The sequence below is a fragment of the Gorilla gorilla genome, chromosome 9 (assembly GCF_029281585.2).
Source record: "Gorilla gorilla gorilla isolate KB3781 chromosome 9, NHGRI_mGorGor1-v2.1_pri, whole genome shotgun sequence".
NCBI classification, from domain to species: Eukaryota; Metazoa; Chordata; class Mammalia; order Primates; family Hominidae; genus Gorilla; species Gorilla gorilla.
This window is the reverse complement of record NC_073233.2, coordinates 50,879,506-51,022,887: the sequence shown is the minus strand read 5'-3', so window position 1 is coordinate 51,022,887 and position 143,382 is coordinate 50,879,506. Positions and strand designations below refer to the sequence as shown.

The window sequence follows — 143,382 nt, the reverse complement described above, 5'->3', positions numbered from 1 at the left end:
TGTTTTTGATCCTCTTTGGGCCTTATTCTACATAACCCCCACTTTTTTCAAAGTAGATATGTGCCACTTTCCATTGTTTTTATAAGCATGTTCCTTACTTACGCTATCAAAGATAGAGGGAGTTGAGATATGGGTCTCTTCCTCTCCTAAAAGCATCTGCTGGCATCACTGTGACAATATGCAAATGGCAGGGAATATGTTCTGCTTTCCTCAATTATCAGAAAGTCACTCCCACCTGGGTGACAAAGGGAGACTCTGTCTCTTAAAAAATTTTTTAAAAAGGAAGTCATTTTTCTGTTCCTTCAGGCACATCCATAGCAATGCTTGTACTGTGAATTTAAAACTCCCAACCCGATACATATTTTATTTTATTTTTTATTTCTTTTTTTTTGAGATGCAGTCTCACTCTGTCACCCAGGCTGGAGTGCAGTGGCACAATCTCGGCTCACTGCAACCTCTGCCTCCCGGGTTCAAGCAATTCTCCTGCCTCAGCCTTTTGAGTAGCTGGGACTACAGGTGCCCGCCACCATACCAGGCTAATTTTTGTATTTTTAGTAGTCAAATTTTCACCACGTTGGCCAGGCTGGTCTCGAACTCCTGACCTCAAGAGATCGGCCCGCCTTGGCCGCCCAAAGTGCTGGGATTACAGGCGTGAGCCACCATGCCTGGCCCTGAGAGCATGTTTTAAAGAGAAGGAATGACATAAGGACAAATAACATGTTATATAACAAATAGCTTTAGCTACTTCTCTTATGCTTCAAACTTTTTGTGCTTAATTTTTTTTTTTTGAGATGGAGCCTCTTTGTTGCCCAGGCTGGAGTGCAGTGTTGTAATCATAGCTCACTGCAGCCTCAGACTCCTGGGCTCAAGCGATCCTCCCACCTCGGCCTCTCAAAGTGCTGGGATTACAAGCATGAGCCACCACACCTGGCCTAAAATTTATTTTTAATACAAAAGGATTGATTTATTATAGTTCAAATATATAAAATTAGCATTCAAACACCTTAAAATCAAACTTTAGAAACAAAAGTTTAACATCAAACAGGAGTACAATTTTCAGGGAGCATCCAGAAAGTAATTTGTTGTCTAGTCCAAAACATTGACAAAGATCACTTCATGATCAATAAAATGCATTTTACCAGTACCCTTTTTTTTTCTTTTTTCATTTTTCTCATGTCTTCATAAAATCACCAGCAGTTCTATTCCGGCCCACATCTTATTGACTGTGGCTCCATACCTCTTCAGTGGCACTTTCGTTTCTTTTGAATTCTTCCCTTGCCCAGTCCTTCAGGTATTTGTTATCAGAATCATTTGAAACTGGCCGAATTGCTTGCAAAATCTTTTTGTAGCAGAGGAGAACTTGTTGTCACCTCATTAAGTGCTTTAGCAATTTTTTTTTTTTTTTTGAGATAGAGTTTTGCTCGTTGCCCAGGCTGGAGTGCAGAGGCACGATCTCAGCTCACTGCTACCTCCACCTCCCTGGTTCAAGCGATTCTCCTGCCTTAGCCTCCTGAGTATCTGGAATTATAGGTGCCCACCACCACACCCGGCTAATACTTGTATTTTTAGTAGAGACAGGGTTTCACCATGTTGTCCAGGCTGGTCTTGAACTCCTGACCTTAGATGATCCACCTGCCTCGGCCTCCCAAAGTGCTGGGATTACAGGCATGAGCCACCATGCCTGGCTGAACTTCTTTAGCATTTGCATCACCAGTGGGGAAACAGGAATCAGCTATGTCCCCCAGACAGCGTTCCCCTCAGCCCCCTTTCTGGTTTCACCATAAATCTCCCCTTTGGCAAATTCTCTGCCCCAAGCAGAGCCCACTCTCCAAGTCTCCCTGTGTTTGCTTCTACCGTTTCCTCTAGCTTGGAATACCCCAGTCTGCTTTTCCAACAGAACAAATCCTGCCCACCTTCCATACTCATCCCCGAGGACCCCTCCCTCAGGAGGCCTTCCCAGATTGCCCCACCTCCCCCAACTTTAGCAAGAGTTGATGGTTTCCTTTGTTCCCACAAAACTTCATTTACTCCCCCTGTACACACATACCATTCTCTGCCTTATCTGCAGGAGAGTTGAGTGAGGGGGTGTTGTGACTGTCTTCTCCCTTTGAGCTCCTTAAGCGGGATGGGGCCTGCTGTCTAAATCACATTGTTCCCCGTCTGCCCCCAACACACACACATAGCCTAACACCAGAACAAGCAGTAGGCAAGGGATAAATGTAATTGAACCAGATTTATAACCAGGGGTGACATTAAGAATATTTACTGGTGGGCCAGGCACAGTGGCTCATGCCTGTAATCCCAGCACTTTGGGAGGCCGAGGCGGGTGGATCACGAGGTCAGGAGATCGAGACCATCCTGGCTAACACGGTGAAACTCTGTCTCTACTAAAAATACAAAAAATTAGCTAGGTGTGGTGGCGGGCGCCTGTAGTCCCAGCTACTCAGGAGGCTGAGGCAGGAGAATGGTGTGAACCTGGGAGGAGGAGCTTGCAGTGAGCCAAGATCGTGCTGCTGCACTCCAACCTGGGCGACAGAGCGAGACTCCATATCTAGAAAAAAAAAAAAAAAAAAGAATATTTACTGGCTGGGTGCATTGCCTCATGCCTAGGAGGACGAGGTGGGCGGATCACCTGAGGTCAGGAGTTCGAGACCAGCCTGGTCAACATGGTGAAACCCCATCTCTACTAAATATACAAAAATTAGCCAGGTGTGGTGGTGCGCGCCTGTAGTTCCAGCTACTCAGGAGGCTGAGGCAGGAGAATCACTTGAACCTGGGAGGTGGAGGTGGCAGCGAGCTGAGATCATGCCACTGCACTCCAGCCTGGGCAACAGAGTGAGACTCCATCTCAAAAAAAAAAAAAAAATATTTACTAGCCAGCAGAGTATGGACAGCAGCTGGTCAGAAAGGGAAGAATCAACAAAGCATGACTGCTGTCTGTAATTTCCAAAGATCTTCGGCCTTTGCCAGCCCCTCCTGACCTGACCTCCATGTGAGCATGAGCAAGAGGTTGAGAGGCATTCAGCACTGGGGGAGGTCGGGAGCAGGGGGTAGCCCTGGGCTGTGAACCTTGCCAGGACTTTCTAGCTAGCAAGGACAAGGCTAGGGCTGGAATTCAAGCAGTAGGACTCTCAGGACCTGCAATGTGGGACAGCCCACACCCCTAGCTTGGCTTTGGAGTAGGCCAAGATGTAGCCTGGGTGCAGGTGGTGGGTGGGACTTGTTAGAATAGGGGAAAGGCTGGCATTGTGGAGCCAGGCCTATGCTTGTTACTCCTGGTTGTGTCATGTGTGGGAGCTGAGCCTGCAAGGGCCATTTGGAAAAGAGGCCCCCTCAGTGCCTGCGGGGCTCCCTGCGCCGGCTCTGCAGAGGGCCCAGCTTTGCCAGCCACATGGCGAGGCCGTCTGCAAGACCGGGGAGGCATCACTGAACTCCCGGAGCCTTGGCTTTAATCTGTAAAATGGATGCAATGGTATTTATGTTATAGGCATGTTAAGAGCATGGCTTGTGATAAAGCTCTTGCCTGGGTCATAGAAGGCTCAAAGTAACATTGGTTCCCTTCCCTTCTGCTCCCCTGCCCTATACTTGGGCAACCAGGTGGGGAATGGAGGAAGGGGGAGGATGGATGGGGCTTCAGCCACTGCCCAGGCCCCTTCTTCAGCCCAGTTCATTCAACAAGGCAGGTGTCTTGACTACTGACATTGCGAGCTTCCTTGTTGGCCCAAAGAGCGGGCCGAGAAAGCAGCAGTCCTGCCTCGCCTCTCCTGGACCGTGCCACAGACAGCCCAGGGGCTTGCTCACTAGGGAGGCATTCTTATTGCCATTTGGCAGATGGGACTACTGAGGCTCAGAGAGGCCCACTGTCCCAAGTGGCCCACCTAGGGAGTGGCCATGCTGGGGCGGGGCTCCAGGAGTGTGTCCCCCCAACCAAGTCTGTCTCTTTGATAAGGATGAGTGAGCGATTATGCCCAGCGCCACACCAGGCACAGGGAGGTAGTCACAGGGCAAGGTCTGGGCACCAGGGCACTGGCCAGGAGGGCAGTCCTGCATCAGCAAGGAAGGAGAAGCAGAGGGCTTCCTGGGGCAAGAGGAGGATGACCAACTCCCAGGCCTTAAAGGTCCCCAAGAGAGGCCCTGGCTCCATCAGGAGTCCCCTGTCCTGAGACCTCCTTACCAAATGCCCTAAGCAGGAGTCATTGTCTCTCTCAGACCCTGGGTCCCAAGTTCCTTGATGGCAGTGACAGTCTTCTATGGCTACCTTCCTGGAAAAGCAGGAACAAGTCAGGAAGCTCTGGCTTGATTACCTTCACCTGCCCAAGGCCTGCCATAAATGGGTCCCAGACAGTGTGCGCAACCTATGGCTTCTGGCTTTCGTAAGTGGAAAAGCCGGAGAGGAGAGAACCAGCCAGAATGCTAGGGTGAGAGGGGGAGGGGAGCAGCAACAGGGAAAAGAGCGAAGAGCTCCCCACTTTCCAGGTTCTTCTTGTGGGCCCAGAAACCTGACCTGACCCTGGAGGCTCAGCCCCGTGTTCCTGGCCTCTCCTATTCCATAGCCTCCAGGCTGATTCTGCCCCTCAGAGCTTGCAGGTGAAAAAAGACAGAGGGGAGAACAAGGCGGGCTGCAAACAGGCATGTTTCTTTCCTTTCGTGCCTCCCACACTTTGATCCAGGCAGGAGCAGAAAAGGCAAAGTCAGCAAAATCTACCCCATTCGCTGCCCCCAACCCTGCAGCTGCCTCCTCCCACCCCCTGGCGCCCCAGGGCTGCCCACAGTTATGAGCTGGAAAGTGCTGGAAAAGCAGTGGCAAGGAGGCCACCCGCTGGGTGACAGGAAAGCCCAGCTCTTCATGGGGATTCCTGGTGTTGCTCCTCACCCACCACTGTGCTCCGCGGTGGGGTGAGGTGGGGTGAAGGGAGCTAGCACTGGGCAAAGCCACTGTGTGGCAAGCCTTTTATGTCTCCGTCTGTCTTCACAATAACCTGCGGTAGGCGTCACTGTCCCCCTTTTACAGATGAAAAGACTGAGGCTCCATGAGTTACACAGCTGGGGAGTGGTGCGGTTGGGACCTGAGCTTAGATGTGTATTTCTTCAGGGACTGCCCACCACGTTGGGGAGATGGGGTGCAGGTTGCTCTCTATCGTTTACTTTCCAAGTGACACCGCTATTTGTCCTTGGTTGTCTAAGAGGAGAGCTCTTTGCCCAAGAGGGTCTGAGCACATTTGCGGACCATCTTCAAGAATGTCCATTTCACACCATCAGAGTGTTCTCACTGACAGTGTCTTTGGCCACTGCCCACAATTCTCCAGGGGCACGGTTTTGTGTGGACAATGCAAGTGGCCTCAACAGAACTTCACAGCTTCAGCTCCCCCAGGCCTTGTAATATGGGAGTGAACTCAGGGCCCATGGTCCCCGGCAGGTGGCTGCAGTGTCCCCATCCCCAGGATGCCCTGTGCTCATTAAACACCTGTGAAGGATGAGCAAGAAGATGCTGGTACTGTGAGAAGAAATGCACCAGAAGGTTGGTGTTAGAGTCAGCAGACATGGCTCATAAGATGTTTCTGCAGCTGTCCAAGAGAATTCATGCTGCTGTTTCCTGGAGAGGTGATTGGACTTTGGGACTGGGGAGCCTTCACTTGGGGATCCCCACAATCTCCAGGCTCTATCACCACCCTCCAAACCTGTCTCCAGCAGAGACAGGGAGATGGGAGGCTCGGCTTCCCAAACATCCTCCAGCCTGGTACCCCCTGTATCCTGTGCTGAGAAAGTATCTTTGGTACCCCCCAAGTTAACTTCAGCTTCTGACAGATTTACTATTTGGCGTGTTTTGTTTGGCTGGGTCTTCAGCCCATCCTCTGTGGAACTCCAAGGCACAGTTCAGCTTGTATGCATGTGAGCCCCCTACCCACAAACCCACCCAGGAGAAAACGCAAAACACGTTCCTTCCACAGTCTGCCTGTTTGGGGACAGAAAATGCCCTCCAGTCCTAGGGCTCCATTAACGGACACTTCAACAGACAGGACCCCAGGTAGAATGGGGTGTCAAAGCCTGGAAGCAGGGGAGGGGGAGAGGGGAAAGGGGGATGGCAGCCCCTGATCCACCCCAGCTGTTCAAACATCCAGGCCCCCTTCCTTCTTCCTTGCAAAATCCCCGGTCAGCACTCAGACTTGGCTCGTGGCCACCCTGGCTCCCTGGGTCCCTGCAGTAAACACCTTGCAGAGATTTCCTCCCGCAGACAGGAGGCTTCTCTCTAAACCTCAGAGGGCAGAAGGCCACCAGCTCTAGGGGAGCCACCAGGGCTGGGCAGAGCAGGGAGTGGAATGGACGACTCTGCCGAGCTCAGAGGCAGGCACAGTAGGGAGCGTGGGAGGAGGTCAGAGGCCGCGGTGTTGCCATACCCAGGTCTCCTTGCCTGGGACCTTCACCAGTGTGGCATTTGTGTGATGCCTGAAGTCCCGCCATTAGTGACTTCCCCTTTCACCGCACACGGTTCCGCTCCATACACGCTTGACTGCAGCCAACACCAATTCTCCTGCCCTAAACCCTCTCCATGCTTCCACTTCTAGCCATTGTCTACACTGTCCATAGAGTAGCCTTTATGTTTTTTCTGAATGCCTACATTCTGCCCACTCTCAGGCCCCCAGTAAAGTGCTTCCAGATGGGAAGCATCTCCCACCATTGTCTGCTCCTTCTGCCACCCCCCGTGTCTTTTCTCTTGTGGCACTCTTCATTTTCTGCCTTATATGGGAGATATTTGGGTGAGGATCATACCTGTCTTCCTGGAGCTCCAGAGGCCAAGGTGAGCTGAGTCCTGCCAAGTGATCTCCAGAAGGTGCCTAACCCAGTGCCCAGGGACTAAAGAGAGAAACTGACATTTGGTAACTTAGTAACTTTGCACTTGCTAGTTCTTGACTTACTTGTCTCACTTAACCCTCATGTAAATATGCTGAAGTAGACACTGCTCCTCACATGCCACAGATGAGGCAAATATGGTCAACACTATCATTTTCTATTATTTACATTTTCTAATTGTTTGTACTAAGACCTAGAAATATCATGGATTTTTCCATGTTGATTTTGAGTCTAGCAACCTTGCTGAATTCTCCTTAATCCTAATAGTACATCTGTTAATTCCTTCCCATTGTCTATATAAACAGTTGCATCATTTGCAAGTAGGTTTTTTCCCTTTCTTTTCAATCTTTATATCATTTAATTTTTTAAAAATTTACTTTATCTTATTTTTTCTTTTACTGTGCTGGACCGCTAATACAACCAGTAGTGGCATGAGCAGGCATCTTTGTCTTCTGCCTGATTCTATTTTTATTATTTCTAATGTTTATTTTTAAGAGATAGAGTCTCACTCTGTTACCCAGGCTGGAGTGCAGTGGTGTGACCACGGCTCACTGTAATCTTGAATTCCTGGGCTCAAGTGATCCTCCCCTGTTAGTCTCCTGAGTAACTGGGACTGCAGGTGTGCACCACCATACCCAGCTAAGTTTTTTTAAATTGTTTTTTGTAGAGACAGGGGTCTCAATATGCTGCCCAGGCTAGTCTCAAAATTCTGGCCTCAAGCAATCCTCCCTCCTCAGCCTCCCAAAGCACTGAGATTAGAGGTGTGAGCCACTGTGCCTGGCCCTGCTTGATTTTAAAGGGAATGTTTTCAATTCTACTTCATGCTAACTGCTTGCTCTAAGCTTTCTGTTGGTACCACTTATTAGGTTAAAGAAAATTTTCTTCTCTCCCCATTTTTCTAAGAGTTTTGTCATGAATGAATGTTGAAATTTGTTGCCCTCTTTTTCTGCACCTGTTGAGATTATGTAGCATCTGTCCTTTGACTTGTCTGATGTGAATTACATTAATCTGTTTCCCAAAGTCAAACCAACTTTGAATTCTTGAGATAAATTGAACATGGACCTGATGTGTTATAGTTTTCATTCATTAAAAGGTTCTGTTTGCTAATACTTTGTTCAAAGTTTTGTATCCATGTTCAAGGGTAAGGAAGTGTCTTTTTCCATTGAGTTGCATCTGGTTTGGGTATCAAGGTTATACTAACCTCATAAAAATAAGCTACAAGAGCTGGGCATGGTGGCTCACGCCTGCAATCCCAACACCTTGGGAGGCTGAGGTAGGCAGGTCACTTGAGCCCAGGAGTTGGAGATCAGCCTGGGCAACATGGTGAAACCCCATCTCTACCAAAAATACAAAAATTAGCCAGGCTTAAGGGCACATGCCTGTCACCCCAGCCACTCAGAAGGCTGAGGTTAAAAAAAAATGAGCTGAGGGGTATCCTCTCTTTTTCTGACCTCTGGAATATTTTGTGTAGGATTAGAATTATCTGAAACTTGAACGTTTTGTAGAACTTGCCTGTAAAGCTGTCTGAGCTTGGTGTTCTCATTGAAGAAAATTTGAAACTTCAGATTCAGTTTGAGAACTATTAAGATCAGTGGTCCCACACTGAGCCATTTTAGAGGACACTGTTTTACATCACATTTCTTTTGGCATCAATTTTCAAGTTTTATTTTTCTAATTCATTCATGTTACACACTTAAAGAATGTATTTGGATTAAAGTTCATAATGTCTTCTGATTATTTTAATAACTTAATTGAGAAATAATTGACATAAATTGACTTCACATATATAAAGCATAAAATTTGATGAGTTTTAACACATATAATGGGATTCAGGACACACTACCCCAAAATACGGCACCTTGCCATTTGAGAAAACATTAGAAACAAGAAGGTCTCTCTGACCTCCCACCCTTCTCCACTGAAGCAGATCATAAGACAATTCTCAAGCCATCCACTAAAGTAAGTCATGAGACCCTCGTTCTAGAGAAGCACACCCTATATCCAGAGAAAGGTAATTTCCTTCTCCTTGAAGACACAGAGATGCCAAGAATCTGAACAAAAAGGGATCGCTAAGTTCCCCCCAGTTTGTTACCACTAGATCATACCCGCTTTTGTCCAATCATATTTCTACATGACCATCCATAAAAATACAGTTTTCTCTGCTTCTTTGGTTCTTCATTTCTGAAGTTATTTCTGTGATTTTATTCTTCAAGTCACATAAAACTTATATTAAATAAAACTGCATGCTTTTCTCTTGTTAATCTGTGTTTTGTTACAGGTGCCTTAGCCATGGACCTTGAGATGTGTGAGAAATCTTTTCTCCCCTACTTAAACACTAGTGAAACTGTCAATGCATTCAAGGTACTGAACATGCCCTCATGTGTCTTGATGCTTCCTCCCTGCTACTCGCCCAGCTTCCACCCAGGTCAATACCGATCTTCTTTATGTCCCTATATATTTACTCACGTTTTCTAGAATTTTATAAAATGGAATAATACAACATGCACTCTATTTTGTCTGGCTTCTTTCACTCAGTGTCATTATTTTGAGGTTCATCTAAGTTCCCATGTGTATCAATAGTTCATTCCTTGTTAAGGCTGAGTAATATTTTATTGTATATATATACACACCATCATTTGTTTATTTTTCACCTTTCAATGGACATTTAGGATGTTTTTGGATTTGACTACTGCCATCACTGTTGGTGTAGAAATTATTAAATGAACATGCTTTTATTTCTACCGGGTTAAACAGAGGTTGAATGGCTGGGTCATATGGCAGATATATACTTAACTTTTCAAAAAACTGCCAAACTGTTTTTCAAAGTAGTTTTGCCATTTACATTTCCACAAGCAGTGTATAGTAGTTCTAATAGTTCCGCAAGCAGGGTATGACAGTTCTAATCCTTGCTAACATTGGGTATGGTCAGTCTTTTTAATTTTAGAGATTCTAATTTTAGAGATTCTAATGTGTAATTGTACCTCACTGTGGTTTTAATCGGCATTTGCCTATTTGGCTAGTGATGTTGAGCATCTTTTATATGCTCAACATACTGCACTGTACATCATATTGTAATGTACATATTGACATTTGTACTGTACATCTTCCTTGGTGAAGTATTTGCTCAATATTTTTGTCCATTTCTAATTTTTGTTTGTCGAATTTTAAGAGTTCTTTATGTATTTTGAATACAAGTCTTTTATCAGATATGTGATTCACAGTTTCTCACTGTTTGTGACTTACTTTTGAGTCTCTCAATAATGTCTTTTGATACATGTGGCCAACAAACATAAAAAAAGCTCAACATCACTGATAATTAGAGAAATGCAAATGAGATTTGTTTTTTTAAGAGAAAAAAAACAATGTCTTTTGGAGAGCAGAAGTTTTTAATGCAACATCACTGATCATTAGAGAAATGCAAATGAGATAACACAAAAGAGGTATCTCAAACCACAATCAAATAGCAAAACCACAATGAGATACCATCTCATGCCAGTCAGTATGGCTATTATTAAGAAGTCTAAAAACAACAGATGCTGGCGAGGTTGTGGAGAAAAAGGAATGCTTTTATGCTGTTAGTGGGAATGTAAATTAGTTCAACCATTATGGAAGACAGCACGACCATTCCTCAAAGACCAAGAGGCAGAAATACCATTTGATCCAGGAATCCCATCACTGAGTATATACCCAAAGGAATTTAAATCATCCTAGTATAAAGAAACTTGCACATGAATGTTCATTGCAACACTATTCACAATAGCAAAGACATGGAATCAACCTAAATGCCCATCAATGATACACTGGATAAAGAATATGTGGTAAATATATGCAATGGAATACTATGCAGCCATAAAAAGGAATGAGATCATGTCATTTGCAGGGACATGGATGGAGTTGGAAGCCATTATCCTTGGCAAACTAATGCAGGAACAGAAAACCAAACACCACATGTTCTCACTAATAAGTGGGAGCTAAATAATGAGAACACATGGACACATGGTGGGGAATGCCACACCTTGGGACCTGTTGTAGTCAGGAGTGGGAGAGCATCAGGAAGAATAGCTAATGGATGCTGGGCTTAATACCTGGATAATGGGATGATTTTTGCAGCAAACCATCATGGCACACATTTATCTATGTAGCAAACCTGTACATCTTGCCCATGTACCCCTGGACTTTAAAAAGTTGAAAAAAGGAAACAAAAAGTATTTTGAAGAGCGGAAGTTCTTAATGTTGATGAAGTCCAGTTTTTCAATTTTTTCTTAAATAGCCCAAGGTCACAAATATCTTCCCTTATGTTGTCTTCCAGAAGTTTTATAATTGTAAGTTTTACATTTAAATCTATGGCCCATTTGAGTTAATTTTTATATATGATGTGATATTTAGATTGAAGTTATTTTTTAATATGGATATCCAATTACTGCAGCACCATATGTCCATATGTCCACTGAATTGCCTTTGTACCCTTGTTCAAAATCAATTAACCATCTATAAGCGGGTCTAGCTACAGACCCTTATTTGTGCCATTGTCTGTTTTGATGCTAATATCACACTGTTTTGATTACTGTGGCTTTGTATAAAGACTTGAAGTGAGATAGTGTAAGTCCTCTGACTCTTTTTTTTTTTTTCGTCAAGATCGTTTTAGCTATTTTGGGTCCTTTGCATGTCCAAGTGAATTTTAGAATCAGCTTGTCACTTTCTACAAAAATAATTTGCCCACATTTTGATTGGGATAGAGTCGAATTTGTAGTTCAATCTGGGAAGAACTGACACTAACAATATTTGATCTTCCAATCCATTAATATGGTATATCTCTCCATTTATTTAGGTCTTCTTTAACTCCTCTCAGCAATATTTTCTAGTTTTTAATATACAGGTTTTCATGTCTTTTGTCAGTCTTATCCCTAAGTATTTTATGTTTTTGATATGTTTGTAAATGGTATTTTTTGTTTCAATTTCCTATTGTGACTGGTATATAGAAATACAACTGATTTTTACATATTGATCTTATATGCCACCACCTTGCTTAATCCACTTATTAGTTATAACAGTATGTTTACAGATTCCATAAAATTTGTTGCATAGATCATCATGTCATCTACAAAATAAAGACAATTTTACTTTTTAAAAAAATGATCTGGATGACTTTTATTTCTTTTTCTTACCTGAACGCACTGGCCAAAACTTCCAGTACTGTGCTGAATGGAAGTGGTGACAGCAGACATCCTTGCCTCGTTCCTCATCTTAGGGGAAAAGCATTCAGTCTTTCATCATTAAGTATGTTAGTTGTATGTGTTTTATAGTTACTGTTTATCAGATTGAGGAAGTTCCTCCCCTCCTCCCTTCTCTCCTCTCCTCTCCTCTTATTGCTGAGAGCTTTTATAAGGAATGGATTTTGGATTTGACAAATACTTGTACTGCATTCATTCAGATGACCAGATGACATTCCTTTGTTAGTCTGTTAATATAATGAATTATATTGATTGATTTTTGAATCTTAAGCCAAACTTATGTTTCTCTAGTAAAACTCCACTTGGTCATGATGCATTATGAATTTAATATATTGTGCTGCAGAAAGATGGTGTATTAAAAATTAATATAGTTATGCTTACTTCAATAACACTTTGGCTAATAATTTTTACATTTATGTTCATGAGAGAGATTTATCTATACCAAACACATAGTCTTCTATTTTTATAATGGCTTTATTTGGCTTTGGTAACAAAGTAATGCTGGCCATATGATACAAGTTAGGAATATGTCACTTTTTAAGTTTTTGAAAGAATCTATGTAGAATTGATATTGTTTCTTTCCATAAAAGTTTGGTCGGATTCCCCAGTGAAGCTGGGCCTGGCATTTTCCTTGTTCAAGGTTTTGAACTACATATCCAATTGCTTTGTTAGGAATACAGTTATTTAAGTTATTTTCTTCTTGAGTAAGCTTTGATAATCTGTATCTTTGCGGGAATTTTTTTTAATCTAAGTTGTCAAACTAATTGACATAAAGCTTATAATATCTCTACGTTTTCCTGTTAGTGTCTGTAAAACCTTTAGTAATATTACTTCTCTTATTCCTGATATTGGTAATTGAAGTTGTGTCTGTTTTTATCTCGACCAATCTGGCTGGAGGTTTATCAATTTTATCGATCTTCTCGATGAATCAGCTTTTGGTTTTATTGATTTTTCCTCTATTGCTTTTCTGTTTTATCATCTTTCACTCTGATCTTCACTATTTCCTTTCTCTTTTCTTAGGTTTAATTTTCTTTTCTGTTTCTAGTTTCTTAAGATGGAAGCTGAGATAATTGATTCAGATGCTTTTTCCTAATATATATACTTAATAATATAAATATCCCTCTAAATATTGCTTTACCTGCATCCCCTAATTTTTAATATCTCATTTCCATTTTCATTTAATTCACAATAATTTCCTTTTGGTTTCTTCTTTCACCAGTAGGTTATCTAGAACTTTTCAATTATCAGTTTCCAAATACTTGGAGATTTTTCAGGTGACTTTCTATTAATAATTTCTAATTTAATTTCATTATGGTCAAAAAACATACCTTGTTTGATTTGAATGCTGTAAAATGTATAGCAACTTGTTTTGTGGAGAAGAATGTAGTCTATCTTGGTAAATAATCTATGTGTACTTTAGAAAAAGAATGTGTATTGTGGTATTGTGAGTGGAGTGTTTTACAAATATTAGATTGAGGTGATAGACTTGTTCAAGTCATCAGTATACTTATTAATTTTCTGTTTTGTCTTAGCTGTCCTTGAGAGAAGATTGCTGAAGTCTCCAACTGTAATTATGGATTTCTCTATTTCCCCTTGTAGTTCTGTCCATTTGGGCTTTGAAACTCTTTTGTTAGGAGCATAAACATTTAGGATTGTTGTTTGTTTTTCCTTGATGAATTCACCTCTCTATCATTTTGAAATGACACTCATACTTGGGCATAGTCTTTGCTTTGAAATCTACTTTGTTTAATATTAATATGCTTACTTCAGCTTTCTTTTGATTAGTATTAGCCAGTATAACTTTTTTTCATACTTTTAACCTATTTGTGTCTTTATATTTGTAGGCAGCATATAATTAAGTCTTACTTGTCTATTCAATCCGACAATCTCTTCCTTTTAACTGGGGTGTTTAGGCCATTCATATTAATGTGATTACTAATATGATTGAATTTAAATCTAGCATCTTGTTATTTATTTTCTCTGTGTCTCACATGTTCCTTGAAGACACCAATTTTCTCCTTTCTCTGCCTTCTTTTGAGTTGAGTATTTTTATCTTGTTTTTTATCTTATTGCCTGTAATCCTTTGTTGTGTTATTTTAGTGTTTAGATTTTATAGTATAGTATAACTATAAAACTTACAGTACATAGTTATAGTATAACTATAAAACTTATTGGTCTACTTGCAAGTGATACACCACCACTTCTTGAGTACAAAGTGTGTACAAGAATATACTTCTATTTCTCCTCTTCCTGTTTTTGTGCCATTTTTGTCATACATTTTACTTCTATGTGTATTATAAAATTCCACCACATTGCCATTTTTTTTGCTTCAAATAGTAGATTATATTTTAAAGATATTTAAATAATAATAAATACATTTTATACTCATACAGTTAACATTTTTATGCCTTTTATTCCTTTGTGTAGATCCAGATTTTCATCTGGTATCATTTTTGTTCTTTTGAAGGACATTATTTAACATTTTCTATAGTGCAGATTTGCTATTCATGAAATGTGTCAGCTTTTGTATGTCAGAAAAGATTTAATTTCACTTCTGTTTTTGAAAAATATTCTTGCTGAATAAAGAATTCTAGGTTGGCAAACTTTTTAAATGCTCCTCTGCCTTCTGACTTGTATTATTTTCAACAAAAAGTCTGCTGTCATTTTTATCTTTCTTCTTCTGTTCATAATGTGTCTTTTCTTTCTGGCTGCTTTTAAGATTTTGTCTTTATCAGTGATTTCAAATAACTTAATTATAATGGTGGCTTAGTGTCATTTTTTTTCGTATTTTCTGTGTAAATTTATATAATCACATTTGGAAAAACTGTGGTCATTATTTCTTCAGATATTTTTTAGCCTCCCTTCCTTCCTTTGAAGACTCCAGTTGCACATCTATTAAGCTGCTTGAAGTTGTTCCCACATCTCCCTGATACTATACTCATGGTTTTTAATTTTTTTGGTCCCTTTTCTAGCCATGTTTCTTTTGGCTAATTTCTATTGCAATGACTTCAAGTTCACTTGTAGTGTTTAATCTGCCATTAATCCCAGAATATTTTTCTTATCTCAAGTGTTGTAGTTTTTATCTATCTCCCTGGTAAATTTTAGTTGAATGGTATACATTATGAATTGTATCTTGTTAGATGTTGCATATTTGAGTATTCCTATAACTATTCTTGAGCATTGTTTGGAATTCAGTAAAGATACTTGGAAACAGATGGATTCTTGTAGGTCTTGCTTTTAAACTTTATTAGATGGGACCAGGGAAACATTAAGTCTAGGGCTAATTTTCCCTCAAAACTGAGACAACTCTTTTGAGTATTCCACCCATGATTCATAAATTATGACATTTAAAAAATCCTGGCTGGTGCTAACAAGAACTATCCCCAGACCTGAGTGAGCTCTAATCTTGTCTAGTGGTTTTATACCCCCAGACTTGGGTATGTTCCTCACATGCATGCATTAATCAGTACTCATTTGAATATTCAAGGAGGATCTCCTACCTCCAGAATTCTCTCTCTGTACAGCTCTCTCTTTTCCAGGACTCTTCCCTGTGAACTTGACTTTTTGGCCTCTTATAACTCCCAGTTCCATTACCTTAACTCAGGAAGCTGACAGGCTCCCCCAGGACTCCTCTTCCCTGTGTTATGGCCTGTAAACTCTCTATACAGTAAGTTGGAGACAATTAAAAATGTTCTAAAATTGTTGGTTGCACAAATCTGTGAATATACTAAAAACCATTGAATTGTACACTTTAAATTGGTGAATTGTGTAGTATATGAATTATATCTCAATAAAGCTGATATTTTAAAAAATATATAGGCCAGGCACAGTGGCTTATACTTTTAGTCCCACCACTTTGAGAAGCTGAGGTGGGAGGATCACTTGAGTCCAGGAGTTCAAGACCAGCCTGGGAAACATAGTGGAGCTGCTGTTTGTACAAAAAAAATAAATAAATAAAAACAAAAATATATAAGCATGTAGTCTCAATGATAAAATAACTAGCTTAGAGCTGGAATTTAATTTTTAATTTTGTCTGAAAAATGTATCTTTTAGTCAGAACACTGAGTCCATTTATATTGCTTGTGATTACTGATATATTTGGGTGTATTTCCACCATCTTATTTTGTGGTATGTGTACAGCTTTTTCAGTTTTTTTCTCTTTCTTGCCTCATTTTGAATTAAAAGAATTTGATCCTCACTGAAAAACATACAGTATGAACAACTAAAAGTAATGTTATTCACTACTGCCTAAAACCCAGCATTCAAAATGTCTGTCTGTTTTTAGGTGAGCTTTGCCTTCTTTATGGGACTCTACCCGTAAGTACATCTCCTCTGTGATCTGCTTATCTGGTGAGTCATGATCAGGTCTAGTTTTGTATATGTGTTTAGTTCCATTTCCCCCTCTACTAGTTGAGCAGTTTTATTTTCTCTATACAGTCATGTGCCACTTAACGATGGGGATACATTCTGAGAAATTTGTCATTAGGTGATTTTGTCATTGTACAAGCATCATAGATTATGCTTAAACACAAACTGGATGGTATAGCCTACTACATACTAAAGCTATATGGTATAGCCCATAGCTCCTAGGCTACAAACCTGTACAGCATATTACCGTACTGAACACTGTAGGCAATTGCAACACAGTGATAAGCATTTGTGTATCTAAACATACCTAAACGTAGGAAATATAATGCATTGTGCTACAATGTTATGATGGCTGATGCCTACGATATCACTAGGTGACTGGAATTTTTCAGCCCCATTACAATCTTACGGGATCTCCATTGTTTATGAAGTCTGTCATTAACCAAAACATCATTATGTGAAACATGGCTGTATATCCTTATTACTTAACAAGATAAAGTCAATATAATTTTACTCTCTTTCCAAACAATACAAAGATCTCATAACACTTTAATTCTGTTTACTCTCCTTCCACCTACCAGCTACTATTGTCCAATATTTTAGTTTTATTTTGAGAAATCAGCTCCCCACAATCAGACATTATATCTCTCGTACATGCAGTCATTATGTTTTGAATTTAACCACACATGAATCATTATCTTTGCCCACCATTCTTTCTTGCATCTCAGAATTTCCAACTCTCAGATATTTTTCTTTCTGTCTAGAGTACATTTTTTAAAAAGCTTTTTTGAGATATGGTTTGTACACCACAGAATTCGTCCATTTAAATTGTGGAGTTCAATGATTTTTAATATATCCACAGAGTTTTGCAACCACCACCACAATCAACTTTAGGACATTTCCATCATCCCAACAAGAAACTTTATAATCCTTGGTAGTCACTCCTCATTTTTCCTCAAATCTCCCAGCCCTAGGCAACCACGAATCTACTTTCTGTCTCTGTAGATTTCCCTATTTTTGACATTTCGCATAAATAGAATCATACAATATGTGGTCTTTTGTGGCTGGCTTCTTTCACTTAGCATAATGTTTTCAAAATTCATTGTGTTACAGCATGTACTCCATTTTTTTTGTTCTGAAATAATATTCCAATGTATGAATATACCACATTTTACATATGCATTCATCCCCCAAAGTTACATTTAGGTTTTTTCCACTTTTTGGCTATTATGAATAATGCTCCTATGAGCATTTGTGTGTAAATTTTTATGTAGATGTATGTTTTCAGTTTTCTTGGGTATATATCTAGGAGTGAAATTGCTGGGTCACACAATCACTCCATGTTTAATATTTTGAAGAATTGTTGAACCTCTTTCTAAGGTGGCTGCACCATCTTACCTTCCCACCAGCAATGTGTGAGGGTTTCTGTTCCTCCACAGCCTTGCCAACACTTGGTATTTTCTTCTTTTCCTTTTTCTTTTTTTTTTTTTATTTCCCTCCTTGCGTGTGTGAAGTAGTATTTCATTGTAGTTTTGATTTGCATTTTCCTGCTGATTAAAGATATTAAGCCTGTTTTCATGTGCTTATAGGCTATTTGCATATATTCTTTTTTTTGTTTGTTTCTTGAGATGGAGTTTCGCTCTTGTTGCTCAGGCTAGAGTCCAGTGGGACGATCTTGGCTCACTGCAACCTCCGCCTCCCGGGTTTAAGCAATTCTCTTGCCTCAGCCTCCCGAGTAGCTGGGATTACAGGCGTCCACCACCGCACCCGGATAATTTTCGTATTTTTAGTAGAGACGGGGTTTCACCATCTTGGCCAGGCTGGTCTCGAACTCCTGACCTTGTGATCCACCGGCCTCGGCCTCCCAAAGTGCTGGGATTACATGCGTGAGCCACCATGCCTGGCCTATTTGCATATATTCTTTGGAGAAATGTCTATTCAAGTCCTTTGCCTATTTTTCAAATAGATTATTATTTGTCCTTTTAATATTGAGTTGTAAGAGTTCCTTATATATTCTGGGTACTAGTCCTTTATCAGATATATGATCTCCACATATATTCTCCCATTCTATATTTGTCTTTTCACTTTCTTCATGATATCTTTTAAAGCACAAATGTTTTAACTTTAAACAAAGTCCAATTTTTCTATTTTTTTCTTTTGTTGCCTGTGCTTTTGACATCATGTCTAAAAAGGTTTTGCGTAATCCTAGGTCACTAAGGTTTAAACCTATGTTCCTAAGTTTTGTTATAAGAGTTTTATAGTTTTAGCTCTTTCATTTAGGTTTATGATCCATTGTAAGTTAATTTTAGCGCATGGTGTAAGGAAAGAATCCAACTTCATCCTTTTGCATATGGATATCCAGTTGTTCTAGTGCCATTTGTTGAAAAGAATATGTTTTCCCATTGAATTGTCTTGGCATCCACCGTTTTTCATAATGTATGATTTTATTTCTGGATTCTCAATTCTCTTCCATTGATCCCTATGTCAATCTTTTTGCCAGGACTACAGTCTTAATTACTTCAGCTTTGTAGTAAGTTTTAAAATCAGGAAGTGTGAGTCCTCCAACTTTGTTCTTTTTCAAGTCTGTTTTATCTATTCTTGGTCCTTTATATTTATATAAATTTTAGGATCAGCTCATCAATTTCTGTAAAACAGCCAGCTGGGATTTTGATAGGGGTGGCACTGAATCTGTAAATCAATTTGGGGTGCATTTCCATCTTAATAATATTAAATTTTCCAGTTCATGAACAGAAGCAATCTTTCCATTTATTTAGGTTTCCTTTAATTTATTTCAATCATATTTTACAGTTTTAAGGGTGCAAGTGTTGCTCTTCTTTCGTTAAATGTATTCTTTAGTTTTTAAAATTATTTGTAATGCTATTGTAAGTGGAAATGTTTTTCTTAAATCCATTTTTCTCAGATTATATGTTGCTAATGTATAGAAATACAATTATCTGTATACATTGATTGTGTATCCAGCAACCTTGCTAAACTTGTTTATTAGTCTAATAGTTCTTTAGTTGATTCTTTACCATTTTCTATATAGAGGAACATATCATCTGCAAATAAAGATAGTTTTACTTCTTTAATTTTTTTCTTGCCTAATTTCCTGGCTACAATCTCCAGTACAATGTTAAATAGAATTGGTGATAGCAGACATCCTTATCTGTTCTTGACCTTAGGAAGAATATTCTTTAGACTATCCTTTAGTGAAGTCCATTGTGGTAAACTCAGTGTTTTCTTTTTTTTTCCCTTTTGAGACAGGGTCTCAATCTGTCACCCAGGCTGGAGCACAGTGATGATTTCCCCACCTCAGTGTCTCAAGTAGCAGGGACTACAGGCATGAGCCACCACACCCAGATAATTTTTGTATTTTTTTGTAGAGACGGGGGGTCTCATCATGTTGCTTAGGCTGGTGTCAAACTCCTGAGCTCAAGCAATCCGCCCGCCTCTGCCTCCGGAAGTGCTGGAATTACAGGCATTAGCCACCATGCCCAGCCCCTCCCAGTTATATTACATCTTTGTTCTTGAAATGTGGATTCACCAGATACAGAATTCTAGGTCAACAACTATTTTATTTCAGCAATATAAATTTAAAATACACTAAAAATATTATTCTACTGTCTTCTGAATTGAATTGTTGCTGCTGAGAAGTCAGCCACCTGTCTAAAGGCTGTTTCATGTGTTTTTTTTTGCGGGGGGTCCTGCTGGCTGCTTTTATGATCTCTTTCTTTAAAGTATAATTTCTTTTTAATTGACATATAATAAGTGTACATATTTATGGAGAACAATGTGATGTTGTGATACATGTAAACATTGTGTGATGATCAAATCAGGGTAATTAACAAATCCATCCCCATTTATCATTTCTTTGTGGTAAGAACATTCAAAATCCTCTCTTCTAGCTATTTTGAAATATACAATACATTATTGTTAACTATAGTCACCCTATTGTGCAACAGAACACTAGAACTTACTTCTCCTGACTGTAACTTTGTACACATTGACCAATCTCTTCTCATTCATCCCTCCTCCCTACCCTCCCCAGCCGGTAATAACCACTATTCTACTCTACTTCTATGAGATCAACTTTTTTAGAGTTCACTTATGGATGACAATCTCTCTTTCTTAATTCTGCTGCTTCACTTTAACGTGTATAGTGGTGGATTTCCTTTTATTTTTAGTGTTTAGAAATTACTGAGTTTTCTGGGTCTAAGGTTGGATGTCTTTTGACAATTCTTAAAAACTGTCAGTTACCATCTCTTCAAATATTGCCTCTTCCCCATACTTTCCCTCTTCTCTTTCTAGTGTTCTGACTGAACATGTCAGATCTCTATCCTCCACATCTTTTACTTTTCTTTTCTACTTTCCAACTCTTTTTCACTTTGAACTATATTCAGGATAATTTCTGCAGTTTCGCCTTATATTTTACTAATTCTGTCTCCACAGGTATGTACTCTTATTTTATCATACTTTGAATTCTGCCATTTCAATGACTGTATTTCCCAGTTCTAGAAGTTTCATTTGGCAGGGTGTGATGGCTCATGCCTGTAATCCGAGCACTTTGGGAGGCTGAGGCAGGTGGATCACCTGCGGTCAGGAATTCGAGACTAGCCTGGCCAACATGGTGAAACGCCATCTCTGCTAAAAATACAAAAAATTAGCCAGGCCTGGTGGCAGGCGCCTGTAATCCCAGCTACTCAGGAGGCTGAGGCTGGAGAATCGCTTGAGCCCTGGAGGCGGAGGTTGCAGTGAGCCAAGATAGTGCCATTGCACTCCAGCCTGGACAACAAAAGCGAAACTCCATCTGAAAAAAAAAAAAAAATGAAAGTTTCATTTGATTAATTTCCAAATCCATTTTGTTGTACAGGCTCTGGTTACTTGTTCATATTTTCAAGCTTCTCTTATTTTTGAAACATCCTATATTTTGCATCCAATTTCAATGTCACACGTCTTTTCTGGTCTGATTCTCCTGTCTGTTGTTTATGCTGACTCTCATTCGTGGTATTTCATTTCTTTGTGTGTTTTATAATTTTTCTATTGAGACCTCTTATTTCCTGGAACATTATCTGTAGGAGTCTTTACAATTACATCCCTCCAGAGAGAGTTTCTATTTGATCCTGCACATCATGTTTGAGTATTACCAACCTGGGACTACATTAAACTGAAATCTCTACTGGAAGTTTATTCATGCACATAGGTAGCACCAATTCAGGTGCAAAGGCACATGAGGGCTGGCTTATGCTTCTGCATTCTCATTGTAGACATTTTTCCTCTTCCACATGATGTCATGCTTAAGATGGATACATTTCCTTGCTTCCCCTCTGTGCAGTGGAGTTATTTATGCCTTTTTTTTTTTTTTTTTTTTTTTTTTTTAGGTGGTGTTTCGCTCTTGTCACCCAGGCTGGAGTGCAATGGCTTGATCTCGACTCACTGCAAACTCCACCTCCCGGGCTCAAGCAATTCTCCTGCCTCAGCCTCCCGAATAGCTGGAATTAAAGGCATGTACCACCACCACACCCAGCTAATTTTTTTGTGTGTGTATTTATTAGAGACGGGGTTTCACCATGTTGATCAGGCTGGTCTCGAACTCCTGACCTCAGGTGATCCACCCACCTCAGCCTCCCAAAGTGCTGGGATTACAGGTGTGAGCCACCATACCCAGCTGGAGTTATTTATTCTTTACCCTTACACTAGGAATTGAGTTCTGTAAGATCCCAACTTCATGAGGAATTCTCTTATAGACCCTCCACCTTGAGCAAGCCACATAACTCTTACTACTATTATGTGACTTTTGGTGGTGGTGATGTGTGTAGGTGTGGGTTTTGTGAAGCACCTGGCAAGACTAATGTTCTGAGGGACATCCTTGAAGTGTTGGTTCATTGGCACCTGCTGGGGCAGCCCAGGTGATCTTCCACTGGTCAGACAGAGATCTTGGGCAGGGCAGATTACAGCAGACCCAGCTGCCTTCTGATCTCCCTGGAGGAGTGGGAGGAAGGCTTTCCTCCTCCCAATGCCAAGCCAACCAACCTTCAGCATTCTGAATTCTGGGGCTCCAGACCCCAGGTGCTGGGGGATAGAGATTGATGGCCTGGTTGTATTTCAAGGTTGTTCCTGAATAAAACCTCCATTCAGGTATTTATTTGGGAAGAAGAGAGAAGAGCCAGTGCTGGGAGTTGGGATCGCGGCTTTGGCCACACTGAGGAGGGAAAATCGCTGCAATCAAAGTGAGGAGGAGTGCTTAGAATTTCCACGGGCAGCAAGGTCCAAGGCCCACTCCCACGTGGCCCCCCACACCGCGGGATGGCTGCAGTGATCCCAGGAAATGGGTGTTGACCTCCTAGCTTGACAGCATTGGTGAAAAGTCCTTGTCTTTCAGCTAACCCTGACAGCACAGGACCAGCCATTTAGTTTTGAAATGGACCTTGAGGAATTAGGAGTGAACACCCCACAGGCAACCGAGATGGACTGAAGGTCCCCTTGTAAGTGGAGCAGGGGCTTGCGGTGCATGGTCTCTTTGAAGTCTCACACCCGCTCACTCGCCCCCGGAGGCAGGTCCTATTATCATCCGAGATGAAGCTGAAGGAGATAAAGTCCCTTGTCCAGGGCCACCCTGCTGGTGAGGGGAAGAGCCTCAGTGTGCATTGGGGTACGTCTGGCTGGGTCTCCAGGACTATAACTGCTCGAGCTGAGCAGCCTCCAGCTGGGGAAGCATCAGACCAGATCCCACCCACCGAGGAGCCTGGGTGGGGGAGGATCTTCATGTTGGTCCCAGGGCACAGCCCCTCCCCCACCCAGGATGTGTCATTCTCACAGGGGCAGCCAGGGGTGAAGGGTAAGCCGGCCGGGGGCGAGGTGGGACCAGGGAGGGTGATGTCACCACTGGGCTTAGTAATGCTTTGGCAGAGCCTGAAGCTCCCACCTTAGGAGGGAGGGGAAGGAGGAGGGGCATCGCTGGAGCCAGCATCCAGGAGGCTGCCAAGTCGGCGATCAGGGACGGGCACCCTGCCAGGAGCACCCCAGACCAGGCCTCCTGGGCAGGGGGGGCCTCTGGGAGAGGAAAGACACTCTTGGCGTGCTGGGAGGGGACCCTGCAAAGTGGTGTCTGTATCAGATTGAGTGCAGAGTGATCCTCGGACTGTCTGTCCATCTGACTGGCAAGGCTGGCGGCCAGCCATCCCCTGATCAATGCCCAACTGTCTGACCGCCTGACCGTTGAGTCCCGTCACTGGCAGATGGATTGCCTGACTGATTTACATGACTGATGCTTGGAGGAGCCACGAGGGATGGGCCAAATCTCTGTCCACATCCGTGAGACCCTGGGCTACCCTCTGAACCTGATGCCACCTCTTATAAACACCCAGGGTCAGGTGAAAGAAGAGAGAAAATTAGCATCTACTGAGGTTTATCAAATACCCAGCCTTGGGCCAGATGCTGGAGGGACACAACCAAATCTGACAGGGACCCGCCCTCAGGAGCCCACATTCTAGTAGGGGAGACAGAGTCACAGCCGTAATGACAGAAACCAGTGCATTAGATAAGCAAAATCAGGCGAAAGGGAAAACAACTTTATTCTTGTCACCCAACATTTTTTTTTTTTTTTTTACTTTTTACAATTCCTTCTCTGGTGGAAGTTCATCCCCCCATTCCTGGATGAAAACTCAGGCAGCCCCACAAGTTTTCTGCCCCTGGTTAGGTGCTAAAAATTCTTAGGTCACTTTAAATTGCAAATACAGAGTCAGGTTGGCATTAAAAGTGTCTGGTCCGAGGTAGTAACCGCATCTTTGAACTTGGTTCAAAGCTAACCCTTCTTTCTGCCCTTGCTGCCCTCTGCAGGCAGCAAGCTGGAGAAGGGGCTTGGACCTACTTTGCCCCTGCACATGCCTTTGCTCCATGCCCCTCTTCCCGCATGTTGCTACAGACTGAGCACCCCTAATTCAAAAATTCAAAATCTGAAATGCTCCAAAATTCAAAACTTTTTGAGTACCCATGGCATGACACTACTAGTGTAGAATATTCCACCTAACCTCTGCTTTCTGATGGTTCAATATGCACAAACTTGGTTTCATGCGCAAAGTTATTTCAAATAGTGTAGAAATTACCTCCAGACTATGTGTAGAAGATGCATATGAAACATAAATAAATTTTGTGTTTAAGGCTTGAGTCCCATTCCCAAGATATCCCATCATGTATCTGTAAATATTCCCAAATCCAAAAATATCCCAAATCTTGGCCAGGCACGGCAGCTAATGCCTGTAATCCCAGCACTTCGGGAAGCTGAGGTGGGTGGATCACTTGAGGCTAGGAGTTCAAGATCAGCCTGGCCAACATGGTGAAACCCCATCTTTACTAAAAAATACAAAAATTAGCCGAGCGTGATGGCATATGCCTGTAATCCCAGCTACTTGGGAGGCTGAGGCTGGAGAATCACTTGAACCTGGGAGGTGGAGGTTGCAGTGAGTTGAGAATGTGCCACTGCACTCCAGCCTGGGCAACAATAGTGAAACTCTGTCTAAAATATATATATATATATATATATATCCCAAATCTAAAACACTTCTGGTCCAGACATTTTGGATAAGGGACACTCACTCTGTATTTGCAGTTCCAGGGGCTGCCAGGGCATAGCCCAGAAGGGAGAGGAGTCGGGAAGGAAAGGTTTTGTCTCACCGGTCCTGTTGTGGGATGGCTTCTGCTCACAGGGCCCGGCAGGGGGCAGTGCTGACTCTGTGGATTCTTCTGGACGCCTCCTTCCTGTCCCAGGAGCCTTTGGCTGCACTTCCCACACCGTGGGCCAGGGGCATCCTGTAGGTGGCTGCTGCCCGCTCTAACCCTGGCTTTCCATGTCCACCCCACACTCATGCTCTGCTGTAGCGCTTCCCAGATTTACTTGTCCACATAATTCTGAAGAGGAGGAGGAGGAAGAGCTGTGTTTTGTGAAACTTCTTGGCAGACCAGGCCCATGTTTGGACCCCAGAAAATATACTTGTTCTCTGCACTCTGTTGAACTCTGGGGAATCCCAGCCAATCCCACCTCAGATCCATTTTCTGCTTATTCCTAGCAGATAGCAGCCCCTTGCTGGCCTTTTTAGATTTTCCTGGTGGGAGCCAAGTTTGTCTAGGCTTCTGCATCCCCAACTCACTGGAGACACACGTTACCATCTTCTCATAATCCACTGGGAAGCTCTAACCAAGCCATGAGAGGGGCAGGCATTTCCAAAACAGCCCCTCATAGGGGCTGGAAATCTAAGCATCCCCAGATCTCCCTCCAAAGAAATCCTTTTGACCAAACGTCTCCTTCTCTCTAGTCACTTGAGCTTCTGATACCCTCAACAGTCGGGCCATTAGCCTGTTCTCGGCCCAAGCTTCCACCATGGCTCTTATTCCATGATAGGACCCCTCATCTGCCCCCAGCTGCATTCCTTCCCCGGGGTCCCTAAGCCCAGGAAATACAGGCTTCAGCATACTCAGCGGCTCAAGCTGTATCTTGGAGTCTTTGCTGACTCTTGCAGTCTAACCCCAGTGCGCCCTTTTGCTCTGGATTTGCCCATCTCACACCTCTCAGCCTTGGCACTTGCTGTGTTCCCTGCCTTCTCTCTCCTCCAGGGCCTGGCGAATGTGGCTCACCTTTGGCTGTCCAGGGTGGCTCTCGGTCTCCTGCCTGCAAATCCTTCCTGTCTTTCAAAACAGCCTGAACTCTAAGGCTGTGGAAGTGCTGCCCTCTCCGGAGCTCTGGGGAGGCTCCCTGGGTCCTACAGATCTGAGTTTCATCTGACAACACATATATGGGCACGCTGGAACTCACCCATTCATTTGCTGAGCACCTATTACATGCCAGGCGCTGTGCTAGGCACTCAGGATACAGTAGTAAAGAATCAATAACATCCCTGTACACACTCAGGAGCCCCCACAGCATATATGTGGACACACACGCACACATGCACACGCACACAGACATAAACAAAGACCCCAGTTTACAACTGGTTTCCTGGGGGCTGGACTTCATAAGGCCTAAGTTCATAGTCAATATGTAAAAATAAAATGTCCCTCTTGGCCAGATGAAGTGGCTCATGCCTGTAATCCTAGCACTTTGGGAGGCCAAGGCGGGCAGATCACCTGAGGTCGGGAGTTCAAGACCAGCTTGATCAACATGGAGAAATCTCGTCTCTACTAAAAACACAAAATTAGCTTGGCATGGTGGTGCATGCCTGTAATCCCAGCTGCTCGGGAGGCTGAGGCAGGAGAATCTCTTGAACCTGGGAGGTGGAGGTTGCAGTGAGCCGAGATCGTGCCATTGCACTCCAGCCTGGGCAACAATAGTGAAACTCTGTCTCAAAAAAAAAAAAAAAAAAAAAATGTCCCTCTTGCTGCCTTCTCTCCCCCTGCCTGTGCTGGGCCGAAAACAGGATAATGGCCCACCTGTGCTCAGGAGGTGGGAGGCAGTGAGATGGGCATTTTATGTTCCAAATGTCCTCACTGAGTTCTAGTCCTAATACCTGCCACGTGACTCCAGACTGGCCACCCCTCCTCTGGATCATGATAGAAATGGGAGATGCTGCTGACCATCATCGACCCCTCTTTCTTCTCCTTCCCCCAGCCCTTCTAGGCTGGGGCAGCTCTCCTTCCGGAGCCTAAGGTGCCACCTCCAGGCAAGGCCCACTGGGCTAATCCCAGGCCTGAGGTTTTGTCCTGACTGGGCCTCCTTTAGAAAGTGCTGCCCCCCATTTCCTCCTAAGCAGAGTGGACAGAGGACATCATGCTCAGGGTGTCCTTTCCCCCAGGGGCATCCTGATTAGTAGGACCCTTGTCACACACTGGGGCTGCAGCCACCTTCCTCCAACTTCTAGAGGTGGCCACTGTGAGGCTGGAGGCTGGAGCCCCATCCTTTTGGGCCACTGGTGGCAACACCCCTCCACCTCTCCTCTTCCTTCCCTGGAAGACTGGCACCCATCCTCGACACTGCCTCCATGCCTCCTCCTTCAGGAAGCCTGCCAGGTCTCTCTCTTTCTGCCTTCTATCTCAGACTGGAGAAACCCCCGGCCCAACCCTCTGAGACATGTAAGCAGTATATTCACTTTTCTCCTCTCCAAGCTTTGCTCTAAGCCAGCATTTCTCAAACTGCCCGTGTATCTGAATCAACCGAGGTACTTTTAAAAGCCCAGATTTCCGGCCAGGTGTGGTGGGTTACACCTGTAATCCCAGCACTTTGGGAGGCCGAGGTGGGTGGATCACCTGAGGTCGGGAGTTCAAGACCAGCCTGACCAACATGGAGAAACCCCATCTCTACTAAAAATACAAAATTAGCCTCGCGTGGTGGTGCATGCTTGTAATCCCAGCTACTCAAGAGGCTGAGGCAGGAGAATTGCTCGAACCTGGAGGTTGTGGCGGAGGTTGTGGTGAGCTGAGATGGTGCCATTGCACTCCAGCCTGGGCAAGAACTGGCCAAGAAGAGCGAAACTCTGTCTCAAAATAAAATTAAAAAAAAAGCCCTGATTTCCAGAGCACCCCCGCCCCGACCCAAAGAACCAGAATCTCCAGGGCTGGGGCCCCAGAATCTGGATTTCTAGCAGAAGGCACAGATGATTATTAGGTCAGACAAGTACGGGACTCCTCTCTAAAAGAACTCAATGTTGCCTGAGTTCTCTTCTGCATCCCATTATTTCATTCTGCTACTGACAATGGGGCCCGTTATATTCATTCATTCATCTATCCAACAAATATGCATTAAATGCTCATTATATGCCAGGCACATGCTCCAAGCTGGGGACAGGGCAAGGAATGAACTAGAAGCCCTCCCTGCCCTCAAGGAACTTAGGGTTCAGCGGAGAAGACACAGACTTCAACCAGCAATGATCATTGACTATCAGGAGAGCGCCTTTTGGGGGGAAAATGCCCATCGGGCATGGAGAGCTTGCTCCACATCCACAGAATTTCTTTCTTTTTTGTAATTACTCAGAAAGGCTTCATTTTGTTTTTCTTTAGCTTTCTGAACTAAACACGCTGTGCTTGTGCCTTCAACACTTTCCCAACAATTTCCTGCTCCACCATAAGGAAAGCACATCGACTCCTTTCCCCGACACATTCAGCACGTGCGGGACCACCATGGGCCTTGCTGATGTGTGTTTTCATTTTAGACAACCTCATAAGAACTGCGGGTTCTGCCTGGGCACACACCACATGCAGATTTCAGTGCCTTCCAGACCATCTTGGCATAAAAGTAAACAATTCTATTGCCAGGGACTCAGGACACCGAATTTTGTTAGAGGCTGTATCATAGGAAAGCCTACAACGGTGTGTCACACGCTGGGCCATGCTGAGTGCCTAAACTCCAGACATCTTTTAAAAACCTGACAGCTTTTCTAAGCCTGAACCTGTGCTAAATCACTTAGTCCTGGAAACAACTCTATGTGGTTGGGACCGTTATTATGCTCATTTCCCAGAGGAGGGACTAAAAGAGAGGGCAGAGTCTGGATTTGAACCCTTGGACCAGGCATTTGCACAGGGGAGGCCCTCCCCACAGAGAGGGCGGCAGGAGGGCAAGGCCACCTCTGTCACTGGGGCCATGATCTGGGGAGCTCCCTGAAGGCAGATCTGAGGGAGGAGAAGGAGTTAGGTGGAAGAAAAAAGGGAGATTGTTCCAGGAACCAGAGGAGCACAGCTCATTGATGATGGAGATATGGCAGAGGAGTTTAGGGCACTAGGAGACCCCAGGGGTCAGCAACTTCATCCAGGGCATCAAGCAAGCCAGTGTGGAGCATGACCTGACCTGCAGCCCATGAATAGGGCAGGGCGTCCGTGCATTTGCAAATATGACCCACCCTGAGAAAGGAGGCTGGGAGCCACGAGGCTGAGCCCCTGGACTGGGAGTCAGGGTTGCTGAGTCCAAACCTTTTGTGGTCACTCACTCACCCTGACCCTGGGCAAGTTACTTAACCTCGCTAAGAATTCAGGTCTTAGGGTTGTTGTGGGAATAGCTAAGATCATGTGTGCAAATTGCTGAACACTTAATAAATTCATATTGGTATCTGTGTGGTTATGTGGCTCTGAGAATATTTCTGTTCAGTTTCATGATGAGGAGACGGAGGTCCAGAGAGGCAGGTGATTGATCTAAGGTTCCTCAGCCAGTAAGGGCCTCCAGGGCAGGGATATTTCCAGCACCCAAGTTGCCCCAGGGGAAGGCAACCATGTGTGATTGCAGGACAGCGGGTTCCCTCAGTGCCTAAAAGACCCCCAGGCCTCTCAGCCTTTCACCTCTGTATCCTCCTGCTCCCACACACCGGTGAGGGCTCCATGCAGCTAGACTCTGGTCAGGACATCTGGGTGGGGGCCTGCTTCCAGTCTGAAGGAGGAACCCTGGGTCAGGGGTGGGCTCTGGGACCCTTGAGAGACCTGTGGCTAAGCCCCAACTCCAGAGACGTGATGGCCCTGGGAGGAGAAGACAGCCTGGGCGGACTCTCCCTGAATTTCCCATTTGTAAACAGGGCAGCTGGGGAGGGGTAGGGCCCAGTGCCCAGTGCCTGGTGGTGGAAGATGGCAGCGGTCCAGCAGCTAAGCAGAGGGGCGGGTGGGGATGAGCGATGGCTGTGGCTGTCAGCTGCGGACACAAGGGAAGCAAGCTGGAGCCTGTGGCTATTTCTCCTCCCTCCAGGACATGCGACCTCCTTGGCCAGCTCACAGCATTACCCAGAGCTTGAGCCTGAGCACCATGCCCAGCCCAGGAGCCAGCCAGCTCTGAGAGTCAGAGGACATTTTCCAACAGCCCCACTAGCCTCTCTCCTCTCCACATTCCAGCCCCCTACCTGCCATACACAGAGCCCAGGGGAAGTTTCAAAATCCCTTTTTTAAAAAAGCCACAGCTGTGGTGATAGAGTAAGAAGAGACCCTGTCTGAATTCAGCCAAACCTAGAGTTGAATCTTGTTTTGGTCACTTACTAGTTAAGTGACCTCAAGGTGGCCACTTCACCTCTCTGGAACCTCAGAGTTTTTTCAGCTGTAAAGTGGGGATAATCCCAATGACCCTTGTGTTGGAGCTACATGGGCTGAGTGAGAACACACCATAGGGACCCAGAAAATGTGTCATGAAAGAAAGAACACTCTGAAATTAGCACATAGCAGGCCCTCTGTAAATATTTACTGATTAAATAGCAGGTGGGATCAAAAAGAAATAAATTATCCCGTCATCTGTGTCTTTTTCTCTCCAGAAGCCCAAGGGAATTAGAGGCATTGACTGGGGGTGAGAGAAGAACAGGGTGAGACAGGGCATAATTCTTGGGGACGGAAGGCTGAGAACATTCTTAATGATGTCAGCTCCCGTGTGCAGAATACATTACAGTCTCTCAAGTGATGCTGATTCTCTCTGACATTAAGGCTCCTCTGGAAGGGAGATTCAGACACCGAGCCCATGAAGACAGATTTAAGGTTCTCATCTGATCTCTGTCTCTTACTGTTCAGCAACCTTAGACCAGACTCATGCCTCCTCTGAGCCTCTGTTTTCTTATCTATAAAGTGTGCATCCAAATACCAACTCTCAGGGCTATTGTGAGGATTAAATGAGTCAGGGGACTCATGCAATGTATGTCAAGTGCTTAGTGCTGGGCCTGGTGTCCAATAGGCCTTCAGCAAATGGTAGCTGTCATTATGATTACCTATCCTATCAGTTAGCTGTTGCTGTGTAATAAACTAACCCCAAATTTAGGGCCCGAAACAACCACCATTTGTTTAGCTCATGATTCTGTGTGTCAGCCATTTAGGTTGGGCTCAGCTAGGTGGCTCATCTGGTCTTCTCTTGCGTCTGAAGTTGGCTGCAGGTAGGGTGGTGGTTTGCTTCTGGGGGTAAGTTGGCCGTCATCTGGGATGATGGAGTACTGACCCACTTGCCTCTCATGCTCCAGCAGGCTAATTTGGGCTTCTTCATGAGGCAGTGGCAGGTTTTGAGAGAGTGAGGCAGAGAGAGAGAAGAAGTGGGGAGAAGTGTGCAAAACTCCTTGAGACTTAGGATTATAATTGACACACTGTGTTTTCCCCCACATTCCATTAGCCAAAGAAAGTCACACGACCTGCCATCAGAGAGGTGCTAGCTGTATAGTCATGTTGCAGAGAGCATAGATACAGGGAGGGGACTACATGTGACTATTTTTGCAAACAATGACCACATGCAACTAATTAGGGGACATCTGAGACAGAACCAAGTCCCTCAATTCCCAGTGCCATGACTCCCACCCTAGCTGCTCACTCTGCCCTGTGACACTGGCAGGAAAGCTGGTTGCTCTCCCACGTGGCTTCCCTACTCCATTCTCCATTCCCCAGTCCCAGCCAGGCTGCCACCTTCACATTCCTTTTCTGAAGGAGATGGAAACCAGACTCCATATGGGACCACGCACAGGCATCCCACACATGGAGTCATGGGGGTCTGATGACCTGCATCCCCCATAGACCGATGCAGGATGGAGTCCTTGCCCTGCTCAGTCCTCAGAGGAAGGAAATACATACAGCCCACCTGAACAACCCCTCTGCCCCAGCTGTCTGTTAAATAAACTCATTAAGCAATCCCTGACGAGGCATTTTAGATCATCACAAGCTACAGATAGTTTCCGTTGGCCTCTTGGAAAAGGTTTTCCTGACCACATAGACAGGAGGCCCAGATCAGTTCCCCTTGTGGGTAGGGGGTGCCTGGTTCTCATTTGCATTCACACTGTGATTTGTTCCCGTGCATCCTCTTGAACTCTGGGCCAGTCAGCCCATGGGACTGGATTCATTCCTCCATGTCCTGGTGGAGTGGCAGCCTCCACAGTGCCCCGGGCAATGAGGACATCAAGGGACAACAGCCAGCCTGGGGACCAGCTTGTCTTACTTTGTGCACTTCCTGGCAGGTAGAGACAGGGCTTTGATCACCTTTGCTGTCCTCTCTGTCCCTGACATGGGGCGCTTTTTCTGCTGTTTTTGTGTTTTTTCCCTGTGCCTCCCCCACAACTGGACTGCCAGCTCCACAAACTTGTTTACCTTGGTGACCCCTGATTCCTTCCACAGTGCCTGGCATAGAGTGGGTACCTGATAAATCCTTATTGCATAGATTGATGGGGGAAAAGTTGGGTTTAGTGGACTTGCGCCTCCTTAGAAAAGGCCCACTCCTCTCCTCTTTTTATGAACCAGGGGTCTTCATTCCCATTGGCCTTGAGAACTATTGGAAAGCACACCGAGTCACAGGCCCCAGGGGCCAACCCCAGTTTCTTCAGTCACTGTGACTCTGGACCTGAAGGTGGATTTGTGAATCCAATGTGAATGACTCCTGGATTGTGTAGTGGGTCAGGGCTATGGCAAACAGCTTAGCTTTTCCAAGTTTTGGTTTCCACACTGTAAAGGGATGGGGGGAGCAAGTGTGTCTACACTGTTGGGGTGTCAGGGTTAAAGCTTAATACTAAATCCTTGGTGGCTGCTGTGACGATGATGATGATTGGGAAGGAGACAGGGTCCCATGGCTGCTGGGGTCCACTATGCCCTCCGCAGTGGCTGTCTGCACTTTCCTCTTGCTGCCCTGCTGCCTCTTTGCCTGCTGCAAGTCCTACCTCACCCCAAAGGGTCAGCCCTGCTCATCTTCCTAGCTCCCCCAGCTGCAGTCCTGCTCATAGCATTATTCTCACTCCCACTCTGTTCCTCCCCTCTGTGGGCTCCCTTGGGTTTAGAGCCTGCCCCTCTGGGGAAGGGCCTTGATATGGTTGGGCTCTGTGTCCCCACCCACACCTCATCTTGAATTGTACTCCCATAATTCCCATGTGTTGTGGGAGGGATCCAGTGGGAGATAAGTGAATCATGGGGCGGTTTCTCCCATACTGTTCTTGTGGTAGTGAATAAGTCACAGGAGATCTGATGGTTTTATGAGGGGTAACCCCTTTTGCTTGGCTCTCATTCTGCCTTCTCTTGTCTACCACCATGTGAGACGTGCCTTTTGCCTTCTTCCATTATTATGAGGCCTCCCCAGCTACGTGGAACTGTGAGTCCATTAAAACTCTTTCTTTTGTAAATTGCCCAGTCTTGGGTATGTCTTTATCAGCAGGGTGAAAATGGACTAATACAGGCCTCTCTCCTTCCGTTTTACCAGACCCCCACTGACCCACCAAGTGGGTTCCTCGACAGCTTCCCCATGGAAAGAACTCAGACACCACCCCAAGCGCCTGAGTCCTCTATGAACCAGGACCAAGAGGATTGGGTGCTGGGATCACAGGGCCCCTGTCACCCTGGAAGCCCCAAGCTGGGCTCACCCAGGTGTGTGATGCAAGGGCAGAGGATGGACCCCTCCACTCCTATCAGCTACCACTAACATCCCCTCCCGCCCACACAGTCCTCCAAGAGGCTGCTGGAGACTCTCCAGCTCTCTCCTTCCACTCCCCACCTCCACACAGCCCCTCTGCACTCCCAGCTGTTCTGGCTGGCCGCCCCTCTGCCCCCAGCATCCTGCAGGAAGCCCACTCCTATCCCAGGGGCTACTGCTTAAGGCATCTGAGGTCACTTGGGGAGAGGCACTTGGCTCTGGGCCTGACATTCCCCTTGCTCAGAAGGCAGGTGCTGGGGAAATGATGTCAGATGGGACAGCTGGGGGCCGGGGTGCTCACAGCTCAAATGTCCTCTAATGGCCCTCCTACCTGCTCATCTTCCCACTAGGCAAGAGGCTGAGTACAGGTCTTACCTACCCCAGCGCCAGCCCCTTGGGCCAATCAGCCATCCCTGCCCCAGAGGCACCAAGGCCCAAAGTCCTCCCGTGGGCCTCATTCCTGCTCAGGGAAGGTATCCCCAGAGGATGGGAAACCTCCCCTTGAAGCTGGGGCCAGTCCTGGAATGGGCTGCTTGGGGAATGAGCTCACTGTGTACGTGACCGCATTTGGCTCCCACAACAGCACTGGGAGTGAGGAATGAGAGTCCCCATTTTCCAGATGAGACTAAGAGAGGTGAAGTTGCACAGTCTGTCACGTCCAGTGGCAGCTGCTCTGATTCTATTTGATTTCAGTTGGGAAGGGGATTGCCAGGGCAATGGCTGATTCCTGCCCTGTGGCTGGAGGGGACGGGGCTGAGCGATGAGCACTTCCCCCCACTTTCCTGTTTGTTCGACGAGCTGTTCATTCTACTTCCTTCCACAGGAAGGGGCCTTGGATGGGCCCCAGGGGTCCCACAGCAGCACTTGGCTCAGACTGTGCTGTCAGCAGTCGGCAGTGTGTGCTGGTACGTACCTGTGTACGTGTGGCAGGGTGTGCTGTGTGCATGCGTGTGCTGTGTGTGCACGTGTGTCCTGGTGTATCAGTTGTGTGCAAGAGTCTCTACACTCATCAGAATGCAGGTGCCATGTGGGCAGGGGGTTTGTGTGTGTTCACTGCTGTGTTCCTAAGATCCTAGAACTGTGCTTCACAAATAGTCTGTGCCATTAAGTATTCATGGGATGAATGAATGAATAAATGAATAAACCTTAGCCTACAACCTCTAAAGACCCCAGAGAACAGCCAGACATTTGCCCCGAGGCAGCGTAGCAACTTGGGTCTCTGTCCTTCTGCAGGGGAGAAAGGCGATGGGAGCACTGGCCCAGGAGATGCCTGGTGGCTAGATGCTCCAGTGTCACCAGTGTGCCCCTACACCTGGCTGCTCTCAGCCTGGGGGACCTGCTCACCTGGAAGAAGATCTGGGGCAGAGGCTGGAGGCAGCTCTGCTAGGAGACAGGATGGTGATCAGCGGCAGAGGGGGCTCTGCAGTGTAGGCCCGGGAAGGCCAGGCAGGAAGACACTTGGCTTTCCCTGTTCACTACGGGCCACCCATGGCTTAGTCTCAGGGGAGAAGAGCTAGGGTTCCTCCCAGCTGGGAATGGACTGAGCCCTCAGGGGCCTTCAGGGCCTCGAGTGTGTGCGTGTGTGAGAGAGTGCATGCATGTATGTGCACATGTATCAGGCTGCCATTCACCAGTACTCACCCAGCCAGCCATACCAGTTATTATGAATAAAATGGAGAAATATTTCCACACCAGTTGAAAACTCCCCCCCAGCCCAACCTCTCAGAGCTCCTGCACCTCCCGCCAATCCACACGTAAGGATCCTATTCCAGCTCAGGCCTGACTTCCATACCTATTGGTCAGTGGCCATGCCAATCAGTGCCCCCCAAAGTCCAGCTCCCTGAACACATCCTAGGCACTGTCTCTAACCTCCCACGGGAGCCCAAAGAGCAACCCTTTGCTCCAGCCATTCTTCCTGGCTGCCCCAGGGAGCTGTGGGTGGGCACTGCCAAGGAGCACCCTTGTACTCTCCTCCACATGGTACCCATGTGCCAGTCCTTTGAGCCTGTCAGGGCCCTTGGCAGGAGAGATGGCAGCCCACACAGGGCCCAGGGAGGGCAGCTGGAAGGTGTGGAAGCCCCAGATGGGCATGGGACAGATTAGTGGCTGCAGGGATGATTCTGAGTGTTAGACATGGGTCTATGTTCCCTCCCTCCCAAAACCTCACAGGCTGGGAGTAAGTGGGGTGCTGAAACTGGGTGCTCCCCAGGAGGTTGAAATGAGGAACCCAGCAGGCTCAGAGCTCACAGTGACCAGATTTCACAAAAGTGAGGGTCAGAGCCTCACACTACCACATGTCCTGGGGCTGTTCTGGGAAATCTGGAAGGGCAGGAGCCAGTGGAGCCAGGAGGATGGTCTTTGAAGTCAGATATGTGGGGTTCAAATCCTGGCTCTGGCCCCTTCCAGCTGTGAGCTCTGGGCAGGATGGACGTGTCAGAGGAAGCAGCCCACCCCTTCACTAACTTCTGACGTTTTCTCAGTCCTCTATTTTGCAAACAGCTTTGAGCCCACCTTCAGCCTGCCAGGCCCCGTGTCGCACAGGAAGATGGAGATGGAGCTGGACTCAAACTCAGGTCCCCTTGCTCCCAGTGAGAAAGCATTTATGAAAAGACACCCAACAGCTCTCTGCTACCCTTCCTGAGGGTGGAAGCTGTGGGGGGGCCAGGGAAGTCAGGCCAGGTGGAACCATCGACATTTTCCTCTCCTGCCCCCATCCCAGAGGGAGGCGACCAAGGCCACAGAGGGACCCACAGCTGACCCCACCGCTGACACCTCCTCAGCTGCCACATTCGCTGGGAGGTCAGCACGTGGCTTGGGACAGACATTACTCCAGGTCTGAAAATCTTCCGGAATCAACGCAAAGGGGTGCAAATAGGCAGATTCCTTGTCCCCATCCTAGATCTGCAGCGCCAGAATCCTTGAGCCTTGGAATCTGCATTTTCACAGGTGCTTCCACTGGAGTGGGACGCTGGCAGGCCCCGCGTTGGCGAAACTGGGAGTAACCACGGAACCTTTGGGCTCTGCCGGGCTCCTAGGCTGAGGCTGCAGCGCCGCCTGGTGGTCCCTGCTGAAACACCACTCTAGCCGCTGCCCCGCCTGGCCCCACTGCAGGGAGGCAAGAGTTCCCCTGCCCACTGGCTCCAGAAATGAGAGAAGGTGGGGCAAGTGCCCTCTGGACTTCATGACGCTGGGCAAGGGGTATGCTGGGGCTCAGTCGTCAGAGCCGTGCACAAGTAAGAGCAAGCTTCTTTTTCTTTTTCTCTCTCTCTTTGTTGTTTTCTTTTTCTTCCTTTCTTCTTTTTTGACAGATTCTCGCTCTGTTGCCCAGCCTGAAGTGCAGTGGCACAATCTTGGCTCACTGCAACCTCTATCCCCCGGGTTCAAGCAATTCTCCTTCCTCAGCCTCCTGAGTAGCTGGCATTACAGGGGTGCACCACCACACTCGGCTAATTTCTGTATTTTTGGAGAGATGGGGTTTCACCATGTTGGCCAGGTTGGACTCAAACTCCTGACCTCAGGTGATACACCTGCCTCAGCCTCCCAAAGTCTCACATTTCATCTTAAGAAGTCCCCTGAATTCTGCACATCTTACTCCATCACATTTCTTTAGTATGAAAATGTTTCCTTCCACAAATCTTTGCAGAAACGGATGCTCTAGAAAGCGATGCCAAGTTTATCCTGTGGCTTCCCTGTCCCCCATCACCAGCCCACTTTTGTGCAGCTTCTGGGGGCACCCATACCCTAGTTTCAGAAGCAGGAATTGAGAGGTACAATCTATACCTCTCTTAGCACCAAATCAAACTCCAGGCACCCCGGCATGCAGGCAGGCCCATCAGAGCCTGGCCCATCACGGTCCCAAGGTTCAGGCTGCAGAGGCAGATGCCTGCGGGGAGGGCAGAGCAGTGAGGGGTTCAGCAGTCTCCAGCAGACCCAGCCACTCTGCTCACACCCTCTGCCCTGGGTCCTCCCCTGCCCCAGGAAGCAGCATCCCTACCATTCCAGACTAGACTGTTATAAATCCTCTTTAATAGTCTTAGAATCTTGAGTGTGTTTTACAGAATGGTGCACACGAAGCCCCCTCCCCTCTCCCCCCTACAAGGCACAGCCTCACCCACCCCACTCCTCAGGGGCCAGAGGACAGCTTGCCAAGAAAGGCCAGCCCACCTTCTCCCAGGAGAAGCCATCCTCCTCCTCCCCGCCCCTGGCCAGCTCCGGACCCTGGAGAATACAGGACCAGCTCTGTGCCATGCCCCCAAGGACTCACCTGTCCCTAAGCAGCTCAGGGCCAAGCCAGATCCCCTTACCCAGGCAGACCCCCTCCAGCCCAGCTCCCCTAGGCCCTGTCCCTAGGGCATGGCCCAGGCTAATCTGAGCTGTCTAGATGGACCTGCATCAGGCCTGGGGAAGGGGTGCCACCCCTTAATATCAGGTAAAACCCACCCTCTCCCCTCACCCACTGCCTTCAATATAATTGTGAAAAAACAGAGATATAAATGTCATAGTGGGAAATAAGTTGACCCACCCAGTAGGCGTCTCCTGACAGCCCAGAGTGCCTTATCTAACGCCCTCCACTCCCCAATTTTTTTTTTTTTTTTTTTTTTTTTTGAGATGGAGTCTCGTTCTGTCCCCCAGGCTGGAGTGCAGTAGTGCGATCTCAGCTCACTGCAACCTCCGCTCCCGGGTTCACACCATTCTCCTGCCTCAGCCTCCCAAGTAGCTGGGACTACAGGTGCCCGCCACCGCGCCCGGCTAAATTTTTTTTTGTATTTTTAGTAGAGACGGGGTTTCACTGTGTTAGCAAGGATGGTCTCGATCTCCTGACCTCATGATCCACCCGCCTCGGCCTCCCAAAGTGCTAGGATTACAGGCGTGAGCCACCGCACCCGGCCCCCTCCTCACCAATTTTTCATACAGTTGCCCCTATACAATATACACACCCTTGAGGGCAGGCAGAAGTCCAGCCCACCTGCGCCAGGGACGCTGCGGGGAGCATTTTTCTCTGAGTTGCTAAGAGAACCCTGATGGGCGGTGAGCAGAGGAACCACAGAACAGCCAGGGCTCAAGGCTGGCAGCAGATAGGCCAGGAGAGATCACTAGGCCCCAGAAAGCCCCCTACTTTCAGTCAGGGTGGGCAAGAGGGTCTTCACAGTGAAGTGGGAGGCAGGCCTGGAGGAGGGAGCCAGGGAGACCCCTGGGAGCCCTGAGGTCGGGGGCCAGGCAGGGAGATGGGGATAGCAGTTGCCTCAGTACTTGGGGACCTTGCTGTAGTCTTCGGAATGGACGTGCCGGCACAAGCAAATGGACAGGAGCATCCCCAGGAGCTGTGGGGAGAGGCGGAGAGTAAGAGGGAGGCTGGGTGTCCCGGCCTCAGACGCCCCAGCCTCGCCATCCAGGTTTACATGGGGATTAAGTGGATCCTCAACTAGAGCCTCACAACCACCCTGTGATGCAGGCAGCAGAGGGAGGCCCAGAGCGGGGCAGTGCCTTGTCTGAGGTCACACAGCCAGACAGTGCTCAGACCAGAGGGCCTCTGGAAGCTGATGGGGTGCTGGCCCCCTCGGCCACCACCTCCCCAAGGAGATCAGCAGAACAGAGACAACCCAGGAGGACCCGGGATGGAGAAGGGATAGGGGAGGGGGCTCAGACCTCGATGACAGCCACACCCACGCCCACGCCGAGGATGATGCCCAGGTTCTCCTGCAGCCACGCCTGCACCTTCTCCATGCAGCCCTGCAAGGGGAGAATGTGGTCACATCACCCCGCTCTGCACCATCCCACCCCGCCATGCAGAACCACCGAGAGCCCCCCAGTCCCAGCCTGGAAGCCCCTACAGAGGGCTCTGCCTGTTCCTTGAATTAACAAAGAAGTAGATGAAGGTACAAATGACAGATGAATCAAGGGAAGGAACTAAATGGAGGAAGGAAGAGCTGAACAGTAGCCCAGACAGCCCCCAACGCCCTCAGAGCCCCACCCCTGATCCGCAGCCCCCCGCACACCTCCTGGTACACAGGCCAGTACTCAGGGTGGTTGCCACTCTGGGTCCTGTTGCTGGGGGCCTCACAGAAGCCCTTCCTCACGGAAAGGCTGTTGTCCTCTTCCCCCTTGTCGCAGGAACAGGGGTAGGTGACCTCAGGGCGATTCATGAGCTCAGCGTTGTCCGTCCAGTTGTAGAAGCTGACCCAGCCGCAGCACTTCACCTGGGCAAGGCAGGGGACAGACTGCTTGTGCTCACGGCTCACCCCAGGCAGGCTGCCCTCCTGGCAGAGGCAGGACCTCCCCAGGACAGAGACTCAGATATGCCACTTCCAGGCCCCTGGTCCCAGCCGAACCATCATAAACTACAAGTACAGCAGAAAAATCAAAACCAGGACCAGCAAAATACAAAGCAGAGTAGGAAGGAAGTTCGAGTTGAAGGAGTGCAGGTGTGCAGGGCACAAGAATGGATGGCAGACAGTTCACAGTGCAGGGTTTAAAGTCAGGCTACTGGGTTACAATCCCAGCCCTGCCGCCTACCAGCTGAGCAACATCCATCAAGGAACTAGCCTCAGTTTCCTCATCTGTAAATGGGGATAATTAAAATCCCCAACTCACAGGGCTATCACAAGGACTAAATAGGATGAGGCAGGCAAAGTACCCAGCATAGGTGTGGGGAGCACAATAAGCTTAGGAAAGGCCGTTCAACTTTAGTGCAGGAGTTGAGATTTGCCTCTGAGCTTCCTGGTGAAAAGGAAAAAAAGTGAAAAGTGAAAAAGGAGACGGGGTCAATTCCGCCTTTTTTTTTTTTTTTTTTTTTTTCTGAGACAGAGTCTTGCTCAGTCACCCAGGCTGCTGGAGTGCAGCAGCATGATCTTGGCTCACTGCAACCTCCACCTCCGGGGTTCAAACGATTCTCCTGCTTCAGCCTCCTGAGTAGCTGGGATTACAGGCACTCGCCATCACGCCCGGCTAATGTTTGTATTTTTAGTAGAGACGGGGTTTCACCATGTTGGCCAGGCTGGTCTTGAACTCCTGACCTCAAGTGATCCACCTGCCTCGGCCTCCCAAAGTGCTGGGATTACAGGTGTGAGCCACCTTGGCTAGCTGGTCAATTCTGCCATTTTAAAGAAGAAAATGCTCTAGTTGTAGAGAGAAGAAAGCCTTTCCGGGCTCTGTGTGCTAAAGGAGGTCTCCATGTGTGAATCCCCGCAATGCTGGGGGTTCCTGGGAGGATTCAATGGGATAGCCACGGTCACAGCAGGGGTCAGTTCCTGGACCTCTTCCTGTCTCCGAGGGGTGTCACCCGACCAGTAGCCAGTGGCCAGCAGGGGGCGTGCCAGGCACACTCAGAAATGCTCAGCTCCAGGTAGTTTCTAATCCAGGTTTACAGGCGCTTGTTCCAGCAGCCGAGCTGCCTCCTCTCTCCAAGAAAAGGCTGGCACCTCTGAGGGGTGCACAGGTCTGCAAGGCTGGGGGCACCCACAGGCCGTCCTGCACCAGAGCAAAATGAGGCAGGTCTCCTTGGCCTGTCTATGGCAGAGCCTCCTTCCAAGCATCCCCTTGGCCTGACTCTGGCTGTACCTGGTCCCCAGCAGCACACGCCACCTCCACCTGTGTCTCCATGGATGTGCATGGTGACTAAAACATCACCACCAACATACCACATAATAAATGCTGCCTAAGTGCTTCAGGCTTTAACAATGTATCTCACACGGCATGGGTCAGTAGCCCCATTGTATAGATGAGGAGGCAGGCTCAGCAAAGGTCTAGCGGCTGTGGCAGTGTTAGCACTCCAGGCCTTGGGAGTCTGACTTACCACCAGCCTAAGCAGCATCTGACAGCATCAGAATCATCTAGAACCAGCCAATGACTTTCCAGGGTAGGATGCTCACCACCTCCCAAGGGACCCACTTCTCCTCCCAGGTCCCCTGTCAGGTGGCACTGGTTTATGTCACTGGTGACATCCAGACTTTGCTAAAATTAGCAAAGTCTCAGCAATTGTGGGTCAAACTACATATGCGACCAAAACATTTCCTTGGGTGCACCAAGCCTTCCAGCTGCCACAACCCCCACACCTGATCTCCTCGGTCAGGGCCAGAAAACATCGCTCTCCCCTTCCTCCACTCAGAAAATGGCCATGTCCATGTCACCTAGATGGAGTGTCCTCTCTGCAAACTCTCCTGGTGCCCCAGAGTCAGGCTTTCTCCTGCTGCCCATGCCCTTTATACCCCACATCCCTCCCCTGAGGTGTCAACAGGCCCTAAGTGACCACTGTGTCCTGTGCCCTCACAGGATTGCAGATCAGAGATGTCAGGTCCCAGCCAAGGGCACATACAGCATCCGGAACCACAAGAAAGGAGAGCCAGGTGGTCATTGGATCACTATTGAGACAGGCTGGGAACCTGGTCAGTCTATCTGTTGGTCAGTCGGTCAGTCCATCCGTCCATCCGTCCACCCATCCATCCATCCATCTCTCTCACTTTCATGGAGGTATAATACACATGAACTAATGGGCACACATTCAGCTTGGTGCATTTTTACGTATGTGCACATACTGGCGAAACTAGTATCAAGATTTGGCTAAAATACTCCTTTCGTCCTAGAAGGCTCCCCAACACCTCCCCAGCTAGTGCCCTTCCCCGGAGGCAGCCTTCACTGGGACTTCTCAGCATATCAGCCTTGGCACCCAGTTTCCTAAAACCCAGAGTGGAGCTCCCAACGCTCCCCAGTGTAGCTTGAGATAAGAGGGCTGACAACTGCCCCCATGCTCTCTGGCCACAAATGGGAGCACAGAGCTGTGAAGCTGCCTCTGAGTCTCTGGGCCCCCTGAGCAGGGAGCTGTGGTGCTAACTGGGGTGCCCTGCCCCCATAGAAGCACACTCTCCTACAAACTGTCAGGCACACACAAGCACTGCAGATGCCAGTCCCAGACATGTGGGTGCACAGCGCCCCAAATGCAGGGACACCCAGGCCAGAGAGCCTCCTGCAGCCCCGCCCCACCTCACCTGAGCCTGCACGTAGTCCCAGGCGTCCTGCAGGCTGTCCTCGCGACTGCTGTTGTAGTCTCGAATGAGCTCAGTCACGATGCCGCCCATCTCCTGCTTCAGCTGCAGGGGGGAGGACAAAGGTCAGGGTCAGATTTCCTGAAACCCGTGCCCACCTGTGGTCATCCCTACTTAAACTGCCTCCCCCCGTTCCCCTCAGCAACCCTGGGACACGCTCATGGCTCCAGCCACTTTCCTGGCGCTCCCAGGGTGCCCAATGCAGGCAGTGCCAACCACTCCTGCCCCACTATCTCTTCTGCGCTTGGCAGCAGCCTGGCCCTGTAAACATCAATATTCTCATGTCACTGCTGAAAACCCTGTAGGGGCCTCCCACCTCCAGGGCAGTTCCCACCGTCATTGTCCCCGTAACAGCCTAGGAGGTCCTACACCACTTGTCTGCCTCCCCAGGCCTTCTGTCCTCTGTTCTTCCTCCCTCTGCTTCAACTGACTAGATTTCTGTGCTGTCTTTGTGCCAGGCACACTCCTGCCTTGGGGCCTTTGCACCTGCTGTTCCCACCGCCTGGAATGCTCTTCCCCTAGACATTAACATGGCTCACCCTCTGCTTCCTTCAGGGCTCTGCTCCAATGTCACCTCCTCAGAAAGGCCTTACCAGACCACTCTACAAAATATCAGCCCTTCCCCATCCCCTCTCCCCCAACCAATCAACCACCCCTCCCCGGCCTCCCTTATCCCACAAGGGAAAGCATGCTGTACTTCTCTTTAGAGCACTGACGTTACATGCTTGTTGGTTTTCAGGGCTTATCATCTCTCTCCACTAGCACATCAGCTCCGTGGGGGCAGGGACCACATCTGGCACGCTCACTACAGGGTCCCCCGTGGCTAGCGCCAAGCCTGGCACAGAATAGTTGTGCGGGGTACGTGAATGCTGAATGCACACCTAACCACTACGGTCTGCCAGGCACCAGAGCCAGACCCATGCAACTTCTTGGTGAATCCTTACACCTCCCACAGGGCAGCTTCAGGGAGAAGGAGGGACAGGGAGGAAAGCCCAGCTCAGCTTCCTTCTTCCAAGGACCAGAGTGCAGCCTCTCCAAACAGGGCCCCCAAGACAGCAGGGTAGATGCCTGGAGGGGGCCCCAAGACTGGGGGACCTGGAACTTTGGTATCAACTATATGGTCAAAAGATCCTCCCTCTATGTAGTCATGGTGGTGGGTGCCTGTAATCCCAGCTACTCAGGAGGCTGAGGCAGGAGAATTGCTTGAACCCAGGAGGTGGAGGTTGCAGTGAGTCGAGATCGCACCACTGCACTCCAGCCTGGGCGACAGAGTAAGAGTCCATCTCAAAAAGCAAAAAACAAAAACAACAAAAACAACAACAACAAAAAACAAAACAGAAAAGATCCTCTCTCACCCCTTCCCAAGCCCCAAGCCAGCAGTGCCAGCCAGCCGGAGTGTGAGGTCAGTTGCCTTTCTGGGACCTGGCTACTTGCCCCAGAGCTCCAAAAAAAATCTCACTTTTTTTTTTGTTTTGCTTCGTTTTGTTTTTTTGAGACAGTGTCTCCCTGTCACCCAGGCTAGAGGGCAGTGGCAGGATCTCAGTTCACTGCAACTTCTGCCTCCTGGGGTTAAGCAATCCTCTCACTTCAGCCTCCCAGGTAGCTGGGGCTACAGGCACGAGTCACCATGCCTGGCCAATTTTTGTATTTTTAGTAGGGACAGGGTCTCACCATGTTGCCCTGGCTGGTCTTGAACTCCTGACCTCAAGTGATCCACCCAGCTCAGCCTCCCAATGTGCTGGGATTACAGGCCTGAGACACCTCGCCGGGCCCAAATCTACATCTTGCCTATGCTGGTCCTCAACCTGCTCAGGAATTAAGGATTCCTCCTTGTGGTGGAGAGCAGCACCTGCTCTCAGCTAACCCCACAGAGAAAACACTGATTTACAAAGCAGGCAGAGAAGGGGTTTCTAAATAAGTCAGTTGTGCAAAGGGAGGCAAACCCAGAGCCCGCTGAGGGCAGGGCCTCCCTCAGCGATAAGCAGGCCTGGGTGGGAGGGGAGCCTCCGAGAGCCAGCCCCTGCCTGGCTCCACCTAGCCTCTCACATGGACCTTGCCCAGAGACCTTTCAGGGCAAATGCATGGTTGGACTGGTCATGGCAGTGGGGGCGAGGGACCCTAGAAGGCAGGGATGCCAAGGAGAAGGCCACACACCTTCCCACCTCGGTTCCTGAGAAGGAAGAATTGGGAGAAATTAGACAGGTACTTCCAGGTGGGGTTTCAGAGCCTGACTCCCAGGGAACCCTGTTGGTGGAGCTTCCGGCAGCTCCCCATGGGCAGTCCTTGAATGAACGCTATGCTCAGGGAACCCATATCCTGCAGATGGACCTGCAGCCCTGGCTCCTCACCCAGCTCCCTTGGTTAAATTAATGCTGGAGCTGGCCATGGTGGCTCACGTATGTAATTCCAGCGCTTTGGGAGGCCAAGGTGGGCAGATTACGAGCTCAGGAGATCGAGACCATCCTGGCTAACATGGTGAAACTCCATCTCTACTAAAAAAAAATACCAAAAATTAGCTGGGTGTGATAGCAGGTGCCTGTAGTCCCAGCTACTCAGGAGACTGAGACAGAAGAATCGCTTGAACCCGAGAGGTGAAGGTTGCAGTGAGCCGAGATCACGCCACTGCACTCCAGCCTGGGCGACAGAGCGAGACTCCATCTAAAAAAAAAAAAATTAATGCTGGGAAACCAGCCTCTGATGACGCTCCCTGCCCTTCTCTCAATAAAGCTCTCAGCATGATATTAAAAAAAAAAAAAAAAAAAAGCCCTTATACAGAGTTCTGCAATTTACAAAGCTTTCCTGTCAGTAATTAATCACAACACTAATAGTGGCTAACTTTTATCAAATGTTTGTTATGTACCTGGTGCTGTGGTAAGCACTTTAAATGTATTATCTCAACTGAATCTTCACAGCAGACCTATGGCCTAGGTATTCACCCCATTCCCTCATTATAGAGATGCAGAAAACAAACCCAGAGAGGTTAATTAACTTGCCCAAAGTCACACAGCCAACATGCGGAACAAGTGAGGTTTGCACACAGGCTTGGCTGATTTCAGAACCCAGGTTTTTACCTATTAAGCTTTATTGGCATTTAAACCATACGGCTATACCCAGTTTTAACTAGGGCCCAGAAAAGCTAAGTGGTTTGCCTGAGTCACATAGCTGGGGCTGTCTGCTAGGTGATCTGACGTCTCGGGTCCACCTCTCAACCCCAGTGGGTGGGTGATCCCCACGGTGTGGAAAGGAGGGGCTCTCTAGAAGCATCTGTGCGGAAAGCTGCCTCTCCCACATCCTTCCCCACCCACCCAACTTCCTCACAACATGTTGCACTGAGGCTCTGTTTAAACCTCAGCGTGGTTGTCACAGCAGCCTGGACTTCCCTGTTTCTCTCCCAGGCTCCCTGAAATGAGAAGGTGATGGAAGCTGGGTGGTTTCCACCTAGATGGGTGGTTTCCATGGAAATACCACAACATCTTTCAGTCTAGAACGTGGTTGAGGGACACACCTGGGCCACGGGGACCATGGCCACAGGGGCTGGTTCAGCTTGGAGCTGATGCTCAGGAGGCCTGTGCTGGGAGTGCAGGGAGGTCACCCTGGCAACCAGGTAGCTACTGAGACAAAAAGGACAGGGAGGTAGCAGAAGACATTCACGAGCTCCCTCCATCCCCCCAGGGACCACTCCATTGTTTCTGCCTGCCCTGCAGAAACCCACTCCTTGGATGTAACCACCCTTCTATTTCTCCATGGAGCTGAGGAGGCCCCACTCCCTCGATGCCAGAAGCAGGCAAAAGACCTGGGCTGCCACTCAGTGCCATCCACATCGCAGGCATGGCAAGTGGTTCAGAGATGGGCTTGAGACCCATGCTCACATACCCGGCCCTCTTTCCATCAATGTGGTAGGATGAGGACCTGGGCTACCCTCAGGCTCCACTGGGGACAGCCTGCCCGAGAAGGGAGCCAACAGAGGAGGGCAGGGCTGAAGGGTGAATAGGGACAGCAGCAGCCTTTGGGATCCAGCTGAGCCTTCTGCTGGCTCTGGCTACTTTCAGTTGAGTCACTGTCACATGCCATAAAGAGTCCTGCCCAGGGCCAGCTGCATAATTTACACCTAGTGCAAAGCAAAAATGCAGGGCCCCTTGTTTAAAAATTATTAAGAATTTCAGCTGGGCGTGGTGGCTCACACGTGTAATCCCAACACTTTGGGAGGCCGAAATGGGCAGATCACTTGAGGTCAGGAGTTCGAGTTCAGTCTGGCCAACATGGTAAAACCCCATCTCTACTAAAAACACAAAAATTAGCTGGGCATGGTGGTGTGTGCCTGTAGTCCCAGCTACTTGGGAGGCTGAGGCAGGAGGATCACCTGAGCCCAGAAAGTGGAGGTTGCAGTGGGCCGAGATCATCCCACTGCACTCCAGCCTGGGCAACAGAGCAAGACTCTATCTCAAAAAGAAAAGAAAAAAAAAAAAAGAATTTCGATACAGCAACAGCAGATTATCCTGTGTGACTGCATAGGTTGAATGCCGAGGAAGCCAGCCCTATCTTCCCTGTCTCCCTCCTCCCCATTTCTCAGAAGAGAAAAATGAGGCTTAGAGTTGGAGCAACTTCCTAAGATCACATAGATAGAAAGCAGCAGAGACATGACCAGACCTTGATCCGTGCAGCTCCAGGGACCCGGGATCTTAGCCTCGGCAAGCTGCCCACTGCCTCCCCATAACCCTGCTGTCCTCTGCATGGCTCTACTCACGTCCCACCCAAATGCTGAGCTTTGACTTCTCTTTTAGTGTGAATTTCCACAGAGTCAGAATTAGGAGAGACCTTTGTGTCCAGCAAATCATCCAAATGTAAGAGTCATGCTTTTTTAGGCTCTGCTTAAATGCTCCCTGCGATGGGGAAGTCAGTACCTCACACAATAGCATGTTGCGGAGTTGAGAGGCTCTTGATACAATTTAAGTTCTGCTCAAATGACTTCTACCCACTTGTATTAGTTCACATCCTCCTCCTCTCCCAGCTACCCAAGTCCCAGCTAGGACCACAGGAACAAATCAAATCCCTCTCTCGAAGGACACATGTCATCCAGATACTTGAGACTAGACTACATCTCCAGGGTAACTTTTCGGGCTCCTGTGCCTGCCCCTTGGGGTGCTGTGCAGACCTCCTGCCATGCTCTTTAAGGTGTGAAATCGCCCCTTATAATGAGGTACAAATGCATGAATTGGACCCACATCTTCCTGTCCTCTCCAGGTTTCCCACATGAGATGTTGGCAAATGCTTTGCTAGAATACAGATACACCAGCTCAGAGGCTGCATCCCAGTACCCTGATAGGAAATGAGGGCACTTCCTGCATCTTTCCTGCAAGTCCAGCTGCAATCCACATAATTAGCTACCCCAGAATGCAGAGCCAGTGATTAGCGTGTGCTTCAGAGATTCTAGCCCAAGTGTCTTTCCATAATCCCTTTCCAGAGGGGTAGCCTGGACTCCTCCATTCCCTTCTCAACAGGGGAGAGAAAGATCACCTCTCCCTGTCCCAGGCTCCAGCTGCTCTTCCTCCCTCTGCCCCATCGCAAGAGAACCCCAAGCCAGAGAATCAGGAAGTTCTAATTCAGCAAGCAGACAGTTCACAGAGAACCACACTGTCCCCTAGGAACCCGTCTCGCCACCTGCGTCTCACACATGAGGGTATGTGCGCACCAACAATTTGGGGCTTTCAGGGTGAGAGCAAGGAGGACAAGAAGGAAGTCACAGTTCCCCTGACCAACATCTCTGGGGAGTTGTCTGGCCAGCCACTGCCACTGTCACAGCCCCCACCTCTGGCTCCCAGCCAGGCCAAGTGAGCCCCTTCCCCTCCAATGTCTTCTGCTTGAGCGTGACAGCTCTCAGAGCCTCAGGGGCCTCCCTGGCACAGGTATGGCCTGCCAAGTGCACCCAGCTCAGCACCCGCACACCACAGGAAAGGGCAAACTGCATTCGCTTCCTTCTCACTCCTCCCACCTCCTCTGTCTAGAGAGAACAAGTCAGAATCCCTGACTGCCTGCACTGGGCATGGCCCAAGAGCTCGCCTGTGGATCAGAGAGTCTGGGTAACTTATCCGAAGCCACACAGCAATCAGCGGCAGAGACCACACTAAAACACAGGGCCCCTGAATCCCAGAGCTGGGCTCTGCTCACCAGAGGCTGGATAAACAAGCAGATGAGGATCTTAGCACCACGCCCAAATCCCCATTCCCGCAGCCCTTGCTCTGCTGACAATGAGGGCAGCAGGAACAGCTGCCACCTATTGAGCCCTTCCTTACCAGGCCCTCGTGAAGTGAATAATGGCGGCAATAATAATAAACACTGGCAATGATACCAGCAACATCAGCCTCCGGCTGAGTGCCGCACAACGCCCTTCCAGTATGTTAGTGCTCTTCATCTCTGAAGTGCTGCGAGGCAGCCGCTGGGGGCTCCGGCTCGAGACAGGATCAGATTTTAGAAAGGGCCTGGAGGGACAGATCACATCCACTAGTGGGGGCTGGGGCAGCAGCCTGCAATGAGTCTCATTTCTATTTCCCCAGGGACGCCCGAATGGGGCAGGCAAAAGCCATACATAGCCTTGCTTCTGTTAAGGTTCAATTTTGCCACCAAATTAGCTGCAAATGCTACTTTTGGTTTTTAAAGTGTTTTTTTGGATTTCAGAATTGCAGAGAAGGGACAGTGGGCCTATATTGTTACTAGTTTGACAAATGAGGAAACTGAGGCACAGGGAGGCTGAGTAGCATGCCCAGAATGTCAGAGCAATGGTTCCACAGTCAAGACCCTTGGACACCACTCTGCATTTTCATGGAAGTGTCACAGTCTGTGTTCACTTCAACCTGGGTGGTAGAGCAGAGAGAGGCAGATTTATTCTCAATTTATAGAAGCAGAACCCAAGGCTCCAGAGGTGACAGGCCATGCCAAGGTCCCCAACCTCCCCATCGCTGCCCTGAGAAGAGTGGCTGCGGGTGACAGGGGCAGGAAGGACAGAGGGCAGCCCTGGAGACCACAGCAGGGTCACTCCCACCCACCTGCACGGGAGCCGTATCTCCTTTCAAAAGGCCTTTCTCTTCCTTAGGTTCAAACAAGTCCCACCCCCACGTTGAGCCTTGTCTGCCAGAATAAACACATCAAGAGTATGTTTAGTCTTCCACTGAGATTTATGATGCGTTGTGAAAGAAAAAAATATATTGTTCATTCCAATTCGGGCGATACAGTGGCACCAGAACTTCTTCAGCAAAGCCAGAAAATTTCCCCCTGCCTTCCAGAAAAGATGGTGGTGGACTAAGGTGAGGCAGGCTGGGACTAGGGGGTGTGGACTCTGAAGGGGAAGACAGGGGCAGGGGATGCAATGCACAGAGCTTGGCTGGGGTCGGGAAACCCAAATCTCCAAACAAGTCCTGTTCTGGGGCTGATAGGACACCTCTGAGGCTAAGCTCCTCATTATCAGCCAAGCAGAGTTACCCAGCCGGCGGGAGGGCAGCGTGGTGGATAGGGAGGCATGGGCCTTGGACTCCAAGGCATCAGGATGGAAATCCCCACTCTGATGCATCCAAGCTGTGTGTGTCAGTGGCTGAAAGTCACTTTGCTTTCCTGGGCCTCAGTTTCTTCAAATGGAAAATGTTTGTAAATTTGAACGTGTATTGCAGCTCACTTTTCTAGCTCAGCTCCTGGCATGTGGTTGGTGCCAACCCGGTGGGCCATATTTATTACTGTGAGATGGTGAATCACATAGGGTGGACTGCCCAAGATCCCTGCAGAGGCGACCAGCTTCTGAGTCGTAGAAACCGGCTCACTGGGGCCTGGTTCTAATCCACCCTGATTATATCACTAACTAGGTCCTAAAGAAGCTCAGTGCCATAGGACCGAAATGAAGACCTGACCCCATGACCATTTTTCTGGGAAAGGAATTTCCCTCCCTTAACTGCTGGCTTCCTGTCTCACAGCCAAACAAGCTGCTTTTCATCTACAAAATCCACTATTTTCCACTTTTGCCTTGACTGCCAGGAAGCTCAGTGCCCAAGTTAGCCCTTAGCTACCAAGAGTATCTTGTCTTGTGAAGTTCTATTAAGTCCTAAGTTCTATTAAATGTTATTTGTTGATGTTGATGTTGGTATAGTGTTTTCTCAGTTTCCTTCCAAGAGGGATCTCAGGCAACTTGACCTTCAAGTGGTGAAGGGCAGGAGCCTATCTGGCTGCCGGCTCTGCCACCCTCCCTGGTGGACAAGAACTGGTGGCACTGGAAGCAGGGACCCTAAGGGTCTGCTAGGCCACAGGCCATGTGCAGCAGGGTCTGGGGACGGGTGAACTCAGGACTCGGAGTCAGGGAGCCTAGGCTGTCCTTACTCCATCATCTGCAGGACGGAGATTCTCCCATGACCTTGAGAGGGCCTAGTGAGGATCTGCGAGAGAAGGAGTGTAACGTGGTCAACACTGTACTTGGTATATGCTGTGCATGGACTCAACTGGAGGGATGGTGGGTGTTAGAGTCACTGTTATCTATGTTGTTATTGCTCTTCATCTCAGAGCATCTGCTTCTCCATCTGTCAACATAAAACCCTGCAGAGCCATTGTGAGGACAAGACGCTGTATAGAAAGTTTCTAGAAGATCCCACGTGCACACAGTAGGTGCTTCTTATGTGATAACTGTGACTCACAATTAACTGGCTCACCCAACAGCCATTCTTGGCTCCTTTCTCTCTTGTGCCTCTGTCTTTAGAGTCTGAAAGTTGGATACTCACATTCTCAGCCTCCTTTGCAACCAGGGGTGGCTTTGTAACCCAGTCTGGGGAAGTCTGTTGGAGGACTTTTTTTTTTTTTTTTTTTTTTTTTTGAGACAGGGTCTCACTCTGTTGCCCCAAGCTCTGTTTCATGGCTCACTGTAGCCTCAACCTCCTGGCTTCAAGGATCCTCCTGCCTCAGCCTCCTGAGTAGCTGGGACCACAGGTGCACACCACCATGGCTAGCATTTTTTAAAATTTGTTTGTAGAAATGGGGTCTCACCATGTTGCCCAGGCTGGTCTCAAAGCAATCCTCCCACCTCTGCCTCCCTAAGTATTGGGATTACAGTCATGAGCCACTGCGCCTTTTCTGATAAAAGGGCTTGCTTTTCTGATAAAAGGGATGGCCATGTCTGGCACTGCCCACTTCCCCATCTTCCGGCCACAGTGGCACAGACATCGTGCCTGGTGCTGTGGCAGCCATCTTGGAACCACGAGATAAGTGTCATAATGCAGGAAAGCTGTCCCAGCCAGGATGCTCAACAGCCAGAACCAGGGCCTCTGAGCTTCCAAACCAGACTTCCGGTCAAGTCAACCACAGATGTCCTTCAACTTTAAGCCCCTGTAAGTCTGATTTTCTGTTTCTGAAAGCTGAACATCCCCCCTCGGACACAAGACTGATGTTTTTATTAACAGTCTCCTTCTAAACCTCATTTGTGGGTGAGTGGCATGGATTTAATAGTTGCTAAAGTATCTTAATAATAACAAGAATAACATTTATTGAGTACTTATGGTGCCTTGCGCTATGTGTTTCACTCAGATAATCTCGAATAATCTTTGCAACCACTCTGAGAGTTCAGTTTTCTTATTGTTTCCATTTTACAGCTGGTGGAACAGGCACATAGAGGCAAGCAGCTTGCCCAAGGCCACACAGCTAGAAAGCAGGGGGGTCAGGCTAAGATCCAGGCCCAGTGGGGACTGCCCACACCTGCCGCCTTCTCCTCTAACGCTCCCCCATTTGATCACAAGGAATAGTGTCCAGGAGGCCGTCCCTGACACCTCTGGATCTGTCTGTGACAACTGGGGGGGTTCCTTGTCCATCCCCCACACTCAGTCAATCACCCCCATGGCTGGTCCAGCCCAGCGAAGAGGGAGGGAGAGAGGGGCTTACCTTGCCCACGTTGAAGTAGAAGAGGGCCCCGGCCGTCACCTGGGCAATGAGGATCAGGAGCAGGAAAGCAAAGTACTGGGGACACAGAGCAGGCACAAAGTCAGCTGAGGGTCCCCGACCAGGTGCACCCAGCCCGCGTGCCTCGAGAGATGCTCTCCACCCGATGTTACGGCCAGCGCCGCGGTCAGGCTGCACTCGGCTGGATGAGAGGAAATGGGCAGGCAGCTGCGGAGGGATCGGTACTCACCAGCCCCAGCAGGCAGCGGACCTCGTTGACGGCGCCGATGCAGCCCAGGAAGCCCATGAGCATAGTGACTGCCCCCACGCTGATGAAGACGTAGGCCCCCATCCTAAGCGAGCTGGAGGAAGTTTCTAGGGGGAAGAAGAAGCACACTCACTAAGTACAAAATCAGTGGGCACAGCAGGTATAAACATCTGGCCTAACCGCCCAGGTCTTCTTCCGGATCCCCTCTTTGGAGCCAGGGTGTTGGGGTCAGCTGCATTCCCCTGCTGGCTTCTCACTGCCCAACAGGAAACCAGGTCACCCCCATCCCCACTTGTGTCCCTCCCCCAGTAAAATTGCAATCCACACCCTTATCCAGCCTAAGCCCCTTCCCGGCTTTATTTTTTTCTTGGTAACGCTTCTCAGGATTGAATAGACTACATTTCACTGATTCTTCTTGCTCATTGTCTGCTCTCCCCCTCCACCAAGGACCTGAGGTGCATGAGGGCAGAAGCTTCACTTTATTCCCAGGGAACCCCCAGCTCGAACAGCGCCTCTCGCAGTGAGGTGCTGTGCACAGTGAATATCTGCGGAATTGACAGACAAGGGGCTAGCTGGTTCTCCAGGGGCCACTGACATTAAGATTCCAAGCTGATTTTTAACCCGCCTTCCTTCTTGTCCATATAATAACAAACACCAGCCTTTCTTGCCCACTCACTGTGCCTCATGGGCTTTCCACACGCCGTCTCCAACTCTGACATCACCCTGCCTGGCAGGCGCGAGCATGGCCATTTCACAGATGAAAAAACTGAGGCTCAGAAAGGCGAACAGGCAAGGGCCTGAGCTGGAATTTGAAAATATGCAAATCTCCAGTGCCACACTCTTTCCACTGATGCACGGGGCACATGTATTGCTACAGGTGTGGTGCATGTTCATTCGGCCAACAAATGTTTACTGGGTGCCCACTTCATGCCAGGCACTGTGCCAGTTGCTGGGGATGCAGAAGAGTGACTAACAAGGTCTGACATTTGGGAGTGGGGAGTGGAGACAAAAAGTACACAATACAGGTTTTCTGGTTGTGTTGGGCGCCATGAAGATACCAAAGCTGGCTAACTGCAGAGAACTGCTGGGCTGGGAGAGGGTCAGAATGGGTCGACGAAGGCCAGCCTGAGCCAGTGACATTTGAGCCAACACATGAATGAAGAAGTCAGCCAAGCAAAGATCTGTGAGAAAAGCATTCCAGGCAGGGAACACAGCAGGTGCAAAGGCCTGAGGAAGGAGGAGCTTGGTTATTTGAAGATTGGAAAGAAGGTGAGAGAATGGGCCAGTGAGAGCAAGAAAGAAGCCCGGGAGGAAATGATGCTTAGGAGGTACAGGGATGGGCCTGATGGCTAAGACCCTCTTTAGAGCTACCTGTGGACAGGCCCATTCCGGGAGGTAGAGGTCAGGAGTCCTGCAGGGGCACTTGGCCAACATTTCCTAAGACACCCAACCCATCACACAGGGTAAAGCTCATGTCATCTCTAACTCACCAGCATGGGTACATTGTACCCCCAGGGCATGGGACGCACCTGGAGGGCGAGGGTGCTGGCGTCTCCAGAAGGCTGGAGAGTAGTGTGGATCAGAGGAGCCTCTTAGGGATGCAGATGCTTGAGTCCGTTACAACCCGACCAAGACGCTCCCAGCAGGAGGCCAAGGACCTGCGTTTTTAATCTGCTCCCCTAAGCACTGAGGCACAGCCAGGACCAACTCCTTGACCATCAGCAGGGAGAATACAGGCCTGGGGCTGGCCATGACTCCCTGGGGATCCTGGAGAGGCCGAGGTCCCCACCTTGGTCTCCAAGGGGCGTTAGTGCCCTTACAGAATAACTATCAAACCGGAGGACGGGAGGGAGTCTGTGGGATTCAGCTCCGCTTCCTGATCACAGACAGAATGTTCTGGAGCTCAGGAAGAGCCCTGGCCAACCCTACTCTCAAGGCTTCCTCCACCCAGTTCCTCACAGGAGCCCCCCACCTTCCTCAGGGTGAGTGTGGGGATCTTCTGGCACTGAGCCCCAGCCATCAGTGTGGGCAGGGAGAGGCTGTCAATTCCACTTTTCCTAAACTTCCTGGGTTTGGCTTCCAACAATTCCTCCCAGTGATTACTCCCAGAAAAAAGAAACTGACATTGCCCAGACAGCCGCTGTGTGCCAGCCCTGAACAAGGCCCTTTATCCAAAGCATCCTGCCTAATTTCAGCAACCACCCTCTGCGACTGTACTCACATCCTGATTTGTCTGCAAGGACCCCGAGGCTCAGAAAGGCTAGCAGGCTGCAAGGTGCCTGGCAGGGAAGGACCAGGGCTGAGACCCCAACTCAGATCCTTCCCCTGGGAGACCAGACAAACTGCGAGGTCTCCGTATCTCAGAACATTTCATTGATGCCATTCCCTGTCTCCCCCCAGGATCCCAGGCCTACCCCATATCTGAGCAAGCTGACTTAGGAAGTAGGTGAGGGTATGCTCTGGGGTAGGCCATCCACAGGGCATGGCAAAAAAAAAAAAAAAAAAAAAAAAAAAAAAATTTCACCTTTTAGTCTTCCTGGGCCTAGAAGGGACCAAAGGAAGCGGCCCAAACAGAAAGGGATGAGGGATAAGAAAAGTAGATTCTAATCCCAGCTCTGCTGCCAACACACTCTGACCCTGGGCAAGCCATTTACTATTTCTTTCTCTGTAAAATGGGTCTAAAGCCTGCTACTTGAAGATGGCAAAAGGATTAAATTGTATTATAAAATGTAGCTAACAATCACTTATGTAGGGTTTTTCACTGGGGGCTGTCCCAAACTCTTTTCAGATAAAAATGAGAGGCTCATTTAATTTCTCACAATAACCACAGTAAGTGCACTCTATTACGATCCTCATTTTATAGGTGAGGAGGCACAGAGAGGTGAAGCAATGTGCTGAGAGTCACACAGCTAGTGGACAGCACCGCCGTGAATCGAACCCCAGCAGTCAGGCTCGAGTCTGCTCTTCATTGCAAAGTGCTTCCTGTTACTAAGGTACTAACCAGTGGCATGTGGCTGCAGAGCCATGTGGTCCAGGGGTTCAAGGCACGGGCTCGGAAGCTAGGCTACCTCATCTGCAGCCAGCTCCCCTACCAGCTTGCTGTGTGCCCTTAAACAAGTTACTACACCTCTCTGTGCTTCAATTTCCTCCTCTGTAAAATGAGGATAGGAATATCCAGCCCAATGGACTCAGAGCAGGGATTCAACTCGGTAGGGAAAAAGCTGTCCCCAGTTCTGCCCCTCAGCTGCTCTGTGACTATTAGCAAGTCATTTTTCCCCACCCCCGGCCTCAGTTTACACAAGTGCCTAGTGACCAGGCAAGAGGATCAGTGTTTCTGAACCCTGGCTGCCTGGGGAATCCACCTGGGGAACTTTTTAGAAAACACCAGCACTCAGGCTCCCACCCACACCAACCGAGTCAGGTCCCTTGGGGTGGGTGGGGCTCGGGCCAAAGCATTTGTAAAATGCACCCCCTCCTGCAGATAGTAGACCTTTAAGGTCCGGCCAGCTTGAGATTCTCAGACCCGAACAGGGAGGAGGCCAGAGCCATGCAGGAAGCTCTCCTCACCCAGTGGGCTCACCCCCACTGCGCCAGTTGCAGGGCAGGGCGCAGAGGGCAGAAATGTGGGTGGGCAGGCTGGGCCTCTAGACTTTGCCCTGGGGTGCAGTGCCTGCTGGGTTGGGCCATGACTCAGGAAGTAGAGAGCTGGGCCTAATGGGGCCAAGGAGGGTGTGTCACAGGCCAGGAGCATGTGGGGGACACGGGTTGCCCACCCACCCTAACCCCAGAATGGAGGGTGAAAGGGGATGAGACTGATAGCCCCGGGGTGCATCAGATGTGGCTAGAGTGTAGATCATCCTTGCTTTCCATCTCCTGGAAGGGAGGCCTAGCCCCTGGGGCCAGGGGGACAGATGTGGCCCCTCCATCATCACATCCTAGCTAGGTTCCGCTTTATGTAAATCAAGCAGCTGTCATGGGCCACATTCCAAACCAGCTGCCTTGGGCAGCTGCTGGGAGAAGTGAGCCAAGGCCGAACTCAGCGAGGGGAGTGGCACGGCTGTCCCCTGGGGGCTTCCGCTGTGCCTCCCTCCCACCACAGGGAGCCCCTGAGAAGTCAGCGTGGCAGGCCCTGACGGCTTCCTGGAGGAGGCTGAGCAGGCGCAGAAGGGCTCTTATCCCTGTAAAAATGCCTTAGGCCCCTTTCCTTCTGCCTCTGGTGAGAGAAGGGGTTTCCAGACTGTGGCTCACCCTGCCATGTGCTGCATTTAGGACCAAAGCTCTTGGAGTTCGAGTCCCACACCTACCATTTAGAAGCTGTGTGAACTTCAGCAAGGGACTTAACCTCTCTGAGCCTCTGTTGCTTCATTGGTAAGGTGGGAATAGAACAGTATCTACCTCACAGGGCTGTGGTGGGATTAAGACAGTTTATCGGTGCAAACTGCCTGGCACATTAGGAGCCTGATAATTGGTGACTGTGCCTGGAACCTTCCTCATCTGTGCACACACCTGACCCACCTAGCTGCTGCCAGGCTTATAGCGAAGCACCACTCATAGCAGGTGCCTCATCAGCCCCTGACTATCTTTTCTACATCCCTGTGAAATGGGAGGGGCTGTTGCCTACATTCTGCTGGATGGACAAGTGACGGGACAGAGAATGTAAGAGGCTTTCCTAAGGTCAGGGCCAAGGGAAGGGGCCAGGAAGGGAAAATAAGCCTCCCTCATCCCCAGTGTTCCCCCAGACAACAGCAGCTTTGTTCGGGGAAGAAGAGAAAATTCCTTTTGGAAACCCCTGCAGAGGGAGCCATGGGCAGTGGTGGGCAGCAGGACCTCGCCACATCCCTGAGTTCAGCGGGAAAAGCAACAGGCATTGAAGCCGAAGCACTTATGGGAGCAGCTGTATCTGCGCCCTGGCCCTCCCCTCTTCAGTGGGCCTGGGTCTGGGGAAGCTGAGGGGTCCTTACGCAGGACAGAGATGAAACTGCTCTTGTCGGCCAGGATCCACACCCCGAAGCCCAGGATCACTGCGCCCAGGATCTGGAAGGAGAAGGGAGCAGTTAATGGGGAGCCAAGAGCAGATAGGGTGAGAGCCCTCCCCCTGCCAGCTGTCCCTGGAATCCAAGTCAGAGTGGGCAGGGCAGGGGGCCACAGAGGGCACCACCTCCACCCTTCTCAAGCCCAGAGATGTCCAGATGGCCTCAGGTCCCACACTGCAGCAAGCCAGACACCAGGACCCTGGGCAGGGAATCCCTCCTGCCTCCCATCTTGCCCCCCTCCACCATGTGTGATTCAGCCGAGCCTCCTGGTGCAGCCTCCTGCCAGGGGCACCCTTCCTGCCACATCTCCTGGCTCTTTTCTCAGCTCATCCCCCCGACTCTACCCAGTTCAGGGCCTGGGAGCTTCCCAAACAAGAAAGGCTCTGAGGAGGACCCTCCGTGGACTTGAACATCAAAGCCCAACTCATCCCCAGGTCTGAACAACGGGGTCACCTGCCACAGGAGCCTTCTCTGACCCCCTCAGGCAGACTCGGGTGCCCCCATTCTGCAGCAACCACTGTCCGACCCTTCTTAACAGTCATTCCAACTGGGTCTAACTGCTGTGTTGGTTTCTCTGGCTAAACTGTGAGCTCCCTGAGGGCAGGGCTGGCTGGAGGCAGCTCTGCATCCCCAGCAGCTCTATAGCACTGGGTGCTAAGTGGCTGGGGGAATGAATGAGCTGATGAACCAAACTGCAAATGCAGGACTAGAAAGGGAAATGAAGGTCAGGCCCGGTGGTTCATGCCAGTAATCCCAACACTTTGTGAGGCCCAGACAGGAGGATCACTTGAGCCCAGGAGTTTGAGACCAGCCTGGGCAACACAGTGAGACCTCGACTCTACAAAAAATTTCAAAAATTAGCCAATGTGGTGGTGCATGCCTGTAGTCCCAGCTACTGGGGAAGCTGAGAAGAGAGGATCACTTGGCCCCAGGGAAGTCAAGGCTGCAGTGAACTGTGTTCATGACACGGCCCTCCAGCCTGGGTGACAGGGCAAGACCCCCTCACTCTGCCCCTCACAAAAAGGAAAAAATGAATGAGGTGTTACAAATAAGGATCCCAAGGCCAGGGATTCCCTGCCTCTCTCCCATCTACCAGGGCTGAGCTCATCTCCCCAGGTGGAGTCCCAGCCAAGATCCACCATCCCACAAAGCTGGCAAAGGCTGGGGAAGTGCCTGCCATCTGGGCAAAGATGCAGGTTCCCTTTGGAGGTGGGGGTGGCCCTGTGTCAACCCACAAGGCTGGCCATTAGTGGGGGCCTGGACTGGGCCCACCTGGTGGATGACCCGTCTTGAAACTCCCACCTGTATCACAGCCCTGGGTTCCCACCTCAGCCATCATCCCACAATCTCAGGTCCGAGGCCAGCAGCTGCCATAGAGCCCTGAGCCTGGGGCTGACCTGGGCACAGGGTCTCCATCAGTATCATTCTATCATTATCAAAGACTAGAGCCAGGACCGGCCCAAGGCACGAGGCACCTGCCTCAGGTGTAACACATGAGGAGGCACCAAAAACTCAGGCGGGTAGATCACCTGAGGTCAGGAGTTTGAGACCAGCCTGGCCAACATGGCGAAACCCCGTCTGTACTAAAAATACAATTAGCTGGGCGTGTTGATGGGGTCCTGTAATCCCAGCTACTCAGGAGGCTGAGGCAGGAGAATCACTTGAACTCAGGAAGCGGAGGTTGCAGTGAGCCAAGGTCACGCCACTGCACTCCAGCCTGGACAACAAGAGTGAGACTCCGTCTCAGAAAAAAAAAAAAAAAAAAAAAAAAAAATTAAGGCCAAAAATCCATGATAACTGAACTACTAAACTTTGAAATAAAATGTTGACAGTATCAGTATTATCAATGTTTCCTTTTGCCCCAGGGCCCAGGTGGCTCAGTAGGGGGTTGCCTCTCTCCCCTTACCCTTGTACTTGCTACCTTAAAGACCACTGTGACTGATGACTACAACCACAAAGGCATGGTGACCACCCCACGTCTGCCCCCCAGTGTCTCCCACCAGAATCATCACTGAGGTATTATCTGTCCTCTCCTCTCTCCCAGTGAGATGGGCCTTATAATTGACCTCATTTTATACACAGGGAATTTTATATGAGGCCTTGATTTTATCCATCAGGGACTGGAAGCCAGATGGTGGCAGGTGAGCTATAGGGATATTTTGGATCTATCCTGGGCCTTCACCCAGAAAGCCAGTCTCGGGACAGAAAAGCCCCTGAGACACTGGGGAGGAGAAGAGTCTGCTGGAAGGTGGGTCCACCTTAATTTGCACAGCTGGGGGAAATGGGGGCTTTCCAGGACCTGGGAGTTTGGTTCCCCAAGACCTGCAACCCTACCCAGCCCACAACCACCCCACAGCACAGCGAGGCAGGGGCCAGTGCTCAGGCCCACGACTGCTCCCTCTGCATCTCAGACCCATGTGGGCAGAGCCCCTGCCCCATTCCCTCCCGCATTCACAGGGTGGGACAGGAGGGAGGACAGCCCCTACCAAAAGGGAATGGGAGGCAGGACAGAAAATCCCCTCTTGGCACACATAATCCCAAGTAGATCAAAACCCCACACTACTCAGCTGGCTCCTCAGCTTGCCAAGAGGAACCCAGAGAGCAAAGTCCCGGGGGCTACCCATTCAGTCCCTCTGCAGGTCTGATGACTCCAGCCTGATGGCCAGATGTGGCTGGATTAGCCACGGGGCTGTGGCACAGCCAGAAAGGAGGCTGGGCAGCCTACCAGAATGGGCAAGGCACCATGGCACCCCCTTTTTCTCTGTGAACCAAGACTGGAGCTGTGGGGCAGGCCCCATGTTAATCACTCCCCAGCCCTTCCCCAATCCCCAGATGGGACCCATCAGGAGCCAGGACCCTCAGAACAGTGAGCGTCCTTCCCCAGCATAGCCACAGCACCAGCGCCTCTGCATTCCTTTGGACCTGAGAAAAGTGGCAATGCGCTGGGGAGTCTGGAGTCCGGAGGGAGTACAGGCAAAGACATACAGGTGCACATGCACGCAGGCGTGAGCACACATAGCAGCCACGGGGATTTTTCCAAACCACAAATCCAACCACGAAATCCCTCCCAATGTGCATAAAACAAAGAGGCAGGCTGACCGGGTCTGTGCCTGGGGAGGTGCACTCTGCCTCCACCCGCTGCCCCTGCTGCCCGGATCCCCCTCTCCAAAGCCACACCCAGAACCCCAGGAAGCCTTTGCTGACCTCCATGACCAGGCCAAGAGCCTCATCTGCTTTCCGAAGAGCCTATCTGTTCCTAGTACCCCCAACAACTGCAATTTTTCATGCATTTGAGTAGTTATTTGATGGAAGCCCACTGCTCCCTAGGACACAAGCTCCGGAAGTATAGCAATCAGGGCTCTTCCGCCCTGAACATCTGAAGATGCTGAGGTGTCAGATACACATTTGCTGAGGAGTAAACAAGCCCGTTCTGCCTCCTCCAGCCCTCCTCTTTCACTCTCACCCTCCTGTCATACAAGCTGCCCCTCCCCCCTCCACCATCCTGATGGGTCATCCTAGGCCCCAGTACACAGACAGTTAACACCTGACTCCTGCCAGCCCCTGGAGGAGCCAAAAGGAGGCCAAGCCCTGGCCAGAGAGCAGCTTTTCCAGTCCCTGGTTCCACAGGGCAACTTGCGAGCAGGACAGAAAGGGCCACCCTGGCTGAAACCACCAACCCCACTCCCTTTCTCTATGAGGGTCTCCCCAACCCCCACTGCATGAAGGAAAGTTTCTTTATCCCTGAAACCCAAGCTCCGTGACCTCCTAGACCAGAGCCCAGGCTCCTCTCTCTAGTCCCTAAAGCCCCAGGGATAGAGCTACAGTGCCCACGCACCCCCTCCCCCGAGTCCTGGCCCATTGGCCTTTATGCTGGGTCTCGGCCCGGACACCAAGTGCTTGCCAGGAAAAGCTTGGCTTTGCCTGCACAGGCAGCTGCTTCCCAAAGTCCTAGGGCAGCCAGGAGAGACCTGACCGCCAAGCTGGGGAAGCCCAAGCCCGGCCTGGGGTGGGTTCCAGGCCCGGCTACCATGAGCAGAGGGCCAGAGCCACAGTGGGGCCTCACGGGGTCCTCCAGGAGGGAGCTAGGGCCGGGGCCAGGGCGGAAAAAAAGCAAGGCAGGCAGCGCCAGGGCTTCCTGTGTGTGTGCATGCGTGTGTGCACACTTGTGTGCGGGTGCCAGGAACACATTTGTACATGTCTGTGCATTGGGTTAAAGCTATGAAGGGGGAATTTTTAAAATTCTTTTTTTTTTTTTTTTTTTGTAGAGAAACAGGATCTTGCTATGTTGCCCAAGCTGGTCTAGAACTCCTGGACTCAAACAATCCTCCTGCCTTGGCCTCCCCTCCCAAAGCACTGGGATTACAGGCAAGACCTACCATGTCTGGCCTGAAGGGGAATTTAGAATGATTCTTGTTTATTTCCCAAACTTCCCATAAACTATGTAACTTGTAATGTAAACCCCCTGTTCCCCAAACAAGTAATTAATATCTACTGTAGAAAATTGGGAAAATACAGAGATGCATAAAGAATAAAATCAAAATTCCCAAGAATCCCAACATTAACATTGAGGTATTTTCTTCTCTCAAAAATACTCACTTTTTAATGAATATGTACATTTAAAACTTTGGATCATAAGAAACATCCTACTGTACAACCTGATTTTTTTTTAACACTATAGGGTAAACCATTAACACAGGGAAGCCAGCGCTCCCAACACTACTCTGAGGCTATGGAGTCCTCTCCAGGGCACCGCCCCCCAACAACACACTCTCACTCACACACACCCCACCATCCCAGCAACTCCAAGGCAAGAGGCAGTCCATGCCAGGCCAGAGAGGAAAACCGAGGCCCCAGGAAAACCAGCAGTCAATGTCCACAGAGCTGACATCTGGATGGCCCATCGGCTGGGGTGGGTCTGGGGAAGGAGGTATGTGCCCTTCACTGGCCCCACGCCTGGCGCCCTCTTGCTCTCCCTATGAGAGCTCAGGGAGATACCTTCCCACGACAGGGACGGGGGTGTGACAGGGGCAACTGGAGCCTGGAACTGTCACAGGTCAATTCTTCACATGGGCAGGGTGGGGGCCAGGACAGGACTAGAGAGATGCTAAGAAGCTTCTTCTAGCAGCTCCTGCTGTTGAGTTAGGGGGATGCCCAGGGGCTCTCCTCTCCTTCCCCATACCCACCTCCAGCCCTGGCCAGCCCAGGCTTTGGGTGATCTAGGAGAGGGGAAGGCCGGGTCAGGAATCCAGTGCTTGGTCAAAGGACCAGCTGGGAATGGCAGGGAATCTCCTCACCACCCCCACTAGGTTCCATTGGAGATAGTTCGTCCTCAGTCCCTACCCACCAAATCCCCCCAATCCCCGGCCCGGTCGGCTCTGGAAAGGCTCAGGCTGGGATGCCCCTGGGAGGAGAATCTTTTCAGAGGTGGTCAGGACAGCATGGGACATACTTACAAAGAAGATCAAGTTGAAGAGGAAGAGAAAGTATTTGGTGACTTTGATACAGGCTGAGCCCATCCCGCCAGTCCTGGAGCTTCCTGGAAGAGAGAAGGCAGGCAGGCCAGTGAGGGGATCAGCTCAGTCTGCCCTTGCAGCAACCCCAGGAGGTGGGTACTAACCCTGCCCTTGCCTTACAGGATGCAGAGGCTCAGAGAGGTTAGACAACTAGCCCAAAGCCACACAGCTAGGAAATGAGGTCCCACGAGCAGTCTTGTGTGCCAGGCACTTGATGCTTGGCAGTTAGGATCCGGATCAGCCACTGCACTGGGGCTGGGGCTGGGGCTGGTGGGAGCAAAATGACAGAGGGAGACCCTCACCCCTCACCTCCATGACCCAGGCTCTGGAACTTGCACAGATGGACTCTGTTTGAAGTCAGGGGGCCAGGAAGTTAGTGATCCATTGACAGAGACCCAGAGGTGAGACCTGTGCTTGTTCCACAGACTCCCTCTGGGACTAGGGGCTGGGAGTTGTGGGGTCTGCCAAGGTGAGAAGGGGAATTTTGGCTTGTCAGAAAATAGGCTGAGCGTCCCATCTTCTTATTACAAAGGGAATAAACATGCATTGTAGAACACCCAACGAATACAGAAAAACAGAAATCAAGCAAAATGTATCTCACTCTAGAGATTAAAAACTGTCATCGTTTTAGTAGCTATTATTCGTGTGTGTGTGTGTGTGTGTGTGTGTGTGTGTGTGTGTGTATAACAAATGGTTCTAAACAAAATTGGGCTCATTCTGTATAGTGTTTTCTAGCCTGTTTTTTTCATTCTACAATCTTCACTCTCTATATGTTGATAAAATGCTCTTCATAGTTTCACATGTTGCACAGGATTCCATACTATTAGTACTTATTAACATTTGGGGGCTCACAGAGTCCCCCAAAAAATTCATGTGTAGTTAGCATTTTGTGATGCTAATAATTTCTGGGAGTTCATGGACCTCTGAAACCCATTTAGGAACCCCAGTGGCCCCAGGTTAAAGTCTCAGATGTGGCCATCCCATAAAAGCATTTAACTGATACTCTAAGATTGGACGCACGGGTTGTTTCCAAGTTTTCACAGTCTCCCCGATGACACAAGTTGTGCTTCTGAAATGACACAAACCATGCTTGGGCATGCTGTGCCCCCTCCACTACAAAAGACCCCAGGCGAGGGGAGGGCCCCGGGAGGAAGAGGGAAGCTGGAAGCTGACTGTTCTCACCCTGACTCAGAGGCCAGAAAATCCAGGAGTGCCAGCCGCCAGCCTTCAGACCCTTTGGGGCAAAGGGAGCCAGCACCGCCGGGCAGCTGGGGCCTGGACAGCTGGCCTGGGACAGCTGCATGGGCAGAGCTGGGCTGGGGGGGTGGAGGGGACGGCACCAGGCCCACTTGTGTTTCCCTGCCTTATGGAGGGGGAAGGGCAGGCCACAGAGAAAAGGGAAAGGAAAGCCAGAGGCCCGGGCTTCACTCCTTCTTCCTCCAGCACCGCTTGAAAGTCTTCAATTTCCCCGGCTACACACAGCTTCCCTACTCTTTTCTGGACATGCTAACGATCAACAATCTTCCATCCTCCTTGTCAAGTGGGAGCTCAGCTTCCACTTCACACACCTCCGGTGATGGGGAAGGTGGCTAATGAGGAGGGTTCATGACCTCCCAAGGGGTCCAGTCCAGTTTTCTTTCCTCTAACAGCTTTGTTAGAGGAAGTTTTCTTTAAATGCCTTTTTAAAGGGCAGACTTGGGAGGTATAATATGAAGCAAAGCTGCCCAAGTTAGGAAAAAGCTGCCTGGGTGGTAGTGAGCTTCCCATCACAAGCGGCATGGAAGCAAAGTCTAAAAAAATACTCATGGGGGATTTAAGTGCTATGTAGGGAGATTAGACTAAATGGCTCTTCCCATCTAGGGGGCTCCAAGGCCTGGGTCTGAGAATTACAGAGATGGCAGTGACTCGGGAGCCAGGGCAGTGCAACCTGGGCAACTCCCCAGACCTAGAGAGGAGAAAACATGACTTCCCCGTGCCCAGGAAGCCAGAGATCTTCAATGCCCAAACCCCGTCCTGGCCTAGGAAGGCCTCCTGGGAGTCTGCACTACATCAAGGATAGCTATTGTTTTTCCTCTCTCTCACCTCCCAGCACAGAGCCTGACATACCGCAGGCACTTCACAAACTCCAGGAACTAAACAGCAAGAGAAGAGAGATTCTCTCCCAAAGCCAGGCGGCATCTGTTCTTCTTTCCTACCACGGATCTGCTGTGTTTCAGCCTGACCAGGTCTCCTCCCAGTAAACAATACGGGGCATGCCCCAAGAGACCAACCAGGTTCAGCGCCCAAGCAGCAGTAGCTAGGCCACCCTTTCACCAGAAGAACATCCACTAACTGCAGTCCGCCAACAAACTATGCGTCTTGGCAACGGGGCCATTGGCATCCTTGTGAAATTGGAGAAGTGTGGAAAGAGTTCTTTGGCAACCCTGAGTCAGATCCACGGTGTTGCAGTTTCAGAAAGTCCGGGAAAGGGGTTTCTACACTTTCCAGCTCACACGTCCTCTGCTCAGCCTCGCGGGGGGGCATTCAGCGAAGGGCAGCTTTTAGAAAAGAATAAGTATAGGCCAGGCACGGTATCTCATGCCTGTAATCCCAGCACTTTGGGAGGCCGAGACTGGCAGAAGACCTGAGGTCAGGAGTTCGAGACCAGCCTGGCCAACATGGTGAAATCCATCTCTACTAAAAATACAAAATTAGCCAGGCATGGGGGTGGGTGCCTGTAATCCCAGCTACTCGGGAGGCTGAGGCACAAGAATCGCTTGAACCCAGGAGGCGGAGGTTGCAGTGAGCTGAGATTGCGCCACTGCACTCCAGCCTGGGCAACAGAGACTTTGTCTCAAAAAAATAAAAACAAAAATAAGAGTAAGTATGATGTCTGTAAGGAGAAGGAGTGGCCGCCAGGGAATAGCAACTACTACAAGTGGCCATTTTCAGACATCATCCCCCATCATCCTCACAACCAGCCCAGGAAGTGAGTATTCCTATCCCTGGCAGACCAGAGGCTCAGACAGGTTCAGTAACTTGCCCAAGTCACACAGGTCATAAGTGGCAGTGGTTTTCAGAGCCCAAGATCTTTCTTCTGTGAAGTGGTCCCTCCTGGACAGTAGCCAGGATTATAAAGGCATCTTTGGGGATGGCTGGGTTTCCTTTGTCCAGTTAGGTGTGAGGACAAAATGACTGCTCAGAGGAGCTCTGCTCAGAGGGCAAGGAGGAGGCTGGGAAACCTTGTCACCAAGGCAGACGTGGCTGAACTGGTATTCCCATGATATTCCAGACCCTGGGCAAGCTTGGCTGGTCCCTTGGTCACGCACACAGATTGTATCAGGCACTGGGCTAAGCTCTTCAGCCCTCTACATGCAAACAGAGGCACAGAGGGGAGAAGGAGCCTGCCCAGGGTCACAAGTAGGAGGACTGGCAAGGACAGGGCCCAGGCTGCCTGGCCCCTTACACCACCCATGGGCTCCATCCCACACAGGAGGCAGCTGGGTGGGTCCAGATGCTGAAATGAGAGCCAGACAGCCCAGTCAAGTGGGACAGACCCAGAGGTATCTGGACATCACCCGAGGGAGGAGAAGGTGCTGATAACTGGAACCTGGGATGGGCAGCTCCCAGGCACACTGGCCAAGATCCAGAAGACAAAGTCTTCCTGCCCTGCAAGTGCAGATGCTTCTGCCTCAAAGTGACAGGGAGCAGAGGGTGAAGAACATTCTCCACACTCAGCAGGAGATGGGCAATCCCACACAGGCAAGGAAGTCAGCTCAGCCTGAGGCGGGGACACAGCCAGGTCACCCACGATGGGCTGTGGCATCAACTTCAAGGAATCCACAACCACCACCAAGCTCCAAGGAGCCCCCAAGGTTGAATTCAGAGGGCCAGGGGTTATGCCCGGCTCTGCCCTCCCATACTGAGAGCTGAGCCTCAGTCTGCCATCCATGAGACAGAAATAAGGGTTGGTGTGGAGCCAGGGTTGGTAAACTGCAGCCTGCAGACCAAATCCAGCCCCCTGCCTGTTTTTTATACAGCTTCTGAGCTAAGAACAGATTTCATCTTTTTTTTTTTTTTTTTTTTTGAAACAGAATCTCCCTCTGTTGCCCAGGCTAGAGGGCAGTGGCGCAATCTTGGCTCACTGCAAGCTCCGCCTCCTGGGTTCATGCCATTCTCCTGCCTCAGCCTCCCAAGTAGCTGGGACTACAGGCACCCGCCACCATGCCCGAATAATTTTGTTTTTGTATTTTTAGTAGAGACGGGTTTCACTGTGTTAGCCAGGATGGTCTCGATCTCCTGACCTCGTGATCCACCTGCCTCGGCCTCTCAAAGTGCTGGGATTACAGACGTGAGCCACTGTGCCCGGCCCAGATTTCATATTTTTAAATAGTTAAAAGAAAAATAAAAAGATTCTTTAATGCATGAAAATTACATGGAATCTAAATTTCTGCACACAGCCATGCCTACTGGTCTATCTGGCCCTTTACAGAAAAAGCCTGCTGGCCCCTGGTGTAGAGGATCAAATGGCGCACCCACAAGTGTCTGTAAGAGGCAGCAAGGGTCGCCAGGCGCGGTGGCTCACGCCTGTAATCCCAGCACTTTGGGAGGCTGAGGCAGGCAGATCACGAAGTGAGGAGATCGAGACCATCCTGACTAACACAGTGAAACCCTGTCTCTACTAAAAACACAAAAAATTAGCCAGGCGTGGTGGCGGGCACCTGTAGTCCCAGCTACTTGGGAGGCTGAGGCAGGAGAATGGTGTAAACCCAGGAGGTGGAACTTGCAGTGAGCCGAGATCATGCCACTGCACTCCAGCCTGGGCGACAGAGCGAGATCCCGTCTCAAAAAACACAAAATGAAGAGGCAGCAAGGGTCAGGACTACCCTTAGCACGGGAACTTTGGAGAAAGAAAACAGCCAGCTGGGTGGCAGGAATTGATTGTGACTTAGAGAGAGAAGACACAGGATCCCTGAACAAGGGCTCAAATCCTGGCTTTGCCAATGTGTGGCCACAGAGGAGGGACTTCCTGGGCCTCATTCATCTCCTTGGGGAGTGGAACTCCCAACTGGACTCCCGTCCTAAAGAGGGAGTGAGGTCAGCGCCTGGTACAGTCAGGACTCAATGACCCGGAGCTGGGGCTGGTGTCTGTATCATCATCATCAGTTGGCTCAGTGCTTGCAGAAGAAGCAAGGGATGAGGATTTAATTTACAGATGATCTTAAGCCAAAAGAATGTCCTCCAATGTTATGCTTTCTTGTGTATACTTTTGGTAAACATTGGAGAGTCTGCCCAAGCTTTCCTGTGTTAAAAACACTGACAACTCAAGGGAATGAGATGCAAGCACATCTTATGGGAAACTTCCAGAACAGTCACAGAGAGCTGTGAGCAGCAGGATGGAGGTACTGATCTTTGTTATGGTGGTGGTGGTTGTTTTGAGGCACTCTTGCTCTTGCTCTGTCACCCAGGCTGGAGTGCAGTGGCACAATCTTGGCTCATGGCAACCTCCGTCTCCTAGGGTCAAGTAATTCTCCTGCTTCAGCCTCCAGAGTAGCTGGGATTACAGGCATGTGCCATCATGCCCGGCTAACTTTTGTGTATTAATAGAGACAGGGTTTTGCCGTGTTGGCCAGGCTGGTCTTGAACTCTTAACCTCAGGTGATACACCTGCCTAGGCCTCCCAGAGTGCTGGGATTTAGGCGTGAGCCACCGTTCCTGGTGAGGTGCTGATCTTATGTTATACTTAACACCAGGTAAATTGACCATTTCTGAGCAACTACAATGTTAATTGACGAAATATATCATTTTATGCCAAATCAGTTTGTATAATAAAATTATTATATTAATAGTTTGCCAACTTCTACTTATCATTTAACACTCACCTCCGAAATCACCACCTCCAGGAAACTTCCTACTCCAGCCAGCTTTTTCATCACTACCGCTGCCACCCTCTGACCCCCAAGACACATGTTGGTTAGGGGCACTCCCTCTCTCCTTCCTTCCAGTGGCACTGGAGACTAGAGCAGCTCCCTGAACAGGCTCTGGCATCAGGCTGCCTTGGATTTGAATGCAGTTCTAATGCCTCCTAGCTGTGTGACCTTGGACAAGTGACTTAACCTCTCTGAGCCTCACTTTACTCATTGGTGAAATGACAAAGATAAAACTTATTTTGCAGGCTGGGTACGGTGGCTCAAGCCTGTAACCCCAGCACTTTGGGAGGTCGAGGCGGGCAGATCATGAGGTCAGGAGTTCAAGACCAGCCTGGCCAACATGGTGAAACCCCATCTCTATTAAAAATACAAAAATTAGCTGGGCATGGTGGCGGGTGCCTGCAGTCCCGGCTACTCGGGAGGCTGAGGAAGAGGAATCACTTGAACCCAGGATGTGGAGGTGGCAGTGAGCCAAGATCGCACCACTGCACTCCAGCCTGGGTGACAGAGTGAGACTCCATTTAAAAAAAAAAAAAAAAAAAAACTAAAAAAAAAAAAACCCAAAACCCTACTTTGCAGATTTGTCCAGACATTAAATTAGGGCAAAATGCCTGCCACATGGTCGGCTGTGGATAGACGGCAGTTCCTATAACGCATGCTGTGCAGTCACTTTCTACTTACCTGTCCATTTCCCCTGAGGACTGTGATACCTTGACGGGAAGACTGTTATTTATGAGAACAAGGCAGACTCCCAACAAATGTTGCTGAATGAAAGACTGGGTGGATGCAGGGATGGGCGGGTAGGTAGGTGGATGGATGGATGGACAGACAGATGGAGGGACTGCCACAAAGAACACCAGGGCTTTCAAGTTCTCGGCCACCTGAAGGCAGTCTGAGTTCCACTGCCCCTGAGTCCGCAGGGACGGTTCTCAGGCCTCTTCTGTCCTTGCCCGCAGGGCAGGTTGGGGGTGTGTCAGGTGCTCAACCCTGGGCCAGCTCTGAATGCCAGGACCTGCTGCCGAGCCTCCCCAGGGACCAGCACTCCAGGACTCTAAATGCTGTAGGAGCCAGAGAAGGGGAAGAAGTGGTCCCTCCACCCACCTGGTGGCTCAGACTGAACACCTGAGGGCCATGCCCGGTCTCCATCTTCCTCGCCTAAAAGCCCAAGTGTGTCCCCTCCAACCCACCACTCCTCTCAGCCCAGGACTTACCTTCCACGAAACTAGTGCAGCTGGTCACAGGGCCCACTTCTGCCTGTGCCCACGTGTCGTCCACACAGCAGCAGGGAGGACTCTGAAAAACACGACCCAGATCTCATCACTCCTGTCTGTGACTCTCCAAAGGCAATGTGGCTGAAGACATACTCACTTTAAATCCAGGCTCCCCGTGTGGCCGGCGGGGCCGCGCCAGGGTTGCCATTCCTCTGTCCTCTTCCCCCTACAGGCTCATGTGGCCTCTTTCCTGTTGTCCTGGTATATCAGGCCCCAGGTCCTTATACCTACCTGAGGGCCTTTGCAAAAGGGTTTCTCTGCCAGAATTACTCTTTTCCCATATTTTCCCACAAGACTTGGCTCAGAAGGCTGACATCCCTCCTCCCAAAGGCCCTCCCTAAACACCCAATCTATTCAGAAGGCCTCAACTCCAGCTCCTCATTACAATCAACATAGGCCATGCCCAGGCCCCCTGCCCCAACCAAGTCATCAGGATCTCTAGGGGTAGGGCTGGGCTCCTCAGGAGACTCAAAGAAGCAGCCCGAGTTGACATCTGGGTTGTTACACGGCACCCTCTCTGCAGTTAGCCTATTTGTTCACTAGTGTATCTGCATCCACCACTAGAATATAGGCTCCTCAAGGGGAGGGGCTGCACCTGTGCCACTCACCCTGTGTCCCAGAGCCTAGAACAGTGCCTTGTGTATAAGAAGCTCTCAATGTATGTTTTTAGGAAGCAGGAGAGAAAAGGGAGGTCTAGAGAGATCAGGAAAGATTTCTTAGACCAGAATTGATCCTGCAGCTGGAGGTTTCTGATCCTTAGAATGATATCGCTGGATTGGGGTAGAGATGGGTTGCTTCCTCCTAAGACAGGATTTTTTAAAATATATATATTTGTTGAGACAGGACGTCACTCTGCTCTGTCACCAAGGCTGGAGTGCAATGGTGTAAACACAGCTCACTGCAGCCTCAACCTCCTGGGCTTAAGTGATCCTCCTGCCTCAGCCTCCCATAGAGTTGGGACCACAGGTACACGCCACGATGCCTGGCTGATTATTTTGTAGAAATGGGGTCTCACTTTATTGCCCAGACTTGTCTCAAATGCCTGGGTTCAAGTAAGGATTTTAATCTCCTTTGGGTCAGAAAAGCTGACAGAAGCTGTGAACTCTCCCTAGAAAGATGCACACAGACGGGCAGGCACATACTTCCTTCCAGTTTCAGGAGGTCACAGGCCCTGGAAAGCCTACCTGGGGGCCAAGGTTTTTTCTGCCCCCATCTCCTAAATGCCCTAGAGTGGTGGTCCCCAGCCTTGGCTGCACACAGGAATTACCCTAGGAGTTCTGAAAGTTGTTGATGCCCGGCCCCCACTGCCAGAGACCCTGATGAGTTGTTCTGGGGTGCAGCCTGGGCATCAGGGTTTCTTCAGTTCTCCAGGGGGTTCCAGTGTATTGAGACCCACTGCCATGGCTCCATCCCTCACACAGGCCAGCCCCTCTGCTCCTCAGTGGGGTGCAGGCAGGCATGGGGTTTCTGGTGCAGCAGCGCCTGGCCAGGGAGAATCTGCCTGGCACTCTGGCATCCGAAAAAGTGTCACATGAAGCTCCCTGCACCATCTTTCAACCTGGACTGCCTCAAGGCTCCTTCTACTCCAGTCTGTTACCCCACAGCAATATCACTGTGCATGAGAAGAACTTTGAGATCACTGCATTTTTCAGAGGAGGCAGAGAGAGCAAGAGATGGCAGGTGGCACAGGCAGCTTGGGCTAAGCATGAAGTGGAGAACTTAAGATTCCCAGTCTGGAGCTCCTTTCTCTACTTGTGGCCCTGTCCCTGCACACTGGGGCTCCCACATGGGAGGCATAAGAAGTCCTGGACTCGGAATCACAGAGCCGGCCCTTGGCTCCCACCCCTGGCTCTGCCGGGTATCTGCCACATGACCTTGGGAAACACTGCAGAGCTGCTCCCTTACCCACAGATGGGGATGCCAACCCCGCCCACCCACCACAGGCATGAAGATGAATCGCCATCAGGCTAGTGCATAGTAGGGCACAATCTATGCTGGTGCCTGGCCCTCTCCTCCCACTCTTCCTGCATGAAGATGCCACATCTGCCACACCTTGCCAGCAGTGTAGCCTTGGGTGATCACCTGACCACTGTGCCTCAGCTTTCCCACCTGTAAAATGAACTTAATAATGGGTTGTGGTCAGGCTTAAAGAGTTTGTATCTATAAAGTGCCTGGCACCCAGTAAATGTCAGATAAATGTTACCAACTATGATGATGATGATGATGATCTGGAAAAGTTGTTGCTTTCCTGACCAACAGTCTGAAGCCCTCTGAGGCCTGATCCAGTCTCTAGCCATGTGCCCATCCTGGAGAGGCTCCGTGCCAGAAGATGACCACTGCTGCTCCTGGGTAAGGGGCTGGGGGAGAAGTAGGACCAGGCTGGGCCGCCTAAGGAAGGAGGAGCCTCTGCCTCTAGCCTCCAGGCTGTGCCACTGGGAACTGCTTGAGACTCAGAGGTCCAGCCAGTTTGGTGAGTTGGGCATCCGATCCCGTGGGAGCTCGGTCTGCCCAGTCAGGCAGAAAGTGGAGTGAGAAAGCCTGGCCGGGCTATTGTGCCCCGGATGCCAGCCCATCTGCAGGCACTCCACCTGCAAGCTGGTTCTTGGCCACCAGCTCTCTGGTCCTCTGGACTTTGTCCTGATCACCCACGGGAAGAGGCTGGGCACAGACGGCTGTGTTTGTTTTCATGTTTGACAGGTGATGTGTTTCCTGAAATCCCCGCTGACACCAGGACCAGGGCCTGGCTTTTTGACCTCTCACTATCTTATTTTTCAATCTCTGGTCTTACTCTTATTGTTGATATTAACCCCCACCCACCAGAAAAAAAAAACAGCTGCTACTCTGGGTGACAGGAGAAGAGTGAGCATAAGCAGGACGAGGGCCTCAGGTTTCCTTTAAGACCTAGGGTTTGGCCCAGGCACAGTGGCTCACACCTGTAATCCCAGCACTTTGGGAGGCCGAGGCGGGCAGATCACCTGAGGTCAGGAGTTAGAGACCAGCCTGGCCAACATGGTGAAACTCCATCTCTGCTAAAAATGCAAAAAATCAGCTGGGCATGGTGGCGGGTGCCTGTAATCTCAGCTACCCAGGAGGCTAAGGCAGGAGAACTGCTTGAACCCGGGAAGCAGAGGTTGCAGTGAGCGGAGATCCTGCCACTGCACTCCAGCCTAGGCAACAAGAACAAAACTCTGTCTCAAAAAAACAAAAACAAAAACAAAAACAGAATCCTAGGCCTCAGTCCCAGCTCTGCTTCCTCCTAGCTGTGTGAGCTTGAGCAAGTGAGTTACTAAACCCCTCTGAGCCCCAACATTCCCACCTCTAACAGCAAGATGCTGGTGGGATCCCCATCTCATGGGATTGTTGGAGGAGCAGAAAATGACATGGAAGGAGCTTTGGGGTCACTGTCAGCTCCTCACCACAAAGTGAGTAGATCCCGCCACGACCACCACCACCAAGGTGGGAAGAAACACATCCAAATCAGACCTTCCCAGGAATCACAGGATTTCAGAGCCCAAAGTGCCTCCCTGTTTGTCTTAGAGATTAAGGAAGAGTCCCCTGTCACAGGATCCCATGAACCAGTGAGACAGGCTCCCTCTCTCCTGAGAGAGCTGGGGTTGACAGCTGACACTTGGGGAAAGGAGGCCAGGGGTCCAAGAGCAACACAGGCCAGCAGCCATCCCCGAATATTATGCCATTACCCACTGTATCCCATGCAATCTCCATAACACCCTGGATTATTATTAAACGAGAGATTATTGACAGATTATTATCCCCATTTAACAGATAGAGGGACTGAGACTCAGAGGTTCAGTGACTTGCCTAAGGCCACACAAGTGGCTAAGCTATGATTAAAATTCAGATCTGATTTTAGAGAGCTGAAAGCTCTTTCATCTTCACCTGCTGCCCAAATGAACAAGGTAAATGGTACAGCCCACCATCCCACCCTTCCACACCTCTGCTGCCTGCTGCCTGATCCCCTGACCCTACCCCAGATCCCTGAGGCCTGACTCTCAGCTTCCTTTCAGGAAGGAAAAGAGCAGCTCCACCTAATCCTGACTGGGACATTCCTTCAGTTTGGCTGATGAGACTGACAGATGTGGCCCTTCTCAGGAGGTTTTGCTTTGAAACCCTAGCAATGAGACTGGAGGGCCTTTAGATAAAGAAAGGGGCCGCTCTGACAGGAGGGTGCAGAGTGGGAACCAGCAGATACCTGGAGCCCTCCAGCATTCCTGCCTGGACCCCATGCAGCCAAAGAATCAAGCTGAGGCTGAGCCATAGCCTCTGACCTCTTGCTTTCCACAGCTCCCTTGCTTGACTGTTTTTGGCTTCTTAGCCAGCTGCTTGGGCCCCAGACAGCCCCCACTCCCTCCCAATGCTAGGTGCCAAGACTCACACTCAGATTCACAGTGCCGGAATGGCCTTTGACATCACTAGCTCAGCCCACACTTCTCAGATGAAGACTGATGCCCAGAGAAGAAAATGAACGCCTACCCCCACCCCTTCTGGGGAATGCGCAAGTTCATTGTGTATGTTGGGGGATAGGGAGGGGATTGGGTAGGGCAGTCAGTGTTTCCCAGCCTGTTTGGCATCATGATACACGTTGAGAAGTATACCTATTTGTTCAGCACACTGGGATGGACAGATAGAACTGCATCTGGCTTGAGGTTACTAGCCTAGGGCTCTGTTCTCAAGGGCTCCAGAGATAACCATCTCAACAGCTCATTGATCGGAAAGCTCTAACCTAGAGGGATATTTAGGAGCTAAAGAGAGGTTGCAAGAAGCCCCAGATTCCAGAGGCCCTGACAACAGGATTCCCAGGTGGGGTCTCAGGGGTCAGCCACCTTTTGAGGCTCTCTCCCAGTGCCACAACTGGAGGTAGAATAATGAAGCAGATGATAGTATGGGCCCTGAGAGAGATCTAAATTCCAAATCTCATTTCTCAGTATCCACATGACCTCTGGCAAGCTGCCTACCTGCACTGAGCCTCAGTGTTCTCATCTGTAAAACAGTCTATCTAGGACCCTCCAAGAGGAAACCAGAATCAGCGTGCCAAACCCAAGGCTGTAAGCATGACAGAGGCAGAGGATTCTGGGAATAGGTCCTGTTAGGTCCCAGAGCAAGGAAGTTGCATAAAGATTGTCCCTTGAGGCATGGGATGGACACAGGGTTCCTGCAGACTGCCCCAGGGAGGTCACCACCACCCAAGAACTTGAAATGAGGTTGGGCAGAGGAAAGACCTAGGAGCAAAAGGAACATTCATGAAAGCATCCACGATGGGAGTGTTGCTTCACTGATCTTATCTCATTCAGCCCCCAAACCCCAGGAAGGATCACTGGGATTCAGGAGGGTGGCGGCACTGGCCCTGGTCACACAGGGGACAGTAGTGCAGCTGAGCTCTGCCCTCAAGACTCTCTGACTTTGGAGTTCAATATCCTACTGACTTTGTGACATTACTTCCCACCACCAAGGCAATCTCAAGGCAGAGAGGGTGGTCACTGCAGCCAGGTGTTAAAGGGGCAAAGCCTTGGTCCCAGGACTGTGAAATCAGAGCATCTGGGGGTGGGGCCAGGTACCTGCAGGTTTAGCAAACACACAGCATTTCAGAATTCTCTCCCTCCACCAGCCAGCCATGAAGAAGGTGGACACAGAGGGCCGAGATGGAACAGCAGCACATGGAACCAGGCCTAGCCCTCAGAGGGGACCTCATAGGAAACCGCACCCTCTCCTCTTAGAATACACAGCTCATGATCCAGAGGGCCTGAGGGGCTGCCCTCCCAGGGGCCTCCCAAGTGGCCCTTCTGCGCTCAGTTTCTGTCCTGAGCCACCATCCACTGCAGTTCACTGAATCCCCACTCCAGGTTGGCCCGGAGCTGGAGTGAAACAGGAAACAGATGACTCCAACCCATCCCTGCCCTCAGGGAGCACCCAGTCTGGAGAGGCTCAGACATGAACACGAGCAATTAGACAAAGCAGCCTGCTGACTGCATCTCCCTCTGAAGGACAAAAGGGGCTCTCTAGAACACAGACTCAAGTGTTTAACAATGACAAACGCAAACATGTTTGCATGATTACTAGCTAGACATTGTGCCAAGTCCTTCACGTGGCTCAGTTTATCCCTGCAATGATCCTATGAGATAAGCCACTGCTCATCACCCCATTGTACAACTGCAGAAACTGAGACTCAGGGTGGTCAAGGGCCTTGCCCAAGGTCACCTTGCTGGTTGGGCAGAGAGTTGAACCCCAACATCTGACCCTCCCAGAGCCCCTGAGCTTTACTGTCACACCATGCTGCCTGCAGAAACAAAGTTGTAAATGACAGGTAATGAAAATTACCCCACCAAGGCCCAGCCTAGATTAATTGGGTTTTAGGGCCCAGCTTCCAAACCCAACCAACTGAAGACACTCTGGGGTGACATTAGGCACTAGTGACCAGCTTGCACACTGATCCCAGAGCCTAGCCAGCTGGAGTAGGTGGCTAACAAAAGGGTGTGGGCCCTGAGTAGGGTGATTAGAGAGAGGGAGGGGGACTCTAATCAGGGACCCCACATGGCAACAGGCAAACCTTTTGTCACATCATGCCTTCCCCTCCCCAGGCACTGAGCTCAGGAAGGTAGAGACAGGGCTGCTGAAATGCCACATCCTCGAGGCAGCCTTTCCAAAACATTCTCCAGCACAGACTTTCAGGCAACACCATATGGCAGCCCTAATTATCTCATCACGAGAATTTAGGATAGACAATCAGACAGACATAGATTCAAACCCTGGTTCTGTTTACCATTTCTTTTCTTTTTATTGAGACAGAGTCTCACTCTGTTGCCCAGGCTGGAGTGCAGTGGCATGATCTTGGCTCACTGTAACCTCTGCCTCCGGGGTTCAAGAGACTCTCCTGCCTCAGCCTCCCATGTAGCCGGGATTACAGGCGCACACCACCACATCTGGCTAATTTTTGTATTTTTAATAGAGACAGGGTTTCACTACATAGACCAGCCTGATCTCAAGTGATCCACCCATCTCAGCCTCCCAAAGTGCTGGGATTACGGCGTGAGCCACCGCGCCTGGCCTGTCTACCCTTTCCTAACTGTCATTTAACTTTTCCAAGCCTCAGTTCCTTCATCTGTCCAATGGGCTAATCCTTCCTGCCTCCCAAGGCTATAGTTCTCAGTACTCTGCAGACCTTTAGGAGTATTTGATGGGCAGAGAGAGGAGTAAGTGAGACAGAGTGAAGGCAAAGTGACGCACATAGGTACAGGGACTGTGTCTCCATAGATCCTTGGGTGAAAACACAGAGAGATGGGCCGGTGTGGAGGGTAGAAGCAGGTCTCTAACTACAAGAACTTGGGGGTGGGGAGTCTTCTTGGCTGAGAGCTAGCTGGAGGCAGCTCAGCCCAGGTGAGAAGAGAGGGCAGGGCAGGGCTCTGTGGGGCCTCAGCCCTCTCTGAAGTTCTTCTCCCTCACCTGCCTCTTCCCTTCTGTGAGGGTCCCTATCTCTGTCTGTGGCTCCCTGGAGCCATCCCCTCTTCCTTGTCACTCCCTGTTTCTGTGATCATCCAAGTCTCTCTCTTTAACATCCTGAGAGCCTTGGAATACCCAGAGTGTCCGAGGCAACCTCACCCAGCCCACAGGCCCCAGTCTCCAGCGTACTGAGCCCTCTCCATGACGGGAGCCCAGCTCCTGCAAGGGGTGGCCCTGAGAGACCCACTTCCATGGTCTACTGTGGAGATCTGGGCCTGCCAAGCTGGGAATAAAGGGGCTGTGCTTCCCACAGAGGGCCCCTGGTTCCCAGGCAGGGAAGCGGCCATTTAACCAGCCCAGACACTTGGCAGCTCTGGCAGGAACACTGGTAACAAAAGGAAACCAGCACGGGCCTGTCAGGGCTCCCTCCCCAGGGCTCCCTGGGCCTCTCCTCTGAGATTGCTGAGGGGCTTGGGCAGAGCAAGGTACAGAGCAGGGAGTGAGAGAGGCCGGGACAGAGAGACTAAGACACAGATAGACTCGAGGGTGAAGGGAGCCTCTGGTCCCCTGGAGCACCAACCTGCAGACCCTGAGGCCCTGTCAGGTCTCACTGGGAAGTCTAGGGGAGCCTGCGGTGAGGCCAGCCTGGAAGTGCAGGCCCTGCTGACCCAGGAGGATCCCACACCCACCCCTGGAGCCAGGCCAGCTTCCCAGCTCCTGCTCTGGGGCCACCCCAGAGGTTGCCCTGCATGTTCTGTCTCCCCCTGTTTTGTAGCCAAGAGTCCTGCCTCCCCTGTGGCCTCCGAAGGAATGGGCCCACCCTCTAGCCTCACCCACCCTGCCCCCTCACTACCTCCCATTAACAATGACCCTTCCCCAGCACATTTTTCTCAGCCTTGGCCTCCCCCATATTCTAGGAGCGGCGGCGCTGTGCCCTGGGAAAAAGCCTGTTACCCCACCAAATGTGATTCCTGAGCAGGCTGCTGGCCAGGTCTTTATGATGAGAAAGGGCACTGCAGTGCTCTGGTCCAGCCATTCTGAGCCCCCTAAGGAAGCTGAGGCAGACAGAAGGGACCTGACCTCAGCTGGCAGCGGATAAGACAAAATGAACATCTGGGTCCCAAACAGCCCCATCCAATCCCCTCCACTAGAGCAACTCAGGGCCATGGGGAGGAAGAGAGAAGGGGAACGAGCCCAGCCAGCTCTAGGCTGTGATCAATCACTCCCCTTCCCCAAACCTCAGCTTACCTATCTGTGCAGTGGGGACAGTCCCTATGCCAGCTCCTAATGCAGGGTGGAAATCTGGGACCCCATCCCCCCTGGTCCAGTCCTGGACCTAGCCATCCGCCAGCCTCTCCTCTTCCCAGGGCCAACCAACTTTCCATTGCTGATGGATTTAGCCAAGAATTTGACATCCACTGAGAGCTGGGGCAGGCAGAGAGGATAGTGAGTCCGGCTGTGGGCCTTGGGCGAGTTCCCCTCCCTGAGTAGTAACGGTTCATTCCTGTCCTAGAGGGAGGTGTGTGGTTTGAGTAGCAAAACACACAATAAAGGGAAGTGTGGTGATCATTATTGCCGTGAGAAGGCCCTGGGCCACATGGAGCTAGAAGGGGGGTGTACAGATGTACAGACAGAGGTGAGAAGAAAAGGTGCTAGGTGCTATAGGAAGGGGTCTGTCCCCAGGGGCCAGGCATGGGACATGTGGCGACACCATCGTGGTCTCAGATAGAACCAGGCAGGGCCTCACACCTGGGCTGGCTCCCTGGCTCTCTTCCCACAGGCATATAGGAGCTCAGAGAGAGGCTGCCTCCTTCCCTGGGCGACCCAGCAAACCAGGCACTGCACTAAGAGATATGGGCCTGGAGAGCCTCCGGGTGTCCAGAGGAAAAGGGGACTATTTGTTCCCCAGTAGGAAAATTGATATGTAAATAAGCAGCCACTGGCCTGACCCAAGCCTCCTGGGAGGCCGCCCTCAGGTTGCCTGGGCCCCATCCCCTGGTCTCCTGTTTGCCGATCATGTGTGATCCTGAGAACACAGGAGACAGAGTATCTCTTTCTACAGATCTGGAAATTGAGGCTCAGGGGGGTTAGTAACGTGCCCAGGGAGAGTCACAAGTTGGAACTGGCAGAGTCTGATTAAATCAGCCTGATTCTGTCCCTGTGCCCAGTCCTTGGCCAATTATCTGCCGAGGACACCCCCTACCTAGAGCTACCTATAGTTCAGGCCTTAGGCCAAGGCCCAACCCGGCGCCCTACTCAAGCGGGTTGGGGTAGGTGGAGGCAGAACATAGCCTGAGCCCACTGCGGGGAAGATGAGGGACTGGCATTTCCTGAGTACCATGAACCCCCAGGCACCAGTGCTAGATGTTTTGCACTTTATCTCCTAAAAGTATCAGAAGCTATCAACAAGGAAAGTAGCTTCCTTACTTTTCGACGAAGGAAACCAGGGTTCAGAGAAGATAAGTGACTTGCTGAAAGTCACAAGCCTGAGAGTTACAGGTCTGAGGCTAACCTTTCCCTAGCATGCATAGACTCAGCTGCATGCCCTGCCAGACCCTGCAGGGGCTTGGACCCACACCAGCCACAGGCCCTGCTCTCATGCCTCACTGGGGAGTTAACCAACCTGGTCAGCCAGTTCGCCCACTGCACAGAACCCGAGAGAGTTGAGTCGGCTTGGCCAGAGGAGCAAGTCTTCCCCGAGGGAAGAAGGTGGCTGGAGCCAGGTGTAGAAGAATGAGGAAGACAGGAGGAAGTGATGGCATTCAGGTGAAACTGCAGGGCCCAGGCACCCATGTGTGAGAGTCTGGAAAATTCTGCATGATACATTTTAGAGGACAAGCACAGTTCCCAGGAGAAGCAAGCAGCCGAGCTGGGAGGAAAACCTGGGCTGAACCCCTCCTTCCCCGCAGCACCAAGGACCTCACGTGCAAGGCCTGGGCAGGAGTCAGAAACAGAGACAGCCTGGACTACCCTATCTTGCCTCCCCATGGGTTCTTGGCCAACAGCAAAGATCCCAGGCCAGCCCTTCCTGGGATCCTGGGCCCCTTGTACCCAGGACCCACCAGCCCAGCTAAGAGCTCTGGGATCCTTCATCCTAAGGCTGAGAATAGAGAGAAAGAGTTCTCCCGTCTTAGGGGCTGGGCTCAAGATGGGCAGCAAAGACAACCCAGGTTCCAGTCTTAGCTCTTGTACCATCCCTCAACTGCCCGTGGGATCCTGGGCAACTCCCTGCCCTGTCATCCTCATCCTCTGTGAAAATGGGCTTAGTAATAATGCCCGCCCTATTTCACAGGGTGCTGGAAGGCTTGAGGGACCAGGAATAAGTACATGAGAAAATGTCCACTGCCAAGAGCTGTAAAGCATAAGGGATCATTATGAGAAAGGAGGACTCAGATGTCCCAAACTGGGCAGTGACTTGCCCCCAGGCCACACAGCCAGGCAGCAGCAGAGCAGGATTTGAAAGGGGTCTCCTGGTGACCAGCCAGTGCCCTCCCACTGCAAGACCCTGAATCCCAAGAGAGCTTTGACCCTTGGGCTGACCGTCTCTGCGTGGATGGCGGGTGGGGCAGAGGCTGCTTACTCCACGTCCCGGCTCCCTCCAGAACAGGACCTGCTGCCATCCCAGACCAGACCCCAGCCTTGAGTTTGAAATCAAAAGCCCAGCTCTGCCCCTTTCAGTTCTGTGAACTTGGGTAAGTTGTTTTACCGCCTGGACCCTCAGTTTCCTCATCTATACAATGGGACCTGATGTTAACCCCTACCTGGGGTGGCTGACCTGACATCACGGCTGCAAAGCGTCCAGGACAGGGCCTGGTACACATTAGATGCTCAACAACTGAGGCTTTTCTCTTTTCCCTCTGTTGTGCCTGCCAGACGAAGCCCAGGCTTGACAGGAGAAAGTTCCTGGCTTCCTAGAAAACCTGCCCAGAACAATAACTGGGAACATAAACTGCTGGAGAACACTAGACCTTGGAAGAAGATCACGTTACTGAAGAGTTAGTCGGGGGATAAGAAGTGGAGCAAGATCCTAGCGCAGAGATGGTGTGGAGGAACCTGCCTCCCCAGGCCCCTCACTTGGGGCCGGTGCAGTGGTCAGGGAAGGCATCTCTGCTTCCGCACCAGACCTGCACTGGAGAAGTCAAGGTGGGGAACGTGACAGCGCCAGGGTTCCAGTACTAGCCCTCCTACTTTCAACATCCTTAGACACAGCAGGTCACCTGTCAGAGACTCAATTTTCCTTTCTGTAAAACGGGGATGCTGATAATCCTCTTGTCCTCCTGCACAGAAAGTTCCCAATATATACAAAGGACACATGGGAGAAGGGGTGGTGAGGTGGGGGTAGGAGGGGAAGGTGAGTTCAGGCCTCACAAGATGAGCCTTTATTAAACAGGACAAGGTTCCTACTGTCAGCAACACCAGGAGCTGAAACTCACCACAGAACCCCACCCTGCCCCATCCCACTACTTTGCTGGTACCCAAAGTGTGGTCCAGGGCCAGCAGCTGCAGCGTCCCCTGGGAACGTGTTAGCAATGCACATTCTCAGGCAGTACCCCAGACCCACAGAATCAGAAACCTGGGGGTGGGGCCAAGCAATCTGTGCTTTCATAAGCCATCCAAGGGACTGATGCATGTCAGAGTTTGAGAACCACTGCAACACCCACCACCCACTCTGGAGAAACTTTCCCCCACTGACTCATCTTCCCACCTCCTCCTTTCCAGGAGACTGTTGGGGAGGAAGGAGTCACTGTGGGGAGAGGTCATTAAATAGTAAAGAGAGCCCATGATTAGTTAATGACACCACAGGCTCCCAGAGAGGAGAGGGTCAAAAGTCAGACTGTAATTGAAGAGAAAACACTCCCCTATATCTATCTGCCTTTCTCCATCTCCTTCTCTTTCAGAGATACACATACCCTAAAAGCCTGCTCCTCCTCCTCCTGTGGGTAGGCCAACTAGCACCAGGGACAGACAGAACGCTCCCCCACCAGTAGGGCTGAAGCGAAATTGGGAGACTGGTTACGGCGGGAGATTCTGGTCCTCTGACCTTGAGTTTAAAAACCATCTGAGCTGGAAAGCCACTTCTAGAAATTCATTCCATGGAGCTCATTAGAGTTGAGTACAAAATATACATAGGGACAAGGCGATCATTATAGCAATGTGGATACTAATGAAAAATTCAAAGGGCCTAAATGTGCAATGGCTGGGGAATGCTTAACCAGGTCACAGAAGATTCCTATGGTGCAATACTACAGAGCTGGGAAACTTGCTGGAGAAGAATGCTCAATCACATGGGAAAACCCTCCCTATACAGCACTCAGTCAAAAGTGGCAGTGCAGGAAGTGGTTTGTGTGGTACAATCCCAATCTTGTATGTGTGTGTCTTTAAGGCCAAAACACCAAACTGCTCACGGCAGTTATCTCTGAGCAGTTATTTCCTCCTGCAGGTCTGTTCTTTACCGCCTGAATTTTTCCACAAAAAAAAAACCCCTCTTTCTTCAATAATCAGAAAGTTTGGGGGGTTTTTTGGGGTAGCCATTTAGTTTAGATAAAGTTTTTAAAAGAAAAATCTCCTTCCTATGTCAGAATTGCTGGCCTGGGGTCTTCCCCTACAAGATTTGGTCCCACCAGGGAGTTTCCACATTGTGTGTAATTCCAACAAGCAAGATCAGGATCAACACGGGGAAGCCAAGGGTGGGTGGGTTTGCTCAGATTCTATCCCCTATTTTCTAAGAGTCAGCTCTTTCCAGAAATAAAAAATCATGAGCTTTCCAAGCCTTGAGGTGTGCGAGCAAAGGCTGGATGTGGTCCATGGGATCAGACTGGGCAGGTAGGTTGACTGGATGGACCACAGAGCTTCTCACAACACCAAGATCCTGTGACCCTAAACGTAAGCCCTCAACTTTGCCCTCAACTCTATGCCAAGAGCACCCAGGTCAAGGCTGGGTTGTCTGGGGACCAAGACTACAGAGAATCTAAGTCTTCTGCTGACCCCCCAGCAGAGCTTCAAGCAACCCCGGAAAGCTCCCTCACTCCAGATCAGGGACCTCAGCCTTCGGACAGGAAGACTCCCTATCATTTCCCCTGAAGTAATGACAGGAGCAGCCTTTGCTCATCATCACCACCCTTAACCTCTGGCTTCATTGAGGGTGCACTCTTCCCTGGGCCTGCCACGAAGCATTTTACCAGCATTATCTCATTTAATCCTCATAAAAACCAAGGCTCTGAGAGGCCAAGAAACTTGCCCAGAGGTGAACAGACACTGTGCCCATAGCTAGGCCTGGCTGACATCAATGCCTGAGAAGCTAGAAGAACCCCAAGCTGTAGGCACAGCCCCAGTGTTTCCCTGACTGCAACTTGCAGGGATGGTTAGGGATTCCTGATAGGCACACATTTTGAGAACCATAGTGCCATGCTATACCGTCTCCTGGCAAACAAGGAGACTTGCTCAACCATGCCAGGAGAGGGTGTGGGGCAGAGAAAGCAGATAAGAGGGGCTTTCGGATGGAAAATAAGTGACTAGTTCAGAGTAGAGGACACATCTTCCCTGCCTCAGTTACTCCACTGCTGTGTGGTCAGAAAGGCCAGGGGTCAGAGAGGTGGGCTATCTACATGTCCAAAGGTGACTCAAGGCCTAGACACCCACTTGCTCCATGACCTCAGATAAATCAAACCTCCCCTGCCAAGTTTCTATTTCCTCTATATACGATGATGTCTCATAACTCCCACTGCAAAAGCATTCTTATATTCCACCTTTTAAGACAGTGAGTGGGAGGTGGTTTTCCAACTGTACTAGTATAATTTACCAATTGTTATTATCAGCAACAACAAACATTTATTGAGTGCTTACTTCATACCAGGTATCATTCAAAACGGTTTATGTGTACACGTGGGAACACATACTCCCCTCTCCGTTTGTTTCCCAGTGGAGGGACCTCTGCCAGGGAAACACCTCAGGCCTTGCTCTGCGCTCCCCTACCAACTCCCCTGCTTCACGCCACGCCCCGGGAGGCTTATGATTGGTTCGTCTTAGAGACACATAGGGCAGACTCAGTGGGGCCCCGCCCCTCGCAGAGCCAAATTGCCCGCAGGGAGAGTTCTGTCTGGGCTGTTCTCTGCTCCTGCTATCTGGTCCTGCAGGAGGCTGGCTCCTGTCCAGCACGTCCTGTGGCGGGACGGGTAACTCTGCCAGGTCCAGGACAGGCCAGTCAGCAAGCCCTCTGGACTCCAGATGTAAAGCCACCTTCTTCCACCAGCTTCCATTTAGAGCTCCATCTTCAATGTGTGTTTAGCTCATTTAACCCTCACAGCAGCCCATCCCTATTTCACAGATGAGGAAACTGAGGCTCAGAATGCTCATTAAGGAACTTGATCTCAACTACTGTTAAAAAGCTTTCTACACACCACCACCCAACGATCAGGGTGTGCCCACCGCATGGGAAGGCGGATTACACTCCTATTCATATCTAACTCTTGTCTCCCAGCCTGGGCGGCTGCGGACAATGAACGCTCCTACCATAGGCACTCCCTCCAAGTCTTCTGAGGCTTGTCAAATTGATATTCACTTCAAACCAACATCCCATCCCTCTTTCGAAAAAAATATGATTTATTCACAAAAAGAACTTCAATATGATCCCAAGTTCATATAATACATTTTTGTTCAAATATGTGTGGTATGTTTTTTATAGCTTCATTGTATGAATGGGTTTTTTCTTGAGCATAAAAAAATATGGGCTCACTGTAGATTTGGAAAATAGGGGAAAGTAAAAAGATAATAAAGGTCTGTAATCTAATCTATATAATTGTATTTCGTAACGGGTACGTTACATGTAGTTGCCTATATTTTGGCCTGAAAGAGTAGAGTTGTAGGGGAGCAGCTCTGCCATTCAGTCTCTGCAATGCTTTAGGGCAGCAGCTGGGACCTGCCCACACTACAGCCTTCCTTCCTTCCTAGGCTGCAGGAGAATAAGCCAGGCCCCCAGGAGTCCTTCCCCTGAATAAAACCCTGCAGCCGTCCACTGTGGCATCACATGTGCCTCACTTACAAAAGCCAAGTGCAGCAAATGCAAGATAATATAGTTTTGTAGCCCAAGAAGGGCTATAACTTACCCAAGATAACACAGCAAGTAAAAGATGAGCTGGGAACGGAGCCCAGGTCCCCTGATATCCAGACTCAAGCTCTTCAAAGACTTACATCCTGCTTCCTATTAACAGCACTACCAAAAACACCGAGCACAGTAGATCATGCCTGTAATCCCTTCGGGAGGCCAAGGCTGGAGGATCACTTGAGGCCAGGAGTTTGAGAGCAGCCTGATCAATATGGTGAAATCCTATCTCTACTAAAAATACAAAAATTAGCCTGGTATGGTGGTGCATGCCTGAAATTCCAGCTACTCAGGAGGCTGAGACACGAGAATCACTTGAACCCGGGAGGTGGAGGTTGCAGTGAGCCAAGATTGCACCACTGCACTCCAGCCTCAGCAATACAGTGAGACTCTGTCTCAAAAAAAATAAAAAAAAAAAAATAAAACACTACCAAAAGCAGCAGGAACATATATAGCACTAACTATGTGCCAGGCGCTGTCTTAAATGCTTCATATGCATTAGCTCATATATCATTCTCAAACAACCCTATGAGATGAGTACTATTATTGTCTCCATTTTATAGATGCTGAAACTGATGCACAGAGGGGTAAGACACAAAGTCACGCCCAGCTGGTAAGTAGCAGAGGCAGGAATCATCCTTAGGCAATTTGATTCCAGAGTCTGTGATCTTGCCCAGGCTTTCTTCCCCACTCCCCCGGGCCCAAGCCCAGCTGGGACTCAGGAAGGCTTCTGGAACACTTGCTGCCTAAAAGGAAGAAAACCTGCCTAGAAGTCACCTCTCTGGCCAAGGTCATGCTGTAGCTCTATGGCAGAGCCAGGATTTGAACCCGGGCTTCCTAATGCCCAACTACCAGGGCATTGTTCACTTCTCCACATTGACCCTGAGAGCCAAGGCCCAGAACTCTGAACAACTCCCACACCAGATCACCCTTCCACACAGCAGGGAAAGTCAAGTTGCAGGGTGGGGCGGCGGCGAAGAGGCAAAAGCTTCTGCTGCAGGGTAGGAGATCAGAGGGGAGAGTGGGGCTTCCCAGAGCTGCCCACCTGGGGGTCTGCATGGATGATGTCCAGGATGGGCTTCCTGGAGGCCACCGTCCCATTTCTCCAGGCCCCAGCTTGAGTCCCCACAGGATAGCAGCACCTTCCACAAACAACTGTTGACTCCAAGATGCTCTTTCTGGCTGAGTCAGAGTTCACTAAAGGCCAGAGTGGCCCCTCCCTGGGTTAGGACTGAAGGAAGTCATGCTGTTCCCCTCTCAGGAGGGTAAAGGCCAGGCATCGGAAGAGAAGCAGAAGCTCTGCTGAAAGCAATTCCAGGACAGACAGTGTATTCCCATCTCCCTGGATCCAGGTTGCAGAAGTGGGGCCCACAGGCCTGAAGCGCCAGGCAGCAGCATCCAGGTCCTGTTTCTCGGCTCCACTTTGCCAAGGAGTCACCTGGTATGTGGCACCAAGCTGGGTCCTGCTGATACCCCCGGCCTCACCCAAGAGAACCACTAACCTATTCATTCAGTCATCGATCCCCAAGTGCCTGCTGTATGCCAGGAATCAGAGATACAGACAGGACAGGGCAGTGCCTGCCCAGGAGAGCTCATGGAAACATGTCATACACCACAAAGTGGCAGGATCAAAGAGGAGGGTACACAGTGTAGACAAGCACAGAGGAGAAGGTGAAGGGTAATGAGGGGCTTGGGAAAGGCAGCCAGCGATGTTCAGACCTACTGCCCCTCAGGAAGCTAAGCGTCACAGTGAGGAGACCCAGCCACCCCCAGGAAGAGCCAGAGAGCCCCACATAGCCAGACATGACTAGCGTCTTGGGGCACACACATATTGGAGAGGCACAGAGGCCCTGTGCAGAAGGAAGGTGTTCTGGGAGTGTCCCTGGGGGCCTGAGAAGGAGCCTGACACCAGCCTTGAAAGACCAACCAGATACAGCAAACAACAATGGCTCTCCTTTATTGAGCATTTACTATGTGCTAGGTATAACAATACTAAGCATTTCATGTGCACTTTTTTGTCTTCTCCTCATGACCTATGAAGTCATGACCATTATTATCCCCATTTGCAGGTTCAAAAACTGAGGCTCAGAAAGAGTCACGTAGCTAGAAATTGGCAGGGCCGAGATCTCAACTCTAAAGTCCAGTGCTTTACCGCCATGCCATACCATCATCTCCCTAATCTGTTAACAGGCAGAAAGTAGATAAAGGTGCTTCAGGTGGGGGAAACAAGGTAAGAATAGGGAGGTAGGATCAAGTGCTCTTTGAGGGGAGCTGCCCAGCTCCTCTGGGTTGGGGTTGTTTTTGTGTGTGTGTGCATGCCTGAGTATGGGTGGGTGTTCACAGACATACTCTACTTTGCAAAGGATAGATCCCAGGTCCCAGAACTCCCCGAGAGCCAAGGAAAGAATGGGGCATCAGCAAGTCAGGGAAGGAATCCCAGAGAGAAGGAACTTATCTAAGGTCACACAACATACACACAGCAGAGCAGCAGCCAACTCCAAGGACCAGAACACAGGTCTCTTTCCTCCATCAGCTGCCTGTCCATGTCAGCACAGTGAATCAGCTGCTGACAGGAAAACCACAGTGGAAGGGGAAGCCCGGGGGTGAGTCAGGAACCAGCCAGCCTCCGAGAGACACCAGCTGGGCCTGTTGCAGAGGCCCCGGGTCTGTGGTTGTCTGCCTCTTCTTAGGGCAGCATCAGGGGCGAGGGGAGCGACACATCCCACACCACTCGCTCCATGTTTACCTCTGGGCTTCCCCTCCCAGCTCCTCAGACCCCGGCTTAGTGGAGGGGAAGCGGGTGGGTAGGGCAGTTCCTGCTGAGATTAAACGGGTCCTGTCCCACGGAGGGGCCCAGGCCAAACAGTCCAGGCTCTTCCCTCCCTTCCCACCTCTCACAGAGCCAGCTCCTGGCCGTTTGATGTTCTTGATTAAGTCATAACCGCCCCCTGTGAGCTTCCCATGGGGCAGAGGAAGTGGGTATAACGGTTTGGAGCAGAAGGCCAAGGCCAAGGTCAAGCCAGAATCAGGGGTGCCAGCTGGCCCCAGATGCTCCGAATCTGAAACAACACTCAGAACTTGGGGCTGCTCAGCCATGGGTTGAGGGAGGACTGTCTGGTCCTTAGGGGAACAGGTTTGGGTACCCAGGGTGGAAGGGGATGGCTGGTGGGAGCTTCCAGGCTTTGGCTCTAAAGCGTGAGGCCTCAAGACAGAGGGGGCCGCCCCCACATAGCAGAAACTTCAGAGGAGCCCAGGGAAGCCAAAATCCTGCCCCAGTACCCCTACTGTGGGAAACTTGTGCCCTGACTGCTCACCCACTGCCAGAGATAGCACATGGCTGACCTCTCACCCCTATCCTCCCTGGGCTGGGATGGGAGGGAGGGATCAGCAGGCACTTCTTCTAACCACCCCGCCCCCGACTCCCAAACTTACTGGTGGCTGGCACAGGCTCCCACCTTTCAGCCCAGATGCCTCCCCTTCATGGGCAAACCCCTCTGTAGCATTCATCACCCTCCCAGCAACCCCGCCACTCACCCAATCCGGCCACCTTCCTGAGACCCTGCTATGTACCAGACAGGACGGGGAGGAGAAAGAAGTGCAAATGTGCTGGAATAGTCCCCTCCCACCCCTCCAATGGTGCCTTTGCTATCCCTGTGGCTGGTGTCTCTTCCTTCACTCCCAGTTGCAGACATCCCCAAAGCCACCCAGACCCCTTCTTCCCAGTCACTGCAGCCATTGGTTCATTATCCCTTGACCGCTGGATCCTCCACCCCAGCACATCTGGTACAGACTGACTTTCCTAAAGTGCTGCTCTGTTGTGTCACTCCTCTCCTCAGAAACCTTCAGTGGCTCCCACTTTCTGCACATCAGATCCAAAGTTCTTATCCTGGCATTCAAGGCCCTCCGTAAGCTGATCCCACCTACTATTCCCACTGCATATCCCCACACGGTCCCAAACTTCAGCCAGAATGAGCAACCTAGAGGTTTCTCGAGAATTCTCAGGACAGGTTGACCTCCCTGCCTCTGCCTAGGCATTTTCCTCTCCTCAAGACACCATCTTCATTCTGGCTGCTGAAATCTTCCCAGTCTGTAAGGCCCTGAAGATCCCTCTAATCCTTTTTTCATTTATCTTGCATCAGAGTCCCTGGTATTCTTGTGTAAGCCCCTTCCCGGATGGTAAGCAACCTGAGGGTGCAGGCCTTATGTGGTCACTTGTCATTCATCGAGCAGGAAGTGGGGGTGGTGGTGGGGAGGGCTTTCCATTAAGGCTCACTAGGTAGGCTCTGTTGAAATGAACGTCTCCTCCTCCCCACCTCAGGCACCACCTACCAGACCCTCTCCCTCCCCACCATACCAAACTCCAATTTATGCCACTTCAGTGCTTGAAGAGACTGTAGTCCCATGTTGATCCAAGCCAAACCAGGACCAGGAGCCCAGACAGAAAGTCCTATTCAAGTCTCACCCCCTCCAGGAAGCCTCCTTACCCCCACCCCCTGCCCTGGCTTCTCAAGTGTCTCACTCTTCTGAACACCTCCCCCTGCCCTACATACACACACAGTCTCCTGCACACAGCGCAGCCGCCAGTCCGTCTCTGTCCCACAGCACTTTCCAGTTTGTTCCATACTGTACAGCTTATCTCCCAGAAGATGCAGGGAGCCAACATAATGCAGCACCTTCAGCGTCCTTCGGTGTCCAACCCTGCTTAGATATCAGGTGCCCACACTGCCCCTCACCTCCATCCCAAGCCAACTGTGCAATGGTATAGCTGGATTCCAGCCACCAGGGCAGCACAGACCCATGAAATCTCATCTGGTCATAAGCCCTGGGTATGACTGATCCTCTCTACAGGGACATGGTAGGGATGGGGGAGCCCTCATTGTCAGCAACTCAGGCCTGGCTAGTTCACCTCTGTATCCTCTAGCTCTCTCTAGCATATAGTAGGTGCTCAGTAAACATTTTTAGACTTATTTAACTCAACACTCACCAACCTCAAGCAACATTACAGAAAACTCAGCCACTCTTTGTTCCAGATGACACAGTCCTCATCCCTCAAATAGAGTGATGTTGGTGGCAGGTGGCAATTTCTGGCTTTCACAAGGTCAGGAGGGGCTGTAGCCAACCCCATCTCTCCAAGAAAAAAAAAAGGCTCATTCCCCATAGGAAGCAAGCCCATCACCTGCCCACCCGCATCAAAGCAGCTGTCACAGAGGGAGGTCTCACTGGTTTCCTGGCGCCTTGCTAAGTAGTGTATACACACTATTCTATTTAGTGCTTGCTCCTGCCATTGGATATTGTCATTATCCCCATTTTACAGGTGAGGAAACTGAAGTTTGGAGGGGGAATGGAATCCAAATCAGTTTGATCCCAAAGCCCAAGCCCTTAACCACAGAACTACGCTGCCCCGCTACTGGGGCCCAGCACAGAGCACCCACCACTTCCAGGAACAGAACCCGTCAGCCAAGAAATTAACCCCGGGTATGCTGCAAGGGCCCCTGGGGCCCTGGGCTTGACCCTGGGCCCAAGGATTGGTGGGGTTTTCCCTTCTCTTCCCCACTCACCAGTGTAAGAACTGTTCCCCAGTTTCCAACCTCCTGCTCAGGCCAGCTCACCTGGAAAAGCCCCACTGAGTTTCCAACTTGAAGTCTTAGGGGGTCCGGCTCAGTTGAACTGTTAGAATTGGTGGGAAGCAGGTGAGGCGGGAAATGGAACCTCCCTGCTTTGGCCTCCTCTTCCCCAGGGTTCGTGGGTTCGAGCCCCAACCGAGGAAACAGTGCACTCTTTAAAGCAATTCGCTTCTCTCAGTCCCGTTTTGCAGGGAGAGAAACTGCAGAGGGCAACGCGATGGGAACACCTGTGGCGACCTGCAGCCTGCTCTCACCTGCCAGCTCTCACCTTCCGGCGTTTTAAGTGAGAAAGGGCAACGGGAGCGTGGAATTCACCTGGTTCACTTCCTCCTGCTGGAACCCGGGAGGTCCAGAGCCAGGTGGAGGGACGGACCCAGGATCACGCAGCTGTGCACGGCCGAGTGTGAGAACTGGGGGTTCAGGACTGGGGGCTAAAGCTCCTTTTCACCCACCAGCTGCCCCGACCTGTCACTAGTTCCGAGGAAAGTTGTCCGAGCCGGACCGCAGAAGCGGGGGCTAAAACTAACTTTGCCTCTGGTTGTCCAGCAGGCTACCCCGGCCCGCTGCCCCCTTGCTCACCTGCCGGTTCTGCTTTCTGCTCCGCGCTGCAGGCCCAGCGTCACCCGCTCGTGCCTCAGTCGGCGTCGGACTGCACAGCCCTGGGCTCAGTCACTCCTCGGCCCCCTCCCGGCTGCAGCCGGGGAACGCCGCGGACTCGGCAGGCCCCGCCCCCAGAGGACACGCCCCCTCGGCGCCCCTCCGCCGGCCCCGCCCCCGAGCCCTTTGGGAAGGCGGTGCGCTCCCGCCGGCCAGGCCCCGCCCACTATGGCCCTACCCCGACCAGCCCCGCCCCCGGGCCCTGCTGGAGCTGAGGCGCCGCCCCGCTACGGCGTCTCTCCTCTATCCCGGCAGCCCCGCCCCCAGGTTACACTGGGGATGAAGCCCGCCCCGCTCCAGCCCTGTCCACTCACGGCGCTGCCTAACGGTCCCGCCCAGCTCCCGCCTACCTCGTCCTCCCGGTCTCCTCCCGGGCCCTCCCAGCGCCCCCGCCTCCTTCACTTTCTCCTTCGAGCCCACCCCCTCCCCCGGCCCTAGTAGGGTGAGGCCACGCCTCTCCCCGCCCCAGCCTGGGCTCAGCGCCTTCCTAATCCTGCCCTGCCCTGCCCCTCTCAGCTCGGGCGGGTAGCCCTGGGGCCCCCACGCTGGCATTCCAGGGCGGGTGTATCCGGGTGCAGCCGGGGAACGGCGTGGGAGCGGTTTGTGTCCCAAGTCGGGGCCTCTATCAGGAGGCGGCCTGGGCCTAGGAACTTTTTGAAAATACTGACTACCATTGATTGAATCCTTGCCAGGGGCCAGGCTCTATGCCAAGCGCTGAATAAAGTTCTAGCCCTTGAATTCCCACAACTCATGAGTACTCTCGTTGCGCCTATTTTACTAATGCGCAGTTTAAGGCTCAGAGAAGGGAAGTCGAGGGCTCTGAATCTCATGGAGGCGGGCGTGAGTGGGATCCAGCCTCGGGTCCTGAGTCACAGGCTTGAGCAGCTCCAGCTTGCCTGGACTGGCCCCTGGGGAAGTAGCCCAGAACAACCAGTGCTGGGGCAGTGCCCAGCAGCTGCCTGAGGTGAGGGAGGAGGTGTGGGTTGATGAGAATAGTGGCAGGAGGGGCTGTGGGCCTAAGCCCTCAAAGCTGGCTTTCTCCCTGAAGAAAAAGTGGCCCAAAATTGAGGTGGGCTGCAAGAGCTCTCTAGGTGGCTGCGGTGCCCACCCTGCGTCCCAGCCCTCTGCCCTCCCAGGCTCCAGAGGACTAGCCTCAGGCAGATTACCTGGTTAATGACCAGGGGCATTCACCTGTGCAGCTGACAAAGCTCTTTCACTTCCATTATCACATTGTCATCTCACAACACACCATTGTGGGAGGGTATGATTAAGAGCGCTTTGTACGGGTGGAGTAAGGGCGGGAGCTTGATCCCAGCCCAGCACTGTAGTTCTCACAGCGTGGTCCTTGAACCAGGAGCAACATCATCTGGGAACTTGTTAGGAATGCGTATTTTGAAGCCCCATCCCAACTTACTGAATGGAAAACTGTGGGACAACTGGTTTTAATAAGGCCTCCAGGTGATTCTGAATCACATTCAAGCATGAACAACTGTTGAGCAAACTGTAAAGAAGTCAGGGTGGTCTGAGAATCACACAGACCTAGGTAGCTTCCTGGTTGCGTTTTAAACCCAGGACAAGGCAAGATACTTAACCTCTGGGATGAGCCCTTAAACAGGGAATAGTAATAAAATGAGCCATAACAATCATACCGATCTTGATGGTAGCTGTTGAAGATTACATGTGACAGCATTCATAAAGTATTTGGCCCACCGTTTGAATGCCATACATGCTCAGAAAATGTTCTCTTTTCAGCAAAAAGTCTCCTTCATAGCATTCCCACACCAAGTCAGAAAAGTGAGGCTGGGGAATCCTTTAAACCCAGCAGTGTGTCATACCCGCAGAGAGACACCCTCTATCCTGCAAGTGGTTAAGATCCTAACAAGCTCCTAGATGATGTGGATGCTGGTCCGGGGACCACACTTTGAGAACCACTGTGCCATTCTGTCTTGGGCTGGGTTTCAGATCCCTACTCTACCCAGCCCATGCAAAATGGGCATAAAATTCCTCCTATTCCACCCTACTCCACACCCCGCTCCCTCCGAGCTGGGGGTGTTTGTGATGGTGTATGGCAGATGCTCCTGACAGCAATAACTTGACTTAAGCATACCCTGAGAATGGTCCTGTATGGCAGATGCACCCAAATGTGTGTTTGGAGTTTTGAGCTAAGGAATCCGGGAATGACCAACCTGGAGATTCATTCCTTATCTGTAAGGAACATTTGAACCCTGGCCCATCCTGTGGAATGCAGGGTGTACAGGGGTTCAAAGCTCTTTGTTTGGGGCCAAATGAAGGTTATCAGGTGGGGGTTGTTAGGGGGAGGGTGCTAAGTGAGAATGATGTATAAACTGCATGCTTTTTGTAAGTGGTTGTGGCTCTCCTGCCCAGCCTGCCATGGGACTGTACAGTTCTCCTGTCCAGCCCACTGCCACCGGCCATCCCTGTGTGTAAGTTTCCCAATAAAACCTCATGTCCCAGTTGCCGGCTCTGGTCTCTCCTTCAGCCTCTTGAACCTAGTACCATCCCTACTGAAGTTAATAGGGCTCCAGCAGACAGATGGGGACTGGCCATTGGCAAAACAGCTGGATCCCCTCACTGTCCCCTCCCCCCATGAAGACATTCTCTCATATTAGTCCCATCTGCTATCCCTTGCTGCCCTGCCACTCCTGATTAGAGATAGAGGCAGCTGTGGTGACATTGAGAGCAGTCTTCAGGCAGCTTCTAGAATCTCTGCCATACTCCCTGTCATTGTCTGAGTCCTACAGAAGAGTGTCTCCCTGTAGGAGTGCAGGGCCTGGGCACTGGTCCTGTTATGCTGACCTGCCCGAACATGGAGAGCCCAAGTTAAGAGTGCAAATCAAGGACCAGATACCTTGTATCTAAACATTTAACTGACTGTGAAATAAAATGTGTATTCTCCTGCCTTGACAAATGTTCTTTCTAATGACCAGGGAGACCATGTTCAAATTTAGCATTCTTGGACTCTTTAGAATTTTATGCAAGAACATGGCAGTGCAGGAGGATAGCCTGGCCCTAGCCCTCAGCCCACCCACTCCGCTTCTCTTCCCACTCCATCTCTGTCCTGTGTCACAAGTGGCCTAGGACTCAGGCATGTGGATACTCCAGCCCACACACCCAAACTTTGCCCACACGCCTTGCCTACAGCCACCTCTTCGTCACCTCTCTATGAATGCACGTTCCAGGGACAGGATGTACCCTCAGGAGGATGGACCTGGGCAGGCAGCTTTGTAAACCTTAAAACTGGCTGGGGGGCTGAGCACAGTGGCTCACACCTGAAATCCCAGCCCTTTGGGAGGCTGAGGCAGGAGGATTAAAGAGCTCAGGGGCTCAAGACCAGCCTGGGCAACAGGATGAAACCCTGTCTCTACAAAAACTACAAAAATTAGCTGGGTGTGGTGGCGTGTGCCTGTGGTCCCAGCTACTCGGGAGGCTGAGGTGGGAGGATCGCTTGAGCCAGGGAGGCGGAGGTTGCAGTAAGCTGAGATTGCACCACTGCACTCCAGCTGGGCAACAGAGCAAGACCCTGTCTCAAAAAACAAAACAAAACAAAACAAAACAAAAAAACTGGCTTGGGCTGGTTAGGCAGTCTAGGTTTTTAAACACCCAAAGCATGATCAAGGTCAGGTGTGGGCTCTGGGTGGCCACAGGTGCCCTCTTGTCCAGGTCTATGGTGACACTGCCATTTGGCCTTGTCTCCCCAGCTTCTAGGACGTGCCTGGAAGCTTAAGGGACAGTTGTTGAGTAGATGTGCATCTGAGTCTAACTTAGTCCATTTTCCGTTGCTATAACACAATACCATAGGCTGGGTAATCGATAAAAGAATTTTATTTTGTATAGTTCTGCAGCCTGGGAAGTCCAAGGTTGAGAGGCTACATCTGGTGAAAGCCTTCTTTCTGCCTCATCACATGGTGAGAGGGCAAGGGCATGCCACCGCAGGTCTCTCTTCATCCTATTATAAAGCCACCAGTCCTCATCATGAGGGCCCCATCCTGATGACCTTATCTAATCCTCCCAAAGGCCCTACCCCCAAATACCATCAACATATGAATTTGGGGATTCAGTTTCCAATACATTCAAACCATGGCAGAGTCATTCACTGAAATATCACATTGGGTTGGCTCCCTCAGCATTGTCCCTATCCCCTCTCTTCCAGCAGAAGGCAAGCTTTATCATGACTCACCTTGGGCATTTTGCCAGGCAGAGAGCACAGACACTTCTAGTGAGACTCTACCTCTAGTCCATTCTAGAGGTGGAGCCAGGAGTTCTGGAGGTGGGAAAAGGGGTGAGAAGAACCACCCTAGAAAGCCTTGAGAGAAGATATCCATGGCCAACTTGGAGGTGGGGAAGACGGTGGAGTGGCAAGACCTCAGAGAGGTATGGCTATAGGATTGCCAAGCTCTCAGAAGATTCCCCCACCCCAAAGGTGGAAGATGAACAGCTGAGCAGGAGACTTCAAAGAACTAGTAGGCAAGAACATGGGGGCCAGTTCCCTGTTAGTGTCTGGGCCTAGGTTAAGGCCCCAAGACTTTTGCACATCTCTGGTGGAGGAAGGTAAAGAGAATGAGTGCGGGTGTCTGTTTCCTACCGTTATGTAACAAACCATCCCACTCATTTATTTTGCCCATAAATCTGCAGTTTGGGGTGGGCTCAGCAGCAACGGCTTATCTCTGCTCTATGCAATGTCAGGTGGTTCAATTGGAGGTTGGGGATCCATTTTCAAGATGGTGTACTCACACACCTAGCAAGTTGGCACTTGCTGCCAGCTGGGAGATCAGCCAGAGCTGTGGAGGCCTTTGGTCCTCTCCATGAGGCTGCTCCACAGGTTGCTTGAGCTTCTTCGTAATTTGGCTGCTGGTTTTGAAGAACAAAGACTCACTTAGAAGTGCATGGCATTTTGTGACCTAGCCTTAGAAGTCATATAGGATCACTTCCTTTGCATCCTATTAGTAGAAGCAGTCACCAAGGCTTACCTGGTTCAAGAGCAGGGTACATAGTCTCTTTCTTAACCAGCGGGTAACAAAATTCTAGAAGAGTTTTCAAGAAAGGAGATATTGTTGCAGCCATCTGTGAAAAATACAATCTGCCCCAAGCGAGTCCTCAGAATGACTGGAGGAGGGTTTCCCCGATGGGAGCTGAGAGTTCAAACTCAATTGATTGTTTTAAAAAATGGTATACAATATATGTCACACAAGCATTTGTGCACAAATGAATAAGAAGTTCAGCAGTGGACAATTAGTCTTGAGTAGCTGGATGTCTTTTTTTTGTGTTTTTTCAGATGGAGTCTCACTCTGTTGCTCAGGCTGGAGTGCAGTGGTGCGACCTCGGCTCACTGCAACCTCTGCCTCCCAGGTTCAAGTGATTCTCCTGCCTCAGCCTTGCGAGTAGCTGGGACTACAGGTGTGTGCCACCACGCCCAGCTAATTTTTTTGTGTTTTTAGTAAAGACTGGGTTTCACCATGTTAGCCAGGATGATCTCGATCTCCTGACCTCGTGATCCACCCACCTCGGCCTCCCATAATCCTGGGATTACAGGCGTGAGCCACCACGCCTGGCCTAGTAAGTGGATGTCTTAAGATCTTTCTTCAAGAGTCCTCAGAATAGAGTTAGCACTTCCCTCCCTAAACCTGCACTGTTTCCTTAAAGTTACAAACTTAAAAATTGCACTCATTTAATCCTGATAGCAACAACCCAGTGAGGCACATACTATTATGAGGCCCATTCCCAAGATGTGGAAATGGAGCACTCAGATGCTAAAGTCATACAACTAACAAGTGATGGAGGAAAGTGAAGTTGCAGCTTATATATAGCTAACCCAATTTTCAGTTCCTGAAATTGAGCCCTAGGGGAAAGGCCCAAGTTGGGACCCAGTGAGCGGCCAACACTGAATCGTAAAAGCTCGCACTGGATCAAGGAGGTTCCCCAGGGCCTTGAAGGGACCCTGCTTCCTGCTTACAGAAAGAAGGCTGGCCCCAGAAAGCTGGGCTCCAGCACTTGCTTGGCATAACCCCGCCCCATCCTCTGTGCTCTTGCTGAGTCTCAGGCTAGGAAGTGGTTAATAGCACTTTCTCACACGTTCTGTTTCCATTTCTCTATTCCTAAACACAGTCATTCCTGCATTTGAATGGGCTCAGCAGGACCACCGACCTTTATTTTTTTCTCCAAAGCACTTAAAGGGGATTGGAACTCTAAGCCCATTATAGCTGGGTTGTAGCTGAGGACAGGGGCTGAATTCCCACAGAAGAGACTGAGCCATTGATTTGTTCCCGTCTCAGTCATTTCAGAAAGATCAGTGAGGCCCCTGCTCAAATCCTGCCCTGCCGCCTACTACATCTGAAGGTCCAGGGGTTACTCTTCAGGGGGCTTTTAGCCCCTGTACATTGCCATGTTGCCATAGCAACTACGACACTAATAATGGCAGCCACCGTTTTAAAAGTAAGCTGTAAAATGACTAATTTAAATATATTTAACTAATTTGATAACTAGCATTTGCGTAGCACTTTACATATTCTAAAGCTTATTTATATTTATCTTACAACTGTGGCACTTGGGTAAGTCTTTGAAACTATTAAATCCTGTCCTCCCCTCCCCATCCACAATTCCCTGTTCTACCCGTTTATTTTTCTTTTTAGGCATCAGCTTAACCCCATGGTAGGGTTATATACATCCCAATATATGTCATTTGTTTATAATAGATACGTATGTACTATTTTATTAGCCATTTTGCATAATATGAACCATGCACAAAGACAAATATTTTATTTTATTTATTATTATTATTATTTTTGAGACAGAGTCTCACTCTGTCGCCCAGGCTGGAGTGCAGTGGTACAATCTTGGCTCATTGCAACCTCTGCCTCCCGGGTTGGAGCAATTCTCCTGCCTCAGACTCCCAAGTAACTGGGATTACAGGTGTGTGCCACCATGCCCAGTTAATTTTTTTGTATTTTTAGTAGAGACGGGGTTTCACCATGCTGGCCAGGCTGGTCTTGAATTCCTGACCTCAGGTAATCCACCCACCTCAGCCTCCCATAATGCTGGGATCACAGGTGTGAGCCACTGCGCCTGGCCAAAAAACAAAAATTTTAAATGATAATTATTTAAAATATTATATATATCTATAAAATAAACAGAAAGCAGTCCTATTATTTTCTCCTTGAACCCCAGCAGATCACATTGGAGACCATCGGCCATGCCTTTAGGGAGGGATTGTTGGAAGAGCAAAGCAGAAGAAAGGGGACTTCTCCGGGCAGCGCTTTTTCAGTCTCCAGATAGAAGCACACCTTGGAGCTGTTGCAGGTTCCTTTCCAAACCACCACACTAAAACGAATATTGCAATAAAGTGAGACACACAAATTTTTTTGGTTTCCTAATGCATGTAAAAGTTATGTTTACCCTCCACCATAGTCTATTAAGTATGCAATAGCATGTCTAAAAAATGTGCATACCTTACTTAAAAACTGTTGATCCTGGCCAGGTGTGGAGGCTCATGCCTGTAATCCCAGCACTTTGGGAGGCCAAGGTGGATGGATTACCTGAGGTGTGGAGTATGAGACTAGCCTGGCCAACATGATGAAACTCTGTCTCTACTAAAAATACAAAAATTAGCTGGGTATGGTGGCGGGCGCCTGTAATCCCAGCTACTCAGGAGGCTGAGGCACGAGAATTGGTTGAACCCAGGAGGTAGAGATTGCAGTGAACCGAGATCACATCACTGCACTCTGGGAAACAGGGTGAGAGATTCAGTCTCAAAAAAATAAAAAAAAATTGATCCAAAATTCTGACAAAAAGTGAGTGCATACTGTTGGAAAAATGGCACCGATAAATTTGCTCAGTTCAGTTGCCACAAACCTTCAATTTGTAAAAAACACGTTATCTGTAAAGCGTAATAAAAAGCAATGTATGCCTGCACTCATAAGCCCCTGAGATGGATGAGGAGGTGCTGCAGAAAGGGGAACTCTCACAGCTGTTCTTCGGTGGAGCTGCACTATATCAGTGGGGAGATCTTTCCCTGAATCAGGCCTGAGATCTAAAAGAACACACCTGTGGCCCAAGAAGCTGATGGTGTAGACGTTCTCTCCCTTATACAGTTGAGAAGGTCAAGGCTTAGTTGAGTTGAAAAAGTTTTGAATTTGTGGCCAGCATTTAAAAATTGGGGAATTTTATGTTGATTTTTAGATGTATAGGGATAGGGACATCTGAGCCTCCTGCTGTGCCTTCCAACGGGGCCACAGCGGATGGACCTGAGTTGTGGCTGACCTCTTTATTTGCGACATACGCCCTCCAGCTGGCTACAGTCCCCACTGTGCCTATGGCTCTTCTAGCCTGCTTCCCTCATTTTTGTGACCTGCCTGGTTCCCATGGGGAACTGAGTTTGCAATCTGGGGAGCAATACTGGCTGAATTCATGTTCATATTGAGAGCATTCTGAGTATCTGGCAGGGCCACACAGACCTTAGTGGGAAGACAGGGACACCACTTTCCAGGATGATCCCTGTGAAAACTGCCATGTTTGCACTGCCCTCCTCTGTGAGACATGGTTTAGCTCAAGTCCTTGCTCTGGTAACTTTCCAACATGTGACTTTGGGCACATGTGACCTTCACCTCTCTGGGTTTGTTTCCTCACTGCTTATGCTGCAGGCAATGCACATACAATATTTGCTACTTTAGTGCTATAAGATGCACTAGTTAGTTGTGTCCAGGTCATTCCTTTTACCAACAGAAATGAAGAGAAAGAGGAGAAAAAAAAAATAAAACCAAAAACCTCATCACTCTTTTCTCCAAAATGAGCATTTGTCGCCCTCTGGTGTCCACCACAGTGCTCAGTGCAGCCAATTAAGAGTGGCTTGAAGGCCGGGCGCAATGGCTCATGCTTGTAACCCCAGCATTTTGGGAGGCTGAGGCGGGCAGATCACCTGAGGTCAGGAGTTCAAGACCAGCCTGGCCAACATGGTGAAACCCTGTCTGTACTAAAAATACAAAAATTAGCCGGGTGTGGTGGCATGAGCCTGTAATCCCAGCTACTCGGGAGGCTGAGGCAGGAGAATTGCTTGAACCCAGGAGGTGGAGGTTGCAGTGAGCCGAGATCGCCCCACTGCACTCCAGCCCAAGAGACAGAGCAAAACTCTGTCTCAAAAAAAAAAAAAAAAAAAAAAAAAAAAAATCAGCCGGCACGGTGCCTCACGCCTATAATCACAATCCCAGCACTTCAGGAGGCTGAGGAGGGCAGATCACCTGAAGTCAGGAGTTCAAGACCAGCCTGGCCAACATGGTGAAATGCCGTCCTTAGTGAAAATACAAAAATTAGCTTGGCGTGGTCATAGGTGCCTGTAATCTCAGCTACTTGGGAGGCTGAGGCAGGAGAATCGCTTGAATCTTGGAGACAGAGGTTTCAGTGAGCCAAGATCATACCACTGCACTCCAGCCTGGGCGACAGAGTGAGACTCTGTCTCAGGAAAAAAAAAAAAAAAAAAAAAAGTTGGGGGCTTGGAGATGAAAGACTTGGAGGCAGGAGAATAGGGGCTGTCTCATTCCTCATGGTCTCAGTTTAATCCCCCTGGCTGCAGGACCAGGTGAGGGCAGACATGGAATTAGGTCTCTACACCAAGTTTCAACTGCAGACACCCACCCAGCTCAGATAAGGACACTTAAGGCATGGGATTTACAAGCCAATGAGATTGCTGGCCTAAAGTCACCGCATTTAATAATCATGATGAAATAACATTAACCACAGTAGGTATTAGTTATAAGCATGGCAAGTGAAATCTAGTTGTTTTTGCAGAAAAATTTTATTTAAAGGCTCTTGCAAAGTCCTCCGAATTGTTGAGCATGGGGCTGGGGTTGGCTGGAGAGTCACAGCTTCTGTGAGGTTATACTGCAGTAACAAAGAACTCCCCAAATCTCATTGATTTATATCAACAAAGGCCCTATTCCCCACTTATGTTACATGACCGCTAAAGATTGCTGTGGGTCACATGAGACTCTGCTTCATGTGTCTTTGTTATTCCCAGATCCAAGAAGGAAAATCCGTCTCTATTTAGGGTCTTCTCGTGGGAGAGAAAAGAAGAAGCAGTGGTCAAGCTGCTTGGTGGCTCTCAAAGCTCCTGCTTAGATGTGGTATCTGTCATTCTGCCTACATGCCATTTGTTAAGGCAAGTCATGAAGCTGAGCTCCATATCATGGGCAGAGAAGTGTCCTCCCAGAGGGAGTTGTCGCCAGTCACATGACAATGGTCGGGGCTGTCTAATCTTACAGGGATGGGAAGGGACTCATTGGAGAAAAGGAAAACCCATACCAGTTCCTCTAGCACTGATAGCTGGATTCTGGGGAGCAGAGCTACCATGTACATCAGTTACAAAGCCACTGAATGCTACAAATCATGCTTCATAGTAGCTCTCATTCAACTGTATTTCACTTCTGCATTTCACAAATTATTTATTGAGTGCCTCCTGTGTCCTGGATGATATTCTAGCACTGAGGATGTAGCAGTCAATGCCTTTGCCCTCTTGAATATATATTTGGATACCTATTATATATAATATTTATAACATATTATATATAATATATATGTAAATAAAAATATGTACATATTTGCCATCATGATTTGAAAAAATATTTACCCAAAATTTACTTTTAGTGTGTTCAAGTAGCTGTAACAAAATACTTTAGACTGGGCAATTTATTAACAGTAGAAATTTATTTCTCATGGTTCTGGAGTGTGGGAAGTCCAAGACTGAGGTACCAGCAGATTGGCATCTGGTGAGGGCCCACTCTTTGCTTCCAAGATGGCACCTTCTAGCTACATCCTCACATGACTGAAAGGGCTAACAAGCTCCTTGGGCCTCTTTTAAAAGGGTGCTGCTCCCATGCACAGAGGTGAAACCTTCATGACCAAATTATCTCCCAAAAGCCCTATCTCTTAATACCATTGCATTGGGGAGTAGGTTTCAACATATGAATTTCAGGGGACACAAACATTCAGACCATAGCACTGACTCATGAACAGAAAGCCTGCTCTAATGATTTCACACAAAAATGGAGGCTAGACCATTTGGGCTGTGGGTGGATACTGCAAGAAGACACGTGACTGTAAGTTGTATCTCAGTAGTTCTTCCGGGAGGTCTGCATCCAATGTTCACGGTGTAGTGTGTAACCACCACTATAGGCTCATTCTCTTTTCTCTTTTTTTTTTTTTTTTGAGACAGTCTCACTCTGTTGCCCAGGCTAGAGTGCAATGACACAATCTTGGCTCACTGCAACCTCCACCTCTGGGGTTCAAGCTATTCTCCTGCCTCAGCCTCCTGAGTAGCTGGAATTACAGGTACCCATCACCACACCCGGCTAATTTTTGTATTTTTAGTAGAGACGGGGTTTCACCATGTTGGCCAGGCTGGTCTCAAACTCCTGACCTCAAGTGATCTGCCTGCCTCGGCCTTCCAAAATGCTGGGATTACAGGCGTGAGCCACCGTGCCTGGCCTACCATAGGCTCATTCTCATTATTAGGTGTAACTGTTGCCTAAGAAAGAGGAAGAGCCTGTGGAGGAAGCAGATGAGCCAGGGGACCTGGGAAATTTAAGCACTCATAGAAATATTCTGCAATGAAAGAAATGCACTGGTGAGCCTCCATTTGGACCTTGTGTGACTCTGCATACTGTGCATATTTTTTTCATGAATAAGAAAGTAAAGAATGGTTATAAAAGTGTTGTTGGTTCTGGAATACACCACATTTCCTGAGCACAACAGGTGTTTTCTAAAAACCTAGAGAAACAGATTAAGTGGTAGACCAAAAACCATCATCCACCAAAGAGTTCCTAAGCCGGCAGACACACAAACCCACTAATGACTCCATTGAGGGTTGGGTAATTAGGCGATTGGTGTTTCAGATGCTCTCTATTATGCAGAAGTCCTCAGTGGATTGTAATACTGTGTATGTTTGTATGATATTGGATAAATCGATTGGGATGTTTGGATAGGTTAGTATTATGTCCTAAATGCTTATGTCCCCTCTAATATTCACATATTAAAACTCTAACCTTTAGTGTGGCTGTTTTTGGAGATGGGGCCTCTAAGGAAGGAACTAATGTTAAGTGAGGTGGTAAAGATGGGGACCTGATCTGATAGGATTCGTGTGTTCATAAGAAAAGACACTGGAGCTCTTCCTCTCTCTCCACCATGTGAGGAAAAAAGAGAAAAGTCAGAATCAGAGGATTACCTAAGGCTGTAAAACAGTTTGTGCTGGAGCCAAAGTTAGAAAATGTCTTTGTGATTCCTTGTTCCATTGTCTTAAGGAGGTGACTTAGTCCACTTGTACTGCTATAGCAAAATACCTGGGACTGCATAATTTCTAAATAATATGAATAGATTTCTCATGGTTCTAGAGGCTGGGAAGTCCAAAACCAAGCCCTGGTGGATTCAGTGTGTGGCAAAGGCCTGCTCCTCATAGATGGTGCCATTTAGGTGCCCTCACATGGCAGAAGGGATGGAAGTGCAAGAAGGGCTAAGCTGGTTCCCTCCAGTCCTTTTATAAGGTACTAATCCATGCATGAGGATGGAGCCCTCATGATTTAGTCACTTTTCAAAAAGAAGTGATTACTACCTCTTACTACCACCACAGTGGGGATTAAGTTTCAACATGAATCTTACAGGGGATGCACGTCCAAACCATAGCACTAGTATTTCAAACAGTGACATCACATGTTAATATTTGTCCACTAGGAATGTGTTTTAAGAAGCAGACCCAACATTTGCTATCTGCCAAGATCTCTCCCTTCCATTCTGCTAGAAGCCCTTCCTATCCCTTATTAGGGCCCCAAGTTTATGGTGCCAGTCCCAGATCCCAGTGTGGCCCTTTTATCACCAGCCCAGTCAGGAAGCCTGCAGGCTGTTTCTGGAGCCCAAGCACTTTGCTGGCAGTGAAGGAAGAAGAAATGAAGAAAGAGCTAGAAAAAAGAAAACGTTCTAGTTCACCAGGAGAGCTCACCTTTATCCTGGGTCTAAGAGGAATTTGCTTGCTGGGGTCCTTAGGTATCAGGTCACTGGGCCATATGATAAACTTTATCCATGACTGCAGTATTTAAAAGAAAGTTTTATCTGAGCTCTATTTCAATAATTTCCAGGTTATGCCCTTAAAAGGACAAGAGGTTCAGGTGATGGGTTCATCAAACTCTCACAAGTCATCACTAAATAACTTACTCATGTAAGTTACAAATACCACTTGTTCTCCCCAAACCTATGGAAATAAAAAATTAAAAAAAAAAACACACACAAAACCCATGAAAATATAGCTAGAATGAAAAAAAAAAAAAGAACAAGAGGCTGCCTTTTGCTCCCCCCTCCCTGTCTTCTCTGAATTCCCACTGGATAGAATGGAGATGTGATGGTTAGAGTTGAAGCAGCCATATTAGACCTCAAGGTAGCAGCCAAATATTGAGGAGAATGAGCAACAAAGACAGGAGACAGGATTTCAACTGCATTCTCAGCTGGGCCCACCAAACTAAATATTAACATAAGACAGAAGTTAACTTTGGCAGCATCATCACTATCACCACCACCACCACCATTGTCACCATCATCAATGTCACCATCAATGTCATCAGCGTCACCACCAACACAATCATCATTCTTACCACTAGCATTATAATCCACTATCACCACCTTCACAATCACCAAGACCATCTCTATCGTGTTTGTCATCATCACCATCAACATCATCATCCCCATCATCACTGCATCAACCAAAGTCATCATGAATGACATCATCGACATCATCACTGCCATCTTCATCATCGTCATCACAATTATTATCAGCATCTTCATTACCATCAACAGCAGCTTTGCCATCACTATTCCCACCCATGGAATGACTCTCAGTCCACGGACTGTCAGGTCAGAATCCCAAGAGGAAATGATGCCCTCTAAGAAATACTGTTGCTGCTGCTCCTGCTACACTTCTAACCACCACCACTGCTGTTATTACTATTGCTGCTACTACTACTGTTATTGTTGCTGACAGTCAGCCCTCTATCCATATCTGTGGGTTCTGCATTCATGGATTCAACCAACCACACAATAAAAATATTTGGAGACATAAATTCCACAAAATTGGCTGGGCACGGTGGCCCACGACTATAATCCCAGCACTTTGGGAGGCCAAGGTGGGCAGATCACTTGAGGTCAGGAGTTTGAGACCAGCCTGGCAAACATGGTGAAACCCTGTTTCTACCAAAAAATACAAAAATTAGCTGGGCATACTGGCACGTGCCTGTAATCCCAGCTACTCGGAAGGCTGAAGTGGGAGAATTGCTTGAACCTGGGAGATGAAGGTTGCAGTGAGCCAATATCACGCCATTGAACTCCAGCCTGGTTGACAGAGACCCTGTCAAAAACAAAAAAGAAAAAAGAAAATTCCACAAAGTCCCAAAAAGCAAAACTTGAATTTGCCAAGTGCTGAGTACTACCTTCAACCCATGTGAATGAAGTGCTGTGTAGGCATTGTATTAGGTATTATAAGTAATCTAGAGATTATTTGAAGTATATGGGAGAATATGCATAGGTTATATATTAGTCAGGCTTCTCCTAGAGGGACAGAGCTAATAGGATATATATAGACAGAGGTGTGTGTGTGTGTGTGTGTATATATATTATATATATATTATATGTATTATATATTATATATCATATATCAATCATATATATTATATATATTATATTATATATATTATATATTACATATATATTACATATATAATATATATAATATATAATATAATATATATTATATAATATACAATATATTATATATTATATATATTATATACAATATTTTATATAATATATTTTATATAATATATATTATATATTATATATTGTATATTATATATAATATATAATTATATAATATATATAAAGGGGAGTTTATTAAGTATTAACTTACCCGATCACAAGGTCATGCAATAGGCCATCTACAAGCTGAGGAGCAAGTAGAGGCAGTCCAAGTCCCAAAACTGAAGAACTTGGAGTCCAATGTTAAAGGGCAGGAAGCATCCAGCATGGGAGAAAGATGCAGGCTGGGAGGCTAGACCAGTGTCATCGCTTCATGTTTTTCTGCCTGCTTTATATTCTATGGAGGCTGCATAGATGGTACCCACCTGATTAAGTGTGGGTCTGCCTTCAACAGCTCACTGACTCAAATGTTAATCTCCTTTGGCAACACGCTCGCAGACACACCCAGGATCAATATCACATCCTTCAATCCAATCAAGTTGACACTCAGTATTAACCGTCACAAGTTCACCCCTTATCAACTTGAATGCATACACATCTCCTGAGATCATACATAATCTCCAAATAAAGACAATAACGCGGTCATAATTACGCCTGACATAATACAGCTATCCTTCATACAACCGGAAACGCGCCAATCCCCAACCCAAATACTATTACATAAGTTAACAATATTTAAATGCTGATATGATTAAGTCAATAAATCTTATGTCACATGATGAAGGAAAAGGAAATAAAATGAAGATATTTTCTTAGTACAAGTGTATACATGCACAAACATGTTTTTAACAAAAGAAGGAGGAAATACTGATAACAATTACAGTCCTCGTTTCTGCAGCTGGTCATGTGGTCGTAACTGGTATTGATGACTACCTTCTTCTACTACCCATTCTGTATTCCCTTTGCCTTCAGCAAGCACCTCAGCAGGTTGTGTTTTTTTTTTTTTCCTGGTGGAGTGACCCAAACCTTCATTCTTGAAGGGCCTGGGTCATTTGTAGTCCTGTCTGGATTGGGCTGTTGTAGTTTCCCATTGACCTTAATCACAGGGCATGGTAATACTAAGAGAGGCCCTAATGGATCTTCTGTATGCCATGCATACTCTTCCTTACCTCCGTTGTGGAGTAGTAGACTGATTTCATCTTGATTATCTGGGTCAATCACCCCAGCCAACAACACTAACTTCCTTCTTAGCCTGTTGACTTAAAGGTAGGAGGAGCCCAAAGTGTCCAGGTGGCAAGCTTAATTTCCAGTTTAATGAAATCATTGTTGTGTCTACTAGTTACAGCATTCCTCTCTCTGGAACTAAGACCTCTAGGCCAGCAGAACGTAATGTCATGGGAACAGGGAGCAAAAATTTTGCTAGTGGGATCACTAGGGCTGATGGTAAGTGGTGCCATTTCCACTTCCACCCCTTGATTCCTGGACCCGTGAATCCTGGCTACAGGAGAAACAGTACCATATATCAGATGCTGATTCAGAGCATACATGGTCTTCTGGAGACCTTTGCCCCAGCCCTGCAAAGTACTGTCACCTAGTTGGTGCTGTAATTGTGACTTCAAAAGTCCACTCCACCATTCTATCAATCCAGCTGCTTCAAGATGAAAGGGAACATGATAAAACCAGTGAATTCCATGAGCATGAACCCACTGCTGTATTTCTTTAGTCGTAAAGTGAGTGCCTTGCTCAGAGGCAATGCTGTGTGGAATACCATGATGGTGGATAAGGCATTCCGTGAGGCCGTGGATGGTAGTCTTGGCAGAAGCACTGCGTTCAGGATAGGCAAACCCATATCCAGAGTAAGTGTCTATTCCAGTGAGGACAAACCTCTACCCTTTCCATGATGGAAGAGGTCCAATGTAATCAACCTGCCACCAGGTAGCTGGCTGATCACCCCAAGGAATTGTGCCATATCGAGGGCTCAGTGTTGGTCTCTGCTGCTGGCAAATTGGACACTCAGCAGTGGCCATAGCCAGGCAGGTCAGCCTTGGTGAGTGGAAGTCCGTGTTGCTGAGCCCATGCGTAACCTCCATCCCTGCCACCATGGCCACTTTGTTCATGGGCCCATTGGGCTATGACACGGGTGGCTGGGAAAAGAGGCTGAGTGGTGTCCACAGAATGGGTCATCCCATCCACTTGATTATTAAAATCCTCTTCCACTGAGGTCACTTGTTGGTGAGCATGCACATGGGATACAAATATCTTCACAGTTTTTGACCAGTCAGAGAGGTCCATCTGCATACCTCTTCCTGAAATTTCTTTGTCATCAATTTTCCAATCATGCTTCCAAGTCCCTGACGATCCAGCCAAAGCATTGGCTACAGCCCATGAATCAGTACATAATCAGCACATCTGGCTATTTCTCCTTCCATGCAAAGTGTGGAACCAGGTGTGCTGCTCAAAGTTCTGCCCACTGGGAAGGTCTCCCTTCACTGCTGTCCTTCAGGGATGTCCTAGAAAGGGGCCGTAGTGTTGCAGCTGTCCACTTTTGGGTGGTGCCTGCATATCGTGCAGAACCATCTGTGAGCCAGGCCCTAGTCTTCTGTTCCTCTGTCAACTGACCATAGGGAACTCCCCATGAGGCCATCAGTTCAGGCTTGGGGAGAGAAGGCAGGGTGACAGGAATGGAGACCATGGGCATTTAAGCAACTTCCTCCTGTAACTTACTTGTGTCTGCAGGACCTGCTTGAGCTAGATCATGTATATACCACTTCCATTTGATGATGGAATGCTGCTGTGCACGACCCCCTTTATGGCTAGATGGGTCAGAAAGCACCCAGTTCATGATAGGCAGTTCACATCACATGGTGACTTGATGACCCATAGTCAAAGTTTCAGTTTCCATCAAAGCCCAGTAACAGGCCAAGAGCTGTCTCTCAAAAGGAGAGTAGTTATCTGTAGAAGATGGCAGGCCTTGCTCTAAAATCCTAGAGGCATCCACTGTGGTTCACCTATGTGAGCCTGCCAAAGGCTCCAAACAACACCCCAATCTGCCACTGACACCTCAAGCACCATTGGATCTGCTGGGTCATATGGCCCAAGTGTCAGAGCAGCTTGCACCACAGCCTGGACCTGTTGCAGAGCCTTCTCCTGTTCTGGACTCCACTCAAAACTGGTAGCCTTTCGGGCCATTTGATAAAGGGCCAGAGTAACACACCCAAATGAGAAATGTGTTGCCGCCAAAATCGAAATAAGCCTACTAGGCATTGTGCCTCTTTCTTGGTTGTAGGAGGGGCCAAATGCAGCAACTTATCCTTTATCTTAAAAGGAATATCTCAACAGGCCCTACACCACTGGAACCCTAGAAATTTTACTGAGGTAGAAAGTCCCTGAATTTTAGTCGGATTTATTTCCCATCCTCTGGCATGCAAATATCTCACCAATAAGTTCAGTGTGTTTGCTACTTCTTGCTCACTGGACCCAATTAGCATAATGTCATTAAGGTAATGGACCAGTGTGATATCTTGCAGAAGCAAAAAGTGATCGAGGTCTCTCCGAATAAGATTATGACACAAAGCCAAAGAGTTGATATACCCCTGAGGTAGGACAGTGAAGGTATATTGCTGGCCTTGCCAGTTGAAGGCAAATTGCTTCTGGTGGGCCTTATGGACAGGAATAGAGAAAAAGGCATTTGCCAAGTCAATAGCTGCATCCCAGGTACCAGGAGATGTGTTAATTTGCTCAAGCAATGAAACCACATCTGGTATAGCAGCTGCAACTGGAGTCACTACTTGGTTAAGTTTACGGTAATCCACTGTCATTCTCCAAGATCCGTCTGTCTTTTGCACAGGCCAAATGGGAGAGTTGAATGGGGATGTGGTGGGAATCACCACCCCCGCATCTTTCAAATCCTTGATGGTGGCACTAATCTCCACAATCCCTCCAGGGATGTGATATTGTTTTTTATTTACTATTTTTCCAGGTAGAGGCAGCTCTAAGGGCTTCTATTTGGCCTTTACCACCATAATAGCCCTTACCCTACCAGTCAGGGAGTCAATGTGGGGGTACTGCCAGCTGCTAAGTATGTCTATGCCAATTATGCATGCTGGCACTGGGGAAATGACCACAGGATGAGTCCGGGGACCCACTGGATCCACTGTAAGTCAGATGTGAGCTAAAACTCCATGAATTACCTGACCTCCAGAAGCCCCTACTCTAACAGGAGGACCATAATGACGTTTTCAGTCCCCTCAAATCAATGTCAGCTCAGAGCCAGTGTCCAGTAGTCCCCAAAATGTCTGATCATTTCCCTTTCCCCAGTGCACAGTTACCCTGGTGAAAGGCCGGAGGTCTTCTTGGGGAAGGATGGGAGAAAGATTCAATGCATAAATTGTGGGTAATGTAGTGGGGTCCTTCCTCAAGAGGACCCGGCCTCCCCTTCATTCAAGGGGTTCTGGGTCTGTAAACTGGCTGGGTCTGTAAATCAAGTTGGGAAATTGATCGAGGGGCCATGATTCTCTGTTTTTATAATTCAAATTAGCCTTTTGTCCGTTTAACCTAGACGTTTTCTGCTTGTATAATTCAAGTAGAAATGCAGTAGGCTTCCTATCAATTTCACCTCTAGGAACACCATGATTGATTAGCCTATGCCAGAGCTCTAAAAGAGTCAGACTATTCTGATTGCTGCTTTGCCTCTGCTGTCCATTACAGTAGCTACGCCCACCTCGCCTTTGGAAGTTGAGTGCTGCCACTTGGCCCCTGCCACCTCAGGATCCATTTATTCTCATTGTATTTAAATTTTGTAGTTGAGTGACTGCAGTTCCCACCGTTAGATCTGAAATACAGAGAAGAGCAATTACAGGACTCTCCAAAGATGCAGGTGCTGCCCTTACAAATCTATCTCACAAGGCATTGGTCAAGGGTAAATCTTCTGGACCTTCCCAGCTGGGATGAGTAGGTCTGAAGTGACTAAACCACTCCACCATCCCCATCTCCCCAAGCCTTTGGATCCCTTCCTCTACATTAAGCCAAAGGAGATAGGCATTTCCAGCTCACTCACAGTGGGCCATCTTTTAATCCATAGTTCAGCTAACCAAGAAAATAGACTATTAGAACCTTTTTGAGCTTCCCAAGCTGCAACATTAAATTCAGAGTTCCCTACTTAGTGGGCTCAAGTCAATAAATTCAGCCTGATCCAACTCTATGTTCCTTCCACCACTATCCCATACCCTTAATATCCACTCCCATGCCTGTTCTCCAGATTGCAGATTATATAAACTAGAGAACACAAACAGTTCTTTTTGAGTGTAGTGCACCTCCTCATGGGTCACATGGGTCAACCTCACCTCTAGGGGCCTGCCAGGACTTTAATCTAGTTATAGGTCTAGAAGCAAACAGAGGTGTTGGAGGTGGCTTCTGAGGAGAATCAACATTATCTTGCTGGCAACTGCCTCAGTGGAGGCCATCACTGTTGCCTCAGGCAGTGCAGGGTTTATCTCCTCAGACGAAGGTGGAAAGGCTGATGGCAGCATAGGTCAGGGAGGGGATGTTCCCACTACGGGGAATGGTGAAGCTGTTCCTTCTGGCAAAAAAATATTCATCAGAGTTTACCAACTCAGCGTCCCCAGCTTCATCAGGTTCCCTCCACATGTCCCCATTCCAAGTTGCAGGGCCCCATTCTTTTCCAATCAATGCCCTCACTTTAATGGTAAATACCTGGTGGGGCTGTGCATGCATCTTCCTTTGCAGCTCAGCCACTTGCATGATAAGAGCTTGTGTCTGTTTTTTTACAATTTCAGCTCTTTCTCTACAGGAGATAAGACTCTCACTCAGTGCAATCTTAGCAGATTTGAGGCTCCGTGTCTGCTTCTGAAGCCAGGAGACAGAATCCCTGAGTTCATAATTTTGTTTCATCACTTTGTCCACTGAACAACTAACCAGCTTCATTATGTTCCTTGGTTCTTCACATATGGTCAAAAGTATTAAGTATAGAGTCACTAAACTCCTTGCCTCTCATGAGCAGTGAATCAGGAGTGTCAAATGCATGTATTTCACATAACTCTCTAAACAGTTTCCGCCAAGGACTATCAGTATTTTCCATACTATTAGAAATACAGTCCTTAGTATTTTTGGGTCTAATCATATTAAGCAGCCAACTCTAGAAACCTCAAAACCAATGAACAAACTCCATCCTTAATATTCTGTTCCTCTAGAACCACTCCTGGTACCAAAATCTGTATTCGTCAAGGGTTCTCTTAGAGGGAACTCTATATATAATAGGATATATATATATATATATAAAATAGGATATATATATATATATAAAGGGAGTTTATTAAGTATTAACTTATATGATCACAAGGTCCCACAATAGTCTGTCTGCAGCTAAGGAGTAAGGAGAGGCAGTCCAAGTCCCAAAACTGAAGAACCATCAAGCACAGGAGAAAGACGTAAGCTGGGGGGCTAGGCCTGTATCATTGCTTCACATTTTTCTGCCTGCTTTATATTTGCTGGCTGCTGATTAGATGGTGCCCACCTGATTAAGGGTGGGTCTGCCTTCCCCAGCCCACTGACTCAAATGTTAATCTCCTTTTGACAACACCCTCACAGACACACCCAGGATCAATATTGCATTCTTTAATCCAATCAAGTTGACACTCAGTATTAATCATCACAGGTTATATGCAAATACTATACCATTTAATATAAGGGTCTTCAACATCAGCAGACTTTGGTATCTGAGGGGGGTTCTGGAAGTGTTCCCCCATGAAAACCAAGGGATAATGGTATTTAATATTTTTTCAGTACTTCCTGTGTGTCAGGCATTCTGCTAAGATCTTATCTTTAAAGACTCCATTTTACAGATTAAAAAAACAGAAGCATAGAGAAATATAAAGGGTTTCAGTCCCTTGCTCATGCTCAAACAGTTGAGAAGTGGTAGGAGTAGCATTTGAACTTGGGCAATTTGACTCCAGAGTGTGATTAACTTTGACAGTGAACAGACATTTGGTTGCCAGCCTGCTGCCTCCCCCAGAAAAGAGTGTGCATGCTAGGCCAACCACCTTGCAGCAGGTAGCTTGGAGACAATGGGCCTAACCGTTTTTAGTAGCCCTTTTCTTATATGTAAAATGAAGGCAATAAAAAGAGTAGTTTTTTCTGTGTCACAAGATTGGAAGTGGTATGTGTGCAGTCCTTGTTATAAAATTTAGCATGTAGTAGTTATCCAGTAAACATCAGATTATATTAATATAATAATTAGAAATAATGGAATACAAACTCTTATCTTGATGGGCAGAACACCCTCTCTCTGGCCAAGGGTGTGAGCAGAAGTGATGTCTGCAGCTTCTGAGTCACACCCTTTAAGGAGATAAAGGAGATAAAGGAGATGGGGAGATGGAGAGAGCCCTTCTCTTCCCTTTACTCCATTTCCATTGCTTGGAAAGCAGACCCAAAAGACAAACTGGTCGTCTTTCTTTAACTGCATGAAACTGCATGTTGGAGATGATGGAGAAACATGATAGAATGTCTGGGTCCTTGCCAACATTGAGCAGCCATGCCAGAGAGAGAGATTTCCATTTTGCTGAAGTCACTGAATTTGAGGTCTTTTGTTAACAGCAGACTAATCTATATCCTTGCAGTTTCTCTTGGTTTCATTAGGTTTACATGGATTCAGAGAGCGACCTTTTTCCTAAACTCATCTTCAAAGTCTAGGGATCCTTGACTCTAATCCTCATTGCCCCAACCAAAACCTCCACGTTTTACTCCACTGCTATTTCTCAGCAAGTTACCTCCTCCTCTTTGAGCCCTGCCTCGACCTGTAAAGTAGGAAAAGTGAACTCAGCAACAGTGAGGCAAAGTGCAGATGAGTGTTCACAGGTCAAGAGCTTTCAGCTTTACAAGAATAATAACATTTAATAACAGATAATGAGGAGGAGGATGGTAATAGAAATGGTAATGCAATGGTAGCTGTAATGGAGATAGAGATCTGCTGTTTCTGATGGTGATGGAGGAAATGGTGATAGATAGTTGTTAGAGTTGTTATGAGAATGAAAATGGTGGTGTTACTAGTGACACTGATGATGGGAGAGGTGGTGATAACATTGATGGCAATGATAACAATGCTGATGATGGTATCTGATGAGAATTATGTGGTTGCTATGGTGATGAGGATGGTAATGGTATTTGCTATGGTGGTGATGATGGAGATGGTTGCTATGGTGATGACGATGGAGGTGGCAGTTGCTATGGCAATGATGATGCAGATGCTGGTTGCTACAGTGATGATGGGAGTGATGACTGTAGTGATGAGAAGAATGGTGAAGTGTGATGGTGAGGTAATGAGAGGTCATTATGGTGATGATAATGATAGTGGTGGTGGTGATAGTGATGATTGTGTTGCTGATGATGGTGGTGATCCTGAAGACAACAATGGTAATGCAAGAATGGCATTGACATTGGTGGTGTTAATAGCTATATCGATGGGAGCTCTTTTTATGGCTGGATATAGAATTGTGAATAACTTCCCCCTGGCCATGGATCACCTTTTCTTCATGAGATGACAGCTAGATTTATAATTCCAGATCTGATCTGTTCAACAGTTCCTGGACTCATATATGCATTTTTATGTCTCATCTCTTCTCATGCAACCACATGTGGAACTCTTGTTCCCTTTAGCATCTGCCCCACACCTGTTCCTCCTGTCATCCTCATCTAAGTAAGTCACAGCACCATTCATCCACGGTGCAAATTCTAGGACATACCCTTGGTTCCTTCCTTTGACATATCTTCCCCATCCACCCCGATTTCCAGCCCTTCAGTAAGCCCAGCCACCTCTACCTTCCAATGCTTTTGATCTGCCTCCTTCCACCCTTTTGTTCCAAGTCACCATCATCGCCCTCCTGGCTTAATGCAATCATCTCCTAACTGGACAACTCAACTCCCTGGTTTCAGTCTTTTTTATTTTTATTTTTTATTTTTGGAGATAAGGTCTCACTCTGTTGTCTGGGCAGGAGTACAGTGGTGTGATCACGGCTTACCACAGCCAGCCTCCAACTCCTGGGCTCAAGTGATCCTCCCACCTTAGCCTCCTGAGTAGCTGGAACTACAAACGTGCCACCACACCCAGATAATTTTTTTTTTTTTTTGCTTTTTTGGTTTGTTTGTTTTTTTTAGAGACAGGGTCTTGCTATGTTGCCCGGGATGGTCTCCTGGCCTTGAGTGATCTTCTCACCTGGGTCTGCCAAAATGCTGGGATTATGGGCGTGAGCCACCACACTTAGCCTGGCTTTCACTCTTGCCACCTTACAATCCTTCTCCTCTCAGCAGTCAGAGTGATAACTTTACAAATGCAAATCAGACCTTATCATGTTTCTGCCCCAAACTTTCCTACAGTGTTTTATTGCCCTGGACAAAAATCAAAGCTTTTTTTTTTTTTTTTTTTTTTTTTTCTCTCTAGGCATGTGCTCTAACCCCTGCCTAGTTGTCTGACCTCCTCTCCTCTCATGCTTCAGTCACACTTTCTGTTTCTCTAATGCCCCAAGCACCTTCCCACCTTGGGGCCTTTGCATCTGCCATTCCCTCTGCCAGAAACACTCAGTTCCTAGATCTGCACAGCCAGTGGCAGCGTAAGAATTCAAACTAGCTGTGTTGGCCTCTCTCAGCACATTGCTTTGCTTTATCTGCCCTATGATATTTATCACGATCTTCATCTTATTTACTTATTAGGTCATTATTAGACCCCGTCCCACAACAAGAGTGTAAGCCTCATAAAAGCAGGACCTATGTCCTTGTTTCCCACTGTGTCCTCAGCATTGAGAACAGTGAATAGTAGATGTTCTACAAATGGCTGTGAATAAATTGATTGGCTTAAGAGACAAATTAGACACATACCTCACTCCAAGTAAGTTAAAAATCAAGCTTATGACCACATGATCTCCTCAGTGAACACAGATCATCCTTCCTCCTCTGCTCTTGTGCCCTCTACTCCCTCCCCAGTTCACCTCCCAAATCTGATCACAGCTTCTGGTTTGAGTTCCTTGCTCCACCCCTAGAATAACCATTGCAACACATAAATCTATTTTCTTCTGCTCCTCCACCTTCCCAAGATGCCAAGAGGAAAGAAGCGCGGGGGGAAGAAAGTGGCCCCGGCCCCTGCTGTCATGGAGAAGCAGGAGACCAAGAAAGTAGTGAATCCCCTCTGTTAAGAAAAGGCCTAAGAATTTTGGCACTGGACATCCAGCCCAAAAGTGACCTCAGCTGCTTTGTGAAATGGCCCTGCTATATCAGGTTGCAGTGGCAGAGAGCCATCCTCTATAAGCGGCTGAAAGTGCCCCCTGTGATTAACCAGTTCACCCAGGACCTGGACCACCAGCTACTCAGCTGCCTAAGCTGACCCACAAATACAGACCAGAGACAAAGCAAGAGTAGAAGCAGAGGCTGTTGGCCCAGGCTGAGAAGAAAGCTGACAGCAAAGGGGCATCCTCACTAAGAGACTACCTGTCCTTCAAGCAGGAGTCAACACCGTTACCCCTTGATGGAGAACAAGAAGGCTCAGCCAGTGATGACTGCATGTGAACAGACATTTGGTTGCCAGCCTGCTGCTTCCCGCAGAGAAGAGTGTGCATGCTAGGCCAATCATCTCTCAGCAGGTAGCTTGGAGACAATGGGCCTAACCATTTTGAGTAGCACTTGACATGACGAGGATCCCATTGAGCTTGTTGTCTTCCTGCCTGCCCTGCATTGTAAAATGTGGGTCTCTGATTGCATTATCAAGGGGAAGGCAAGACTGGAACGTCCAGTCCACAGGAAGACCTGCACCACTGTTGCCTTCACACAGGTTAACTCAGAAGACAAAGGAGCTTTGATGAAGCTGGTGGAAGCTGTCAGGACTAATTACAACGACAGATATGATGATATCCGTCGTCACTGGGGAGGCAATATCCTGGGTCCCAAATCTATGGCTTGCATTGCCAAGTTGGAAAAGGCAAAGGTTAAAGAACTTGCCACTTAACTGGGTTAAATGTACACTTCCGTTTTCTGTACATAAAAATAATTAAAATGATACAAATTCTCCTTTAAAAAGAATTTTCCCTCTTCCCTGCTTAAGACCTATCAATGTCATGTATGCACTGATTTCCACACTGGGGTCGGCAGCTTTTGATAGTTCCTTAGGAATCCAGAGGAGGTGGGGGATGGGCAGAGCAAGTGTGGTTCCTAACTTCACATCCCCCCAACCCCTACTACCAGAGAAACCTTACTTGTACCAGGTGTACAGCGAGGCAGTATAACCTTGAGATGAAGGTCAAGGCTTCAAAGCCAGGCGGCCTGCATTCAAAACCTGACTCTGCATCTTTCAAGCTGCATGACCCTGGCCAGGTTACTCGCATTCTCTGATCATTAGTCTCCTTATCTGTACAGCGAAGCTAATGTTGTACCTGCCTCCTAAGGGTTGTTGGGAGGAATAAATGAGTTCATTCGGATAAGGCACTCAGGACCATGCCTAGCACACAGTAAGTGCTCGCTAAGTGTTGGCTATTATTGTCAATTACTTTTTTTGATTTTGCTTTTGGTTTTCTTGATGACAGGGTCGCACTCTGTCATCCAGGCTGGGGTGCAGTGGCGCAATCTCAGCTCACTGCAGCTTTGACCTCCAAGGCTCAAATAATCCTCCCACCTCAGCCTCTGGAGTAGCTGGGACCATAAGTGCATGCCACCACACTCTGCCAACTTTTGTATTTTTGGTCGGAGGAGACGCAGTTTCGCTACGTTGCCCAGGCTGGTCTCAAACTCCTGAGCTCCGGCAATCCTTCTGCCTTGGCCTCCCAAAGTGTCGGGATTACAGGTGTGAGTCACTGCACCTGGCCTATTAACTACATTTTCATACAGGAATTTATTTCCACTGATTAAAAGGGGGGAAAAAGTGAAAACCATTGGTTTTCATACTTTACATTGCAATTATTGCTATGCACCTTCTATATTTGGCTGGAAATCTCTTGTGGGGTAAAGACCAGGTTTCATTCAGTGTCTCTGACACCTTAGAGCCGCTGCGTCTTGCAGGCCTTCAATAAACACGCATCAAGGGAGGAAGGAAGCCAGGCAGTGAATGTGCCCCTGGCCTTAGCATGTCGTGCTCACATATCTCCAGCAGGTGTCGCCCTTTTCTCTGAAACGGCCGTCTGGGCCCTGCTCACTGCTGTCCAGGCCCACTGACGGTCCGATGAGACCTGAGGATGCCGTGGGCCCAGCAGATCCGAGTTGTTCTGCGTCGGGGAGGAAGGAGGCCCTGGGAGAGGTGCGAAAAACCTCACTAGAGCAGGCCACAGGCTGCTTGGAGCCTCCAGGCTTGAGTTCTACTCCCAGCGGGGGACACCAGGAGCGCCCATTTCCTCTCTGAGCCTTGGTTTCCTCCCCTCCAAAGCGGGGGCAATCCTGCTACGACGGGACATCGGGATGTTGTCAGGCCACACCTGACAGTTGATAGGCGTTGGATTTGCGGTTTTGTTTCTTTGTTTTTAAGTTGCACCTCCCAGGGAAGTCCAGGGGCATCTCCAGACTTCCCCAGCACACGGATTCTGCCTCTCTGAGGGACGGCGAAATGAAAAACTCAGCAGCCTGGAATTCTGAGAAGGGAGAAACCAGGAGTGAAGAACACATGGAGCTGCGTAGGTTCCTACGGAAGATGCCAGGAGAGCCAGTGGTCCAGGGGGACCACACCTTGGACACACTCTTCTGCGCTGGCGTGAGCACATCCGGATAGGCTGCAGGTCTCTTTTCCTCAGAGGCAGAGGCGCTGGAGTTACATGGATAGGGAGGTGGAGGTGGCGCTCCTCTGTCACCGCAGTCCCCTCAGCCTCCTTGGCTGTGGCTCAAGCAAGTCCCTTCCCCTCTCTGGGCCTTTCTCTCTGTGAAATGGGGCTGGCCTGAGTCGGGCATTTTCAGGCTTTGCAGTAGAGGCCTGACTCTGCCACACCCAGTGGGGAAGACAGACACGGAGGCAGACAAAGAAAGCCGTTGGAGCCTAGGATGACGGGACAAGGACCTCACTCCCTTGGCCACCCCTCCACTGCAGTGATCCTAAGTGGCTCAAACCATGGGCTAGCTCTCCAAGGCTCTTTCTTTTTTTGAGAGGGAGTCTCACTCGGTCGCCCAGGCTGGAGTGCAGTAGCATGATCTCAGCTTACTGCAACCTCCACCTCCTGAGTTCGAGCAATTCTCCTGCCTCAGCCTCCTGAGTAGCTGGGACTACAGGGATGCGCTACCACATCCGGCTATCGATTTTTTGTATTTTTAGTAGAGATGGGGTTTCTCCATGTTGGTCAGGCTGGTCTCGAACTCCTGACCTGGTGATCCACCCGCCTTGGCCTCCCAAAGTGCTGGGATTATAGGCGTGAGCCACCGCACCCGGACCTACAAGGCTCTTTCTAAGCGCAAGTCTTCATGACACTGCAGTCCTCTTCCCGGTTCACCTCAGCTGTCCTCCCACAGGCCTCGCCCCACATCCCTAGGCCTCCAGGGATGTCCTATCTCCCTGACCTCTCCCCACACTCACAGGCCCAGGGAATGTGAGGTTTGGAAGGGGGCCCACGGAGGGGGCTGCTGGCTTCATCTATCACCCGGATGGATGGGGAAACTGGTCCAAGGTCCCATAACTCCCAGGGCAGAGCTAGGTCCTCCCTGACAATCTGCACCCCACCTCTGACCCTCAGACAGAGCCTCTCTCCAGGCCTGCATGAGAGCGGGCCAGATGTTCGTGGGTGCTGGGCTTAGTGTCAGGGCCAGCAGGAGGCTGGCCCGCCCCACAGGGTCGCCGCCCTTGCACTTCCCCTCCCAGCAGCTAATTAGCTCCAGGCCAGGTCCACCAGAGCTCCCAGGATGCTCCTGAGCTGGGACCTCACCCCGCCTGCTGAGGTCACAGCCCCCCCTGCCCGCCCTTGCTTCTCTTCCAGGCTCATCTCTCGCCCCTCAGACACCCTCCTCCTTAGCTCCCCTTTCATTCCACAGAAAAGGGGCAAGAAGCTCCGAGTCGAGATCACACAGCAACACAGAGGCAGAGCCCGGAGGAGACCTGCCCCAATTCTCAGCCCAGCGCGCCCACCCTTCCCACCCGCGGACGGTAACCCGGAGGGTGGGTGACGGTTCTACTCCTGTCTCCACCACCTCCCAGCTGCGTGACCTTGAGAAAATTACTTCCCCTTTGTGACCCTCAGTCTCTTCATCCCTAACAGGGATAATAACAGTTGTTGATGATAGGAATATAACCAACAATATTAAATGTCCTCAACACATGAATATTAAATGAGATAAAATGTATAAGCACCCAGCACCTTACATACATATTGCTAGATCCTTTCTTTTCTCTCTCTCTCTCTTTTTTTTTTTTTTTTTTTTTTGAGACGGAGTCTTGCTCTTGTTGCCCAGGCTGGAGTGCAGTGGCATGACCTCGGCTCACTGCAACTTCTGCCTCTCAGGCTCAAGCAATTCTCCTGCCTCAGCCTCCTGAGTAGCTGGGACTACAGGCACCCGCCACCATGCCTGGCTAATTTTGTGCATTTTTGGTAGAGACGGGGTTTCACCATGTTGGTCAGGCTGGTTTCGAACTCCTGACCTCAAGTGATCTGCCTACCTTGGTCTCCCAAAGTGCTGGGATTACAGGTCATCCCGGAGCTTTCCTGAGTCCTTGTGGGCTGCACCTCCTCCCTCTTCTGCGTCATAACATTCTCTGGCTGAGCTTTTCCTGCAGGCCTCATCACTTGCTCCCTGTGTCCAGCTCGGGGCCAGGCACAGGTGGTGTCCATCTCCCACTCCCATCTCTGCCTGTCCTCACTACATCATGTCCCTCCTGAACCAAACTCCTTCTCCAACTCACTGGCCAAGGAAAATAATAATAATGACCACAACAGCATTTATTATGAAAGCTAACATGTATTGAGGACTGACAATCCAGGCCCTATTCTAAGCACTTTTTTGTATTAGCTCATTTAATCGGTCCCCATTTTACAGATGGGGAAACTGAGGCTCAGAAAGATTTAAGCAGTTAGCCCAAGGTCATACAGTGGGGACATAGTAAAGCCAGCCTTCAGCCCCAGCCCAGGCCAGTTCCAGTGCCTGGCCTTTTAGGAAGCCCTTTTGCTATAGGCAGGGGTCCACGTTAGACATAGCTTAGCTCCCCCTTCCTGGCCACCACCACGAGGCAACCCAAAACTCGGGACCCCACGCAAGGCTGAGCATTGCACAACCCCAGCAGGTACCATTTCATGGAAGGCAACACAAGGAGCGCCCCCAGGAGTTGTACCACCCATTGGCCTAGCCCGGGGTGAGCGTTGAGGGTCCTCCTGCCCTGCCCAGACTTCTGCCGGCTTCTCCTGTCCTCACTGGAATTCTGCCATCTCGCAGCTGCCTTGGGAATTAGCTGTGCCCAATCGGCTTGCAGGCTATTTAGGTACCTTCCTACATACCCACCAGGCCTGGCCTCTGAACGGGACAGCAAGGTTTCAGTACAGCTAAAACCCAGCCCTGCCCTCGAGGCGCCCAGATCCTCCAGTTGTCCATGCATAGGAGCAGAGGCAGGTCCATTCCAAACGTCTATCAACCCTCCCTCCAACTGGATGCCTGATCAGACCCTCCCTCCGTCTCATCTGCACCGACTTCAGCCCCCACCAGGGACCATCTCACCTGGCTGGGGCAGGAAGCAAGGCAAGACAAAGTGCAGATGTATGGAATGAAAAGGGGGAGGTAAGGGAAAGGGATCCCTCTGGGGTATTTACAGACCACTTAGATCACGTCTTGAGCTGCTTTAGATGCCTCTGTGTTCAGCTTGGAAACAGAGCAGGAAAGAGACCTAGAGAGCCCCAAAGTGTGCTCCAGGGAAGGTCAATATTCACATCCCGGAGTTCCGCAGGCTGACTTCAGAGAGCTATAAAGACCCGGCACTACTTAGCATAGAGTCACCAAGCCAGAGAGTTGTTGAGAGTTGTCACTTTACTCTTTTCCTTTCTTCTGATTAAACCAATGAGGAAGTTTCTATTTGCTGTCCCTCCAACCTGAACCTTTCTCAAGGCTCTAAACCTTCCCTGCTAACAGCAGTTTCCCTGGCAATGGGTGGCACCAGATAGCTAAAGTTTCCTTTCAAATAGAAATAAAGCAGAGGGATGGTCATTTTAATGAACACCTAGTATGCATCAGGCACACAGCAACCTTATTCTACAGGCTCAGAGAGGTTAAGTTACTTGCCCAAGGTCACACGGCTAACGAAAGAGGTCCAGGTTCCGACCTGGGCTTATCAGACTCCCAGTTCATCTTTATCTTGTTTCTCTTCCTCCCTCACCTCAGCTCCTGTTAGCTCTTTGATCTCAGCTCCTGTTCATTCCTCAGATCTGCTGGCAGTCCTGCCTCAGGGCCTTTGCACTTGCTGTTTTCTCCACCTGGAATGCTGTTTTCAGATGCCCAGACGTCTCACTCCCTTGCATCCTTCCTCGATTTACTCAAACTCACATCCAGACCATCCCTGACCATCGTGGGTAAGGTAGTGACCCTTCCCCTGCTCGCTTTTCTTGGTCAGTGCCTCTACTACATGTTATTTTACTTATTTTCTCTCTGCCTCCACTAGTGTGTGAGCTCCACAAAAGCAGTGACTTTGTCTGTTTCTTGTTAACTGCTTTATCTCCAGCACCAGCACAGCACCTGGCTCATGGGAGGAGCTCAGTGAAGGTTTGTTAGATGAATGAACTGGAAGAGAGAGCAGAGCATGGGATCCTGGGCTCTGGCACAGTGCAGTTTCCAGTAAAGCCAATAACACTGTTTTGTTTTCATCATACTTCTTTTCTGGTTACCTTTTATTTCTTTTTTATTTTTATTTTTTATTTTTGAGATGGAGTCTCATTATGTCACCCAGGCTGGAGTGCAGTGGCGCAATCTCGGCTCACTGCAAGCTCCGCCTCCTGGGTTCATGCCGTTTTCCTGCCTCAGCCTCCCAAGTAGCTGGGACTACAGGCGCCTGCCACCATGCCCGGCTAATTTTTTTGTATTTTTAGTAGAGACGGGGTTTCACTGTGTTAGCCAGGATGGTCTCCATCTCCTGACCTCGTGATCTGCCCACCTCAGCCTCCCAAAGTGCTGGGATTACAGGCGTAAGCCACCATGCTCGGCCCCTTTTATTTCTTATGGCAAATGATACTGATTATTTTTTTCATTTGTAGGAGTGATATAATTTTTTTTTGAAATAGGGTCTCACTTTGTCCCCCAGGCTGGAGTGCAGGGGTGCAATCACTACTCACTACAGCCTCAACCTTCCTGGGATCAGGTAATCCTCCCAGCTCAGCCTCCAAAGTAGCTGGGACTACAGGTGAGCACCACCATGCCCAGCTAATTTTTGTATTTTTTTTTTTTTTTTTTTAGAGGCAGGATCTCACCATGTTGCCCAGGCTGGTCTTGAACTTCTGGGCTCAAGCAGTCTGCCCACCTCAGCCTCTCAAGGTGCTGGGTTTATAGGCATCAGCCACAGTGCCCAGCAATATAAATTTACCTTTTAAAATAAATGTATTTAATTGGAAAAGGTACATTTATTTAAAGAATAATATTTAATAAAGAGAGTTACAGGTGGGCATGGCAACAATCGGGAAGGTGGGACAGGAATAACCATGGCTGCATGATTGCTGGAGCCAAGGCCTTCTGTCTGTTAGATGGGGAAGCTGAGGCCAGAGGGCACATGATTTGTTCAAGGTCACACAGCACGCTAATGGCAAGTGAGCATTTGCATGCTGGTCTTGTGGTTCCAGATGTGGCTTTTCTATTTTCCTTCTCAATTCTCTGTTCCATCCATCCGTGGACACTTAGGGGAGGAGACTGCCTAGGGGCCAGCCTGTGCTGAAGACAGTAGGACTGAGGATATAGTTTTTTTGTTGTTTTTTTTTTAATGGCTTTGTCTCCATCACCAGAGCAATGCCTGGCACGAGATAGGAGATCCACAAACCCTTATTAGGTGCAGGAATAGAAGAGAGAACAGAAGACTTGGAACCCCAAATCCCACCCTGAGGAGCCCCCAGTGAGCTGAGGAGTCAAGACCAGGCCTGTGGCAACAAAGTCAGGCTATGGAGGTCACATCTCCAATCTCCCTCTCACATCCAATCCAGGGAGTGGGTGCCCCTGTGCAGAGGAGCAGGGGATGTGGTGGGTGCTGGAAATGGGGAGGTGCGCATGCCTTTTAGGACCTGGGGAGAGGCATGGGCCTCATGGGGCTGACTGGGTTACAGAAAGCAGCCAAGATGGTGGAGGGTTCCTTCTTCCTGGGGACTCCCATGCCTTGGGCAGCACAGAGCGGTAGTGAAGTCTCAGGCCTCCGAATCTGACAGCTCTGACTTTGAGCCCAGCATCTGCCACTCACCAACATCATCTTCTTTATCTTCCTCATCATCTTCCTCTGTCTCTGAAGGGCTGATGTCAGGACTAAATACTTACTGCACCATCTGGTTGGAAGACAGAGCTAGGAAAATGCTAATGGCTGGTATTTTAGGGTAGGGGTCAGGTTCAAGGATGGGTTAAGGGCACCGGGATGTCTGCTCTGCACATTTCTTGACAACAGCTCTCTAAGGGTGTCCATTTCCATTTTCAAGAAGAGTCAGTGACATTCAAAAGCCCTATATAGTCCTTTGGAGTTGGGACTGGGGAGGTGGGAGGCTGGGAGGCTGAATCGGGGCCTGGAGAGAGCCCAGAAGTAAAGGGGTGATGGAAACAGAGGCTCCAAGGGGTCAACCCTGTAGCCATGACTACACAACTGATTGGGGGCAGAGCTGGGACTGGAGGCCAAGCACGTGGGTCCCCTGCCCCACGCTCTGTCCATAGCTCCTAGCTGCTTCTAGACTCAAGAATTAGAAATTCACTTGAATTGGTCGGGCCTTTGAGACATGACAGCTCTTCCTGGCATTGTGGCTGAGTCGGCCCTGAATGACTCTGAACTTGAACCTGAGCCTTGGTATGCCCTTCTGCAGAATGGGGAGAATGGTACTGCCCAGCTCATCTCACTCAGTGTTCTGAAAGTCAAATAATGAAATCATTCTCATTTCCTTTTTCTTCTTCGAATTATCCTGACTATTCTGATTGCTTAGCTGCCTGGTTCAGCCTCTGAAGGTCCAAGGGACACCTGAAGACAGGGCTGATGTCCTGTCCACCTGGAGACTTGGAAAATGGGGTCTTAGGCGCCGGGGCTTGGGGCTCTGCAGAAGCATGAGTAGCATTTTCCCAGGGCCCCGCCTGAGAAGGATTTATGGTTTGGCTTGCAATGTGGTGAACTGCTAAATATGCAGATTATGGGTACAAATCCGGGGGTGGCAGGAAAGGCAGCCAGGCAGGGTGGGGGGCGTGCTGGAGGTCTGGCTGCTCGACCATGTGTGTGGGTGGGGCCCGCTGTTCCAGATGGAGTTGCAGCTGTGCCTGCTGCGAGGTTTGGGCGGGGCTGTAGCACGTGGCCTCTCCTCCACCTCCTCAGCCTCCTCCAGGCCTCCAGGCCAGGCTGGCTCTCCTCATCAGGGAGCAGCCACTGAAACCCACAATTCTGGCTCCTTTCAGTGTCTGGAGAGGTGGGTGGTAGAGAAGAGGGACACCGTCATTGTTCAGATGGGGAAATTGAGACACAAAGACACGGAGTTATGTATCCCTGGCCAATGGCAACTTAGAGGGCAGGCTTGAAACCAAAGGCTGATCTCTTGACCCTGTGCACTGGGCATGGCTGGGCAGGAGGTGGCCCAGGTTCTATTCCAAACAGCCCAGGGAAAAAGGAGCGGCCATTGTCCTCAGAGATGCTAAGACGCCCCTGCCCCAGGTTGCTGGCTCCAATGTGGTGGGGTTGTCAGAGACATTTGAACTAGAGCTACTCCATCTTGAATAGGGGCTGGGTGAAATGAGGCCAAGACCCACTGGGCTGCATTCCTAGGAGGTTGGGCATTCTAAGTCACAGGATGAGACAAGAGGTCAGCACAAGATACAGGTCACAAAGACCCTGCTATTACAACAGGATACAGTAAAGAAGCCGGCCAAAATCCACCAAAACCAAGATGGTAATGAAAGTGACCTCTGGGCATCCTCACTGCTCATTATATGCTAATTATAATACATTAGCATGCTAAAAGTCACTCCCTCCAGCACTGTGACAGTTTACAGACGCCATGGCAACGTCAGGAAGTTACCCTATATAGTCTAAAAAGGGCAAGAGTTCTCAGTTCCTGGAAATCTCTGCCCTTTACCCAGAAAACTCATGAGAAATCCACCCCTTGTTTGGCATATAGTCAAGAACTATAAGTATACTCATTCGAGTAGCCCGTACTGCTGCTCTGCCTTTGGAGGAGCCATTCTTTCATTCGTCTACTTTATTAATAAACTTGCTTTCACTTTACCCTATGGACTTGCCCCCAATTTTTTCTTGTGAGAGATCCAAGAACCCTCTCTTGGGGTCTAGATCGAGACCCCTTTCCGGTAGCAGACTTGTGACTTGGAACCACATCTGAGCTTCACCACACGAACCCTGTTACCTTTTCAACAGCCCTGGGAAGGGACGCCTTAGGGAGGAAGAGACCTCTGCAATGAACACATGAACACATGGGGAGGCATTTCTTAGATTAGCTGGAAGTTTTATAGAAAACAAAGTCTGGTTGCCTGAGAGGAGAGGAATCAGGATGTTGTCATATTTTAGAGGAAGGATGAGGATGATGGAGCGAGAGGGGAGGCTGAGGTTCCAAAGGGGCCTAAAGAGACTGAGCCTTCCTCTTTTTCAGGTAGGAGAAACGGCACAGAGAGGGGTAGCAATTCGTACAGCACAGCAGTCGAGAGCACAGCAGTCGAGAGCCAACAAACTCAGTATCTCGGGTTCCTTCCTAGACTGCCTGGGGTGAAGGAAGGGGTGCTGAGCACTGAGACCTTAAGCCATCTTATCCCTTTTTTTTGAGATGGAGTCTCACTCTGTCACCCAGGCTGGAGTGCAGTGGTGCGATCTCGGCTCACTGCAACCTCCACCTCCCAGGTTCAGTGATTCTCTTGCCTCAGCCTCCCGAGTAGCTGGCCACCATGCTCAGCTAATTTTTTTGTATTTTTAATAGAGATGGTGTTTCACCATGTTGGCCAGCCTGGTCTCGAACTCCTGACCTCAAGTGATCTGCCCATCTTGGCCTCCCAAAGTGCTAGGATTACAGGCGTGAGCCCCCGCGCCTGGCCTGAAGTCATCTTATTAGCTAAAGTGCAGCTTTGGGTACGGCGTCTCCTTCCTGCCCCAGCCCAGGGCTTCTTCACCTAACCCCTCAACTGGTCCTGAGAATTAAGCAAATTGGCAGTCACCCGGGCTCTCAGAGGGCCCACCCTTCCTCCTGATCCTGCCAGTTCTCATGCCCCCACATACAATACAGAGAAAAATATGCCAGTGAACGCAGCTCTCCCCAGCTTCCTGTTTCTGGGTCCTGGACCCCCCATCCTGTTGGCCTAAAGGGGACCAAGATGGCCTCTGAGAAGCGGGACTATCGAGGCTCAAAGTGGCACACAGTCAAGGTGTAAGGACAAATCCACCAAAAGAAACTAAAAGATAGAACCAGAAACACTGGGCCCTGGGAAAAGAATCCCACTCAGGCATCTGTGTGTGAAAAAGATGTTTTCTCCTTAGAGGAAAATGGCACTTCCCAGAGCACGACTGCTCCAGGTGAAGGCAGAGTCCCCCACTGCGTTCAGCCAAGGTCACCAGAAGGAGGGCAAGAGTGGTGGGGCCTCAGCCCTGACCCTTCCCTCCTTCACAGCAGGGCCGGCTTGTGGATTTCAGTAGCAGGGGCTTCCCGTGCCCCACCCACCCATGGGGATCCACATTCCACCCTTTGAGATTTATTGCTTTGCCAAGGGTGAAGAAAACTAAGCATGAACTGGGAGTCTGATAAGCCCAGGTAGGAACCTGGACCTCTTTCATTAGCTGTGTGACCTTGGGCAAGTAACTTAACCTCTCTGAGTCTGTAGAATAGGGTTGCTGTGTGCCTGATGCATAGTAGGTGTTCATTAAAATGACCATCCCTGTCCTTTGTTTCTACTTGAAGTTTTTGCTGCCTGGTGCCATCCATTGCCAAAATCCATGGGCTCCTTCTTTCCCTAGCAATAACAGACTTTAGGAAAGTGAACAAGTAGCATCAGTAGCCACCAGGCACTGTGCTGGGTGTTTCCATCACTGCAGAGGAAACTGAGGCACAGAGAGAGATGAAGTCACTTGCTCAACATCACACAGCAACTAAGAGACTAAGGAGACTCAAGTCTAGGTCTGTGTAATTCCAAGACCTTGGTCTCTGCAGTCCACCGTGCCATCTGCCTCTTCTTATGATTCACAGACTTCAGACTCAAAATATCAGAGGCATTCTGACAGGAGAGTAAGAAAGTGGCAGTGGCAGGGAAGAGGCTTTGGGGCCTCAAGAATGAGGGCTCAGGCTGGTGAGGCCTGGTGGAGCAGAGGAGGGGAACTCACGGTGGAGGGGGCACCAAGGTCAAAGTATGTCTCCTCATAGCTTTGCAGAGGGAGGTCCCACACCATGCTCCCGGGTGACTCACACGAAGTGCGTTACCAGGGGAGGATCAGGCTGGGGCTGGTAGGGAGCTGAGCTATCCAGGAGGAGACAGGAATGGACCCACACCTCGGACATTCATCTGCCTGGCCCTTTGCTCCCTGGAGGGCAAGGATTTCTCCTTTGCCTTTGGGGGAAACTGGGCACCAATTGTCAAGCTCTAGAGTTAGAGGAGTCTTCTCTGAGCCTCAGAAAGCTTGGTCCCCCACCCCCTCCAGGCTGGCCACAAAAGGAGGGCTTCCATCCTGGGAAAGGACCCCTTCCCCCATGCCACTTGATTGAATTCAGCAGAGCCTTTTATTTCTAATTCAGGAAGTGTCCTGACAATAAAGACATCATCGATATATTAACTCACCTGTTCAAAATTTCAAGCACATTCTGGGGAGAGATTTTCCAAATGGAAAACAAAACTGCAATAAAGTGAACAATGTGGTCCCAGCTGTCATTGCTTTTATGATCGGGCTTTGAGAGGGCGGCACCAGGGGACATGAGAAAAAAACTCGCAAAACAACCCGGAAGGGTGAACTCCCACTGTCAAGACATTCCATAATCGGCCTCCACGCCTGGGCATTGCTTCATTTCCATCTTCCTTTGCAAAGAAATTGCCAAGAAGCAATGGCTATTTGCTATTTGTTCACAGTGGCCGTGCTTCTAACCCTATTGACAACCTTGTGGAAAGGCATTCCAGTGCATTCTGGTATCTGTGAGGTTTCTGGTATCTGTGAGGTTGCTGGTATCTGTGAGGCCTGTTTTGTTGCACACAGAAGCTGTACTAGGATTTATTTGTGGGACCTGGTTCAATTCAGGGCTCACAGTACGCTGTGGAGGAGACAGGTCTCTCCCCATGACATAGGTGAGGAAAGCTAAGGTTTGAAGAGGGACTGGCTTGTCCAATGTCACACAGCTGGAAGGCAGCAGGGTCAGGATGGGGTCCCAAGGGCTCTGACCCGAACCCCCTTGCTGAGAGGAAGCCAGAGGGAGGCGATGACAGAGGAGCGAGGCCCCTGAGGCTCTGGTTTTGGTGGAACTATCAGGGCCCCTCCAGCCCCACACCTTCCTTCACCTTCTGAGTCAAAGTGGAACCAATTTCTCCTTAGTGGGAATTCACGAATTCACACATTCACTCCACAGATATTTACAGAGAATCTTCTAGAAGCCAAGGCTTGTGCTAGTGCAGGGATGGCATCATAAATAAAACACCAAGTGTGGAAAGGTAGCAGGCAGGTCTCCGGCCTTACTGAATTTCAGGGGTCAGGCCCCTCCCACCCGTCGCCCCCAGGGCCCTTCTTGAGGATCTGCCTCAGGTTCTTCTCCACGCAGGAGGAGCAGCCCCCAGACAGGGGTGGGCCGAGGCTGCTGGGGGAGCCTTTGCTGGCTCCCCTTATTGCTCCCCACACCCCACCCGACCTCTGCCCCAGATCCTTATGGTTTCAGCTCTGTCTGGGATAGGCCTGGGGCAAGGGAGCCCCCAGAGAGCCTGGGTCAGCTCGGATGAGGGGGCGGGGAGGAAAGCGGGGCGAGCAGAGGTGTGTTTTGAAATCTGCTTCCTTTTGGCCACGCTTGAACTTCCAAGCGGCAGGGTTTGACTGACAGGCGGGGAGAGGGAGAGCCTGCTCCCCACGGAGCCCGGGGCAGAGATGGAGGGACTCTGCAGGGGCTCAGGCCCGGGGGGCTGCATCCTCTGCCCTTCCTCCCCCTACTCTCAGCAGGGCCTGGAGAAGGGGGTGGGTCTGAGCTCCCTGAGCCCAAAAAGGCCAGGGTTGAGGTGAGGATCTTGGGGTCAGAGACAGAAAAATCTCAGAATCACAGCAGGTCTGAGCCCCTTGGAACGCGTCTGACCACAAAAACAAAAGCCCCATCAACAAGGATGGGTATCATTTACTGAACTCCTGCTGCTCATTCGTCAAAAGCTCAGAACATTGCCCTGTGTGCCTCGTAAATGCTGTAGGCATTTGTGAACCAGTAAATAAGGGGAGCCCTGGGGCTGCCGTTTGTCCTTCCCTCTCAGACAGCGAAGGGATGGATCCTCTCCTTTTCCCTGGCCCTCCCCTGTGTCTCGGGGCTGACTTCTGCCAACTGTTGATATATTTCCCAGGCTCCTTTGCCCGCCGGCTTCCTGTTAGTCTTGGCCAATGGGAAGAACTGGATGGAGATCAGCGGGCGGGGCGGAAGGGAGGAGCCAGGGTCTTCCTCCTCATTTCTCTCTGCTTTAGTGGCAACTTGGGAAGTGGTTGGGTCACCGCCAGGGTTCCAGCTCCCATGGGCAGTGCCCTGCCTGACTGTGGTTCCGGTGTCCCACACCTAGTCCGGTTCCCAGGCTTTGGGTATCGGCACTTTCTCCCCGGTCTCTGGAGTCCCAGGTTGTCACAGCTGCCTGCCGCTGCTTGTCGGTGGGTGGCTCACCATCCCAGTTCAGGCCTTTCAGCTCCTCCAACACCTTCCGAACTAGCTCCCTATATCACATGCCCTCTGTTGAAATACCTGACTTGAGTTCTGGTTTCCTGGCTGGATCTTGACTAAGAGAAGCCCCTACTATGTGCCAGGCTGGGATCCCTGCCTTCAAGGAGCTTACAATCTAGTGCAGAAAGGGCGTTTGTCAAATCATCCCATGAATATGCATAAAAGTTCAGACAGCACCCAGTGCTGTGAAGGCGACTGTCGGTGAGGGAAGACCCTAGAGAGGAGGCTTGATCTCACTTGGGGCCTGGCAGGCGCCTCGAGGAAGGGATGTATGTAAGAGGTAGTGTGTCTGATGCTCTGTGTACACCATTTCTCAACCTTGGGGCAATCCTGCAAGGTCAGGGTCACTGTCCCCGTTTTGTAGATGAGGACATGGAGGCCCAGCGAGGAGCACCATCTCTTGCAGCCTCAGGATCCCAGGGAGACCGGCTGTGACTGGGACTCGGGTCTACCCACTCTTTGCTGCCTACTGTCTGGAACTGACATTTTGCAGAAGAGGGAATCAGCCTAGAGAAGCACAGTGACTCCTTCAGGGCCACCAAGCCAGGGGAAACCAGGTCACCTCGTCCTGGTGTAGATCCTGAAGGCTGCCTCTGCCCTGTGAGATTTCCCATGTCACTGCTCATTTGCACACTCAGCACTTCCTCCTCCTCCTCCTCCCAAGCTTCCTTCCAATTGGCGGCTGAGGCAGCATCAGAAACCACAGTGCTGGGCCCACTGCCAGAGCCTCCCCCTCAGTGACCCCCTTCCCACGTCCTGAGTTTCTGAGACTAGCTCTGTCCAGGGGGAAGCTTTTCCAGCCCTCCCGAGCCCACGTGCACTCGAGAGTATGTGTGAAAACGTGCACTTACCTGGAGCATGTCTTCCCTGTGGTGTGCAGCGAGGGGCAAATAGGGCCCTCTCTAAGATTAGCCCCCAACCCCCCCCCCCCCAAACACACACACTAATTTCCACAAGTATGGGCAGGACTTTCTGCTGAAGTCATCACAGATGGGTGGAGTTCGAGGGTGCTTGGTATCCTGGGGGTTTTCAGGGCAGCGTAGCCCCTGCACCAGGCGCTGCGTGCCTAGGGAGACGCCAACAGCTTGCTGGCTAGGTGGTAGCCAGGCAGGGACGGAGAGCAGGCCCAGAGGGAGCTGGGGAGGCAAGACTCCAGGACATCTGGGCTGGGGGAAGGTGGAAAGTGCAAAATATCCGTGCAGGAGGTGAAGGCCTGGATGTGTAAGGCCCTGAGGTCTCTGACAGGAAGTGAAAACCTCAGGGAACAGGAAGCTTGGCTGGGAACGGGCCGCAAGAGGGAAACTCGGCCACACGGAGAAGCCGGCCGAGGCCTCCTTGAGCAGATGGGGACACTGAGGCTGAGGCAACTGCTTTGCTCAAGGGACTGGGAGTCTTTTTTATTTTCCACCCCACCATTCCTAGATTAAAGCCAGCTGAGAATGTTGCTTCTATGACAGCCCGATTACCTTGGCCTAAATTTTCTAGCGGGTGAGGGGAGGCAGCACTGTGCTAACATAGCCAGCTTTTTTTTTGTTTTTTTTTTTAACTTTTTTAGTGACAGGGTCTTACTCTATCACCCGGGCTGGAGTGCAGTGGCACAGTCAATGACTTGCTGCCGCCTTGAACTCCTGGTTTCAAGCAAACCTCCTACTTCAGCCTCCCGAGTAGCTGGGACCACAGGTATATGCCACCACACCTGGCTCATTTTCAAATTTTTTGTACAGACAGGATCTCATGTTATTTAGGCTTGTCTGGGACTCCTGGCCTCAAGCAATCCTCCTGCCTCGGCCTACCAAAGTGCTGGGATTACAGGCATGAGCCACTGCACCCGGCCACCAGCATTTGTTAAAGTCTCACCACGGATCAGGCTCTCATCTAAAAAACTTGAAGTTGTCATTCTATGTATCCTTACAGTAACCCCTCAAGGTAGGTGTCACTCTCATCTCCATTTTACAAATGAGAAAAGAGGCTAAGGGAAGTTAAAGAGCTTGCCGAAGATCACATAGCCAGAATTTTAATCCAAGGATCTGGAGCCTCTTTTGCGGTGCCATCAAAGGCTTGCTGGCTCCCCCTGGTGTGCCCTCGAGGCAGCTGCCTGTGACTGTCCTGTAGGGGAAGCTTTGCAGATAGGGGACCTTTGCAGATCGTCGATATCCCGGGCTCTGCCCGTGCTGTGGTTCCTCTGCCTGAAATGCTCTTCCTGCCTCTTTTCCTTTTTCTTCTTCTTCTTCTTTTTTGTTTTGTTTTTTTTTTTTTTTTTGATACGGAATCTTCCTCTATTGCCCAGGCTGGAGTGCAGTGGCTCAATCTTGGCTCACTGCAACCTCCGCCTCCTGGGTTCAAGAAATTCTCCTGCCTCAGCCTCCCGAGTAGCTAGGACTACAGGCGCACGCCACCATGCCTGGCTAGTTTTTTTGTATTTTTAGTAGAGACGGGGTTTCACCATATTGGCCAGGCTGGTCTTGAACTCCTGACCTCATGATCTGCCTACCTTGGACTCCCAAAGTCCTGGAATTACTGATGTGAGCCACCGCACCCAGACTTCCTGCCTCTTTTCTAGTGTCCTGGCCTGCTTTGGAGCTCAGTCTGAAGTTAGCTCGTGCTTTGGGGGTTACCTCCCCTGAACTCCAGGCTAGGCTGGGTTTCCCTGTTTTTCCTCCCAGAGCACCTGTATATCTTCTTTGTAGCATTCATTCATTCATTCATGTTTCATTCAATAAGTATCTACTCAGAGCACATGGTAGGTCAGGTGCTGGAGACAGAGCACAAAGGGGTCACAACTCCCACCCTCGTGGTGTGCACTGTCCAGTGGGGAAGACAGGAAAACAAAGAAATGCATAACCGTGTACCAAATACTCATACTCCTACTTTTTGAAAAATCAGGAAAGGGGATGGAGATTGATGGGGTGGTATTTTAGACACGGGGGTCTGGAAAGGTCACTCAGAAGAGGTGACATTTGAGCAGAGATGTGAGCAAAGTGATTTGTCACAGCATGCTTTAATTATTCTCTGAACTTCTGTCTCATGCCTGTCTTTTCTACTGGGCTATAGCTGAAGACAAAATATTTGCCAGTCTTGTTCATGAAGGTATTCCAATGCCTAGAACATTGCTTTTGCACATAGTAGGTGCTCAACAAACAGGGCCTTGCACACAGTAGGTGAGTGAGTAAATGAGTGAGTGAATAAATGAATGAATGAATGAATGATGGAGGCAGAAAAATCTTTGCAGGCTCAAGTGCTAACTCTAGTCCTGTGCTCCACAACAGTTGCAGACACGTCAATCTCCTCCTCAAAGCCTCCATTTCCTCCTAAATAGGGAATTAATGGGGAGCTTGACCGATCCTTTGGGACAGGTGTTAAGAATCTCAACTGGTTAAAACATCTGGACCCAAAATAGATGATTAAGAGACCCAGAAGGCAGTGGGGCTGTGAGGACGTGGAGGGCAAAAAGGCATCCAGTTTGCATTGCTCCGATTCCTCCCCAGCAGCCTCGATGGACTGTCTGTAGTCCAGACTTTTTTTTTTTTTTTTTTTTTTTGAGACTGAGTCTCGCTCTGTTACCCAGGCTGGAGTGCAGTGGTGCAATCTCGGCTCACTGCAACCTCCGCCTCCTGGGTTCAAGCGATTCTTCTGCCTCAGCCTCCCGAGTAGCTGGGACTACAGGTGCGTGCCACCACACCCGGCTAATTTTTGTATTTTTAATAGAGGCAGGGTTTCACCATATTGGCCAGGCTGGTCTCAAACTCCTGACCTCATGATCCACCCAACTCGGCCTCCCAAAGTGCTGGAATTACAGGCATGAGCCACCACGCCCAGCTGTTGTCCACACTCTTATTTGAGCCAGAGTACCCATCAGGGAGGCTGAGGTGGTGGGAGAAGGCTGCTTCCTGACTAACAGCTGTGCCAACTCCAGAGCTGCAGGTCCAGGCAGGCAGGCACCTCAACCCCAGCACAGAAGGATGTAGAGGGGTAGGAGGCCAGGGTGACTTGGGAGCCAGGGGCTTTATCCTACCAAAGGAAAGGATCTCTCCTGGAGCGAGGTCAGTGGAGTGGGTGTTAGCGAGGGCCTAGGCTTTAGGGAGGCTCATGGATGACCCAAGAGTTTCATACCTGAAGGCTCCTGTGCTCCCCCAGTGAGAAGGATCAAAAGTCCACCTGCAGGGTCTCAGCATTCCCCAGGTCCACCCTCCAGAGCTGAGACCTAGCTGAGAGAGAGGAGGTGTGAGAAGAGCTGAGGGGCCTTGGAAAGAGTGTGGGACATCCTGGAACACTGGCTCAGCCACCTGCTGGCTGTGACCCTGGCGGGGCATGTCCCTTCTTTGGATCTCAGTTTTTCCACTCTGTAAAATGGGTTGATCATCATAAGGCTGACCTCGCCAAATTGCTATAAGGATCAAATCAGAGGATATATGTGAAGTCCCATTACTGTGCATATGTGAAGTCATATCACTGAATCTATGGGGTGCCAGACTCAGAAAAACAGTAGCAAGGGAAAAAGAGAAAACTTGTTCCATGTTTGCTGATTTTCCCCAAGGCTGGTGCTTCACGGACTTGACAAGCACTTTTGTATTTTGGAATCAGACAGACCTTGGTTTGAATCCTAGCAAGTGATTCTCCAAGGCTGTTTTCCTGTCTATGAAATGAATGGATGAACACAGTCAGTAATAAAATACTGAAATGCTGAGCACAGCCCCTGGCTCATAGTAGAGCGCAATAAATGGTTTAGTTAATATCACAGGTTAAAGACGAAGAATAAGAAGATCCCCGCCTTGATGGACAAGGAGAAAAGCAGGGCCCTGATGAGGGAGCCCCGCACTGCCAGGATGGAGCAGGAGTGTCAAAGGAAGCCTTCCAACAGCGGTGGCACAGGCGCCAAGGCAGCAAGGAAGGGTGGGAGCTCTGCAAGGCACCGGGCACTCCAGGCAGAAGGACCTGTGTGGGGAAAAGCAAGGCAGCTGGAAAAAGCAAGCGGAGCTGCGAAGGCGCCAAGGTATAAACACAGACCAAGAGCCAAGGGTGGGGCCGGTACAGGGGGTCACTGGGAGATGCCAGCACCCTCCACCCAGACGTCCTCCGGGGCCAGCCAACCTAAGGAAGGAGGCCAGGCCTCACGCCCCTCTGTGCCTGACCCCTAGCCACACTGCCCCGTGGGGCTCGGCCTGGTTTCCCCTCCACTGCTCAGGGCGGAAATCCAGCAGGGGCAGCCAGGCCGACATCCAACCCTCCCACCGCAGGCCTGGCCTCAGCCCCTCTCCGGGCCTTTAACGAAGCCATAAATCCCCCGCAGGGCCGTGGGAGGGGCGGCGGCCCTGCACATGTCCCGGCGGCCGGACAGAGGCCGGCATCTCTGGCTGGCGGTGACTGAGCGCCCCGACACCCCATCACTCATCCCCCGCGCCCAGCTGCCCCCGCCTCGGCAGCAGCCCATCCATCTCAGCCGGCAGCTTTCAAGTCCGGCCCCAGGCCCCTCTGCTTAGTGTTAAGATGAGCCCGGCTCACGCGGACTGTTCTTATTTATCTGGAGGTTCGTCCCACTGCGGCCATCACTCTGCGGGGCGGCCCCAGTTCCCGGGACAGGCCCCCAGAATGCGATCCTCCTCCGTTTCCTTTCCCGCCCCCACCTGGCAACGCACAGAGAAGGCCTGCAGCCCGAGGGCGGATTTGTTTCAGTCGCAGGTCGCTGGGCGTTTTGACCTCTGCTGTTTTCTTGGAAGGCTTTCAGCAGCCCTTTGAGGCATCAGTGTCTGTGCTCTGTAGCGGTGGAAACTGAGGCACAGAGAGGGAAGCTCAGAGTTCTCTTGGCTGTCTGGCTCTGATGCAGGACCAGTGGCCAATCTTTGGCCAAATCCTGCGAGGCCTCCTGGGGCCTTTGCATGGCTGCCTTGCAAGTTTGGTCAGATCAATTTTCGTCCAGCATTCTCTGCTACACTGCAAAGTCCTCCAGGGCAAGGATCCACTCACGGAGGCCTTGCTGGACTCAGTCATGGGAAGGGGGAGACTAGTGTTGGGATTTTGGGCATGTTATGCATTGAATGTTTGTGTTCCCCCCAAATTTACGTGTTGAAGCCCTAACCTCCAATGTGAAGGTTTTAGAGGTGGGGCGTTTGAGAGGTAATTAGGTTGAGATGTGGTCATGAGGGTGGAACCCCCATCTTGGGATTCACGTCCTTATAAGGAAAGGAAGAAACACCAGAGTTACACCTCTCTGTCTCTCTCCTTGCCACTTGAGAACACAGTGAGAAGGTAGCCAGGAAGAGAGCCCTCACCAGGAACATAATCTGCCAGCACTTTGATCTTGGACTTCTAGCTTCCAGAACTAGGAGCAATAAATGTCTGTTGTTTAAGCCACCCACCCTGTGGTGTCTTGTTAAGACAGGCCAAGCTGACTACAACAGAAGGGTCGTTCTGGAATCAGATAGAACTCAAGCCCTGACTCTGCCACCTCCCAGCTTGGGGGGAATCGTTGATGTCTTAGTTCCTCTTCTGCAAAATGAGCACAAGTGCCAGAGCCCTCCAGGTCACACATGCAAACTTCCAGGAGCCATGTGGGTCTGTCAGGGAGCTCCATGAAGGCCCACAGCTTCATTTATGATCACCATCACCCTCTCAGGGGTGCTTGGCATGGGGTCCTCAGAGGGCAGATGGCCTTCTGGGTTTAATCCTGTCATCTCAACAGTTCAGGGGCCCTCGCAGACCAGACATATTTTGCCTGTGGTCAAGGAATCCAGGCCGGGCAGAGTCTTCCATCTTGGAGGCGACTGGAATTCTGACAGCCAAGCATGGAAGCCACAGTCATCTCTCAGAGGCCGACCACCTGTGTCTTTGAGGAATAAGAAGGGGGAAATAAATTAATTATTACTTTAAAACAAAGTTTGTTCAAGAGATAGAAATCTTTCAAAACACAGGATGATAAAAGCCACCTCCCTCGGGGAAAAGTCTGGGAAGCTCTAACTTGGTCCCGCCCCAAGCCCCACACCCCCACCGAGAGCCCTCTGAGGGGCGGTCTCCATTCTACAGGGGAAGATATTGAGTGTCAGAGTGCTGACCTGACTTGCCCCAGGTCACACCTTTAGAGGCCAGGCCAGGCCAGGCCTCCGCTCTGCAGAGGTAGGGCCCTTGGGCAGAAGAACTGGCCTGGCACAGGCTTCAGGCAGACCCGCATCCCCGCCTGGCTCTGCCACCTGCTGCTGAGAGATTTTGAGCAAATCACATCTCCTCATCAACCAAGATGGTGTGAAACCACTTGAGTGAGTTAAAGCACTGTTCTCTAGGTGACAAGGCTCTAGTGCACATTTTCAGAGATGGGGTCTGGCTCCTCCTGACCCCCCAGGTTCTGGTGTCCATGGTCCCCAGTTCCCACAGCCTCCTTCTGCAGCCCCTGATGCCTGTTCTAGGGGCCGAGGGCTAGAGGTCTGGCTGCCAGGGTGAGGTGGTGCTTCCTAGCATAGGGTCCCTTGTCTTCTGCTGCTGCCCAGACATGGAGATCTCTTCGATCATGGAAGATGGGCTAAAGATGCTTGTATCTTTGAATTTTTGGTTATAGTCCTTTTGGACCTTGGGGCATGGAAGACAAAAGAAGAACTGGCTTATTCATGGGGAGGCAGCGCAGACATCCAGGCTGCTATTTTTACACTTGGAAAATGGACGAGAGGGAGGTTGGTTAAATGATCTGTTAGGAACCTCCTGGCTGAGGGTTGGCTGCAGACATCCCTGGTGCATCTCCTGCAGGAGGCAGGCTTCTCTGGGTCCCTGTCCACCCAGAGGATTGCAAACCCCACAAAGCCCAAGCCCAGAAAGATTTGAGTGACCAGCCCCTTAGAAAAATCAGGATCAGAGAAGGAAAGTTGTTTACTCAAGATCACACAGGATATGAATGGAGAAGCCCAGGGAACAACCCAGGTGTCCCGACCCCCGCCCAGGGCTCACCCGCTGCACCATGCCATATGCGTTAAACAACCTGATTGTTGAATGAATGAACAAATGAAAGTTCATTTAGAAGCTCTAATCACCTCCCTCTCTCTTCTCCCTTATTCCCTCCCTTCTTTTTTTCTTTATTCTTTCTTTTCTCCTTCCTCCTCTCCCTCCTCCATTCTTTTTACACACACACACACACACACACACACACACACACCCCCCAAATGTCTGCTCTGGGCCAGGTCTTGTCTTGGCTACTGGAACACTAACTAGCTGACCACATGCCTGTCCTCTGGTGACTCTCAGAGAAGTGGGCAAGATCCTCTCAGAAGCCCCCAGACCTTGCCGGGTGCCTGGGAGTCCCTGATCTCCCTGGAGCCCAGCCTTGGCTGCCTTCTCTCTCTTCTGCAGGTCACGCCCAGGATGTGAAGGGGTTAAAAAGCACAGGGCAGGGCAGGCCTACGCTCACTCGTTTGGCCCAGCCAGCTATCCAGGCCACTTCTGGGGGCTTGCAGTGTTTCTTTTTCTCTTCCTCCTCTCCTTTTTTTTCTAAAGAAACGTATGTCACTCGCCATAACTCATGTGCTTATTATAATTATGACCATATGCTTAATGGGATGTAATAAAACCACTGCTAACCTGGCCCCTGCTCACAAATCTCCCCCCATCACTCCCACTCCACTGGCCGATCTGCCAGCCCCTGGGCTACTTCAAAATGTTTTCATGGCAAGACTGACCTGAGGAAAGGGGAGAAAAAAGGGGAAGTGAGCTCAGTCATTTATTCTTTTGTTCATGTGTTCATTCATTCATCCATTTGCTACTTATTGAATACCTACTATGTGCCAAGTTCTAAGAGGGCACCAGTGAATGGTACAGACAGAGCTGATGGGAAGGGTAGATGTCTTATAAAGAGATAATTGAACATTTATTTAATTACAGCTAGCCACAGAGGAGACTGCGTTACAGGAAGGCCCACCAAGACTGAATTGTTGCCTTCCAGAGCAGAACCACATCTGATGCATTAATATACACTGTCCTTAGTAGGGCTTTTATAAATATTTGTTCAATGAATAAATGAATGAATGAATGAGTGAGTTGTAGATCAGAAAATGCCTTCCTGAAGAACAGAGATTGAGTTATAAAATAATGCCTCCTAAGAGGAGTGCATAAGCAAATCCATGGGGTACATGAAGAAAATAGTAAAACTTTCATTTATTGTTATTTGTCAATCTTAAAAACAGATACCAAAATTTTCTTTGATGTTTTATGTACAGATTGATGGCAAAGTATGTGGTATATGTATGTAAAATTTATAAATAGTTATGCATACAGTTGGCGGAGGGTGTGCTCAATGTTTTTTGTTTTGTTTTGAGACAGAGTCTCATCCTGTTGCCCAGGCTGGAGTGCAGTGGTGCAATCATAACTCACTGCACACTAGGCCTCCTAGGTTTAAGTGATCCTCCTACCTGAGCTTCTGAAGTAGCTGGGGCCACAGGCACACACTATCACACCTGGCTAATTTTTTATTTTTTTTTAGATAAAGGGTCTCCCTATGTTGCCCAGGTTGGTCTCAAACTCCTAGGCTCACGCAATCCTCATGCCTTGGTCTCCCAAAGTGTTGGGATTACAGGTATGAACTACCATGCCCATCAGTGTTTTTACTGTTGGAGAGGGATACATGATCAAAAGAGTTGGGAAACCTCTTGTTTTTGCCTGCGTGGGCTGCCATACAAAGTATCTTAAGTATCTTAAACAATACCTTAAACAACAGACATTTATTTCTCATGTCTGGAGTTCTGGAGGCCGTGAAGTTCAAGATCAAAGTGGTGGCTGATTTGGTTCCTGGTGAGAGCTCTCTTCCTGGCTTGCAGGCAGCCACCTTCTCACTCTGTCCTCACATGACCTTTCCAGAGAGAAAGAGAGAGCTCTTCCTCTTCTTATAACATCACCCATCCCATTGGATTGGGAATTCATCCTTATGACCTCATTTAACCTTAATTACTTCCTAAAAGCCCTGTCTCCAGTGCATTCCCACTGGGGGTTAGGGCTTCAACATGCAAAGTTTGGGGCAACACATCTCTAAAGGATGGAATAGTGAGGCTCTGGGTGAAGGTGCTGGGGGAAAGGAGAGTCCACATTCTCGAAGCTGTAGCTGCATCAAAGGCCCGATATGGGAATAAGTTTGGGGTTAGAAAGAACAAAATTCTTTCATTTGCATTCTCTATTCTTGGAAAAGTATTACATCAAGTCAGACTTCATGCTGGTGTGAACCTAATACCCTTTCAGATGTCCAAAACAGTGTAGGAAGTAGAGACAGAGTAGGATATGTGGTTCCTGGACAGAGGGACAGCTGGAGGGAGGTAATGATAATATAAAAATGTAGCATAGATGGAATGTTACTGTGTGTGCCTCAGGCAAGCACCCAAGGCATAAAGCTCAGTTCTCCATTCTCCAGATGCCAAGAATCCCCACGCACTCCTCCCTCTCCAGTCTCTCCTTGCCCCAGCTGGGGACATTTCCTGAATTGTTCCCAGCATCCACTCAGGCTCTCCCATGGTCTAAACCCTCAGAGCTTCCTGCCACACTCAGAATACATGCAGAGCCCTTCCCATGGCCCACAGGCCTTGCGTGAGTTGACTTCTGGCCTCTTCTTCCATCTTCATTCTTACCCCACCCTTGGCTTACCACATGGGCCTCCTTGCACGTGCTTGAGCACATCCTGCTCACTCCCACTCCAGGGCCTCTGCACTCACTGTTATCTCTCCCTGAAGCACTCATGCCCCTCCACCTTTTATCCTCACGGCTCATTCCCTCACTTCACTCTGGTCTCTGGCTAAATGATACCTTCTAAGAGAGGCCTCCTTGGTCTACCCCATCTGATTTTTTTTTTTTTTTTTGGAGAAAGGGTCTCACTCTGTTGCCCAGGCTAAAATGCAGTAGCATGATCTCTGCTCACTGCAGCCTCCACCTCCCCAGCTCAAGCGATCTTCCCATCTCAGCCTCCTGAGTAGCTGGGACTACAGGTGTGCACTACCACACCCCACTAATTTTTGTATTCTTTTTGTACAGATGGGGTTTCGCCATGTTGCCCAGGCTGGTCTTGAACTCCTAGGCTCAAGTTCTCTGCCTACCTGAGTCTCCCAAAGTGCTGGGATTACAGATGTGAGCCACTGTGCCTGGCCTGTAAAATTTTT

The 143,382-nt window shown here is 49.6% G+C and overlaps 1 protein-coding gene and 1 pseudogene across 2 annotated transcripts; one reads left to right on the top strand and one right to left on the bottom strand.

Annotated features, from left to right (window-relative positions):
* Nucleotides 1–37,762: 37,762 nt before the first annotated feature.
* CD82 (CD82 molecule) lies at nt 37,763–92,601 on the bottom strand. 2 transcript variants are annotated; one of them, XM_019037496.4, is made up of 10 exons: nt 92,436–92,601; nt 70,623–70,704; nt 63,443–63,525; nt 57,918–57,990; nt 52,939–53,063; nt 52,692–52,766; nt 42,735–42,836; nt 39,750–39,950; nt 39,400–39,483; nt 37,763–39,074 (listed from the first exon to the last, which is right to left on the bottom strand). In XM_019037496.4, the coding sequence occupies exons 3-10, from the start codon at nt 63,503–63,505 to the stop codon at nt 38,997–38,999; spliced, it is 801 nt and encodes a 266-aa protein (XP_018893041.2). In that variant the 5' UTR covers nt 63,506–63,525; nt 70,623–70,704; nt 92,436–92,601; the 3' UTR covers nt 37,763–38,996. The 2 variants fall into 2 exon arrangements, with proteins under 2 accessions (XP_018893041.2, XP_018893042.2); XM_019037497.4 differs by lacking the exon at nt 92,436–92,601 and adding an exon at nt 91,842–91,894.
* A 24,748-nt stretch (nt 92,602–117,349) lies between these two features.
* On the top strand, nt 117,350–118,263 carry LOC101151488 (large ribosomal subunit protein eL8-like; annotated as a pseudogene).
* Nucleotides 118,264–143,382: the final 25,119 nt, after the last annotated feature.

Bases quoted from the DNA above. Each gene is read 5' to 3' on its own strand.
- CD82 (XM_019037496.4), bottom strand. From the start codon at position 63,505: ATGGGCTCAGCCTGTATCAAAGTCACCAAATACTTTCTCTTCCTCTTC. The intron at 53,064-57,917 runs GTAAGGACCCCT...TCTTCCCCCTAG, and splicing joins CAGTTTCATCTCTGTCCTGC to AAACTTCCTCCAGCTCGCTT. The intron at 42,837-52,691 runs GTAAGCCCCTCT...TCCCCCCTGCAG, and splicing joins TCTACTTCAACGTGGGCAAG to CTGAAGCAGGAGATGGGCGG.